The sequence below is a fragment of the Accipiter gentilis genome, chromosome 14 (assembly GCF_929443795.1).
Source record: "Accipiter gentilis chromosome 14, bAccGen1.1, whole genome shotgun sequence".
Taxonomy (NCBI): Eukaryota; Metazoa; Chordata; class Aves; order Accipitriformes; family Accipitridae; genus Astur; species Astur gentilis.
In genome coordinates this window covers 558,007-688,047 of record NC_064893.1, presented here as the reverse complement: position 1 = coordinate 688,047, position 130,041 = coordinate 558,007, and the positions used below count along the sequence as shown (strand labels likewise).

Genomic DNA, 130,041 nt, shown 5'->3' with positions numbered 1-130,041 from the left:
CCTGTATTTTCAGTGGAGTTGAAGCCCCCTTGCACTCTTCTTTTGTCAGTGTGGCTATAAATTGAACTGTGCGTTTTAGTGATACTGTTTCCAACCATTTGGTTATTTCTCAAAATGTAGCTTGAAGGTTTTTTGATAACACAATCAGATCAATATTTTCTCAAGGAGATCCTTTAGCTAAGCGGTTTGAAAGGATTTTACTTATATTCCTTTTGTTTTGTTACCTGTCAAGAGATGTTTTTAGAAATTCCTTTTCATGACAAAGTCAAGCTTCAGCTGCATGTCTACATCTGCACCTATAACACTGTACAGTGGCTTTGAAGATTTTTGTGGTCTGTACTATGCTGTGGTTTAAAGGTCTGTGGATCATGGGTGGGAGACAAAGGAATGGGGAGTATCTGAGCATTTCCTGGATTCTCAAGAAGTTAAATGAGAGAAGCTTATTATCCAAAAATGCAAATTATGCACGCTGGAAAAAAAATCAGGGTCCACAAACAGAAATGTAGGCACACATAGCTGTAAAGCATGCCAGACGGGGCCTCTTGCAATTCCAGTCCTCTCCAGGTACCCCAGTGACACTTGCTTTGACCAGCCTGCCTATCCTGATCACTCATTCAGTTTGTTTCTTATGACCTATTATCTCTTGGCTAAATATTAGAACAGGACTGGGAAAATAAAACAGTCTTGGCCGTTTTGAAGTTGGCAAGTCCTGAGGTGAGAGTCAGGGCTTCACAAGGAGGTGACAGCATAAGCACATTCTTCTGTAGCATGACTCATGGGCCAGTTGAGGACAGCAAATATCCAGTCAGGTATCTGTTGCGAGATGTGCTGCATGAAAGCATGTACTATTCTGCAGTGCTAATTTTGGGGTGTACTTCAGAACTCTTTTTAGTCTTCACTTGGACTTACTGAAAGCATGCTATTGTAAGAAAAAAAGCATAACAAATTTTTTATTACCGTATGTCCTACCCTTGCTCAGAGAATGGTGGAATGTTGCTCAAAATAATGCAACTCTGCCTGCACTACAGCCCTCCTTTTAACTACTTCCTTTGCACCAGCTGTCACTTTTCCAAAAATATCAGTGCAGATATGATTCTGAAATCCCTGTTCATGTTGAGCTTAGGTAAAGCAGGAACAGCTACTTAATTGTTCTGTGGTCTCTGCACACCACTAACCAAAGATGTGGAGCTGCTACCCTGGTGTGAGCAATTAGGCATCCTCAGAAAGGAGGACAGACTCTAACCACTTCTATTTTTATTGTTAACACAACACCCATTTTCACTCTTCTATGCCTGTCTGCTCTGTTTCAAAGGCTGCAGATCAGTGGTTATTGATACTTACATTGTTAAAGCCCTGCTTCCCATCCCTGTCCTTCAAATCAAAACTAAACTTCCCCTACCAGTGCAGATCATAGCAACAAGAGCTTTGGCTAAAGCTCTGCCAGCTCGTTTCTCAAAACAGCTGGGACAAAGTGGCTATGGACGTCTGTCTGAGGGGGGTACAATACAGCTTCAGAAACAACCATCTCGTTAACGTAAGCCTGTCTGTTTTCTGTCTCATAGTCCTCTTGCTCAGAAAGGCTTGTTTTATGAATGAACAAATGTTGTCCTTGACTTGATACAGTTTTTTAATTGTAAATTCTTGTTTCTGGCAATTGTGCCTCTCATTTGAGGGTAACAAGGGCATAACTATTCAGCTCTCGTGCATCACAAACTGCTGAGCATGAGGTATTAATGGAGTGCTTTGCTGCTACCACAGCTTAATAGCTACAGCTGCAGCATTGTGCTCTTGTTTGGCAGGGGTTCATGAAAAAGGGGGATGCAGATCATTAGGTTTTATGTCAAGAGTGATTTACAGATGTAGAAATAACAGTAAACTGTGCTAGATGGACAAAGCACTTCTGATTTAAAAGGAGTTATTATACCAGCAGAGCTCTGATTTGTACTCGTGGTGGTATGAAGCCACCAGTGCTGGTTCACCTCATACAATCCCCAATAATCTCAATAAAAGAAAGTTGTGTTAGCGTAATTGTGTGTGCTGGTAGGGCTGTACTGTGGGAGGAGGGGGGGAATTATGCCCTACCATCACAGCTGGCTAGCAGATGTAATACAAGGAAGCTGCAAATGGATGCTTTTGGCTAGCTATAGACTTTGAGGTGGTATACAACTCCTAGCCAGGTCTCTACCCATCCACCCAGCTATCGCATTAGCTCTGTTACATGCCGAGATGCAAGTGCTGGAATTAAGAGAAGGGTTTGTCCCAACTCCACATGGGGAAGTAAAAGGGCTATCTCCTCAGTCCTACCCTGAGATGTTTCAGCTGGGAGGCCAAGCTGACCCCCCACCCCCTCCTACCCCCAGTAGCTGATGCAGGAAGAGGCACGTCTAGAGGGTGAATGGGGGGTGGTGGTGGTGTAAGTCCTGCACTCTGAGTCACTGCTGCTATGACTTTTGCTCTTCTCTTTCTTCATTGAATAAGCAAGGGAGAATGGCTGGGTATTGAGGCTAGTCCCATGCAAACAGGCTCCAAAACACACTGTGCTTTTCCCTTGGAGAATAGTATTTACTCTGTTTGGGCTGTAAAATTAGGTGCAGGATGAGTGCTGTCTCTAATTTCCTAGTCTGTCCTTGTTTGCCAAAGGGTTAGGTGGCTCTAAGTCTACACCTGTGAGGTTTTTTTTCCCCAAAGGTTTCTAGAGTCTTGCTACAATTCCTCCTATGCCGAGGGCTGCTTGTCTGCTGTTGCTCTTCCTGCACAAGTGCAAACATGTAAGAGAAGAACAAGTGGTTCAGACATACTTAATTTAGCAATGACTCTACCGTTGTGGCTTGGGGATATTCACCCCTGTGGGGAGAATTGCCCCACTGCTCTGCTTGACCTATCGCATCATCCATACACACCCCAGCTCCACTTCAAAAGCTGCCGTATTCTTGTCTTTCTGGTAGCCCCTTCATCAGCCACAGAAACATGCAGGTGTTTCCTTCACCACCACACATTACTTTTTTCTACAGGTACCCACACATGCGAAGCACAAAGCACTCGGTCTCTTCCTTTTCTTCTCTGCTATTCCCTCTTTCCCCCAGGTGCTTGGTTTGCTGCACAGCTGCCTGTCTACCTTTGCACGACCGTGCAGGCACAGCTCTCTGGGGGTCACAGGTGAGAGGGGCTCTGAAGATGATGTACATGGCAGTGCCTCTGCCCACTAGGCAGGGCTGAACTCATTTTAGGGCCAGAGTAACCCAGGGGTTTGTAGCACTGAGCGTTGGCACTGGGACGCCTGTGCCTTCCTGTGTTACTTCACACTGCTGGCTGAATTTCCTGTCACAGAGAGGAGGGTAGGACTGCTGCTCTTTCGCTAAAGCTTTAGGGGTTGTTTATTCCTTTCAAATGGTTGCTTTGTGCATTGCTGTTATTCTAGGTCTGTAAACATCTAAAGAGCAATGTATGAAATCTACAACATCTTGGGCATTTTGAATTTAACTCGGTTCAAGCCAGGATCCACAAAAAAGCATTTTAATTGAAGTCATTTTATCTATGTCCTAAGCCTTTCTCCTGCTTCAAAAGCTCTGGCCTTCATGGCTGGCTGGTGCTCTGAAGGACATGCTCTTCTCAAACACAAGTCTCACCCGAAAACCAGTTAGCACTTACCCAGTCACAAAACTGCTTTTGAAAATATTTATCTTATGGCGCCTTTCTGTAAAGCTGTAGTTCAGCAAGATGCAAAAACCAGGTGCTGCTGGAGGTCATATCGTGTTCAGGAAGCGATGTGAAAACATTAACCCAAGGAACAGCACTGTTCTGAGCTCCTCGCTCAGGAAATGTCACATAGCACTGCTACTCTGCAGTGGCCCTTTGATTTTAGCTTCTTCAGCTGCACTTTCTTTTCCAGCTCCGCCCTCCTTATTTCCCCCCACAAACCAAAAGGCAAAGTGCCTCTCAGCCTCCTTGTTATCAGCCCTATCATACTACTGCCCCCCACACCTCCCCCCCAGCACATAACAAGCAGCCACAGTATCATGCCTTTGGCTAGTCAACACTGGCATCTTAAAGCCAAGCTTTTGCAGCACTAAGCCAGAACAATGCCAAAGATTTTGGTATCTAAATTCTGCCTCCATGTAAAAGCGAAAGCTTGTCTTAGCAGCCACCTCGGTCTTGAGGCAGGAAACTCCTGTGATGCTGCAACTCTTCCCCCCCCCCCCCCCTCCCCTTTTTTCTTCCCTTTTTTTTTTTCTAACTTTCAAGCTTCCTAACTGCGTGAAGTGCACTTCTGGGCATGGCCAGACAGCTTCAATTTCAGTGTCAGTGCAGCTCAGACAGACATTTGGCAGAGGGAAAAAGCAGACAGATTTTTTTTTTTTTTGCCAACTAACCCTGAGGGAGAGGGGCTGGTCCAGGCAGGTGATGAGAGCTTGTCTGATACTTAATAAATGGGCAAGTCATTAACCCAGTAAACCAGTGCAGATATGAAGCTACTTCATCAGTTGTTTATAAATATGGGCTTTTTTTTTGGGGGGGGGGGGGGGATGCAAGCTCCTCCGTGGTGGGAACCCACTGTATACTGGTCAGTCCCTAGTAATCAACAACAGTGCATACTTACTATACTGGCCATGAGAAACCAGCGCTGACCGAGGGACTAGCTGAGTCTGACAGACTCTGGACTCAGGGACAGGTAGAATAGAAACAAACTCTGGAGTAGCCAGCTGTGGGTACCTGTGACATTCACCTCCTGAATGTCAGCCCAGTGTCGGGCTCATCAGCAGGGCACAGTAAAACGTAACTCAGCTTTCCTTGGCTTTCAGGTGACACTCAGTCTAAAAGCAGGTCTGTACTTTTGCCTCTAGCCAGAGGGATGGCCAAGGCCACTGGCCAGCACACAGCCTCTCATGCTCAGCAGCAGCATTTTGCTCCGTGCTGTCTCTAAGAACAGTGGAGCCCTGAGCAATTATAAGTTAAAATAGGGCAGAACAAGGGGCAATTTGATGCCATGTTCTGCAGCCTCTGGGTCAGGTTTAATGCATCGTCCCGCAGCTTTAGCAGAACATGAAAATCCCAGACACAGGGTATGAAGTGTACATAGCAGGCAAGCAGAAAAGAGACTTTTCCATCACTCCAGGCAGGTCTGCCCTTTAAGTACTGACACAGCCAGAAACTGTTCATATCTGCCAGCATTTCTATTAGTGCATAATGTGCCCACATTAGTTCCTCCTCTCGTAAGCTTTCTACTAATTTTTGTACTTGCTCTTCCTTGCGTCCTGCTCCTTTTTTGCCCTAATAAGCTCCTAGTCCTCTTCCCTGGAGCATCACTCAACACCGCTGCCCCCTCACCCCCTTCATTAAAAGTTATCATTATCCTAGTGTCCTGCTATCCCCCACAGTGATTTGTTCCCAAAGTTTTTTAGCAGCAAAGAACCCATTCCTTCATAGTTCACACAATGCAAAGCACAGCCATTTCAGAGCAACAGAAAAAGTGTGCAAGCTGTCACATAACTTGCAGTGTCTTCATCCAGTACTGTAGTCCTCAAGCTTTTCAAAACCACCCTTCCTCTTTTTTTTAAAAAGTTTCATTTCCCCTTCTCATCTTCCCAGTTTCTACCTGACAAAAGCACTATTCACTCTCTAACTTATCTCAAGCCCCCCAGAGCTCAAACGTCAGGGTTTAGATTTTTGGTAGCATGTAACAGTTTATACTACATATTTTCTCCTCCCAATGTTTACATTTTAACTTTCAGTAAAACTGAACCCCAAACTCTACCTGTTTTGGCTCAAGGGATATACTACACTATTCCTGAAGCTGAAGAGGATGGACAACTTTTGGGTGGGATAGTCAGAGACCAGCGCATCTGAACACAATGGCAGGGGAATATTTTTTTCTGTGGCTCCTACCTCTTGGCCTCCAGTTACAGGATGTATTCTGACACTCCCCAGAGAGAAAGTCACTGCTCTAGTAGAGGAAGGAAAAAATGAGCAAGACAACAATCTGATTCTCAAAGCCTTTACATTATCCAAATAGCAAACATAGTTTATTTCTAAAACAGCTGGAATCCCATATTTGACAAAGTTGCAGACAGATGGAGCTTTCAGAACCAGGTTGACACCAAAGGAAACTTATAATACTTTTGCTGGCACGGCTACAGTAGTGAGGTGCCAAAGTCCCTGCCAGACGGAGCTGTCATTCAAAGACCCCTGGTAGAGCTGGTGATACCAGCAAAACCTGTGCTTTTCTTGGTAGACATGTTTCACAAGGAGGATTTGGGGGAAGTGAGGAAGCTTTGGCAGCAGAGATGTCAGTTTTCCAGCCTGAAAGCATCCTGCAGTAAGAGTATCTATCTGGTGGGTCTATGGACCCAGCACTGTCATAACAGCAAAAGCTGCAGGCATACCTTAGACCTGTCGATAGGAACAAAACCCAAAAGGGAACTTGTAATTTACTTTTCTTGATCCAATATAAACAAGTGCACTTGCAGCAAAGCATATTCTTTGGATGATCACAGAGCATAGTTCAGAAATTCTTTGGCTGTCAGACTGCATGAAATTCCCCCTATTTATTTCCCCCCCCCCCCACACGCTGACAAGTGAGAGAGTGATGTGGGAGGCTGAAAAAAAGATGCTAGTGTAGTGCCAGGAGAGGGGACACCATTCCAGCAGAGAGTGGAAACAGCCTTTCCTTCAGAGCAAGCTCAGGGTCCAGCCCCAATCCTTAGCAGGTGCTTCACCCCACAGCCACCACAGCCCTGAGGTCTCAGCTGCATTTATGCTGTGTGCAGCAGAACATTGGTTTCCCACAGGATTGCCAAGAGGGGTTAGAGCTTGTAGGAAGGTGCCTACTATCAGTCATCTGAGGTGATATCTTGGGAGGTGAAGGAGAAATAGAGCACTTCTCTTTCCTCTGAGGGAACAGAAGAGGTTGTATCCTTAAATACCTAACATGTCACTCCAAATTAAAGTCAGAGTGCTGGCTTCCGAAAACTGTAGTCAAGTCAGTCTTGGCAGGAGAACTGGTCATCAAGCACCCCTCTTGCAAAAAAATACATATGTGTGTGTACACATGTGTGTCTGTGTACCTTCTGCAGGTATTTTCACTCAAAGTGCCCAGAATTAAGTCCCTTGTCATGTATGTCCTTTGCACCAGTACTGTGCTGGCAGGGCAAGGAACCCCGAACCATCACTGACTCTGCTGACAGTGGATTTCTAGCTGAGAAGGATGTCTGTTGTCTTAAGCCAGAGAGCCTTTGAGGCACAGTCAACACAGGTTGTTAAAAAGAAAAAAGTGACCCATTTCTGACCAAACACAAAATATGTCATCTGAAGGTATGGAGCAGAAAAGCAGGCCAAAGTTGGACATTGTAAAGAAATAAAAAATTGTCAATATGAAATTAATAATGTTATAACTCCCTATTACATAGTTTTATTTGAATAATCCTCTATATTAATGTCAAAGCAGTTTATCTTGGAGTGAATATGTGTGCCTCCATCCATAAACAGCAGACTTTAGTGCTTTCAAATTGTTTCCCGCTCTATGTTGCTGTAAATAGGGCACTTGTGAAAAGCAACAGCAAGCAGAATCATAGAAACTGTGCACCATGAAGAGGGGGATTGCTGCCTTTCCAGGTTATCTATTCATTTATTTTCAAGTACTTACTCAAAATTTTTGACACTTTAGCAGTTGGCCAATTTCTCTTGTCAAAAAAAAAAAAAAATCAAAGTAAAGATACACATATTAGAATGAGAGAAAAATATCAGGAGTCAACAAATGGCAATGTATGATGATGTGCTATGAGGCACAAAAGGAATTTTCTGAGAGGACCATTAAATTACTTAGCAGTATTGACACAGAATTTCAGACTGTGCTGGTTTTGGCTGGGATACAGTTAACTTTCTTCGCAGTAGCGAGTATGGGGCTGAGTTTTGGATTTGTGCTGAAAAGTGTTGATAACACAGGGATGTTTTCGTTACTGCTGAGCAGGGTTCACACACAGCCAAGGCTTTTTCTGCTCCTCACCCCACCCCACCAGTGAGCAGGCTGGGGGGGGGCACAAGAAGTTGGGAGGGGACACAGCTGGGACAGCTGACCCCAACTGACCACAGGGGTATGCCAGACCATATGATGTCATGCTCAGCATATAAATCTTGGGGGAAGAAGAAGGAAGGGGGGACATTTAGAGTGATGGCCTTTGTCTTCCCAAGTCACCGTTAGGTGTGATGGAGCCCTGATTTTCTGGAGATGGCTGAACACCTGCCTGCCAATGGGAAGTCGTGAATGGATTCCTTGTTTTACTTTGCTTGCACACTCAGCATTTACTTTACCTATTAAACTGTCTTTACTTCAACCCACGAGTTTTCTCATTTTTACCCTTCTGATTCTCTCCCCCAACCAAACCGGGGGCAGTGAGCAAGTAGCTGCATGGTGCTTAGTTGCTGGCTGGGATTAAACCACAACACAGACAAATAGAAAAATGTGTAGCAGGCCAGAAAATGCTTTTTTCCTCCAGACTGAACCTGGTAAACTGTATAAATCCTACTTGTTGCAGAAACCTGCTGCACCATCATGCATTTGTCCTGACAGAAGAGACCAACTTATGAGTTCTACTTCACAGCTAGACACAAAAGGGGAAGCACCAAGGACAAGGGGCCTGTGCTTCCCTTTTTCCTGCAAAGAATTTCCAGCTTACCAGAGATGGGGTGCAAAAGGAGAGAAAGACAAAGGTGCCAAGAATGCACTGTCTCAGCCTCGAAGCTACATCGAACTTCATGACAATACGAGCTTGGACAAAACTGAATTGTTCCGCCTGTCTAGGCTCTGGGCAGAGTCTCTAAAAGCATGGATCCCAGCAGAGGCAGAGGAAGGGACAAACCGCAGGTAAGAGCGAAAGAATTCACAATGGCCTTTCCATAAACACTGTTAGACTCCAAAAAGAATGATTTATAGGAAATGCATAGAAATTTTCTACAGAACAGGTCTTACAAATACCCATTTTACAAATGAATATTTGTGAAAAGGCAAAAAAAATCCGACAAAATATTAAACACATATTATTGGAGATGTATTTTCTTGTATTTGGCAGAGGGAAGTTTTTAAGAATAATCTTGGATTGTTAATAACCTGTAAAAATTCATGGAGAAAAAAAACCTGATTTCATCATGTACTGTTGGGCCTAGTAGGGAGTGTTTGCAATGATGTATTCAAGTTGCAGTTCATAGTTTTTGGTGCTGGCTGAGCTGATGTTAGAAAAAGTCCACAGTTGTGATAGAAAGAGGTAACAAAGACTTGGGTCAGCTTATCCAGGCACAAATCAGTTTGTAACAGTTCCTTCGTTAAACAAATCACCTTTGGAAGTTAAGAATCAGGTAGGAATTTTCAGGATTTCCCTTCTGTAAACAGATGGAGGAAATCAGAAGGAATTTTTCCATCCCTCTGAAAGGAGAACCAAATGACTCTCGAAATGAGTTTTAAATGCACTTATTGCAAATAGCTGGAAATGACCACAGCCCAGCTTGTGAGACAGAAGTTGTCTTTCTCTGTAAAGCTCATAAAAAGCAGGTTCTCCATTTGTCCTGGGTGAACCCAGGACACCATTATAAACTTCTTGGGGGCGGGGGGGAGGGGAGTGGGGAGAGCAAAAAAACTTTGGTTCACAACATTGTTTTGCATAGGCATTCAAGTAGATCTTCAAACACTACCAGCTGTCCAGGCTAGTAACAAAATACCCATGCTCTCTCCTCAGTAGTGGATGCTCCTCTTTGGTATCCTATTTTGTAAGGCAGACATCTTGCAGAGATGAAGGAGTCACACAGATGCATCTTTGAAAAGGAAGACAGTGTCACTTGCGTTGCCACAAACGAATTCATCTATTTGATTACAGAATACACAGGAAGCCTTCTTTTGGTAGAGAGTGGAGGAGGGAGAAGAGAAAGCACTCATACATTCACTACTTGCTAGAAGCAAGTTACTTTGCTCTTGTAGTTAGTTGTTAACAGCTGTCAGTAGCTGTGATAATGTCTGTGTTGACAGAAAATATGGAATTATTGCTTTACGAGTAATTTTGAGCAACAAGGAACAGGACGTTAATAAATCCTTCCAGGTAGACACAGCCCTGTGGCAGAAACTATAAATATTCATTTTGGGAAGCATTCTGGCAGTTACTAAGCATGATACTTACTTGTTGACTGCGTGATGCACGAAACCTTGTAAGATGACCATATGCTTAAAACACAAAGGATCGTAGCTAGGAACCCGAAAGTCTGGATGAGAAAACAAGACAAACCACAAATACTTACAGATCATTAGATGACACATATTCCATGAATGTATGGACACTCTTGTATATCCAGCTACATATTTTATGACATTAACAGACCCCCCAAAGTGATTTTTTACTGCATTCTACCAATATACTAAAAAAATAAAAGTTTCCGTAGTACAATAGCAGCTTATGTCTTGTAAAAACAGTGACTGCAAGATAGACTGAGAGTCATACACAAGGAGGGAGAAAAAGCTGGACAGCAGCACAGTCTCACCTTCTAGACTTCTCACTAGGATTCTGCAACAAAGAAAAGACTTTTTCTAATTCCTCTGATTACTGCTCTTTTACTGCCCCATTCAAACAAGTCTTTCCCTGCCATCTACCAAATAAAAAGAGTCAGATAAATCTTCTAGTCTGTTTGCATCATCAGGACTAAGTTTCTGAAAGTAATTCTTTATTCTGGAAAAGTTGTGTTTCAGGTCCTGCTGCTGTGAAAATACTGTTGCCCACACTCAGAAGTCATGCCTTTCTCTGTAAAGCCCTCCAGCCAACAGAGGCAGGGAGTATTTTGCAGTAAGTCAGCCCAGGACCCCAGTGAGTTTTAGCTCAGGAGAAATTATCTTGAACAGGGGTCTGTTCAGGAGCAGGAGGCATCAAAAGCTGAAGGCTGGGATGAAACCCTTTAGGTAACTTCTAGCTGCTACAACAATGACTTGTCAAAACTCAACTGTCTTAATTTTTCCCCTATACACATTAGTTCCTATGAGTTAAAGCAGGAGCCTTTGGTTTCAACTCTCTGACAGGACAAATACCTACTTTAGTGGTGAGACCAGAGTCTCACAACAAAATATTTTTCTTGGCATTGTGTTACAGAACATTCACTGAAATGAGCTAGAAGGTAAGACTGAGCAAGGCAAGTCTGTAAGAAAATAAAATTACAAGTAATAGATTTCCAATGCCCTACTTAATATATATTGCAATTAAAAATGTGTCAAGACTAATAAACACAGTCTTACCGCTCCAGCCACAAGTCCAGTCAAATTGTAACTCTTGGATGCTGCTACAATCGATGCAATGAGAAGCAGAATTGTACCGATTAAATAATGAAGAAACTCCTGTAAAGACAAGCACAGCCTGCATCAGAAGGGAAACTTATCAGGAAAGCATTTCAGTATGCCTCAGAATGAAAACAAGTTGGCAAAGGTTACTCAAACCCAGAGGACAAAACACCAGTCAAAGAAAAAAGAGGAAAAAAAACAGAAGGGGAAAAAAAAAAAAGAGAAAAAACCACTTTGTGAGAGGATTTTGTACCATACCTGACTTTCTGTTCAAAAAAGGAAAGAGAGCCAATCTTCAGGTCTACTAATGTCACTGGATCTACTTACTGGGTATGGATGCAATCCTTTCAATTCAACATGGTACACTACTGAGGGTGAAAACATGTACCTTTATTGCATGGAGTATGCACCTTACTTAAAGAGGCAGTTCTGGAAGAAGGGAAAAGGGCATATTTCTCTAGCCTATAAGAAATGGCAACAAATGGGAGCAAATGGCATAAGTGGAAAACCGAATGCTCCTACTTCAGATAATCTTAGAGAGCAAGTAGTGGATCTACTGCTGGAGTTACTAACAATTTACATCAACCAAGACTGGAAACAGGTGGGAAGCCATAAAAAGCACAACTACACAGACACTTATAACCAACACCCAGGCTCCTAAGTCTGTAAGGGTGGCTCCAGCTGTCCTGCAGTAAAACATGGTGCCACGGGTTTTTCTGAGAGAGCACTGAGGCACCACATCTAAGCTTTTCTCTAATGTTGATGAGTATCAGTCCAGGAGTCAATTTTACCTTGTTATAAGCAGAGGTTATCTGTGGATTTAGATTTTGAATCCTCACAAAGTTTATGGCAACCTATGGGTGTTTGCAAACTGAACACAGGTTGTTTCTTTTGCATGGTGGGGTGGGCAGGAGGGTATCTGCTTATGTTATCTGCATTGCACTACCAGCATGAACCAAGCAAATACAATGCATAAGGGAGAGAAGAGATTCCATCTCAAACAAAAGGAGAAAGAATATAGTCTCAAAAGGAAATTGTTCAAGGAAATCCCAGAAGAGAAATAGTCTATCATACCATACCACAGCTTCCCTCTGTTCAGGTGTTTATAAACAGCTGAGGAGGATCTTTGCCATAAAGCAGGCTCTGAGACTGCAACTTACTTTCCCCATTTGTAACCTTGTTTCAGGTAATCAAGATGTCAACCCTTGCTTTTGCTAGAATAAATTATTTCCATAAGGAGGCTTCTCTGGCTAGTCCAGGACGCAGCAGGCAAATTAGGCACGTCACTGCCTCCTTAGAGACATGAAATAAACCAGTGTACACAGCCCACTACTTCAGAGGAAATCCAAGGGATAGGCAAAGGTGCAAAAGAATCATCAAAGGCTAAATTAGGTGGAGAACCAACCCCTGGCAGGGCTGAGAGAGTGCCTCTCTGGAGAAATACTTCCCAGCTTTAAAAGACATCAGTGCTAAACAACTTCTTGAACCACCGCAACTTTACCGACTGCAAATCACACCCCTGATTGCAATGTAGAGATCCTGCCAGGAAACTCAGCCAAACCCAGCTGTAGTTTCCCAAAGTCTCTTACAGGTCTTCCTATTCTGTGCTAAAGATACTTCAATATGTGACTGAAAAGGAAGTTGGTTGTAACAGAGCAGTGATGTTCAAACATCACATCCCATAAAGCTATCTGAAGCTGACCAGCCACACACAGCAGTGCCTTAAACTCACTAGTGACTCTGGAACATTTAGGAATGATTAAACACACCATAAAAACCAAAAGCAGCCTATGCAGAGGTCAAAATGGCATAGTCCTGTTACAGCAATGCACACATTAAATGCTGCCATTTATTAGCTTATTTCAATCCCTTATTTCAATTCCTGCATCTGTATTACCTCCAGTATTTTCTAGAGACAGATGGTGGTACACATTTGAAAAAATAAAAAGGGGTACAAGTTTAACTGTATTCCTCAGCTAAAAAGAAAATTAAATTTTTCTCTCTGGTTAGAAGTGGATGGATGGACAAACTGTTATCTTAGATCCGTAAACTACTTGCATAGCTTCCATTAAATGCCATCCAACCACTTCTTGGATCTCAAAATCCTTCTACATCTCTCCAGTTAGCTTTCCCCATCCCTTTGGTCCTTCCTCTGTGGAACTAACATGTCCCTATGTGTGAGGGAGACATGTTCCAAGAGGTTATTAAAATCCATCATCCCACACTAGGACACAGGACTCTTCTGTTAGCTGACCTTATTCAAAGCTACTGAGGAAGTTCGGGTCTCACATTTTCTGTGCTGCTTGTTAGTTCTCTGCTAGGATATGAGAGATGGATCTGCAGGGGAAATGTGGGAATGAGGCAGGAACATCCTGCAGGATATCCCAGGAATGGCCAGCCTATGGCAATCAGGCTGAGGCTCCTACTTCTTGCTATTGTTTAAGTTACCTAAAACGATACCAAAAAGAGACATATTTAACTTAAATAGCACTTGTAGACTTTATTTTGGGACAGGAAGTAGTATATTATTTCTAATGCTATGATTTGGTACTCTAGCAATCCCTTAGCTGCTATAAATGACCTGAGCTAGGACCCATCTGCTGAAGGCTTGATCATCAGTAGCTTCTTTCCAATTGTCTCAGAATAACACTATTGCCTTCCCTGGAATAAATCTGGATTTATACCTGTATAAAGGAGGGCAGATCCAAATCAGCTAAAAAACTTAGAATTACAGCATCTGCTGAAACGAATACTAACAACAAAAGCAACAAAAGGATTTGTATGCAAGGCAAAAAAGAATTACGTGAAAGACAGCCTATCACTGTGTGATAGCACAAGAAAATGGACTAAGTTAATTGAGACATCAACTCACAAGAGAGGCAAGGAACCTAGACCATCTAACAGGCTTACCGCAAGTGGCCAGCTAACGCAAGTAAGCTTCCTGTAGATTCTGAAAATGTGGATAATGTAGAAGAACAAAATCATAACCAAGTCACACATGGTAACAATCTGAAAGTAGCTGTATGCACTGTAATCCGTCCATGGAGAATTATTTACACTGATGAATCCAACCAGCAGTGAGATCTGAAAGACAAAAGGCACATTAAAGATTTTTACAATGGTGCTCAGAGGGCTGTAGAGATGATTTAAAATACAACAAAATGGCACTTAGAAGACAAATATCTAATGTAAATTGGATGGTCCCAACAAAACAGAGGACAAAGTAACGAGCATGGTAATAACGTTTTAAAATTTGCTGTTAAATGAGCTAAAACAACCATTAAGAGTGGGGGAAGAGCCAACTGCTAGAAGGAAAGCAGCAGCTTCAGCCTGAAGAATCCAACCTGAAGAAGTCTCTATGTACAATACAAGAGGTCTCAAATAGAGAAGAGGCATTGAATGCCTGGAGTTGCACCAGTGACTGAAGCATGTAAACCTCACGGACTTTCAGAAGGAAATCACCGAAAGCTGTAGAAATGAAGGTGCCTATGAACACATGCACCTTTACGTCCATTTAGTGAGATTTCTCACATGCAAAATGGGAGGATCTGGCTCCAACTGAGCTAACAGTTTTACCATTCCTTTTCTAACACCTACAGAGCAGGATTATTAGCAGACTATAAGGTAGTATCATAGCAAATAATATAAACATTTGGAGGAATTGATCAATTCACCCCACCCCCAATACAATAGTTATAAAGCTTTAGTATATTAACATTGTCACATAAAACTATAAAGCACTATTATATAACTTCTTTCAGTTGTAGGCTTGCAAAGGACAAAAGCTATTTTATTTTTTTAATCTAAAGCTACTTGTTTATTTCACTAATCTTGCTGCTTCTACCAGCCTGGCTAGCCTGGGTGATAAAAATAAATCTACCAAGGATATACCCAAATATTTTCTTATTACAGAGTTTGTCAATGCTTGCTCTCAGCCACTGTAATTTCTAGTTCATCCAAAGTCAGCCAGGAGCAATAATGATTCACATTTTAAGTATTTCTCCAAGACATTAAAAAACTATCTGAGAAGGCCAGCACTTGGCTGGATGGAGCACCATCCTTTTCTGTACACTCATCTGCCAAACTCCTAACCAACTGCATCCATTATCAGAATAATTTCCTTAAGATTAAAAGGGGGAAAAACCCCAACACCCAAACAACATAGCTTAGATTCTCCCTGTTGTAATTTTAACTGAGTTTCACCTGCTTGATTTTAAGTGGACAGGCTAAACGTACGCATCTTCAAGGGCAACCAAAAGCTCTATACACACATAAGAACTTCACAAGAAGTTCAGGAGAACTTGTCACCTTGGCCAAACTTCATCCAAACAGCCACATCAATGTCACGACTGTGAACCACCTCAAAAAGGTGGCTCCAAAGAGAAAAGTCAATGCTCTGGGATCCTTTCCCACACAAGTGGCTAAACTATTGTTAGATCTGGTCCAGCTCCACTATTTTTACTGTGGTAGTCCAAGGGGTTAATATTAGCATTGTAAGTGATGCTCAGTCTAAGCCAGTGACAGGCTTCTGCACTAGAGTAAGCCTACATCTCCTCTTAGCTTTGAAATAGGTATAGGGTAGGAAAGACAGGACTTTGAGGTGCAGGGCTAGATCATCCTCAATACTTCTCAAGAATGGAGGTTACATGTGCCTTTGAAAATGCATGGTACTGCTCAGTCCCTGTCTCCCCAAATTATGTTCCTGCCCTCTGGTTTGGGAGTATAACATCATAGCAGCATCCTGCATGTTTAGTGCTTCTGCCTGTACCATGCCTGTTCTCTGGGTCTCACAGCCCAGCCACTGGGGAATGCTAAATGCACAAAGTCCTGCATCTTGTGCATGGCAGAGCTTTCTGAGATGCTACATTTCTTAGAAGATGACAAAGCAATGCTATCCACAATTCAGCATTTAAAGACTTCTGGCCCAGTTCTTCAATTCTGAGATAATTTTAATGAAATTTTGCCCAATCTATGTCTACATACACCAGGTCTACATTAAGCTGTGGTTGCAGGAGCCATGGCCTTTGTCATCTTCTCCTTCCCACCCTGATTTCACTCCCTGTCGTGTACTGGCTCCTCCACTCATCTGTGCTGAGCCACCTCAGCGTACTAAGCCAGCAGAAAAGTGAATTACTAAAAAACCCAAATAGCTTTACTCTGACTCTGCCATCACACAAGGCAGGGTCAGGTGAGCAAGGAAGTGTGAGGAAAAAGCTAGGACTCCAGTGGAAAGGACAGGGAGCACTGAGCAGGCAGGATGGCAGCAGCCAGTAACCACGCTGGCTCAGGCTGCCACAGACCATCCATCTCAGTTCCTCGAATCTTAATGTCAGTTAAGCAAAGAGTCATCTGACTTTTAGCTGTTGAATAACTTGAACAATCAGAAGGAGATCAGCAGGTCTTTTACCCTATAATCTAGGAGAACACTTGAAGTGATGCTAGACACACAGCTATTATTTTAATAAGAAAATGAAAACTAAGTTCAATGAAATTTCATTCTATAGGAAGATTCAACAAGAAGTCACAGCAAGCGCTGAATCTTGCTCTTGGATAAAGGTGGGATAAGGACAACACTTCTCTAACCACAAAGGGCTAAAAGGGATCTCCCTTATTCAGATGTCTTCACAATAATCAGTTCTCAATTTCAGTTACACTGTACAAATCAAGAAGGAAGTGCTAATTGACAGAAATATTACATCTGCCTGTAGGCTCGTTTAATGCTTGAACCATTCTTTAGCAACTTTTTTACTGTGTACAAAGGATAAGAAGGAATGGATCCTTGAAATACAATCACTATCCAAATAAGAAGCAGCGCTGGTAAAAAAAACTTAGCTTAAACTAGACCTGGTTCCTTCAAATTCATGGAAGCATGAAAGTTGGGGTTTTTTCAGTTAAAAGGTATTTAAAATTTGAGAAGAAGCATAAGGAAGAATGTAAGCCATCCAAGACAAGGTCAGAAAATTCATCTGAAGTGTTATATTCCTCAGAAATAAGAAGATACAAGGTACCAACCAGTCAGTTTAGAATCTGCTCAGATCCTAAGAACAGGGTAGAAATGTGGATTTGAACAAACATGCTTTCCATTTCAAGTTTACTTCACAATTAAAACAATTCCAAAAACAATTAGTAAAGATTCTCCCTTCTTTGGTTTTAGATGTGCCTCAGCACAGAGGTAGGAAGAAATTCCTGCATGGCAACAGGTATTTCTTTCAAAGATTTCCTTTCTCAGCATAAATTTCACAACATGAGATTTACATGCAATTTCTGAAGAGGGTTCTCTGATTGGAGGTACATAATGCTATTTCACAGGACAAGTGCAAAGGGACCATATCAACAACTTTATATAAAGCTATACCATGTTCACCACACTATATTGCCTGCATGGCTAGCAGGTACAGTCAGCATTTAAAACTCACCTGTTGAAAAAGAATGCTAACATGTAGAAAATAGGGCCACATAATACTATTTGTCCTTTAAAAGTGACAAATACGAAAGTTCCTTCACCAGATATTGGTATATCATGATATACTGGGTGATGACTATATTTTTTTCCCCCTGGAATTCCTGTTTCCAGAGAACTTGAAATTGAGCGCTAAAATGATTAATATGTACTTGTCTGAGATACAGTTCAACATATATCTAGAAGTCAGTTTGTGGCACAGAGAGAGAGAAAGAAATGAATGGCAAAGCATTAAAATGATCAAATGTTATGAGTGTTCTTTATGCATCTGTGCTCAGGGGAGCAGGTTAATACATCTTGAAAATAAAACCCAGAGGCACGAAAAAATTAGGGCACTGCCATTTCCATTTGAATACAGTATTTCACAGATTGTGAGAGCAGCACACATGCAACCCATAGCCAGCAAGCCAGTCAGACCAGAAGTACAGATCCAGTGATGGTCAGTCTCATTAGAAGATTTCAATGTGCTCCACAAAATATATCCAGGCTTTAGACCTGCATTACAAAAGGGGTGAGGGACATATTGCAGGATGCTACTGTTTAAGTGCTTTCTGGTTTCTGGAAAGCAGAACAAAGAACATATGCATCAATCAACTCCAAGGAGAGATTTTTGGATTTAAATAAAGTTCCATATTTACTCTGTTTCACAGAAGTTGATCGGCTTAAACTAATCCACTTCTTGACTTTCCATTGGACCAGATATTTGAAGTGAGTCATCAAGTGTGTTTAGGAACACTGGTATATATCAGGAACTATCTCACAGTGAAGCCAACATGAACTAAAGGCAGTCAGCAATTGCCAGGAGGCACTCAACACCTTACCAGACAGAACAGACACCATAAAAGAAAGATGGTAAGAGTCTGCATTCTCTTCTCTATTTTGAGCTGGAGACAAGGCAACAACATCCTCTGCAATGTGGCCGTGGAAAATGTTGGCTCTTGAATAGCACTGACATAAGCTCCCAAGCCTTAACTCCATTCTGATTTGAAGTGAACACAGCTCTGCCAAAAATGAAACATAATTTGCTTTTTCCTGATATGGTCTTCCTTCAAAAGCCAACCCGTGGTCCCTAAAAAAGGGTGAACAAGCACAGATCTTTCAAGGATGTTAATGGGAGATGGGACATGGGCTGGGAGATATAATCTTCACAGCAAAGAAGGGCCAGGTGTTATGCTGCTGCTGCCTTTAAGTGATGTGGGAAATGCCCAAGACCCTTTTTCCCCTGTGCTATGACACCACTTGCTCAACGTGCCAGGCATGGGCCAGGCAGGCTGACCAGCCACACCAGGGCTGGAGGCGAGAGAGGGGCTGCAGCAGCACAACATGTGTCCCAACCATGCAGGAACTGTAAGGTGTGATCCAGTTATGTGTGTCATGCTCACAGCAAGGATCACGGAATCAGAGAATGGTTGAGGTTGGAAGACACCTCTGGAGGTCAACTTGCCCAACCCCTCTACTCAAGTAGGGACACCTAGAGCCGGTTACCCAGGATGGTGTCCAGCTAGGTTTTGAATATCTCCAAGGATAGAGACTCCATAACCTCTCTAGGCAACCTGTACCAGCGTTAGACCACCTTCACAGTGAAAAAAGCGTTTTCTGATGTTCAGATTGACTTTCATATGCCCTTTGCCTCTTGTCCTGCCACTGGGCTCTATTGAAAAGACTCTGACTCCCTGTTCTCCACTCCCTCCCATCAGGTATTTATGCATGTTGGTGGGCTCCCCTGAAACTTCTCCAGGCTGAACAGCCCCAGCTCTCAGCCTCTCCTCATGTGGAGGATGCTCCAGAACCTTCATCAACTTTGTGGACCTGTGCCAGACTCACTCCAGTAAGTCCATGTCTCTCGTGCACTGGGGAGCCCAGAACTGCACACAGCACCGCAGATGTTGTCTTGCCTGTGCCAAGTAGAAGGGAAGGATCACCTCCCTCCACCCACCAGCAACACTCTTCCTAATGCGGCCCAGGGTGCTGTTGTTGGCCGCCTTTGCCACAAGAATGCATCGCTAGCTCATGGTCAGGTTGCTGTCCACCAAGATCCCAAGGTCTTCTCTGCGGAACTGCTTTCCCGCCAGTTGGCCTCCGGCCTGTACAGGTGCAGATACCGTCAGATATCCCCAGATGCAGGACTTTGCATTTCCCTGTGTTGCACTTGATGAGATTCCTCTCTGTCCAGCCTGTCGAGGTCCCTCTCCACAGCAGCACAACCCTCTGGCTCATCAGCCACTCCTTCCAGTTTTTTATCATCTACAAACTTGCCGAGGGTGCACTCTGCCCCATCATCCAGGTCATTAATGAAGATGTTGAACCGCACTGGCCCCAGTACTGACCCCTGGGATATGCCACTAGTGACTGGCCTCCAACTGGACCTTGTACCACTGATCACAACCCTCTGGGCCTGGCCATTCAGACAGTTTTTAATCCACCTCTCAGCTCACTTATCTAATCCATACCCTGTCAGCTTGTCTATGAGGATGTTACGGGAGACCACAACCTTACTAAGATCAAGGTAAACAACATCCACCGCTCTCCGCTTGTCCACCAAGCTAGTCACCTCATTACAAAAGGCAGTAAGGCTGGTCGAGGATGGTTTCCCCTTTGTAAATCCATGCTGACTACTTGTGACCACCTTGTCCTTCATGTGTTTGGAAATGCTTTCGAGGAGGATTTTCTTCATCACCTTCTGAGGGACTGAGGTGAGGCTGACAAACCTGTAGTTCCCTGGATCTTCCTTCCTGCCCATAGAGATGACATAATCTGTTCAGAATAGCACACTTTCCTTCTGTACCTCTCAGGATACAGAGGATAGGGAAGGACTGGAAGAGAGTGATAAATTCGCTTTCCCTGTGCTACAAAATGCTACTTGCCCTGGAAATGTTGTTCCTTTTTAAAAATCAGGTATTTTCCTCCCTGTTTCTTCTTGTCCCTGTCAAAGAATGAGTATCTAAAGTCCATTGGTCATTGATTACACTCAGTAAAAGACAAGGAAAATGTGTATCAAGACTTCAAGGAAGTCAATCTTCCACTGCAGGAAAATTCAACACCTTCTTAAGGAAAGGAGAGGAATCATGCCTTTGTACTAGGAAAAGATTATATACAGGAGGAAGATCCAACTTCCAATTACTCCTAAGGCAAACGCACACTGGAGAAAAGGCCCATGGCATTAGGCCCAGACACTGTTGTACTCCTGATTTCAGATGGTTTGAATTCCACCTAACTCCCTGCACTTACTCTTGGCTGGCTGTAGCCCTGCAGATGCAATTAGGTTACAGAGAAAGCCTGGCTCCAAACACCCTAGCTTCACAGGAGTGGACTGGGCATGATGCTGGGACCACGAGCAAGCCAGCAACACAGTCCTCAGCTTCTCTGGTGGCTAGATCCTCCTGCGGCTTCCAGTCCTGTCATCAGTCACGTGGGCCACCGTGAAACTGCCGAAGAGCTGCCTGCCTCTCAGGACTAACAGGCTGAGCTCCCCTTCACTAACACAATCGTGCCAGCGTGTACCAGTAAAGATGGAAGAACCTGGATCAAGCCAGCAAGTTCAAAGCAGCTTAATAGAGAATCACCTACTTCCAAAGAAGGGGCAGGCAGAAGTGCATGCCTACCAGTCAAGAGATTACAGGTACAGTTTTCCTCACTAGTGTCCTGAGCGTAATGAAGGAACCATAACATAAGAAAAGACTTGTTTTGCTCTCCAGGTACCCACAGGCCAGCTGGCACCACTAAGCATTTTCTGATCATGTGGTAGAAGACTGTAGTTTATCTGACCGCAGAACAATTTTATAACCCAGGAATCAATCCATGTAAGTGCTTTGTATGATCTTTTTCTACTGTCCTGCTTTAATGGATGTAATAAATAAAGCTCTGGCTTTATTACCAATACTTAATTGTTTTGTAACATTTGGAGAGAACTAAATTTTCCTTAGACACAGCTACCTGCACAAACATAAATACAGCATGATCTCCAGTATTGACAAGAGCCTACTCTAAAGGAAAGCCTAATGTCCTGAGCATTACACATTTCCACAAACACTGACAAAACAAGGGAGGAATTGAATGTCACTGGCTCTTGAATTCTGACCCCAGTTTTATAACCACCTGTACTGGTTTTGGTAGAAGGGGAGGGGCCGCAGGGGTGTCTCCTGTGAGAAGCTGCTAGAAGGTTCCCTGGCTCCAAGTCAGACCCACCTCTGCCCAAGGCCGAGCCCATCTGCAACACTGGCAGCACCTCTGGGAGAACAGATTTAAGAAGGGGGAACCTACACTGAGTAGTGGGACTGGGATGTGAGAGAAACCCCTCTGCGGATACCGAGGTCAGTGAAGAAGGAGGGGAGGAGGAGCAGGGGAGGAGGGGATGCCCCTGCAGCCCGTGGTGAGACATCAGGCTGTCCCCCCCCAGCCCGTGGAAGGGAGTGGGGGAGCAGATGCCCACCTGCAGCCTGGGGAGGACCCCATGCCGGAGCAGGGGGATGTCCCTTAAGATGGCCATGACTCCATGGGAAAGCCCGTGATGGAGCAGTCTGTGCCTGAAGAACTGCAGCCTGCAGGAGGGCCCCACATTGGAGCAGGTCATGAAGAACTGCAGTCCATGGGAAGGACTCACATTGGAGAAGTTCATGGAGGACTGTCTCCCATGGTAGGGACCCCACGCTGGAGCAGGGGAAGAGTGAGGAAGAATAAGAAGCAGCAGAGACAACGTGTGATGAACTGACCCCAACCCCCATTCCCCGTCCCCCCACGCCGCTGGGGGGGAGGAGGTGGAGAAAATTGGGAGTGGAGTTGAGCAGGGAAGGCGGTGGGGAGGAAGGTGTTTTAAGATTTGGTTTTACTTCTCATTATCCTGTTTTGATTTGATAGGTAACAAATTAAATTGATTTTTTGGTTTTTTCCTCAAGTCGAGTCTGGTTTTTGCCCATGACCATAACTGGTGAGTGATCCTCCCTGTCTTTGTCTTGACCCACCAGCTTTTCATCACATTTTCTCCTCCCCATCCCACTGTAGGGAGGAGTGAGCAAGCGGCTTCGTGGTGCTTTGTTGCTGGCTGGGCTTAAACCACGATACCATCTTACTGTCTGAACTTCAGTAAATCAAGTATTTTGCTGCTTCAGCTCCCCCATTTGCCAAATGAGGCCTAATAAAGCCTTAATATGCATCGTACTAAAGTTTTTCACCTTCAAAACACTTTAGAATGTAAAATAAGGCAAAAATATTGAGCACTGCTAATAAACCTCTAGGTCAGGGTGACTGTTTTCCTTTATAGTCTGAATGAGAATAGATGCCCACTAAAAAAAAACAACCAAAACCAAACCCATAACCCCCACCCCCAAAAGCCCAAATCAACAATCAACAGGTCACAGATGTAACAGACAAGCACGGGTGAAAATATGTGTGGTAATGACCCTAAAACATCCAAGGGGGAAGACACAGAACAAGTAAAACAGTAGAAAAAAGCTGGTCTTTTGTGGGTTGCTTTTTGGTTGATTTGTTGCCATTATACCACAGACGATAAAAATGAGAGTCTTAGCTCGCTACTTACAACAGACTTTGTTATCATGTGTTGCAAAAAACCCACCATGCACAAGACATTACGAATAAACTGTTTCATAACTGGAAGCATAATCTTTAATGCTAAGGCTACTTTACTATTCATCCTCTTGACGATTCCCGACTGTTCTGTACCGCACATTATCACTTGCCTGTATCCAGCTGTTCTTTCTCAATTCTATTAATGACTGCAAAGGAAGGGTTACCCTTTCCCACTGTGCCTGCACAACACCCCATACAGTGGTGATGTACTGGGTGTGCTGGCTGGGATAGACTTAACTTCACAGCAGCCTGTATGGCGCTGTGCTTTGCCTTTGTGGTTAAAACAGTGTTGATAACACATCACTCTTTTGGCTGCTGCTGAACAGTGCCTGCACAGCAGGAAAGCTTTCTTTCCTCTCCCTCCCCTCACCCCAAAGCAAGTAGGCTTGCAAGTGGGCAAGATGCTGGGAAGGGCCACAGCCAGGACAGCTGGCTCCAGCTGACCAAAGGGACATTTCCACACCGTATGATGTTGTGTTCAGCAATAAAAGCTCAAGAAAAGGAGGTATAAGGGGAAACGTTTGAGGCTGTGGCATCTGTCTTCCCAAGCAACCATTACACATGCTGAGGTCCTGCTTTCCAGGAAGTGGCTAAACACCGGCCTGCCAATGGCAAGTAGTGAAGGAATTCCTCTTTTTGCGTTGCTTGCATGCACAGCTTTTGCTTTCCTTATAAAACTGCCATTATCTTGATCCATGGGTCTTTTTGTCTTCCTTCTATTTTCTACCTATCCTGCAGAAGAGCAGAGTGAGTGTTTGGCTGCTGACTGGGTTTAACCCACTGCAGGTGGCCTACTCCTTGCCTGGGACTTCCAGCTGCTGCAGTAGTACAAAGAAGGATATTAAAAATCATTGCAGAAAGGAACTGAACGTGGTTTTTGCAAATCCCAAGATCATATACTGAACTGACAGGCTGAAACTGCTGTCTTACTCTGTAACTTTTAACTATGGATAATAATTTTCTTTTTTCTGTATAGAAATAAGATGTGAAATGCCAGCTAAACTGCAGGGAGGAAAGATAATGTCAGTAAGAAGCAAAATTGCCTGAAGGTGCCCAGTTCTAGAGAAACACTGTAAGTCTTATCTCAAAGATTTACCATAATACTGTGACACACACATTGCCATGTATAATCCACCCAGCACTGCATTATCTTTTCAATGAATTATTTTGCCATGCAATGTACAACCACATTTTTGCTTTTCTCAGAATTTTTTCTTTCCTGACTGTACTCCCCTCTGCTATACTCTCCCGCAAGAAGTTGTACTATGACTTTTTGTCTCCAGTGTTCCCTTTATTTCTGCTCTTTACTCCCCTTTCCTCTTCTTTCCCTACATTACACTCCATATTTCTTCTCCTTTATATCTCTCATTCTCTCCCATCCAAATTTCCCTCTATACATGCAAACGCACCATAATTACCTCTTCTAATATTTCCTAGCTGTCTTCCCCACTCCCCTGCATCAGGACATGCATGGCAATTAGCTAACTAAAAATTGGCACCATTCAGGGGAAAAAGGTCATGGGACAGGATTCAGCATAATACTACACCTGTACAAAGACTGTAGGCAGCAGCTGTCGTTTACCAGTCTCCAGCTGATAGTTGGCAATAACTGAAAGTGCTTTTCCTTTCCATCCTTCTCTGACAATTTAACCCCCTAGAAGACAGAAACAGCTTCCCCTCCCCGCCCCGCCCCCAATGCTGTAAAACAGCATCAAGAGGAGAGCTTCTCCACTGCACTTACTGGAGCACTGATGAACCTTTGTACTGCGTTAATGTCCCTCCTCCTGAATCTGAAAAGAGAAGGACCCTGAGAACTATCCATGAAATTGATAAAAACTGATTGATTTCCACTCTCTTAAAACTTACCCAAGTTCTAGTGCAAGCAACTGTACAGAAACTGTCCGTCTACATATTTGGAGCATGGGACAGCACTGACTCATACTCAGTTTTATCACAGCCTTTTAAAAAACCCAATATAATAAGAGCTAAATGCTTTTTGTATTTGAATGAAAGAAGTCAAAGTTTCCAGCTTGTGACACCAGCCAAGATAGTAAGTGGAATTTTCTATCCCTAAGCGAGCCAATCAGGATAACCATGCCCTGGAGAAATGTCACTGACTGCGGCTGTGCATTTCCAAATGTTACACCTCAACACAGTGAAGCAACACCAATATAGTATTAAGTACATATTTCTGGACAAAATAAAACAATTTCTTTGAACAGCTTCCCAAAACAGAAAGATGAGGAAAGCACAGGCCAAGGTTACAATTGTAGTTCATGGAAGACTAGTTCAGCTAATTTAAGCAACAACATCGACTGCTGCTGTAATCGAGATTTTCTTCTTCCAGGGCGGTGTTGGAAATGTGAGCTTTGACAGCCAAACCCCTACTAGAAAAGGAAGATAAAAAAATAGTCCATTTAAATCTTCACTAATGACAGATGAAATCAGCTGCCTTCAAGTGCATGGTTCTGTGAGGCAGTCAGTCTTTGGTTGCACAATAATCTCTCTGCCCCTGTGTCTGGGCAGATTTCCTTCTTGTCTGGCTGCTTTGCTAAAATAAGGAGGCTGTCTGACCTCTGGTAAGTGACTTCTCTTGTGCACCACCATCCACAGGCTACTTATTGAAGAAAAAAACGGTTGGAGGGTGAGAAAAGGCGAAATAATCTTTTTCAGACCCCTTATGACTCAGATAAGAGGACAATCCTAAATACAAGCAAGTGGTATTCTTTATCTATTAATAAGAAGTTATCTATCTGCTCAGGCACAGGCCTCAGTGGTAGAAAAGGATGTGGGGTAATCACAGAACCAGCATATGAATGACATTAATAAAGAGCCCTTGTTACAGGGTGTTATCCATGATCATTAAAAAGGCAATTCTTTGTAATGAGTAGCTACAATTAAGTCCTGCCTACCACTGATCACAGGGTATGCAATACTTCAGTCCCACCACTGCCAGCTTAACTAGCTCCCTGCCTCAATCCCCACAGCTGCCTGCACCACACTGAAAAACATCATAAAATGCTGCACGCTATTAACTGAAAGCTGAGGACTTTGCAGTTATATGGCAAAGAATGTACTATATTCTGATTAGGCAATGAATTCATTAAAAAAAACCCACCACAATACAAGTTTGTTACCAACAACAACCTCATAATTTTATTTCTTTTCTCTCCAATCCAATATTAACAGATTTGTTTTAAAAATCAACTTAAATTTAAAACATTTCAACTGTAAAAGCATTATCAGTAAGTTTTTCCAATCTACATAAAAGATGCACACACAACACTCAAAATACTGCAGCAATGTAATTGATAATTGAGTAACATTACACAAGTGCCATATTCAAGTCAAAAACAATTCCCAAAACACGTAAAACTCATTGCAAAACAGTATTAATGGCACAGCTGACTGTTAGCATGTCTGCAAAGTGTAGGAACAGAATTTTAAACACAGCAAATGCCCTGTCAGGGTTTTAACCCTGGGAAACACAGATGCCTTCCCTCTAACTCTCAAAGAGGTGCCTACGTCTTTCTAGACACCTGCAATGACTGAAGGTATTTACTACTCTGGACAAGGCCAGGAGACCCCTATATTTTGCGAGCATGTAGCTTGTCCACCTATTAATAACGAATTACTCCTCTGTGCAGGCAACAGCCCCCATGTAACAGCTAGCCTGCCACCCACTCCAGTGGCCCCTCCCGTCTCAAATCAAGTCATAGTCCCCAAATCATAGATGAACCTGCTGTTTCAGGTAAGAGCAGGGACACATCCTCTATAACTGGTTTTATCTGCAAATGCGCAGATACAATCACTGGCTCAACCTGTGCTCTCTACCCTCCTCCTAGGTAAGGTACTGGTTGTGCTGCTCATTGGGAACCTGTGTCCCACACCACCAAGCCAACTGCCCATTTAGAAAAATACTACCTGATTGCTGCAAAAAGCATGCAAGCAGTTCCTGCTGTATTTCACTCCACTGTAGAAGACCATCTATCTTGCATGGTAGGGAGAATCCCTATATCACAATTCAGAAGATTATAGGAAGTAAAAAACATTGTAAGAGACTTGAATCTCCAGAGTCCTCTAGTAAAAAGTGGAGGATGTGGTGACAGCAACCAAAAATGTAGGGATTAATATAACCAGATCTCTGCAGATTCATAAATTGCATAGCATGCTGTGATTGTTACTTCTCTCCTCTGCAAGGCAAGCACTTCAACATCTAGATCCTCCTGGAGAGCCATGTTAACTGTTCTCTCAGTCTGGTAAATCTGAGAGTCTGACAGAATGACAGGGGAAGACAGTCTATAGTGTGGATAGGTTTGTGTAAACGGAGAAAGACTGCCCCAAGCATGCAAGGTGCTTCTGAGGCAAGAAAAGCAAAAGGACTGGGAGGAGAACTGTAAGCCAGCCAAAGCTGGTTTGGGAGAACTTAAAAATTAAGAGGTTTCAGCTGTGTTAAGGAACAGGAGAAAAGTGGCTCTCAATGGCAGAAAGGAATCCAACAGTGACGTACAGGAACATACATGCTCATGGAAGTACACAGACACCTAAGGTATGTAAACATTGCTGGAGAACTTTGTCCTTTGAGGCGGCTGCTGCAAAAGCAGCAACAGAGTTCACCAACCCTGGGTCTGGAGAGGGAGCCCTCCTTGGGCGCAGGAGATTGCCCACCTCACCTGCCATACTTCCTTTTGGTCGGCTGGGAAGAAGAGCTCCTTGTAGGAGTAAGGCACTTCTGACATGACTGCTCTGAATCGTTGTCAGATATATTGTTTGGGTTGTTTGTATTGGTTGCCCTTTAAATAGTCAATAAAGTACCATAATGTCAGTAATATACAATATAGAAAGAGCCTAATCCTTACTTGTGAGCTATAAAGCTCTTGTAGACAAAGTTCATGGCTGTCTAAAAATGGATTTACCAACCATGCATGGCAATACCACCTACAGAGAAGGAGCCCACATTGGCTGACCAGCCAAGCCTGCCTCAGACTGGCTGGCTGCTTGAAGCCCAGGGTACACAGCGTTTATTATTAACAAACACCCACAAACTCTGCACAGCAAGCTGCAAAGTTTCCCCCTTGACCTGGATATCCAGTACATATCTAAAAGCATAGAGCTACTTCTCAAATAGGAACATATAACACAAAACCAGTACCTCACAGCAATTATCATTCTAGTAACCTATCAAACTAGATGCACAAAAAATAAAAAGCATATGCAATCTCATCTTCCTGAAAGTTGTTACTGAGATAAGGAATACCTTCCGAACTGCTCAGTGAAGTCTCAGTGCCTATGCCTGCTAATCCTCCGCAAGCAATCTGTTCATCACTCGCCCTTACAGATGCTGCTCACAACACAACCCATTCTCATTGTCTGAGGCATTTATTGCTTGACTGATTCAAATCTTCAGTTAACACCTGCCATATCTCTCCCTGCCCCAGAGAACACCACACTGACAGCTGGCAGTCGCACAGACAGCAGTTAAAAAGTTCTTATCTGTCATCTCCAGCAAAGGCGTTGTTAGTCATGGCAACAGAGCCTTGAGCAATGTCTCCTCGAATAAGAGGAGGACTTGTTTACATCACCGATGTCCATGTTGTTAGCTGTGCTGGCACATCATTATTTTTATCAGGAAAAAACAGGTGAGAGTTTCCGAAAATGACATTTTCCAGACCAACCGGCATCATCACAACCTAGCCGCTGGATCAGACTGGGCCATAGCATGCAAAAGAATGACCTTTCCTAAGTGCGAACACCTGATGCTTGGCAAGGTGCCAGAGAAGTGTAGGGCAATGAATGAGGGGGAAAAATGAGAATAGATGAGATTCCCCAGTGTCCCTGCCACAGCTGACAGCTTTCAGTGACTGCCTGGAGACTGGCAGGCCTTTCAAACGTGCTGGGACAGCACTCCTGTGTCTACTAGGAAGCTTCACTCAAGCAATCTACAAAAGGCTCAATTAGCCAGCAGGTGACAAGCAGGAACTGGGGACGGTGTTCTTCTCAAACAGGTAAAAGAGCTCTCAAAGTGGCCTTCCCAGAGTGTGATTAGAGACTTGCAGGAAAGTATGCCAAGTCATTCTGTAGTTCTGCAGCTGCTGCTGGTCATCTCAGGTTAACAGCATACTTCTCTCCCAGCAGTCAGTACTTGTTTCTTGAACTCACTAATGGTATTTTTTTAAAAAAACCAACCATTAACTACCAAAAACATTCTAAGAAAATTCCCCCTGGAAGCAGCTTCTCAATCTTGTCATCATTGCACTTCCATTTTCCTTAAGGGAAGCTGTGAGCAGGAGAGGAAGCCATGAACGTTGCAGCTGCTGCTGTTGTTGCAAGAACAGCAGCCAAATTTGCTTTGGCTTTGAAAGCTGCAGTCACCAGACACATCTGTACTCACCATTACGTTCATCAAATCACCAGCACCACAGTGCAGGGAGTTGTTTCATCCATGATGATCCCTTAAGAATCTGAGTTAAGCAAAAAAGAGGAAGCTCACAGGTGGGTGAAGGGAAATCACAGCAATTTTAGACTTTGAGCTCTGTGTACAGAAAGTAGCAATTTCTGGCTGCTGCATACTTTACATCTCACCACAAAATAAGAGGACAAGGCCACAGCGCACATGATGTGACAACAGCGCAAAGGAGACAACTCAGCCGCAGTACTGAGTGAATACCTCACAAGGACTCCCCAGGGAGGGGAGTGGAGGAAACACTTACTCATAGTAAGCAGTGTCTGGCTTTGGGGGACAATACTCCATCAGACCGGTAATGCGGAGCAGGTACCTAACAGCCTCATGGTCAGGTATACTGCCCTCACTGAGGTATGGCCACAGCTTTACTGGATCACAATGAGACATAACAGATTGTTCCAGCCTCTACAGCCCTTGAACCTAGTGAAGGATGCTTGGCAAGATGCTCTTTATCATTTATGGGCTCCAAGCAGATGGAGACCACACTTGAAAAGAACAGATCCCCTGGTTTCTGTTTGTCTGTGGCAGGAGGGGAGGATGTTCAAAGGGATACCATCTCCAAAGAGAGTGAAGAGAAGGGATACACCACACTTGCATGTCTTAAAAGGAAAGTCACAGAGCAGTAAGAACCCATGCTTTTCACCACATCTTATTATCCACGGACTCCATGTACACCTGATGAAGATTTTTAAATGGCATTTGCAAATCTAACTTCCTGTAAAACAAATGTGCCAGGAAACCACTGCCAATACTTCACTCTGCTCTTTCAAGCATACTAAACACATCTCAGGTGATGTGGTAAATTTCTAGGCTTCATTTCCTTTTTTTTTTTTTTTGTTTCAGAAAATGTATTTGCTAAACCTTGTTCAATCACCTCTATACAAAGAGCACTACATGCACTTAAGCTGCTAATGAATGTATTGCAACAAATCCTAATGGATGGGCCAAATGAGCAATGAAAGGTAGCTCCAGCTTTGTGCTTTTAGGAAGCCTCTTTTAGGATACAAATACAACATCACTGACCCATTCAGAACAGAGATTCCCTAGTGTTTAACAATGACTATAACTGTCTTTTTACAAAATGTACTGGAGTTGATTTTTTAGCCTTCTAGAGCAGTTTCGACATCAGAAAAATTACTAGTTTCTTTTTTGCTGAAAGAGATAGAAATTAAAACAGATGGTACAAAACCTTCCCCTGCCCAAGAGAAAAAGGAAGAGGACTACATTCTCAGCTTGTGGTCTGAAACACATGGAACCACTTCAGGCTTATGTAGTTCCTGCCCTTATATGCCAGACACTTGCTCTTGCTGACAGTAGTCTCTATGGCTGCAGTGTTGTCTAAAAACGCTTACGCAAAACCAAAGGAGAGCTGAAGTAAAGCTACATCAGTTCCCTGGTTTGGTTTACTGTGTGATCTTGTGAACAGCTGCATCACTGCAGCTGAGAACAGCTGCATGGAGGTGAGACAGAAAGGGAAAATTCCTTAAACTGGTGTTGCTTGTGAAGTTTTGTCTCATCAAATAAAACTGTGTCAGCCTACCACCAAGCACTCCTTGGTTAACACACAGAGAACACATTGTGCTCCCAGCTCTTACGCAAATACCTGGGCAGAAATTGCAAAGTGGCCACCCAGAGCAGAGGCATGGAAAAAATACAACTGGTCAAGCCAGCCTGTTTCAGTGATCTCAGTGTGGAAATAACAGGACTTCCCAGACCTATTGGTTTTAATTACTAGGCTTGGACATTCCTCACTCAACTGCTCCTGCTTACTTTGGAGCCATTGAAGAATTAGATAAATTTTTTCTCTCTTTGCTTAGCATGCTAAGCAAGGTTCTTTTACTGCAGCTTCTAGCAGAACAACAAAAATAATTAGCAGCTACAACACATAGCTCTGACCTTGGCCTGAAAATAACTTTGCTGCTAAAAAACATGTTCCATTTCTTATTGCTTAGCCAGTAGTTTATCACATAGTTGCAGACTGGAGACACCTGCACATTCTTGGGGTAGTTTTCCTCAATTATTATTTTCTTTGCAAACATAAAATGCCTCCTGCATGCCTCAAAATAACTTTTTGTATAATATGTCATGACATCACTGATAGCTATTACAGCATTATTTTTCATGTTTCCTGTTATCAGCCAGATGAAAGTCAAGAAGAACACAGAACTGTTTGAGTCTAAGGTTTGTAGGTTAGCATCTGGCAGCTTTCACCAAGCTTGTTACCTCTGGCCATTATTTTCCTTTGAAGAACGATAGACAGAGTGATAGCAGGGCAAGTTGAAAGTGCAGTCTACACAGGACCCAGAGACAGGCTTACAGTTTCAACATCTCTGCATATCACCAGAATCCCTCTCTTCTGACTGAGCAGCATTATATACCACACAGGCAAGATCATACATCACTGACGCACTGCTGCAAAGAATTAGATGTTTTACTTGAATCACCTCCATGGACAGAAAGATGTTTCAGGCTCAAGATCAAGTTAGAAGATTGAGTAGGTCTCAAATCTTGTCAAGCATCATTTGCTTTTGTGAATTTCCCTTTGCCGAATCAATGGTTTTGATTAGGAATTGTCTTCTTCCACAAACAGATTTTGCTCTCTTTTCACATTTTAACTTCTTCTGAATTTAGCTCACCAGTAAATTTTTCCAACACGTTCAGAAATTGATCTTGGCTCCAGCAGCCTAACTACCAGCACCTTCTAGCTTCCAGTGTTAGATGTATTAATATTCTCTTGAATACTATTATTCAACTGTATGTTAGTATACGAATAACCCAGAGGGGTTTCAGCACACTTCAAAGTTACTCAGAATTACAGACTGTCTTGTTGGCTATTCACTTGTCAAGTATGTAATTGCTTTTGGTAAGACATACTTTGGAAATTAAATAGATACTCAGCAGAAAAGCTTTAACTATTGCCTTAGCATTTTTAACAAGTTAAAATGATGTTGTCAACTTTTATTGAGTTTATCCTTTTTTACCTTGCAATTGGTTGTAATTTTTTTCTTCAGCCTTGAGAAGATAACTTTGATTTTCTTCTTTTCTGTCTGGTGAAACTCCTCTTTCATATTGAGCTGAAAGAATCAGCACTGGTTTTAGCTTAAAAGACCCTGTACTCTGAGGCCCTGCTTACCCTGCCAGAACTACTGTCTGCTCAGTAACAGTGTTATTGTGGGAACAATCGCCTTCAGTCTGAACTGTGGTCAAAGTTAGCTTGGCCCAACCTGAAGGAGGTGAAAGAGAGGCAAAAAAGGCCATGGGCCACCTCTGCACCTCTCAGAGTCTAGAAATGAGGAACAGCCCAAGAACAATTTGAGAAGCCTGTGACACCTACACAAGCATGTGTTGTGCTGTGATGGCTCTCCTTCTACATGTGAGCTCTCAACAGTCTGTATTGGTCACTCTCTTGCAAATCTCTGCATCAGACACTTTGGACAGGTGATACCATCACAGCCATTCCTACCAGCCAACTGCCTAACATGGTGGGATACCTATAGAGGCTCCACTGTCAAACATTGGCTGTACTGAAAGCAGGACCCAGTCCAATACAGCATCTGTGGCATCCTCCAGAATTCAGTTGTAAAAATACAAAAGGCACATAAGGGCTCCACAAGAAATTCAGCTGAATCAGACTTGTTTCAATCTATGAACACTGCCACTTGAGCCACCCTGGTGACAATACGGATGTAAATTCATACTGCGCTCTCTAATGGCACAGGATGCTTCAAAAGGCTTCCAAGAACCCATCTACTGAGAACTCGCCAAGCTAAGTAACATAGGTTCCTAGAAAGTCTTACAATAAAACAAGCCAGTAGTAGCATGGACACAGAGCAAATGTGCTTGAAACAAACCAGCACAGTTAGCGTGGCATACTGAAGATTGCCACGTGTATCGATTTGCCAAGCTGGCTAAAATTCAAGTTATTTAGCTTCTCTGGCATAAGTGTATTGTGCACACTGATACACACCCACTCATGCACTTAGTACACTGCTGCTATAGAACCAAAGTGGCCACAATAGGATCCTGCATGTATCCCTGTGAATATAAGAGATCTTGGCAAAACTGCAAATACAAAAAAAAAAAAAAAAAAAGAAAGAAAAGAAAAGAAAAAAGCTATATTAATCACCGTCAGGTTAAACCAGTTGAAGTGGGTTAGATGTTGAAGATACTTCATAACTTCCTGCTAAAATAGCAGCATCAATTCAGACTGGATTTTGAAAATGAAGCCCCTACTAACATCAATAATAATCACGCATGAAAACCAGCTTTCAAACTGTCTTACTGCCATGCAAAATACACAAGTCACAGAACTATGTTTTCTTCTCCATTTTATTTTCAAAGTATTTACAGACCATTCCCTAAGCATTAGAGAGCCAGGAGCTCCATGCATAAAAAGCATTATCTTTTCAAAGCTATAATCATTCTGCAAGGTTAAAGAAATTCTCGAGCAAAAAAGAAAAGGAATTTGTGTGGACTTGCAGGCAAGAAACACTTTTTTTGCTTCCTAATTTCATTCTGTGCTAGACACCACAGCATCCAGAATGTGGAGAGAAAGCTCTGGTAACATGTAGACAGTAGCAACAATTCAGTAATCATCAGATTGCTGCACAATCTCTTCATCTTGTCCAAGATTGCTAAATTTTAGTCCTTGTGTTACCATCTTTCTTACAGAAGAACAGCTGTAACATTATCTTCTATTTCCTTTGTACAATTTCCATAGCTTATTGATGTCACCTATTAGAATTATTTCATGCACATATACATTCAAATTTTTTTTTAGCTTGTAAGCACTGCAAACAGCCCTTAACATTACAGTAACTGATGAAATGTTTCTTTCTTGTTCTCTCTCGTTATCATTTACTTCTTGGTAAATGGGATTGAAGAAGAAAGAGAAAACAGTAACGTTCCCTCTTCATAACCACAACCATTCAGAGGCCCAGTATGCAATTTAGTGTCATATATGTCTAACCTAAAAGACCTTACCTTTGTCTTCTGCCAGCATAATGGTTTTCCTTCTTGGTAAGACCACAGTCCCACCAGCCACATTAACATTAATGTGGGAATGTTTATAGATTTAGCGTAAGGAATTCTTTTCAAAGAAAGATACTGCAAACACTTTTTATTAGAAGAACTGAATGTGAATACAAATGGATCCATGGATATAGTGGAAATTACTGTCTGAGAAGAGATAAAGGAGAGGTGCAAAAATATTTAGCTCTCCGTATTTCACTGGCTGCAGGAGTTAAATCTAGAACCAACCTATCCTGGTTATTTCTACACACTGCAGCACAAATGTTTAGTTTTCTTAGGGAATTATTTGAGAAAACAACACTACTGTGACACCTTATTAAAAGAAGTTAATTTGTCCAAAGCTCCTTGGATACCTGAGGTAACTTCCACTGATGTTATTTGCAGGCAAGCTGGAAAGCAGAAAAATGTAAGAAGGTGAAGCTGAAAGAGTGCTAAGGGAAACTAATTTACATTATTTTAACTTCTGTTAAAGTCACCGCAGAAAGCCACTAGCTTAAATTCTGATGAATTTGATATTGAACATCATGGATAAAATATTATTTTATGAAAAGGGTGCAAAGTATTCCATAAAATTACGCAGATTTACAGAAAAATATGTAAACTTTACATGTGCACCAAAACCTGAAATTTCAGCACAAATAAGCACGCTTATGCTAGCTGTAAGAGTCACACGTCATAGCTGTAGTGACACCACAGCAGGATGGAGAGCAGAGAGGACTAGGTACCTCTAGTCCATAAAAGGAACTGTTTTTCCCACAGTGGTGGAAGCAAAAGGATAGACTTTTAGCTAATCAGCAAAACATGAGTCTACCATTTTAGGACTACAGGTTCATTTGCAATGTAGACACACGCTCAAAAGAATGTCATTTGTCTCCTGAAAAGATACTCCAGATCCACAGGATGGTCTGGGAACCACTCAAGCCAAGAGAAGGCAGCAGAGAACGGTTTGAGTTCCTGCTGAACTGAATTCATAGTGAGGGACAACTCTGCGGTCCCACAGCACAGTACGAGAGCTCAGCAGGTGTAGGTAGCCATGCTCAGTCACATTCAATTACGTCTCTTGCTACCGAGGTTCATTTCTAAAGGCAGCTGATGGCCATTAATGAACTGGAAGAAATTCGGTGTTTTTTTAAACAGAAACTTTAGGATCTGATATTGCTCCACTGTAACCTAGAACAAAATGATTCCTAATTTTTACTGTCAATTTAGGACTCTGTGGATGCTAATAACTTACACAGGTTAAAAAAAATGACTAGACAAGTAAATGGGGGGGGAGGCATTGGGGGCTATCAAAAATGAAGGCAACAACTCCACCATAAAATGTTGTCAACGTACGAGTTTTTGCAGGATGAAACTGTATGTGAGGAGGTATTGCTACATGCCATCTTCCATGCTCTTTCCTAGCCATCCGTCATTATTCACTGCTGTTACTGGAATTAAGCTGACAAATGGCTCCATGGACTAAGAATAATTATGTGCCACAGAAATGAGAAATAGCTTATCCATCTGTTAATCCTCTCCGTATCTGGATGGAGCAATGTTTCCTGCGCTGAGCCAAATGAAGGCACCAGCTCTGACCCTGGCAGCTCTCTGCTGTCGATTTCTTTCGAACTTATGCTTTTGAGCCATACGTCTCCCAGATCCCTCCCTGGGTCGCTGGGGCAATGCCTGGAGGTCTCTGACAGAGAGGGCGCAGGGCCAGCCAGACTACCAGTCTCAGCCGCGGTGCCCACCCTGACCGGCCCGCTGTTGGCACTGGCACTAGGCCCTGCTTTCTCCCCAAAACTTACAGAGCCTAAAGAACTAGGTACTCCACTAGGGGCCTGATGTGCCCTTCAATCACGACGTTACCATGGTTTTTAATGGCAAGAAGTTGTTAATACTAGCAATTACCATTAGCTACCACTCTCAAAACACCACCATGCAGCACCGCGAGCGAGCGAGCAGCGTTACCGCGGGCTCGCGTAGGTCCGTCTGACTGGAAGCGCGCAAAGCGCCAAACCGCAGCGGCCGGGACGGCAAGGGGCTGCGACCCCGGCACCCCCGACGACGCTCTCGGGACCCGCTGCCGAGAGAAACAACCAGCAGGGGCGAGGGCGCCGCCCCCGCGGGCCGACGGTCCCAACGGCCCCAACAGCGGCCGCCCCCCGCCCCGCTCGCCCCTTACCATCTGGGCCACCTTCAGCATGCCGGCGCAGGAGCGGAAATAGGCGCCGTCCATGAGCTCCGCGTCCGCGCCTGCTGAGGAGGAGGAGGAGGAGGCGGCGGCCGGTGGGGCCGCGGGCCCCCCGCTGCTCACCCCGGTGCGGATCACTCGCGCCCCGTGAGACATGGCTCCCTCCCGCGCTCTCCTCGCCGCCGCCCTGCCCGGGACAGGGGAACGGGACGGGATGGGACGGGGCGGGACGGCGAGGGGCGGGCGACGGCGCCCCGGGGCCGCCAGGGGCCGGGCGGAGCGCGGCGCCTCCCCGCCCGCCCTCGCTCCCCGGCCGGCGCGGCCGCGGGGCGGTGGCCACGGAGGGGGCGGGAGAGGAGAAGCCGCGGGGGGTTTCCCGCGGTGGGGGGGGGAGAGGCCCCTGCAGCCGGCCAGCGCAGGGCGGGCCCGGGACGCAGGAGCCCCTGGTCGGGCAGGCGAAGAAGGTTGGCCGTGCCGCGGCTCCGAGCCGGCACCCCGCGCAGCACCGTTCCGGAGCAGCGGCCACAGCGGGACGCCCGGCCCTTCTTCCCCTCTTGCAGCTGGGTTACGTGAAAATAGAGGCCGAAGCGAACGCTTCCAAGCAGGGAGAGGGACGCCTGGCTGTACGCCGCGGGGTCCCGGGAGGGGAGCTTCGCACGGAACCGGCCACCCCAGCGGCTGGCGGCTTTACTCGAGCGGCGATAAACGGCCCCTCGGCCTGTCACAGGTCGGCCGGCGACGGCCCTGGCGGGGAGCTGCTCCGGTGCTTCGCTGTTGGAGGTACAGCTGCTACCAGCATCTTCCCACGCAACGTGCATTCTCGCCAAAAAAACCCCAACCTTCTGATTCATGGTCTCGTAAACGAAATAACATTTGCATCGAATGGGCAGCGACAGGCAGCACTGCAATGACTGTCCAAACGTCTCAGCCCCATTGTTTGAATTAAATCGTGCAGAGATACTAACACTACTCAGCAAAGGAAGCTGTGTGTTTCCTCAAGTTATTTTTAAACTTGTCAGAAAGCAAGACAAGTGAGGTAATAGCAGGCCTCCGAGCTGGGCATATGCTGCTTTTGCACTCATCACAGTAGTAACCCCAGCTTCTGCTGCTCTGTTCTGCAGTTAGGATGCACGTTCTGTTCATATTTAGTTTTTAATAAAACTAAAATTGCCTTAGGAGGGAAGACGGGCAAGTTCAGATGATCTCCAACACAAATAAGGGGCTAGTGCAAGCAATTTACACGAGCAAGACAGGGTTTGCCAGTGTGGACAATGGTCTGTAATAGATTAAAGCACTACATAGTTTTGGGCTTCTATTAAGCCAGCTAGTAGTTGCAATAAAAGATATTACCTGTCCCATCCAATTTTATCTCATGTTATTAGATATGATAGCTACAACAAAGCTACAACATTGCCAGTCTCTGCAAGAGTGAAATGCTAGCTGCTGAGAATGAGTTTTTGTTTGGGGTTTTTTTTGGTTTTTTGGGGTTTTTTTTGTTGTTTGTTTTTGGGTTTTTTTTTAAACGGCTGCTTCTCTTTTTTCCTCTTCTCCTTACACTTCAAGTTCAGACACATGCACATTTATAGGTTTCTTGCAAGCCCTGTGGAGGAAGGTTCTAGCAACTTCCATACTTCCTATTAAGAAATATATTTTTCTTACCTGCTCATTCAGGTTCTTTAGTTCTTAACTTCTTTTGAAAGTGTGTATATGACTGGGGCCCTGCTGATCTGAGTTCAACCCAGTGAAATAGACATACCTTTAAATTACTACAAGTAGAATAACAGTCATACTTTCTACTCAGAAATACAGGCATCTTCTGTAAACTACTGGCACAAAGTCAGTCTACAACACTGCTGAATTTGCAGTTTTTATTACAGTTCTCATGCTATTTACTTCATCTTGTTAAGTGCATCATGTATGATGATGGTAAGAGGTACTGACAACTCCTTTAAAAATGAAATTTGATGGCCATAAGTTGACATCAAGTATCCTTATGTATGTGGGTGACTTAGATTTTTCAGAGACTGTTTCTTTGACACAAGTTACTTATAATGTCAAATACCTTCATTTTCCAAGTTGATTAGCATTTTGTTTATTCTTCTAAATATCTGTATTAAGAATTTCACTAATGATTTCGTCACTTACCAGTTGTTCCTTTAAGTAAGGTTGTTTCAGTCTTATGAACACTAAGCAATGCCTGCAGCCATGAAATCTTGTTTTAATTGTTATATGATAAACCACTGCTAGCTTATCTTCTTTATCAATATTAGAATATACAAAGGCAAAAGTCATAGTTTGCAAATCAGTATTTAAGACTAATAAAGGACTGATAACCTTTTGGGTGCTTATGCCTTTCTTCAGGCCTGAAAGAGGAGGAGCAAACTTCAGAAGTCATTCTCAGCTTGTACCGATTCCTCCAATTTTAACTAGGTATTCAGAACACTTGAAAAACAGACAGTTGGTACCTGGGGAACAGCTGAGAAATGAGACAGATGAGAAAGAGCATGGGAAGCAAGATAATTATCTTTCTAAAAGGAAAGAGTAAGGCAGGTATGTTATGGTTTGTGAAAATAAGCAGGGCCAAGCATAAAGCAAATTTCTGCCTAGGGTGTATTTTTTAAAAATCAGAATTAAGGATTCAACTCACAGATTTGCCTTTGGAAGACATGCCACACATCTTCCCTTGAGGATCAGCGCTGAGGACTTGGAGAGGTGGTAGATATTTTGCCAGAATCATTCCTTACCTGGTAATAGTGTGGTTTTGTCCTTCGTTAAATGTGTTTATTCTGACATGTAACACAGTTTCCATGACAGTTTTTGGTAAACTGGATGAAACACATTACTCCCTCTTAGCTCTACTCCCTCCTATTACCTCTATCCACAAATGTCATCTGGGTTATGACTTTAGACCAGACCATCACAGTTACCACAAATTCATGAAACATTTGTGCAAAGTCACATTCTTTTGACTTAAGATAGGTACCTCAAATATCATTTAAGAAACTATTACTATGAAAGCATTTTTACTGATGAGATTTTAATTCTGGCTATATTTCTAGTTGCATTTTATCAGTTGACATTTGGATCATTTTTATGCCTTTGATTTTTTTTTCCAGCAATGGAAAAGAGCATATGAGTTTTTAATGACACATTTTATCTGTGTAGATAAAATGCATAGTTTGTAGCCCTTCTTCCTTCTCACAACTGGGTAATTTTAGCAAGCAGCAGACAGTCTGACCTTTGTTGTACAGGCCAGATGCAATCTGCAGACAAATATAGGTTTTAAAATAATATCTTGGCTTCCCTTACACTGAAATCCTGTGACTCCAACAGATAATCAAGAACAAAACAATGTGACTGAAAACAGAATTAGCTGGCCACTGATAAATCTTCTTTGCTGCAGGGCATGCATGTAAGTAAACACACACCATTTAGTTACAGGGAGAAATAAAGAAGTTTTTTTAAGTAGTAAGATTTTTCTACTACCATATAGAATTGTCCAGCTAAGTTTTTGAAGAGTAGAAGAGAGTCCAAATCTTCTTAATCCAGGAAGAAAAGATTTCTCAGCAGTTACTTAAATGAGAAAAACTTTAAATAATATCATAAAACAATCACAACTCTCCATATAATTCCTAGGAAAAAAAAAATTCCTTAGGTAATTTGTATCTGAAAGTAATTTTCAAAGCTGTTTTGACAGTCATAATCTTGTCATACTTCTGCTTGACTCAAAGATTTTTAAATATGAGTGTCAAATTAAAAACTTCATTTGTTAAACTAACAACTCAGATGATGCCAGTAGACAGGAAAGGAGGGAATAATTCTTTGTTTCTAGCACTGGTGTCTTGACAATTCTATGGATTTAATCTTTATATCATTTAATAGAATTTAGAAGCCCAGATTTTAATTAGGACAGATTAATGGCCTAATCTGAGGAGAAAAGAGAAAAACACAGTCCCCTGAGAAACAAAATTTATTACCTTTAGCAGGTGTTTTGCGATATTCTCGGTAGGTTAAACACTGAGTACTAAGGGAGTGTTGTCTAGACTTAACGCCCCAGAGCCTGCTGGATTTGAGAAACCTGTTAAAATAATGTGTTTCAGGCACAACATTCCTTCAACCAGCTTCAGCGCTACAGTAACGAGTTCCAAAAGCAATCTCTTGATTGTGAGAAGCTGTTAGAATATGCAAACTGACAGGATCATCAGAATTCTTAGTAGTATATCTTTTACTCTGAAAAATAAATTTTAAAAGCAACCTTTTACTCTCAGTTTACAAAACATGCACAGCTGGGTCATTTATTTACTTTTAATGTTTTGGGTAGTTTTTTTCTGCACAATGTCACTTTTTATACATAATAATGACACAGCATCAATCTTAGTTTTGATTTGTAGCATTCGGTATCAAAAGTATACCTGTAACATTTAAAAAGTTACATTTACAAAATTGGCACATTGTCTGAGTAAGATTTATTAAAAGTTTAGTAATAACATCTATACAATGTCTAAAAAAAATATGATGTTAATTTTAAAAGAAGCAGTATGAAATTTTATTGTACAGTACAAAGTCGGTGTTAGATGTCTCTAAAGATGGAATAGTATTATAAATAATCATATAATCTCAGCTTAAAATATATTGTGTCAATTCTAACAGAAATGTTCAAAAAGACCTCATCTCTCTTCCAAGCTTTTGTCAAAAGAGTATAGTCCTCAAAATATTTTATACTACAGAATTCATTTTAACAAAATATTCACTGCAAAATTCGTGATCGCCAAGATATAAAGCTAAAATACGTATTTCCAGCATAGCAGGAGGTAACCACGAAGGCGAAGAACTGTAGAGAGAAGGGGGAAAAAAAAATATATTAGGAAAAAAAAAAATATTTGAGAGGACTGTCATTTCTATGAAAAAAATAGTTATGGGATTTGGAAAAAGGAGAAATAGCAGGCTGACTAAAATGGCACTCTTTCACCTCCTTGTACTTGTGTGCCCATCACAGTCAACACTGTGTAAGTTTATATTCTGCTTAGAAATATGGGTCTAGAAGCAGACAAAACATGGCACATTTCAACTCATATCTCCACATTATACTGCCTCAGTGTAGATCTTATAGATTGGACTCCCACCAATCCTATACTTGCTGCTTTTAACATCAATTGCTGGTAAAGACTGAGGGGTAGTCCGTGGGACAGTGCGAGCTCAAGCTAACACTCCTGCACTGCTGCTATGTTCCAGAAATTGCCTACAGCCCACCTGTACCTCGGTATGGCACGCTGCAACCCAACAGGTTTGTTTACAGAGAAAACCTGGATTTAAAATGCAGGCCCAGACATGTTCTCAAACAGCAGTACCGATTAGGTTACCAGCTCCAGAGGTCCTCAAGCTGCAAGTAACGGCAACAGCAACCACGTTGAGATAGTATTTTGTCAGAAATTGATTACAGAATAAGCCTACTGTAGCAAGCCAGATTTATTTTATGTTTAAAGATTAAAACTACACAGTATCAGTGGTGTTGCTTCTACAGTCCTTGCAGCATACGCACACAGAAACCAAAGAACAGCTGTGAACTATTTCAGTTGTACTGATAAAGTCCAATTCAGTGCCAGTGGTTAAGTTCCTGTTAATCACTGCATTTTGAACATAGACAATGTTCAAAATGGTCTTACGATAAGACCAGAATGTTTTGTGCTGGTAACTGAACCAAATAAAGCTGACACTGCAAATAGGATTAACACTACTTTTCTTAGAGGTGAGCAATGATAGGACAAGAGGGAACAAATGCAAGTTACAAGAAGGGAAATTTCAATTAGGTATTGGGGGGGGGGGGGGGGGGGCGGGATCACAGGGAGAGTAATCAAACATGGCAACAGGGGCCCAGAGGCGTTGTGGAATAGCTATCCTTGGAAATACTCAAAACTCAAGCGGACAAGGCTCTGGTAGCCTGATAAGAGTTAGCCCTGCTTTAAGGGGGGAAAGAGCTGGACCAGATGACCTCCAGAGGTCCCTTCCAGCCTAAAAATATTTTATGATTCTACCAGTGTTTCTTGCTTATATACCATCATTGGCCTGGGTAGGCACTTCAGCTCTGAGAGCATGGCACTACTAAGCATGCCTAGAGGCAGTAAAACTAAGCCTTCCAACAGAGGGCTCTTGGTGAGTCTTGTCTAATGTAAATTTAATCTGTGGCACTAAAAACTGTAGATGATGGTGTAAAATATTATTACAATAGAAAATTGTAGCATTCTTCTTTTCCAATATTTTTTGTTTCTTATGAAATAAAAGCTCCATCTAAAAGCTTTCTAACATAAAAAGACTGTTGGGGATAGATGATTTGCTAAATTCTCACAAACGTCTATCCATGAAACTCTTAATGAGTTCAGAAAGCAGGAATCTACATTTAATAGTTTATTTAGACAGTGCATTAGATAAACACTATTAGGAGGTATTAGAAGAGATTCCAAACATCTCATGAGACCCTGAGCATTCATGCATTTTGCATGAAACCTGAATCAGCGTGGAAGCTTATCTAGCAGCAAGCAAGATCCTGTCAACAGCAGTGTCTGAGTAACAGATCAATAGTTACAAACTGCCAAGGGGAGAAGCCCCTGAACACCACTGAAATGACAGGGACGTAGTTATCCAATTCCCAAGACAAAAACAGAGCGGGTGTTCAAGTCTCTGCATTCATGGTTGTATACAATAAACTTCAGAGAGAAGACAGGATCTGTGAATAGTCCAGAGAGGACAACTGCAGAAGCACAAACAGTCAGCAAAGTAGCTGTAATTTGGAATTACTGTATATAATTGTATTTGACTACTATTGCCACAACATGCAAAAAGTTCTTTTACAACTCCCTTAACTTAGCTAGACAATGCATTCACCTACTCAGAAAGTGACATGGCTCTTTAAGAAAAAAAAGTTGGTTTTCACCCACTTTGCCTGACTGCTTTGGATTTCCAAATCTAAGTAGTAAGACAGTAAATGATTTGCATCCACTTTAAAACACTGGGAAGTTACATGATTTTTCAGGCATTGCCCACCCAACTCAGAAGAAAGACTATCAAAAGCTGAGGCTGTAACAGGAAGATCACTGTAGAAACAGCAATACCGCTTCAGGACCCTCCCAAATGTGCTATGTATATGGCTCAGCCCACAAAAAGCTGAATGCATCTTATCCACATATGTGCAAAGTTAGCCGAGTTAGTTTAAACTGCTTTTGAAGTTGTCCAAATGCATTGAGGTGACTTGGTGCTCACACAACCTGTTTTGTGTACTCTGATGTGCAGGCTATACCCTCTGCCAGAGAGTCAGTAATAAATGGGGGCAGGTGAGGGGAAAAGCAGTATGATCTTAAAAACACTACAGCCTTTTCTGGTGTGACTGTCATCTCCTGCTGGAATTTCTAGTCACCTCCAAAAACTATGAACTAAATTACAGCTACGTATAGGTTTTGTGTATAAGCTTCTACATCAGTCTGCAGCTTTTCAAAATCCAGAGTGTGTGCATTTCAACCTGCACTCCCAGCAAGCCTTCTTTTGATATAACTTTATGGGACGTAGAACTTATTTAACAAAAAATAAACTCACTGAAGAAGCTGCCCAGCTGTTGTAATTGTGACTGTCCAGTTCTTTGGTAACTGAAGATGCATCTACAATGGCAGCAATGAGGTACAAAACAAAGGCACTTCCATTAAAACACAGACCCTATTGAAAAAACAAACAACATAATTAATATGCACATGCATTTCTTACCATTTTCTATTCCAACATTACAAAACTCTTCTCTGAAATATAACGTACACATGCTATGTACACAAGAAATGTGATTCTTAACTATTTTTACCTTCTTCCAAATTTCTATGTGCAAGATTAAAATTTAACTTTAATTTATTCTGAAGATCCATAAACATTAAAGCACATTTTGGAGAAACTGTTCTCTCCATCACACTAAATCCAGAAAAGTCTTAAAACTTGCGTGCTGTGATTTTCCAAACATGAAAATAAGGACATGGTTTGGTTATCACAATCTAAGTGTTAAGCAGCAAGAATATGACACTATATGAAAAAACAAAACAAAACAACATTGCAATTTGATTACATTTCTAATCTACACAAAGATACACTGTAAGAATCAATAACTCATGGCATATGAAGAATATAAAGCTTCCCAAACTTTGTTTTCTCCACTTCTGAAGGAGATAAAGAGGGTGTAATTTCTTCAGTTGTATTCTTCCACCTTTCCCTTTTGCTTGTTTTTGAGAGGAGAAAGAAACAGATAAAGCCAAGGAGGAGAACAGTCTGAATGGACTACATGGGTCATCAAGACCCATCCATGGTAGATGCTGCATTTTTTCTTCCAAGAGGCATAGTTAATGTCTCAGGGTACCTATGTTCATTGCTAAAAAAGAAGCAAAGCAGGCAATATTGATGTCACACAACACTACAGATAACAAACAAAACCTGTTTGTTCGGGTTTTGCATGTGAGAGAGAACAGGAAATGAAGGGAGAATGGAAGTCTAAGAAGATAAGAAGATAAAAAGGTATGAGGGTTTTTTTTAAAGTAAGTTCAATACTTTGTCCTTTACTTACTGCTTGGTCATGGCTATACGAAGTTCATTCTTATTTAAAAAGAAAATGCCCCCAAACTCTACCCTGCTACTTGTCTAAGGCATATGAATTTGGCCATAAAATATACTTTTAGTTCACTGGTGCCATGTTTAAGTGGAATACCCATGACATGCTTTACACCTAGTTACAATTGCAGGAATTGGTAACTCAGTTTAGAACAGGTCCTGATGTTGTACATGATCTGCTCCCTTCAGCTTCTGGCCCCATGTCTGCACTCCAGAGTGTCACACAAATATCATAGCCCTTAACTCTGTTGCCCCAGTTGTCTCTATATGTTGCCATACTGGTGCAGCTACAACTTACTAATTGCCATGGTGTGACCCAGTGGATGCTAGGAATATATGCCAATTATTCTCTATTGAATTCACTAGTCACTAACTCTGGCAGAATCTTAAAAAAAAAGAGCTGCAGCCCAAGAAGTTCGGAAAGCAGCAGCAACAGCTGTATCCACATCAGCAATTCCCTCAGTGCACCAAAGCGTGGATCCATGGCTTGAAGTGGTTGGTATGGAAGCTGGTCACATCCATTGCCAGGACATTTGGTTCTGGCAGAATTTACTTCAGACTTGATGGACTCTGGCCCACTGTCACAGGCTCCCGTGCCACACAGGGTTCAAAACTTTCTGAAGGGAAGCCATTCCCCAAACAAGCTTTCTCAACTGCAGGCCCTTCCAGAGCACAGCATGCTGTGCTGTCATTTGTCAACATGTCAGTCTTCAGGTCACCCCTTCCCATGCAACAAACCTTACAGTTTTCAGAGCAGGCTGAAGGGCATGCACGTCCATCCTCCTGTGGTTCCTAAGTCCTTGCAACTTGAGGGCATTTGGAAAAGAGCCACTTACCCACCTTTCCACAGGGAACCATGGGCAGTGCCTCAGCACTCAGCTGGAGTCCAAGGCTTGGCACTTGATGTTTGATTCATATGTTTATTTATAAGTGGGGTTTATCTCACCTATATCAGTTGATCTAATAAGAGGTATTATGTCTATCCACAGATCTCACCTCTCTTGTTTTATCTGGGCATTACAATAATAAAATATCAAACTGTCAGTTTTAGGATAAGATGCCAACAACTGGCAGGTTCAGGTGAACTTCTGTAAAGCACTGATTTTCAAACTCCAAATTTGATTTGTCTAGAGTATTTGTTGTTGTTATTTTTAGATTTCCTGTTTCAAAAAGACTCAATTACCATGGAAAGCTACAAATCCCTGCAATATCTTGTCATGTAGAAAAGAAAAAAGCACACAATTTTTTGAGAAGTGCTGCTCTGGGAAATAACACTGTTGGGGAAGATGGAATGCAATGCAAGCTGATTGGGCCTTTACTGCCAATATATTACTCAAACCAAATGGTTCATGCTAAATTACCATCTGCGTCTTAAATTCAAATTTACCAGATTTTAAAAGCTTCCATTGATTGTTTTAGTAAAGAACTTGCACTATTAAGGAGAGTCAGTTTTGAAGCACGTCCTTTGGGTTAATTTGCAGTAAAAGTAACTGCGTCTTAAGCAATTTGGTAATGTGCTTGACCTGCAAAAAGTGAATTTATGACAGAGAAGTCCAGATGTAATTTTGGATCCTGCATACAATAGGCACAGTTTGATCTAACTGTTGCCTAAGGAGGCAGAGCAGTAACTAGCAGAGACTGAAATTCAGGGTACTTCAGAGAATAGAAGGAAGTGGGGTATAAACTCACTCACTCAAAAAGGTGTGTATCACTCAAAAAGGTGCACGTCATGCTCTCTTGAAGACATTAACAACATCTATGTAAAAAGAGATCCAACATTCCTCTTGGCCAGCCAAGAGTGGCAGAGATCCAATTCAAAGGCTGTTCCCAACAGCATTTTTCATAGCTTAGGGCAAAATAAGGTGGAATGCAAGCATCTTTTATTTATTTTGCATTTATTTTCTCTTCATATTATCTTTTACTGTAATAGGAGACTACCTTTTGGACCTACATTTATGTAATCATATCTACAATATGTTTGGAACTCGGAGCAAGAAATACACTCAATATGACGTAGAAACAAATCAAATACTCCAGCTTGTGTACCGCTATCAGGGGCAATTCATTTATGTGCAGCTGTTGTCTGATAATAGTTTTGAACTGATGAAAGAGAGCTAATGACTAAAGCTGTATCCAAATGGATACAAAGATGCTTTCCCTTTAAATGTACTTAACTTACATCTAACGCAATGGGAAAAAAACCACCACACCTTTAAATGTACCCAGATACATTACTGCTGTAATTGAAACAATCCAACATTTCTATAGCAGTGTTACAGCCTTAATGGTAATTGCTGGTCATGAAACTTGAAAACAGAGAAGCTATCTGAACATAATCCTGGTTGTTCTTATTAATAATTGCTATAGCTGGGTATTTATTATAGCACCAAATGGGAAGATCAAAAGAAGAGTATTCAATTTTAGTCACATACACAACATAGCTGATAACAAGCTGTTTGCAAGACAGAAGTCAAATATATCATAAAAATAAGAGAATTCTAGTCAATAATATTTATTTAGCTAGTAAAAAAAAGAACAGAACAGTATCTCACTGTATCAGACAAATGCAAAGGTAAAATTCATAATAATTCTTGGATGGTCACAAATAGCCAGTTGGCTGAGATGACAATGACTTTTAGGATCTATTACCCTGAACATCAGCCTGTTATGAAAATCATGTAAAAATATACTGTTGAGAGGTACAGCTAGCCAGGTTTGTTCAAACCACAAAAACTGGATCTGAATTTTAAGTGCCTGTGAAATTTTTCTGTAATTACATTAGCTGTTTATCTGATTTGCATTAAGTCTTGAGCTAAAAGCAAAGGATTACATGGCACATATTTTACATATATACAACGCTAATTTTCAGCACCATTTTCACAGTAGGGCATATATGGATTGTCAGACTGTTGCTACCTCTGAACCACCTTTGCTTTTTCTTTAGTGGAGGAAGACTCATGTTTTAAGAGCCAGGGCCCCACTTCCAATTCATGGTGTTGATTCAAGTAGGGATTTCTGCTGCTTAAGCCATATGGCCATGTCTGTTAGCTCAGAGGCAGCAACAGACTCATTCTTCATGGGATGTAATCACTACAGGGAGAAAAAGAGGCCACTGTGCATAAGTATCAGTCACATGCACTTTATTAAAAATCAAGTCACTACATCAACCGCTGAACAAAACAGTGAAACATCATAGGAATTCTTTGAAAAGTATCTGGGTAGTATGAAGGTTAAACACTGCAGGTATGCAGCCACACACTAATTAGGGAAAAATCTGCAAAAAGCACAAGTACAGTTGGTTAACTACAACCACAGAATGCATCAATATTTTATTTGCTTCATAACTTGGCAAACCTGAAACAACAAAGAATGGGTGTATTTACCACTGTGGTCCATGGCACCTGGGGGATCCTGGTGTAGGTCATTGTCATGTAGATGATCAGAAAGAAGACGGTGAGAACCCAGTAAAACACAGCCACAAACATCACCCAGCCAAAGGCTGGGTATAGAAAGTATTCTGTTCCAGCAACCAGGGTCCACACCAGCAGCCCCAGTACCTGCAAAAGTTATGGAGAAGAAAGAAAATGTTACAGTCTTAGACCTCATACATTTGTTCTAGGTCAAGGAATGACACCACTGCCATTCACATAACCATTTGATGAGCTGAGTTGGGATGCTACACTGACAGAATACTAATCTAACAAAAAAAGAAATATAAAACAGGTTTTGCTGTGGCAGGGTGTCACAAAGGGAAAAGCAAAATGAGGCATCTCGTGTCGATTTAGCTCACCTTTAACTATTATGGAGCCATACTTGCAGTGGTTTTACAGCTAGCTCTCAAAAGGATTGCTTATTATAGCCTACTAGCTTACGTGCATGAAGGTATATACACCTATTCTGCAGTCAGCGAAGTCACTTTAGAAACAGAAGCCTATGAAGGACCACTGGGATCTTCAGCTCCCATCTGCCACAGTCACAGGTAACTGAGTAGTTGGGGGTCTAGTTCAAAATCGTCCATACCTGCTCTGTGCGCAGGCAGGCACCATAGACACAAAACAACTCCTAGGACCTTAGTATAAAAGGTAGTAGTAAAATACCAACAGCCACCACCACTGTAACATGCTGCTGGACCAGAGCAGATCAGGTTGGGGATGTCATTTTATTATATTCTGCAGTTCTTAAAACATCCCCCATGTGACCTGACCCTAAGTAGTAGGCAAGAACTCACACTCAAGCAAAGTCCTCAGGCAAACTAGTCTGGGGAAAACAACTCCCTCCTGATCCTGAATCTGGCAATCTGTTCACATATAAGACATGAAGAAACGCACGAACCAGAGACTTTAACATATTCTCTCCAGTTTTCTCTAGTGTTAGGTGATTTCCAATGCATTAAGAGGTATGAGGAGCAAACAAAACAGAAGTCAAGTCATATGCCATAGGAAGAAAAGTTGTGTGCTTTGCAAGTTGTCCAGCAATTAGAAAAATCTTAACTATAAAAAGAAAGGGATATTTTATACCTTAAAAACAAACAAAAAAACCCAGGATACACACACACTTTATTGGAGTCAGATGTGGGAACTAATATTCTTGTATTTGAAAAAAGTCTCATCTCTTTCTGCTATCTGGAGTATGGTGAAACTGCCTAATAGTTTTCTATTTTTTTCTATTTTTCTAGAGAAATAGAGGGAAGACAAAATTAAAGCAAATAGCAACACGTTTATTTAACAGACAACAGCCATAGCTGGACAATCTAAAGAACCTTCTACCCCAATATTCTGTTTCCAGCAGTGGTTAATAACAGATGTCTGAAAAAATATATTAAGAATAGACCATGCAATTGTAATATTTCCTTGGATTACCTTCTTTAGCCCTCAGGACTGTGCAGTGGAGGGACTTCCTGAGCCTATGGTGATATCTTTGTAATCAATAGACCCTACAGAAGGTGGCAATTTTGCTATTGCTTCATTTGCACAAGAGCTAAGGCTATTCCCATGCAAGTTGTTGGCCATGGTCCCATTTACTTTTCTGTTGCAGAACTGAACACGTAAACATTACTGATAAATCTCTAAACATTATATACAAGACAAAACTATACTGTTAAACAAAAGTTTATTGTAATCACTTCTGCTAACTTTCAGCAGCTACCTACTATCTGTTTATTTTGTCTTCAATTCATGCTCCAAATTGCCACCCAAACTCAATGCAGCCCTCAATAATTTGTCTTGTGTGATCACAGTATATTCCTGTATATTATTTGTACATTCATCTACATCTGCACCATGCATACAGAGAAGCACTGCACAAAAGCCTGTTCCACTACTTTTTTTGTGTGTCTTGTAATAGAGAAGGCACATAGTGGTCTTTTTAAGAGCATTTTTTCCACCGTTTTAAACAATTCAGTAATTTCTCTTTAATAGGAGGCCCTAGAACTCGCTTGGACTGGGATAAAAATTCCTACTTTCTGCAGCATACCAGGGGAGGGCAGCATTGCCTCACAAGAACAGTTCAAATAGCATTAACTGGGTAGGTTTAAAATATACACTATTCCTTAATGCAAAGTTATCGGTTCAGCAATGCTTCCCATAGTTCATTTTAATTCTAGTTCCAACAACAATTTACTAATAGGAGCAATTCAATTAATAATGCTTCAAATTGCACAAACTACCCATGATTAGATTAAAAACCAACTCCATTTTAGTGTTAACAACTGCTTTAAGATTAAACAATCTTGATAGACTGTTTAGCTAACAAAATACCATTTTCCTAGGATACAAAGTTGCTTTTCATTGTGCCCATCCACTTTAACCCAAATTTAAATTCATCATGCAGATATTATACCAATGAATAATTGGTCTCATGCTTGATAAATAATTACTGAACACAGATTTATCCTAGATCTGAATATCCAGTAAAATACTAAGAACAGAAACTTCAAAGATGAGACAAAGAAAACAAAGAAATTAAACATCATTAAACACCATAACCTACTGATAACAGTGTTGCTTTTTAGAAAGCTTTTAAAAATAGAAGTAGACTTTTTCCATAAGAAGCATGAGACTATGAAAAATGCTTAATATTAAATTCAACACAAATAAGATTGATAAGAACACCTCAGCTTATATAATGGATTATTTCTGGAAAGAGTAAAAACTTCACAAGCAGCAAATTCTTAAAATTAAAAAGGAAAATTTTGAGCTTACATGAGATCACTAATCTTATATTACCACACAACAAAGCTAGCAAGATTTTAACTAGAGCACTGGTATTCTAAATGGTCACTGTTTTTTTCCAGTAATATTCTAACCTGGTGTTATCACCTCTCTTTCAAGATCATTTTAATATTTAAGTGGCTGTACATCTCATGTATACCAAAGAATTGCTTTTAGTGCATGTTTTTAGCTAGCCCATACCAATGGCAGAACAATTTATCTAAGTAATTGAGATGCACCATGGATGTTACAGATTTATATTCTTAACCAGTTCTTCATTCATATGCATCGTAACTTTGATGGGTTGCATATTAGAGCGCATCTGACATTTTCAGTTAGATCCAGATACTCTTACTGCGTACTACTGGAGCTGACAGGCTGAAATAGTATTTCAGATTTCTTGATTAGACCTGAAAAGGTCAGATCAGCTCATGGTCAACAATTCACTCTGTGTAGTTAAATGATATGGCAAAGGGTTTTATTGCATATGTAAACATGCACAATAAATTGTTTTAAAGTTCACACTGGCCATCAGCATCTACAAAATACCTAAGGAGTCAAAGGAACATAGACATCTAGACAAGTCTTCTGTGATTAGCTTGTCTTCTCAGCATATTAAATACTGAGATAGTTTCCGTCGTGTTAAAAGCCTGTCTCGTAATATTCTGGCTGTCCTTTGTATTACACATTTGCTGTTCAACAGATCAGTACAAACTGGATGACATTTGTGCATCTGCTGGAGCCGAGAATGCCGCTTTTCCTGCTGATTTGATAACAAACCTCCCCACTGGGAATAACTGGACTATATGCAAATGACATCTCAATAAGCATCTAGTGTACAGAATCTGGCAAGTGAGTGAGCGGTATGCAACACCGTAAAGCAAAGACAAGCAACTGCAGTACCTGGGGAGTGCCCACAGTAATACAGTGTGCACAGAGTACACAGCTACTTTCACTGCTTCGGATCAGCTCAAAGACAAGGGAGAAAGCTCAAAGACAAGGGAGAAAGCTCCACTCAGTAACTGGGAAAGACCTGTATCTTGTTATAACCAAGTATGCTAGGGTGTATTGGTAATAGCTATATATTTTATTTTAATTTATGAGCAAGTCAGAATATGCTTATTTACAATTACAGGAACATACTACAATCATGTAAAAAATGACTCTGAGAAAGGGAGGAAAAAGCATCAAGAAGACTGAAGAAAAGAATGCATGTGGTAGTTGATGAGAGGGGATGCTGGGTGCTAAGACTATAAGGGCTCCACCAACTGGGTCCAGTTTTTCAAGTCAGATGGGAGATAGGGATTTCACTCAGTACATGATAAATGCAAGCTGTTTTCCCTTGTTTATTGCAGTCTCTGACTTCACATTGGACATCTATTTTGTGACCATTTGGCTGCTGCTTGATCAGGTACCTCTATTACTAGAATGCATTAATACGTCAAACGTACTAATGGATACTTCAGCAGCTGGCAGATACTATGAAAAGGAAATAACTTTGTAGCAAAGTCCAATATTATTGAGTGTGCAGGTTTAAAATTAGATGCTTAATTGCATATTCAAACCCTTAAATAAGTGCCATAATTTTTCCGCAGTGCCGAGAACTTCAAAAGTATTGGACTATTTAGTCACTTAAAAAAAAAAATACAGCTTTGTTCCCTAGTAGATGAGACACATCTTGTTTCAGGCTGCTGGTACAAGTCAGCAGGTATGAAAGCAGGTGTGAGCTTGAATTGGTGTATCCAGTTTTGCTTTTTGAAGCAGCTTAAAACCTGCAGAACTGAATTCGTACTTGCAAACTATATTAAAAAAGCCTATGATGCAGTGACTCCTCTCCAGTGACGCTAGTGTTACAAATTCTGCAGCATTCATCTTGATTGGTTAACTCAGCAACACAGTTAAAAATGTTTATGCAGCCCTTTCAAAAGAAAAAGAAGTATCATTGTGGCAAAACTGATAGGGAGAAAAAAACCGAAGGCTCATCTAGTTTCATGAAATAAAATAAATAAATAAAAAAAAAAAACAAAAACTCTATCTGGCATGTTTGCCTGAAGCTTTTCCTATTCTTTATCCTAGAAATGGCTCCTAGGACCATTTCAGTTCTCGGTATGCATAAGTATTGTAGGATTTATACAGAGTTGCTTCTGGCACAGCCGGAAATGATGGTAGGAGACTAGAAGAGTTGTGCATTTGCAGCAACAGTTGTCTCCTGTATTCAAGCCACCCAAACATGGACAGAATCCAGCAAGTAGAAAACAAGACATCTTGCCTCTCCTTCCCAAGAAGGGAGGTTTACAACTAGAAGAAAGAGAGACCATTCTAAATTATTGCACATCATTATTTCACTACTAAATCACAAGTTAGGAGCTACCTCAGCAGCAGCACAAGCAGCCTATGAATGTCTCAACCTCCATCCTTTTCTTCCCTTGGCTACTCTGCAGGCAAAAAAAAAAACCCAGGGAATCTCCTGTGGGCAGGAAGACCATGAACATTTCTCATGCCTGCTCCCTAGTTTCTTATCTCACCTTTCATGACCCTTGGGAAGACAAGGTTGGAGATGCTTTTCATCAGGAACATCAGGGTAAGCAAGGATCCCTAAGGGCAGCCATGACCAGCAGTTCAGCACTGTAGGGGCTCCTCTTATTTGACGTTGATTAGTCAACCATCCCCTTGGGTGTTTGTAAGCATTTGGTAAGATTAACAAATATCTTCCAAACCTGTTGTGACATGGATCACACACCAAAACACAGGGCCTTATACTGTGAATCAAAGTGTCCGGGAGGAAGGGAGAAGTTATTTAAAGAGGGGAAAAAAAGGCCATTCTTCCTCTGTTGTTCCTGTAAGACATGCCCAGGACAGACAGTCGTAAGAAGAAGCAGATTTAATTGTCTTATATTTGACAGATACAGAACGATATTTTTTTTCTTCCAGCTATGGCTAAATGGAGTAAATGTTTGCACTACGCTTAAATAATGTCTTTAAATCTGAGGTTTGGTGCTCTCGGACACGATCGATGAAGTAACATCAACAATTCCGCCTTCTGCCATTAGAGGGAGCACAATCACAGCTTTTCTTAGGAAAACGCTTTAGAAGGGGGGCACTTGGCACAGGCTTCAGATGCCCAGCAGAAACATCAAAGGGGCAATTTGCATACACTGCCAAACCCCTGCAGATTGAAAGGGAAGGCTCGAAATAAGCGATATATATACAGAAATCTTTCACAAGGGTTATGCTAAGTTAGAGTGTCTGCACAAAGCAACTTTGATAGGTTCACTTCCATACTGGGTACAACAGCAACATCAAACGTAGGTTTATCCACAAACCACGCAAAATAAGGATCATTTATTTGTTCTACCTAAAAACCAAACCAAAACAAAAAACCCAAACAAAAAAAAACCATGAAAATCAAACAAAACCAAAATAAAACCCCCAAACCCACAAAACTCTTCCCCACTATTTAGAAAATTGTATTTTAATGTCCATGGAGGAAAAACGCTTAAGAAAAAATAAGGTGAAAGCCTGTAAGTACTGGATAAATCAATCAAATATCAATCCAGACTAAAATACAAAATACAAAATCTTGTCTGCGCTGCAGTCAGGGAAAAGGTGATAAACATGTTTTAAAACTTAGCTTTTAAAACTGGAAGGATTCAAACTTAAATAAAATTTGTTAACACTGAGTAAAGACGCAAAGATGAGAAAATTCAAAAACATCTTTCAGCTACATTTTTAGAGATACAAGATCCTTGCTTAAGTGTCTCTGAAATTTCAAGGACCATGTTAATGTACTCTGTAATAATCTAATCAATACATTGCCTTGGCCTACTGCTTCTCTTTCCCAAACATTTTTTTAACACAAAACATTACAATGAGTTGACATCAGCCAGTCACTACCATCCCCCTCCTTACTGACAATACTGTATACCACTTTTCCTCCATAAGCATTTGGTGTCACCAGCAGTTGGAACGAATTTATTTTGCTAAGAACTCCTCGGTGAAGGAAAGCTTTGTGATTCACCCAGACTGTCTTCCAGTGAGACAGTCCCAGAGAAGATAACTTGGGCTCTATATACACACAGGAAAAAATTTGCTTTGAATTCTACATGTTTTTGCAGGTTTTACACCAAATAGAAGGCTAGTGTTTTTGCTGAGACTTTTCAGGGCTTTGCCTTCCTAGCAAAATTTAAAAATCCACAGTGCTTGCAGAAACATGCCAGTGGTCATAATGGACATACCAATGAAGTATTTTATCATTTATACAGCACAACTCTTAGTGTCAAACTGAGTAGCAGCTACAGATCTCAAGTCTCCTCTACCTTTGAAAACATTTCTATTTGTATAAAACTGTGCAAAATTCAGTCTCTTCTACTTTCACAGAATTTCTAAAGATTGTCTGAATACCTTTTAAATTATTTTCAAGTAACTAGTTTCAGCATTGAAACTTCTCACAAGTCTTCAAACTTTCTATCATGCTCTTGGCTCCATGGCAGCACCAGCAACCACCCCTCGCTACAGATTAAATACGAGGGCTCGAGATACTGGCAATACTAGCCATCACTTGAGAGAACACACACACACCCCCACACCCACACACCCCCAAGTTGTTTTTTAGGGCAGATTTCCTAAGAGAGAAAACTACTGGAAGCATGTGCCAAAATATGCTCCAGAAGTACATCTTCACTAAAGACTGGACTCTCTTACTCAAGAGCTTAGTCCAAATCCTATTACAAGCCACAGGCCTGACCCAGGCCTGAAATGGGTCAAGGCCCGCTAGCAGACATTTCATTCAATAGGGAGCACATCTATTCCAGAGTGAGAATTCAAACCAAGCCCTTCAACACCTGATGGACCTCCAGTGCCTTTCCCACAGCTCCATGGGGCAGGGAAGTCCTCTCACACCTACCACAATTCCCTAGGAAAGAATCCAAGAGCGCCTTTGCCTAAAAAACGGGGCACCAGACCTCCCCATACCTGAGCCAGTAAAGAAGAGCTAGTCCTGATGATCAGACCATGACACTCATCATCCAGATCAGACAGACAGAGAGGATGTACTGAATCAGCTGCAGCATGCATAAATAAGGGTATTGGCTTGCACTTACAAAAGGATTCACACTGAGAGGCAAAGCCAGCTTGCAGGAGTGCCCAAGAAACTATAAAGTCTCATTGGGAAGAGCAGAGAGAGGCAGGCAGGCAGGCAGTGGCTGGCATGCAAGCAGGAAGCTTATTTTTCTAATCAGAATGGGTATTGCAGTACCAATTGCTGCCTAGGCATAAAGACAATAGTACCTGAGCAAAATGCAGTAGCACACCCCCATTTCATGTTACCTTAATGAGTCTACCGCCTAGTAAAATGAATAAATCACAAAGGTACTCCTTCTCTAGCCTCCACTGTTGACTCCACTGATCACACTCATGCGTGAGGAGTTTTCTGTGACACAATGCTCCGGCTCACTGCAACTGACAGCTGAGAAAAATAACTCTGGGGTGGGAGAGAGTAAGGAAACCATACTGTCCATCCCAGCAGCATATTACAATGCTCGAATGTTGCTTCACCTAAGAAATATGTGTGGAATGTGTGAGACCAGAGCTAATACCAGTAACACAGATCAAAAAGAGGTAGCTTAAATTATAAAAGCAAGATATGTTTTCTGGACTGTCCCATCTCTCATCAAAATTGTGAAATCACTACAAAGGAGTTTATTTCTTACTGTTTCTCAGGAATTTTTGTCTGAAAAAATAACTAGAGGTAGGGTAGTGGATATTCAGAAGGTAAACAAGAAATGAGACAGTGCTTGGGTTGTAAATTTTGTTCCATTTGATTAAAAACATCACAATGGAAGATTAGAAACTGTTAGGAAAGGAATAAGATAAAAAACTCCACCAAACATAACATATCACAGTGCTTTATAAATCGATGGCATACCCATGCATTGAGTATGTTCTGTTCATTCCTCTCCCATTTCTAAAATGATTCAGTGGGATCATGCAAGGCACAGAGAATGGCTCCTGCAAAAAAAGAAAGTTAAGTTTGGAAAAAAGATGCATCCAATTTTCTATTGAAGACTGAAGAAATTTATGACAGAAATCCGCAGAACGCTGGCTGGCATAAAGAAAGGAACAAGGACTGGATTAGGACTTGAAACACAAGAAGCATCCAGCTAAATTATCAGGCAGAAAGTTGAAAAACAGAAGAAAGTGGTATTAAAAAAAAAAAAAATCCAGAAGAGGAAAAAAACCCAATACATAACCAAATTACAGAATTCATTGCCACAGGAAACATCATACACACTCCTGGAAGACTGGTCAGCCCTGTCTGTATATAATACCTATATACACAATAGTCAAGATGCAACCTTCAGCTCTAGAAATTCCTAAATGTGCAGTTTGCTAGAAGCTAGAAAACTATAGCAGAGAAGGATCTTGTTGTATGTGCTCCTTCTTACACTCCTCTGTAAGTTTTCAGTATCAGTCATTATCAGAGACTGAATAGTGGACTAAACAGACCACTGACCAGATCCATTACAACCACCATTACTAACTTCTGGTTTTAATTTGCCTTGCTTTCCTGCAAGAGACCCTGGCAACTGAGTACTGGAAGCTGCAAAAGTGTTAATAGAATAGGATGGGATGACTACATGCCACATCAATATACCATTTGTTTCTAGAGTAGAATTAGGAGGAATTACCTCAATCAATGGTGAAGAAACTGGCTTGAATTATATCATCATAAAATCTATCTTCTCAGCAGAGCAGTGGTTGATCATTAACAGGTCATTAAAATGTGTACAAAGCATAAAGATTGGTCCTTGTCCCAGGGCACTTTCCACATCAAATGCTTTAAGGTTTTTGAGGGCTGCATTCAGGAGCATGCTACTGTTTACTGGTGCCTGTAAATTCTGACTTAACACTTGTGTTTTGCCTGAGGATCTACACACACAGAGACAGGTTACTGTGCACTACACATATATTAACTTATATACCCTTGCTAACACAGTGCTAGCCATCATTTTATCTACATAGCCACAGCAGAAGACACAGCCTCATCTTTGCCCATGATGTTCTGTTATCTGACAAAAGTACCTTTATGCAGAATACAGCGCGCTGGGTCCGTCCCAGGTCAGTGAGGAGAAAGACCTGCAACCAGCCTCAGAGCTGCTGCAGCTGACTGGGAACACAACCGGTTACTGCTATCAGCGTCTCCATCAGGGCCACAGTTTAATGTAAAAATAAAGAGGGGTGGTGCAAAACACCACCAAAGACAAACATCTCTCCTAAAAAGCACTTACCTCCCCAGAAGGGCACCTGGTGAAACAGTTGGAAGGCAATGACCTCCACAGTGCTTAACCTCTAAACGTGACCCCAACGCAAGGAGACCGCCTGGCCTCTTATCTGGCAATCATGAGAGATGTGAATAAAAGGAACACTGCTGCTCCCTTTTCCTTCCACTTGAGCAAGGCCCAGCTGAGTCAGGGATCACTCCCACCACCTAGCATTTCCTAAAAAGAAACACCTTGCTTTGTGTAGTAATGCTGTTGATTTCAAATTCACTATCTCCACAGCTTCCAGACAGAGTTGGGAGAAGTGATACTGTAACAGCAAACACTGTGGTATCATGGAGCTGGGAATTACTCAGTGGAATTCCTGCCATGCTTTGCTCCTCAGCAGCAGAGAAAGGAAAATGTAAAGTAATAGTATATTAGATCCAAACACAAAATAATCTGCCTTTTCAGTTACTTTCTGAGGAAGTTTTCACTTAATACTGCTTTCAAGCATGAATTTTAAAGCAGACAATTAAAAAGCAAAATAGCCACTCAGAGACACACATAGCACGGCATACATATTTCTTTGTTTCCTAGTGGTTGCTTTTGTGCAGCCTCTAGAGGTGGTTTTTTTGAGGGGAAAAACTTGAAGATTCAGTACAAACACCTTCAAACTAGCAAATAAATTCCATACTGTGATCATTTTTTCTTTTCAAAAGCCTGGTTATAAATCATAAAGATAAGTGAAACTACAAGGTTAAATGGTTTGGATTTAACATTCAAATATTAATGCATTTTGGAGGTCTGAGTAAAAGTTGTAGCTGATTTCATCAAGAAGTAACATTCACAAGTTTGTCCTCTAAACAGCCCTGTCCCCGTCCAGGTAATAGCAAAGAAAAATACATCCTATATGACCCACGTGAGATGCAGTTTGATTTGTGATGAGTCCTAGCATCAAATTCATACAATGCCATATGATTTCATTGATTTCAATTTTAAAAGATCTTCATACTACAAAATTATGTGCAGATTTGAGAGCTCATATTAGTAGGGAATATCAATTAGTTGGTGGAAGGACTTAAAAGGGCTTGTAGTGCTTCTTTGTGGCAATTTAACTAAAAAAGGAAAATCATACTGGCAGGCTTTTTGAATTCTTATTTTGACACTTGAAGCCAAGATTTGGACAAAGGAAGCAATCTCCTCACATTTAATGAGACTTTCAATTGATGATGTATTTTGTATCTCTTCTCAAGACAAGAGTTTCAGGTGTGCAGCTGCAGCCTAACTATGGGATTGGGTCTGCCCCCTCCCAGTTTAGGGTTTTGGGGGGCACTTCTTGGGTGGGGCAGATGACAAGCTTAACATACTATTACCTTTTCTTTGCACAAATGTAGCGATTGGTTCACTCGCATATGAGAGTTTTTCTGAGAAGAGCTGCAGGCTTTCAAGTCAAGTAGCAGAGATGTGTTTGTGGAGGTAAAGACCATGGTATAGTCCTTGTGCTCTGAATATGAGTTCTCCTTTATAAAGCACACATACAAACTGTGAGTTTGCAAGTTTAACCTGCTGCGTACACTGAATACATGTTTGTTTTGGTACTTTTGGGAAGTGCACTGTGAGAAAATTATTTCCCTTGCACAGAAAAATTAGGAAAAAAGACTATCAGCTTCAGTAATCTCTAATTGTCAGTAATCCCTTTTTACTTTTTCTTTTATTATTTAAACTGGAAAAGCTCAGAAGTAGATTCTGAGTTCAAAAGATACAGGGTCATATGTGTCTGTCTGTATGTGTGTTTCCCAATGTGGCTATTTATTATTATTTTCATTCCTACAACTACCATTGTTTCTTAATGGAACATCATGGTAGGAAATTTCTCTTTTGTTCTAATTAACTTACATAAGTGAAAAGTGTTCTTCTACCTTAATCTTGCCTCTTCCATTTACATACAAACTTTTCCTTTGGAAGAAGTTTTATAGCACTCTATCTTCCTTTCTCACATCTTCCCTGAAGTAATACAGTTCCTGATGTTAGAAAAATACCAGCTTCTCAATAAATGGCAATGATTTGTGTAAGTTACTTTTAACATTTGGTGCATGCGTCCATGTAAAATACACATACCCACAAAGAAAGTAATTCTGCCATCGTTTGTACGTTAATAAGGTGAACTATTTTTAAAAGATAATTCCTAACAATGGTTACTTATGAATTATGACTGATTATTTATGTAGTCCACTTTGTTTAAATGGTGTGTATATTCTTCAAGAGAACAATGCTGTATACAGCTGCTTTATTAATAATGTCACTGACTCTGTTGCTATTTTTACATCTCCATCTTCCTGTTAGGCCATGTAAATAGAGATGCCTATAATTAGCAGACGCACAGCATTGTTTCACAAATCTTAGCTGTTACATTAAAATAGAAAGTTTATTACTTCTTTGGGAATAACTTTTATTTTGCCCTATAGTTAAGATACACAGACATAAAGCCAGATATGATGCAATGGAAAAATCAAAGAGAGTATCTGCTAAGAAAAGCCTACTGCTGCATTCTACATCCATTTAAACAGGAGGAGGATGTTAACTGCTCATTCAAAAAGATTTTATTTTTATTTTTATTTTAGAATGAAAGTATCTTTTAATTTCCAGCTGAACACCACAGAAATTGGTGTCGTACAATACAGATTTTTTTCTCACTGTAAGGCAAAGTCCTCTAGCCACCAAAAGTTGAAACAGTTTCCCTTGCCTGACAAACAGGAGACATGAGAAAATAAGCCTGCATCCAGATCTGTTGTTGTCTGACTACTTAGAAGCTTATTGTACCTCTTGACTATTTCTATACTGAATCCCAAATATAAAAGTCCGACCCCAGGAACCATTACCCATGTTTTTAGGTAGAGTTTAAGGATTTTACAAAGATTGATCCACATGTTGTAGAAATACCTCATTGAAAAATCTTTTTCATTCTCTGGCAAAATTGCTTTCCTTCCTGAATACATTTTGCATTAACAACATAGAAAAACAGTATGCTTATAAATATTTAAGATTTGCATACGCTTTGCTGGAGGCATTTGTGTTCACAGACTTCACAGTCAAAAAGGACCATTTTGGCCACGTGGGCAATGGTATAAGGATTTCAAATTACAATATGCTTTTTGGAAAGAGATGACGTCTTGGCATAGACACTGCAATGATAAGATTCATCTTGCCTCTAAATAAGCTGCCATATGCCTACTACTCTCATTGTTGAAAAACCTCAGCCCCCTTTCTCATCTGAATTTGTCTGAAGTCAGTTTCCAGGCATGTCCGTTTTTGAAATATCCATCTGTCACTGATATATCAAAGATAACTTTGCACTAAGAGTCATATTTAAAATTGTTGACAAGACACAGCTGAACGAGAAGTAATCACAAATACTAGCATTGCTTCTGACGACAAGCTATGCTTTTTTTTCCCTTCTTGTTTTCATTCTCTTTTTTCTTTTCATGGTAGTAGTTGAAAGAGTTTACTTTGATAGAATCAAGAACAGGCCAAAGCCAGAATTAAGTTTTCAACAGAGATCTATTTATGAGTTTTTACCACTGTTCCACAATTAATGTTTGCAGAGAAGTTTAGGTTACAAAAGCAACTTTAAGATGAAGAATTACATGCAAGTGAAAATACTAATGCCAAAGGAAAAAAACTAATTGGACAAACATGTAAAAAGACACTGCAGATCAGTCATGCTTTTAGAGAAGTCCTTGTTACCATGCTCCACAACTTTATTTCTAAGGTTCTGAAGACAAAAAAGTCCACAAGCCTGAAGGACTTCTCACAGCCGGTCTGCTGTCCATAACAGATAATCGAGTGGTACAAGCAGCATAAAATAACAAAGGAAAAAGCTCCGTGGGATACCTGACACTTGAAATTCAAACTACCAAAGTCATAAATTAATTATATATGCCTGTGTGTGAGGCAGGGTATAATGTTCTCCAACTGCTACAATGGGCCTCGTGTAAACAAAGAACAGAACAACTGGCTACAAATGACAGCTTTCTAGTGCAAGGAAAAACAAGCCTCCAATCAAGGAGAGAAAAACAAACACATTCAGGGCCTGAAGACATTGGCTTATTCAGATTTAAATAAGTGAGTGGAAATTATTTAATGTCCCTCAGATGGCTGCTCTGCTTTTCTGCCAGAGGTTGCTGTCCTGCAAGGGTGACTGCATACAAAGCTGCTTCTGAATTACTGCACTCCACTGCCCAGTGTATCCGAGGTAGACAAATCACTGGTTTGGTGTATCACCGTATGCTAAACTGTGAACTGCAATGAACAGCAAGGCATGGAGACCTTTCCAGCTGTCTGCATTTAAGAGCTACCAGCCTGAAACCAGAACTTCTGTATTTACCTCCTATAACACATAAACACAGAAAAGTCAAGAAACAAGCAGGAACAAGTCCTTCTTAGCTGCTGCCCTCACTGCATGCACTTATGCTTCACTGTCCCCACAATACAGCTAATAGATTTGGGGTTTTCAAGCATACTCAACTCCATTTCTCTCTCTAAACCTGATTTTCCAATACAGTTCACAGATGTCAGAACTGTTGCAAACTACAGGGATTACTATGGATTAGTGGATCTTCCATGCCTGAAAGATAAATGTTTAGAGCGGTTATACCTCATAACAGAAACGTACTCCCCATACATTCTCCTTCTAGCTCCTCTGCAGGCATAGTACTTTCCTCTGGCAGACGAGCATATTGTTGGACTGAAAACTGGTACAATCAAACATATCTAGCAAAATGTACCCACAATCCTAGCACAGGCTAGAATTTTGTCCTAAAATTCAGGGAAATCTCCTCTGCATGAGATCAAAATATTGGTCTAAAACGTAAGCACTGATTGCTCTCCATTCCATTCAACCTCCCCCCATCTCCTGCATCACAGAAGCTGAGTCAGCACATCAGGACACTGGCTCTGTCTCAGGGCACAGTCCGGCGCATGGGTATAGACTAAATAGTGAGAAGAGAGGACAAGGCTACTACACCATCAACCATTAGCAGATGAGTGAGGAGGTAACTAGAGGGCAAGTCACCTTGTCAGCCTTCAGCACAAATTTGCAACAGCCTACCAATCAACCACCTCTGCAGTGCTCAGGTCACAGTTCACCGTGGTTTAAGGCAATAGGAACTGACTTGGGTCAGCTGCTGGTTCAGCGGAGGCAGCCATGACCTGACCTGGCAGGCAGCTAGCAGTACCAATATCCAAAAATGCAGCAACCAACTTTGTCAAAAGCTACCTGCATCTGACCTGCAATTTATTAGCAGCAAGTGATGCAGCACACATGCCAAAGTTGTAAGGAGGAGAGCTCTAGGTAAGGTAACATAAGCCAAGGAGCTGAGGGGTTACAGGCTGAGGGTATGCTCTGTGCTGGCAGCAGGCTTCCTTCCCACCCAAGTGGTTCTTCTGAAAAACCTCAGCCTTTCCCTGTAGTTGTGTTTATATTATACCATCTCCAATATACACAACCAACTAAATTATATTTACTTAACTAACCTCCACACCTTTTCCCCTTTCTCTTTCCTCAGATTTGGATCACAGCTTTCTTCTGCCCAACATTTTCTTCCCTAGAATGACAATAGTGTCGATACAATAAAGAGGTGTTACCAGTCTTTGTTCAAATACTCTTTGTTGAGTATTTCAGCTATTTACCTCCCGCTCAGAAGTTCCTGTTTTCCCACTGAGGGGGGAAGGGAAAACCATAATAAGCCTGTATAGCGATACGGTGGATTTTTGTTTAAAAAAAGTCTGTTTGCAGAGATGTTTAGTACATTTGCCCCCCCAAAGCATGATATTACTAGTTTCAAATCAGAGGGAAAATTCAAATCAAAGAGGGAAAATTTTTTAGAGAACTAAAAAAAAAAACAACCCCTGACTACAAAAGTAGTATTTTACAGGTACCCCTTTCTTCTAGCTACCAACAATTGCTATACCAAAATTCTCAAATCCACACACATTGAAAACTTGGCCCATTATCATGAACTGTGCACAGACACAGAGGCATGTAATGTCACCTCTTACTGCCAACAATATTACACGTCTTAGCAAATAAAACCAAGAAAACAGAAAGGAATTAGGGCACTGAAAGACATCACTAGCTGCAAGCTTTGCTAGTTCACACAAAGGGAAAAGTAAGAACACAGCATGCATAGCTATTTGCCTTTGATACAGAAGGCATATGTTGTTTGATAATCCAGTGATAAGGCAGGAAAACTATGGGACACACTCAATTGTTGGACTGAAGAAACATGTTTAGATTGACATTTGTGTTGTTGAGCTGCTTTGACACCTAGGATTTAATAGTACCATGAGGTTACAGAGATGTGGATGTAAGAAAATGACCAATGCTTCATCACAAAATAAGGCATCTCCTTGTACTGTGGGATACATTACTATAGGGAGCTTTAAAGAAATATGTAAATTAGACATTTGGGTTATAAAAGGGCATGTCCAAGGAATGGATCTGCACAGCTTCCCCTTTTACCATCTATCAGCTACTCTTCAAGCTAAAGAAACTGCGCATATGAAACAAGGTAAAAAAACTGGTACCATAATACTGCTTTGTAGGAATTTTGGGGGGGAATCTGAGTGACAAGTGGGTTAACTGTGCCTTTCATTTTTACAAAGTCAATTTTAGCACAGTAGGTCAACACAAAAAAGGTTAAAAGTGTTAATTAGGTTCCTCCTAATCTCCACCTAATTTGACAGCAAGTATTCCGCACAGAGGTATTGGACAGGAAAGGTCTGAAGGGAGGTGATCTCTTTTGTTAGACTAATCCATGGAGCTGGCAAAAGAAACAAGTGGGGAAAGTTTCTGGGCATACACTTCTCTCTGGCGCTGAACGGAAGGAACAACAGAGCCACCCCTTCACCAAATGCTAACAAGTGGATAGGAAATTACTATCGGAAAGGAGCTGCTGATCTTTAAGAGCCCGACAAACAATATAAGCGCCAATTAGTGTGTACAGCCTTTGCAGCAGGTAGGCTTTCATGTTCTTTTCATCTCACGTGCGGATATGTTGGGATGACTGAAGTCAATGGGAAATTTGCAACAGGTTTTAATAGCATCGAGAACTGATTCATTATAACCTTCTCTTCATAACAATATTGTTTGTGTATATTAGATCTTAGTCTGATTTTGTTCCCATCAACTCATCTGGACTTTATTTGCACCTCTTCTCAGGGTCATCTTGTTTGTGTACATTGTTTATGTAATCTTACAGAAACAGCAACCAACACAAGTCAAAACTAAGTGTTCTTTTAAAATGTACTTCACCTTCTTTTTTAAACCGAGAGGCATAAATTGAAGAGGCATTTTGAAATAAAGCTCAGTTTTTAATGTGAAAATTATTTCAGACATAGTTTGGTCTGGGTTGGTTTGGTTGGGGTTTTTTTTTGGGGGGGGGGGGGGGGGGGGAGGGGTCTGAGGCTAGCATTCCACTGTTCAGCTTAATAAGAAAGTGAAAATTAGATGTAACTAAGCTCAGAGAATTCCACTCATTTATTACTGTGTACTCGGTTTAATTTTAACTTGACCTGGTAAAATACTTTCTAAGAGACCCCATCTCACCTTTAGCACATTATCTTGACTTGCTTACTTCAGGCAAACATTGGCTAGATAGTTCTCTGTTACTGCATAAAGAGAATGTCAAGTTCTTTGTACAAGTGTCTGGTCACATTTCATGATTGCCAAAGTCTAGAAAGAAATCCCAAGTTTGAACAAAATGTTTGGAAACCTTAATCTCCTAGCTAAGATTCCTACCCTTTTTGCTGAGAAGATAAACAGGGAAAATTCTTTAAATATACCAAATGGAACAATGAGGATGCAAATAGTAACATAAAAAGTTGTTTATCATTATTCCACTCTTGGTAAGTCTCACCATTCAATTATAGTTCTATAGGCCTGTGTCATATGTTCAAAACTGGTTTTATACATCTTCACATGGAGGTCATAATTCAAACAGAAAACAAACCACAAGAGAAGCCATCTCTAAGTAGGTCATTATTTTCCTCTTGCACACTGCCTTTTAAAGTTAAGTCCCATTAATGCAAGGATCTACTCAAAAGAGTAAAATAAGGATTGTGATTTTCCAAAGCTAAATACAGTAGTTTCCCAATGGCAACTGTCTTTCCATCCATTATGAATTTCATTTGGCATCCAGACTCTGTCATTAGCCAAATTCCTGTGCATTAGAAGAATAAAAAAGAACACTAATAATGTATTCATTTGTACTGTGCTATATCTTAGTAACACCACAGGGAAGGAGAAATATTTTCATCTTGGAGGTCAAATGGCAATCCACAATAGTAAATAACTGTTGTAACTGTATTGCACAGTCCAATGAACATGGCTTATGCACACAGCAAGGCTTCAAAATATCAGAGATCCCAACAGAGATCCTGCTTTTCCATGCATCCCAAATTTCTTATATTGAAGAACTTTTCAGCCTTTTTCTAAAAATCTTTCATTGAGGTCCTCACAAGACTGTGGCACGTCTGACAAAACCCGTCTGTCCAACCTGCTCTATGCCTATGGCTCAGCCAAAAGCATTTGTTTATTTAAAAGAAAGAAACTTCCACAATGCAAGAACCAAATATGTCACAATATTCACCAATAACCTCCTAAATGACTGTATCACTATCAGTGCTTCTAATACTGTTCTAAAATACAGTGGTTTTCATAGTTTTGTCCACCTACAGCTTTATGAAAACGTTAAAGATGGATGTCTTGTATTGAGCAGAGCCTATTCTTTCAGTTGCCTCACACCTCCTCTCGTAACACCCCATTTTGCCAAATTCTTACAGTAGGAGCTGCATCTTCTATGTTACTTGCCTGTGTCAAGTCTGAAGAAGAGCAGACTGGTTGAAGATCATGCAAAGCAGGCCTTCAGCAAGTTGCCCTTAGCTGCTGGGCAAGAAGGCTTGAAGGAATGAAGGGACAAAAAAACCCAAACAAACAAAAACCCCAAAAAACCCACAACTGAAAGATTTGGAGAATTAGGACTTGGGACAAAGAGGCAGAAGAGTGGACAAGAGAGACAGGCACAAACATATGCTGAAATACTTTCAATTAAGTATGCAACAGTGCTGGAAAGAAGTTCTTCACACATCTTAATTCTGTCATTAGTTAAGTATACATTATGGTATAGTCTGTAATTACATGACCACATACTTTCCCCTTCTCTACAACACTACCTGCACGCAGCAACAGAAGGGAGAGCCTTATTCAGAACTAATGCCTTCCACTGTTTTGCCTTCTCCTTGTTTACTTGTGTGGCCTGCAGACTTGCTCCCTGCATGCAAATCAGAGCTTTGTATCTGCTTGGGCTCTTTAAAAGTACTTTGTTATCTGAATTATCTCACAGGTCATTAGTAAACTATTAAACACATCTCTGAGATAAAGAAGTATGGTATCCCAATTTTACAGTCAGTGCACTGAAATGAAGGTCAAAAGTACTTCTTGCCAAATTTCACTGGAAAACTCTTTTTTTCCCCACAACACTTAATACGGCACTGCATTTTGCCTTTTCAGAACATAGCTCCTATTGACTTCAGCTACAAGTGCGAATAATCATTTATTTTGCATCTCAGACCCAAAGCTGGGGATTCAGAAACCAAGGAGAAAAGAGAGCACACTGAAACGTAAGGCTTACTTGCCTTATCTAGCATCCCACAGGAACACTGTGGTGCAAGCAGAAGACAAAAATCAAATTTTCCAAGGAAGCAATTAGCCAGGAGACCATCCTTTCTCTTTGAATAATACCCTTCCTTACTCAGGACATGCCTTCCTCCAATGCTGTATGCACAATATCCCAGTCACTCCCAGAAAAACTCTCCTGTGCAATGACCGTGACAGAAGTTTCTTGATAAAAGTAACATGATCACGCAGGTTTTGACTGGATACCATGGTCTGCACACAATCCAATACCAAACCAACACTACCAGGGTAAACATCAATTCTGGCTCTTCTTAATTTCCAAGGCCTTCAGCTATAATATTTTTTTAATTGTTTTTTATATGCCTATACACACGCTAGCTCTTTGAAACAGCATGTGATGTTACTGGTAGCAAGGTAGATCATGGTTTCGAAGTTAAACTAAAACCAAATCAATGCAGATGCTGTCATTTTTCCATGTTTTTTTTCCCCTCTAAGGACTGAATAAAAGCACCACCCTCCCTAGCATGTATCACAGTTGTGCTCCGAGCCTGCAGAGGACGATTGTGCATTTGTTTATGCTTTCAAATCTACAGCAGTAGTAACAGGCATCCAGCCACGGATTCACCCTCCCAGCACAGAGTCTGACCTACAGTGGCTTGCCAGAATCTGACCTACAGTGGCTATCTCCAGTAGGAGACAACCAAGGCTGATTTTATCAGTTGAAGTGTCCTTTTAAAGGCACATTGCAGAAGTTTCCCTTTTGTTGGAGGGGTTTTTCACCTGTTCCCCTGCCCCCAAATGCTTAAATTCCTGCCTGCAACACTCTCCATGTCTTCTTTTAAGTTTTTCCTATGGTTCCTCATAGTTCTCTCAAAAGTGCACTGCCACATTCAGCTATTACCAGCTGCAGGAGCCACAGCCTTGGAAATAGCACTACTGTTGAATGAAGGGAGCAAATGCTGCTAAAATACGTATTAAAGGGACACTTTTATGTAATCACTATGCACACATACAAAGGAGAAAAAAAAAGGGGGGGACCCTCTTAGTGGCTGTACAGCTTTCAAGCTACATAAATGGATTCTGTGTGAAACAAGTGTCACCTTTAATATTTTAAATCCAGGCCTGGACACAGCAGTCACATTTGAAGCTGATGACACAAACCAGTATGGTTTTCAGGTATGAAGCAGAGGTTCTTGACAGGTTTCCTTTCAAGTTGTGCACATCAGACCATCAGCTAAACACAAACAGCAATTACTAGAGTATGATCAGAGAGGCTGCTTTCCCCACATGGCCTCTTTCCAGTTCTACCTAGGATTTTTTAATATATTTGTTCTTTGTAACTAGATTATGATATATCCAAAGACTGACATCATCTTGCTGATTATTACCATGCTTGCTTAGGTTGCCCCAGTTCCAAATCTGATTTTAGTGCATCTCTCGTTGCACCAGAAACATTGTGGCTGCCTAGAACAAAATGCTAGGACAGGATCCCTCTAATGATACCAATTTGTTGAAACTGGTTTTGTTTTACTTTCAAGATTTTTGTCTCCGCAAACTTGTGGTTGCATCAGCGTCATCTGTACATCCATACCTTGCAAAAACAAACAGGATAAGCACTCGGTACTGTGCTCAAACTTGGCAAAAATGCAGTCACATCCAGGACTGACCCAAGTCTGTGTAGCGAAGTCATCTGGTAAAGCCTGAATCCAGTATTAATTAATGTGGAACCAAGACCCCAGCCTCTTTCAGTGCACTAACTTAAGCTTAACACCAAGCCTTCCTTGGACCAGATCCAGCTCCCACTGAAAGCAGTGACTTGATTCTTTCCTTACTCAGTCCCTCCTTCACTGGAGTTCTACCAGTCTTATACCTGAACTGCTCCTTTCAGAGACAGGTGAATTGGTGCCAGCAGCTTCCACAGGAACTGGCACAGGCCACATGAACAGAAATACCTTGCCAAAGGTCTGATGGATGCTAAAATCTATTTGTGATTTGACCCCAGAAAAGAGGGCTTGGTCCTCTCTGCAAGGACTCATTTTCTACTGCTTTTGTGGAATTGGAACAGGGGCAAGTGCAGAAATATCACGCTGTTCCAATATGCACTTTATTCAAAAGAAAAACCAAGTTAAAAAATAAATACATACTCACATTTTTTTATATATATATAATTTACATATATATATATATATAAAAGAACAAAGCTGGTATTTATGTATGTCTTTAAAGCATTCTTCTCTTGAAGGGATAATGACATTTCATACATATTCCACCTTAACCTTGAGGTATTGAGAATATTTTGCATTTTTGACCTTTTGTAAAATATCTGCATTCTATCTGAGAGGCATTTTCACCTTCTTAGCATGTCAGTCCTAGTGCTGTTTCTATCTGCACTTGGAGCATGTTCCAGACAACACTTCCCAAAGCTTCTGTTTTCTTGTGTGTCCCCCAAACAGTTCTCTCTTCCCAAGGATACACCATGTCCTGGTTTTGGCTGGGATAGAGTTAATTTTCTTTCTAGTAGCTGGTGTAGTGTTATGTTTTGGATTTAGTATGAGAATAATGTTGATAACACACTGATGTTTTCAGTTGTTGCTAAGTAGTGTTTATACTAAGCCAAGGATTTTTCAGCTTCTTGTGCCCAGCCAGCAAGAAGTTGGGAGGGGACACAGCCAGGGCAGCTGACCCAAACTGGCCAAAGGGATATTCCATACCATGTGACATCATGCCCAGTATATAAACTGGGGAGAGTTGGCCTGGGGGGGATCGCTGCTCAGAAACTAACTGGGTGTTTTTTGGTGCGTGGTGAGCAATGCATTGTGTATCACTTGTTTTGTATATTCCAATTCTTTTTTTATTATTATTGTCATTTTATTATTGTTATTATTATTCTCTTCCTTTCTGTCCTATTAAACTGTTCTTATCTCAACCCATGAGTTTTACTTTTTTTTTTTCTTTCCCAATTCTCTCCCCTATCCCACTGGGTGGAGGGGGAAGTGAGCAAGTGACTGCGTGGTGCTTAGCTGCTGGCTGGCATTAAACCACGACACACCCTGATCTTGTCCAGGAAACCAATGACTTTTAAGGAAACATAACTTTAAACATTTATATGATCATGGAGGAAGATGGAAATCGTATAGATGTGTGTATTCACTACACTAAGGACAGTTACACTAAAGGTCTAAAGGTTAGCAGTGGAACAACAGCACCTAAAAAGGGAGAACTGAAACCTGACTTCAGTGAGAGTTTTGTCTGCTCTAGAGCAAAGGAGAGAGCTTAGGCTTTATATGTGTGCTTTCTTATTCATGCACAGGAAGGTGAAGCTACTGGATGAAGTAACTGACTAGTACAGGATACTTTTTTTTTTTCACTCAGTAATTCAAAATGAATCATTTTAAGACCACACTTACGTACGTCTCCTCTAGGCAAATCACTTGTTCAACACATCAGAAGGTGCCTCAGTGTTGTCAACTACATGCAAGCAGACGCACTGTGACTCGAGTAAATATTGCATTACCAGAAGAAAACAAAAAGAAAAAATCTCTACCGTTCCTGATAGAAGAGAAACTCTTGATGCTACTCAGGTAAGGAAAGGGGCTTTATGAAATTCCCTCTGTGTTTCTGAGGGCTATTCCAAGAATTCGGGGTGCAGGAGGAGCATGGGATCTATACACAAAACTCTGAACTGAAGTCAGAGAGGGCATAAGACTAAAAGAAAAAGCTAAATGCAAGAAGAGCTTTAAAAATATTAAGTACAATTTTTGTCTTTTAGCTTTTTCACAGTACATGGTCTCACTGTATTAATTCTGTTTTTCTTCCCATTTATATGATTTTATTGCTAACTTAATTCAAAACCTGAATATCTGTAGTAGATTTTGATGCAAGTCTTAGGAAAAAAAGGAGGGAAAAGCCTATTGAACAAACATTTGGAGATGTTCAGTTGTTCTGGTTTTGGTAACCTCAATATCTTAATTCTGACATAACTTTCAATATCTATTTAATATTCTGAGGCTCACCACTCTACTAGAATAAACAAATTCAACAAGATTTCTTCTCTGAATTACCCTTTGAAGGTCTTACATTTGAAGAATAATGAAACAGTGATCAAAACGATTTTTATTGTCCAGAAATGTAAATTCAAACCATAATTTTATGTGGTGCCAATAATGTAAGTAACCTCCTATCAGGCTTCTATTTCAAGTCCTTATCTTATTCTGGGCATTTCACACAAAGTATAATCTGCATAGAATAGCATGAAGAAATGCAGCTGTAATTACAATTTACTAAAATTTACACTATCACAAGATCTCTCTTGCAGCACCAGCGTAACAACCTTCCAAGCTATGTAGTACTTGTTTTTGTTAAGGACAAATAGCCATTGCAAGCCTTAAAATCAGTAGGACAAGTTTAACGAGAGACTGTATCTAGGAACACACTGGTGTGAAGCAACAATCTGAAGGAATCAATGTCATCGTGCTAGAAAGTAAATATTTTTATAACTACATCCATAGCAACCACAAAACTCTCCACTTCACCAAAGTGATCCATAATGCTTGACTTGAGAAGCTGATTTAAAGCGCTGAGAAGGTATCACTAGCCATCATTTATCCTGGCCATCAAATTCCCAGGAAGACAAATATATAGTCTTTCTGGGCCATCACTGTACAGAAAACAAACACTCAAGAGACATCTGTGGAAATCACTATACTTGCTTCTTTCAAAACTATAAGTCCTTCTTTCGAAACTATAAGTCCTCTGGGGTCAGGGGCATGTGTTCCATTATAGGAATAAGTATAAATCATCTTCTGTAGGATGTATTTTTACTGCAGTGTCAACTCAGGTGAACTACATCTGAATTAAAGATTTTATGTAACACCACTTATGTCTTACATACTACTTTTCACCAACAGATCTCAGTGTGCCTTACAAAGATTTGTATCCATATTCCATGAACAGAGAAGTCATTCAGAGAAGTTAAGGAGATGCAGATAAATTCATTGTCAGTAGTCACTGGCCAACTAAGGCCAGTGAATCTGTTTCCTGAGTCAGAAGACCCTGTCCTGTTCAGCAAGCATCATTACTTCTGTATATACGTAATTTGGATGAGCTTCCACCACCAAACCTGTCTTCTATGCCAGTTCCCAAAGGGGCCTCTCAGAAATCCAGTGGCATTTTCTATTTTATTCTTTGCACTGAAATAAACGGACCCCAGTTCTTTCCCAGTAAGTGGCAGGAAACCTTGCATGCTCTCTGGTCATGGAGGCAGATGTAGAAGGCAAAGGAAATCTGCCAGCACCAGGTAATTTAGCCTACATTTCAGGCTGCAGTTCTGTGTTCATTCATACTAGATGTGTGCAGTGCTAGGCCAAACAGCATTAAAAAATTAATCTGAACCACGTTTGGGTACATGATTCCATTACTGCTGGATATGCACAGTCAACTTCATCCCAGATTTATGCTGGCTTTAAAGCAGTTACGTAAAAGACAGATAATACCTGATCCATCATAAAACCTGTCTTTATAAAGCTAACTAATTTTGAACAAATTGGCAACAGCAGACTGAGTTAATAGCAGACCAGTGTTTTGCAGCACTGCAAAGAATCTCTTAGTAGGAGCCGTTAAACTGAATTTACTGTGCCATTAAACCACAGCCTCAGTGCAGAAGTAGGCTGGTCACCAGTGCACATGGAAGTCCATGCAGCAGTTAATTCATCTTCACAGCACCCAAATTAGGGAGGTAAGAGCAAAACCTGATCAAGATTCTTCATTTAAGGGACTGAAAGATTTCATTTATGTGGTAACTTTTTGCTTTTCCATTCTCTTTCGTTGAAGAATAACACAGATTTGCCCTTTGCCTATATGGAGAAGAAAGCTCCAGTTTCAGAGGCAGGAGTCACAGACTGCACTCCTCTTGCTGCACACATATCGCTGACTGACAGCGGCAATAATCAAATATTTATGCAGCCCCACAGTGCAAATTCTCAGAACATTTAGCACTGTTGTTTAACACCGGTAGCTTAGCTTTAACATTGTATCCTAATAAACACTGTGTCTGGCAGATGAGTAGCTGCAGTGGTAACAGGTATTACTAAAAACAGTCCTCTTCCCTGTCCGTCTGGCAGGTGTCTCCAGAGCAAGAGCAGCAGATGCAAAGGTATGCTCTTACCACAGCTGCTGCACTTCAGAGCTTGGTGCTTAGACTGAAAATAATCAGGCTACAAACTCCTAAGACTGAAATACAGACACACATATGAGTTTGTCCCATTTACAGGTTTGCAAATCCTTAGCAGATGGATCATGCTGTGCGCTGGGGGTCAGTACTAAGGGTCAGAAATATCCTGAAGAGCTAATCTGTGCAGGCAAGCCACAACTTTTATGTATATAAGATGATCAAAACAGGCAGGAACTGACTGATTTAGGGTACACAACTCCATTACTGCTGAATATGCACAGCCAGTTTTGAAATAGAGATCTTGTGTAAAGCAAGTCATGCTCTCTTAAAGCATATTTTCTCAGAAAAAAAAGAACATACAGAACTGGTGGAAAAGGTTTCATCAAAACCCAATGACAAACATATATATATACACACACATACATATAAACTCACCTATTTGATTTTAATAACTGGTTTTATTTCAGTTAATTCCACATCAAGGTATTCGTTAATGTTTTTCTTCTTGAATTTCACAGAAGCACTGTTACTCTACTCACTTTAAAATACGTGGGGTTAAGAACCAGAAGTATTTCCTCAAAGGCACTTTGTAGCAATACTCTACTTCTGTAGGACCTGCCTTATTGCTTTCAACTTCATAGTAAAACTGCCCTCCATTCTCTCAAATACCTCATCACATACTAGTATAAGTTCATCTACATTAGAGACTTCTGTTGGCACCTTTGAGTTGGCCAGGAACTGTACCTCTTCACGCTGTTGATCAATAAAAACACGTAAGTGGAAGCCTGTTTCACAGATACAACTCTACACTAGCCTACAAAGTCATGTAGCATTGAGGTTCTTTCTGAAGCTGGTAAACGTGTTCTCAAGTACTTATGAAACTTAAACCAAAGCTGGCTCTAAATGTCAATATTAGCAGACTCAAGCATCTCAAAATGGTAGCTGAAGATTTTATAATTATTCCAGGAGTCAAGAATGGCCAACAAGAAACAAAGTCCCCCTAAAAACTACCGTCACTCTGTTTAGAAAGGTAAGCTACACAAATATCATCACCTGTCAACACAAACTAGAAAGCACAATTCCAACAAAAAGTAAGCAGGAGCCTGTCCATGCCCTGTGGCCATGTAACTTCCAGCAGGGCTTGGCAAAAGCCTTGGGCACCTCTCTAACAATCTACAGTGGGATCACTCTTCAGATAAAGTACAGGAAAGGTTCACAGTTCTGTTGTAATTAGTAACTGAAAAAGAATGGAAAAGAAAGCAGCTTTTCTTTCAAAAACTGAGTCTTCTTTATTCACAGATCTACCACAACTCTGACAGTGAAGCATCCCCTGTATTTAACAACTGAAACAAGCCTACAATCACCTACCTACTGAAGATGGCCAGAATTCCCAACCATGCCAGCACACAAGGTACCAGCTGGTAGCAGGCTTTTCACACACTCACCGCTACTTGCCCGCACAGCAGCTCCCATCTCAATCCACGTCCTCTCTCTGACCGCACAGTTCCTGCCAGGGGTCCTACACCGCATTTCAGCCTGAAGCTTTGCTTGGTTATTTTAACTTTTAAGTCAGCAAAAACAACAGTCATTCCACTGCTCTGGTGAAGCACAATGTTTTCAAGCCTTGCAAATGAATCTGGTCAGATAAGTTAATCCTTCCAGCATCACCAAAGCAAAATCATCACACAGGAAACTCAAAAAATTTGTTGGGGCAACCAGCTCTTTAAGTACCTTAACTATTAATAGCATAGATGAGCAGACTTTAAAAGAAATGCATTATTTTAAGCAGAGATGCTGAGTCTTTATTGCTTAAGACACCGACAGCAGGCAGGCCTGCAGAGGTATCCCAGTGTTGCGTTGTTCACTGCCTACCACTAAGACAAATGACTAAACCCCAAACGGCCTGGCCATCTGTATGTTCGTTTACAGCTTATAAAGTACCTGCAAAAAATAAAATCACTACCAAAACCAAAAGGTGTTAGTTCCTATCCTGCTCTGCCCAGGTGTATCTAACCACTAAGAGCCTAAGGAAACGTTTTTCATTGACCAACAAAATGAAGCTAAGTTGCCTAATTAACTCTCACATCACATTTATCTGTGCACTATAAAGTACAAAGCGTGTACAACCAGCATAGTTAAAGAAAAGCCTCCAAAAATCAGTTCCTGATCTACCAAAAGTCATTTTTCCGCTACAGGAGGTGATGATACCGCAAGCGCTGCGGGAGGCTAAAGAGACCGCACGTGCCCTGTATTACTTTTGCAGCTGTCGACAGTTTCGAGGCGGGAGTGCTGTGCCCCCCCCCCGGCCCTGGTCTTTGTTTCCAAGCCTTTTCCCTCCGCTTCACCTGCCGGTACGGACCCCTCGAAGCCGCATCAGGCGACGATGACCCGAGGGGAAACAGCCCGACCTCCAAACAGCAGCGGGAACCCTCCTCGGCAGCGACCCGAAAACCTGAGCTGAGCGCCCTGGGCCGGGCCGCCGCTCCCCCGCCCCTCCGCGCACCCCCCCGGCCCGCTCCTCCATGGCCGCCGCCTCCCTGGGGACACTCACGATCTCGGTCACCATGAGGAGTCCAGGCAGGGTCCGCAGGAACTCCCTGTCGTAGGCGAGAGTGCTGGAGCTGGCCGACAGGTTGGCGGTGAAGGAGCTGCTGGTGGTGGTGACCGTGTGGGAGCGAGGGCGCGGCGGAGGCTCCTGAGGCGGCGGCACCGGCGGCTCCATCCTCGGCGCCGCGGAGCTGCCCCGCGCCGGCCGCCCGCCCGCCCGGCCAGCCTCGAGCCCAGCGGAGGAGGGGGCGGCTGCCGCCTGACAGGCGGCGGGAAAGGCGCCGCCGCGCGCCGCTTTGTGTAGCCCCCGCACCGCGGGCAGCCCCTCGCCTCAGCGCAGAGGGGCGGCGGAAAGGTGCTCGGTGCTCGGCCCCGGGCGGGGAGGCGGGTCCGGTGGGGGGCCGCCCGCCCAGGGGACCGCCCAGCCGTCCCGTAGCTGCCCCCCCGCCCCGGGGCAGCCGCCTTACGGGGCGGGTGCTGGGGACCGGCCGCCCAAGGCCGGCATGGGGGACGCCGACCCGGGGCTGGTGTTGCGGGGGTTCCTCGGCGCTAGGGAAGGGCCCTCTGAGGGGGCGAGGCGGGGCCCCTCTGAAACCATCGCCTGACCTCCCGGACTTTCATACACCGTCGGGACCACGTCCGCTTCCAGTGCGGGCGAGGAGCCAAGCTGAGCCGGCCATCCTCTGGAAGAACACCCTGCGGGAAACCATGCTGTAGCCTCATGGGTGAGCGCGGTTTGGGGGGTCCAACCCCAGCCCCCTGCCATTGTCGCCCATCTAGACTGTTGCCCCTGGCTCCACGGGCAGCAAACGTTGACGGGTGACGTGCTGGCGCTGTGGGCTGTCATCCCCGCTGGCTGCCATCGCTCATTGGTGGCACACTGTTGGGAGAGAAGTGCCCACGAAGTGCCACGGGCGGGGAACGAGAGATTAGGAAGTACCGCAGCCCTCTCAGAGCTGGAAATGGGGATTTAGCTGGGATCTGCCAAACAACCAAGAGTCTCCATGATGCAAAAGACTTTTAAAAAGCCATGAAGGTCACTAGAAGTGGAAAGAATGAGGTTATTATTGGCCTACTACCTGACAGTGTCAAGCTGTTCCCTAACCTATATTTTTTAGTACTTTTCCAGTCTAAACTGTCACCTTTAAAGAAAAAAAATCGTTTCTGGGTCATTTAAGAGCTTCTAAAGTGATCTTCCATTCCACAAAAAGTATGGTGTTTCAACAACAAGAAAGCAGGTTATAGGTTGTTTTTTTCAACGTTCAGGAATTCTCGTTAGCAAAGCATTTGCATGTGGCAGCTCAGTAAAAATGAAGTGTTTTCCATATGTCTGGTGGCTATTGTCCTCAAGTTGTTTACTGCTGCTCTCCCACTGGCTAACAAAGGATGGATTTTGCAGTATTACCTTTCCACAAGGGATTGAATCAGCTGGGGAGGGAGGAGGAGGAGAAGGACAGACTTTCTCCCAGAAATACGGGAAACGTGAATTACCCAAAGGAACTGGTTCTTGTGCATGATTGTGCCTCCACTCACAGTGTAAGTGTGTCACAGCACAGGCTCCATGGGCTTCTTGGAATGTGTGTCTTGGCTCGGGCTCTGTGGAGCCTCTGTGGTACTCATAGGCACTGGTGACTTTTTTATTTAAGATGGCAGAAGAAATCCAGCAGAGTTTTGTAAACATCAGGTGCAGGTCATCAGAGTGAGATGCCAGCCACTCAGCATATGACATGACAGAGAGGTCATATGATTTCTTTGTGAGGAAAAAAAAAAAAAAAAAAAGACCATTAGCAAACCACGAACTCAAAGCATTTAACACAACATCTCAGTCATGAATGAGGAATTTTACACTTTTTGGCAAAACCATCATTTTTTATGGAGTTACCAGCATTTCTGTATTGGTTGCATTCCTATTTGATCCCTTTCTCTTAAGTAAGAGCTGAGATTTTAAAGGAACAGAACACATCTGTGCACTGGTCTGTTTAGAGACCTGTTTCAACTGGCTTGCAAATAAAAAGTGCTTTATCTGATTGTTCAGTGCTGCCAAGCTTCCTTCCAATGCCAGAGCCACTTTGAGGTGCTGTTTGTGAGGATCCATTGTAACAGCATGGATTTTCTCTGAAAGACTCTTGTCTTTTCAGTTTCCCACCTATAAGATCAGTACGTAAAAAGTGAGTAAATGTCGGACTAAAATTCACGCCAATAGCAAAATTAATACAAATTTCAGAATGGTCTGAGTCATTCACATCACTCCCCCTTTGAGACCTGATTTATTTTACACTGGATGTCTATTCTCACCATGTTTCCAAGATGTTATTCAGTGGTCTCAGTTTTGATGCATAATGCTAAAACTCTGTATTTATTTTGCTCCCTAAACTTCTGGAGGTCAGTGTTGTTTCTCTTTCAACCATCACAATCAGAGCAATTAAGTTTCATTGCTTTTGGTCTGCAAATCTATCATCTGAGCATCCCAGGTCCTGTGGAAAAAGAAGTAAAACAGATAGGGAACCATTTGTTTTCTGTTTCAACTATATTACATCTATTAATATAGCATAAATTTTCAATGTCTGTTGTAGAGGTCTAGTATAATGACTAATTCCACAAGAATGGGACAGCTACATCTCTGAACAACTTCCCTGAACCCTGGCTGCCACTCTGAACTCCTTAGTTAGCACATTTTTCTCTGGCAAACATATTCGAAGAATAAATTTTACTTAAAAAAGGGCAAACACTCCAGAAGCTTTTCTATATCACTGATATTCCAGGAAGCAAATTTCATTCTTTAACTTGACAACATAACACTTCACATTTTGAATGTTAACTGCAAGGATCTAATTTTTTGTTTTGCATCCTTGCACTGAAGGCTAGAACTGGAAAGCGTGCAGGGACCACCTGAGCTTAGCTAGATTTTTTTACATGTAGATAGCATCAGAAGCAAAATAATTGAATGCTGCTGCTTGAACAATCAACCTTTTATTACAGAACTACCAAGAGAGAAGAAGGTGGCCCATTTTCTGTGTTTTAAATTAACCTTTCAAGGGAAGGATTGGTGAAGCTTTTAAACACCGGTCAAGATTGTAACCTCTGTTCGTCAACTATTATAATAAAGTAAACTGTGAGTAGGAAAAAATATGTAATTCAGTGAAGCCTTTCAATGTAAATGTTTTAGTAAAAGCAAAATAGCTGACAGAAGTGTTATCAGGTTTCTAAGTAAATGGCTTATTCCTGAACATCTCAACATCTAATTAACAGATTCTTCCATTTAAGCTGGTTTGGTTCTGGCAAACTGGAAGTGCTAATTAAAGTAGACTCACAGGCCCAAGGAGCAGAGCTGACTGGAATTTCCTGAACTGGTTTTCTGTTTTTGAAATACAGCTTCCCTTCCCCCCTCCCAAATCCTAGAATTTTCAAATGCCAAAGTTATTCAGACTTTTTTTTAGGCAAGAAAAACAAGTAAACATAAAAAAGGAAAGGTGATTGAGATTTTTCACTGGTCATCAGCAGATTTCAGTCAACAATAAAAAGTTATCGTTTTTAAACGACCTAGGAGTGATCTAAGAAAGCCAAGGGAACTTACCCTGAAGAGGGCAAGAAAGGAATTGTACTTTCCGTGGAACCCAGGTCTTATGTAAGGAATATGGATTCATGTTGGATGTCCAGGACAAATATTCTCACCCTTGACATCCCACTGTGCTAATCTGAGGATGAGATATTTTTAGTTAACATTAAATCAAGAAACATTTGGAATATTTCCTAATGGCTTTTCGGAATCAGCAAAGTGTAGGCTTTGAGCTACAAACACATTTAAGTAAACAATTAATAACATACATTACTCTTTTGCAGCTTATGACCGTATGGAAAAACTGATTTATACTAACCCAAACCAGAAATACTTGATTTGTACTTTGGTAGTGACGTGCTATAGGCATGCCTAATGATCAATCAAGGCAAATGACTCTGTGTATGAACCAGTATTTTGCAAAGTAATGATGGTTTTCATGATTGAGATACTTGGATCTTCTAATGTTGCTGCAACAGAGACAGAATAGATGAGATGCCCATATTTTCAAAATGGCTATTATTCTGCAAATCTGTAGAGGATCTGTGTGTGTACATGGTGTTACTGAACACAAGGCTTGTTTGGTTTTGCAGCTTGGGCACCTCAAAATTAACAAACATAAAACCAATACCAATTGAAGCTATGGTCTGAGTAATGACTGCATGGCATTTGATCATCACATACATGTTACTACCCTAATGCTGGAAAATGCAAATTTTAGCTGCTTATATTCTATACTCCTTTTCTTGCAAATATTTCTTTCTTTACATGATGCTTACTTGAATTATAAGGACAAAGGCCTGACTGTAGACACACAGACATTTTACCTGCCAAAAAGCTGTCTTAGAACATATGCACTGCCATACAGAGAATTAACTCCATGCTGTCAACAGTAATATGCTGACTTTAAGAATTTTTCTTTTTTTTCAGTTTTGAAACCCATTATCATGACACTAAGTAAACTGTTTGGTGATACAGACTGTGCTAAGAAAAGAAATCATGAAGTACATAAGCCATGTATTTTCTGTGCATTAGCCTTTCACCAGTTGTTTATCTGCTCTGGGAATCTAAAAATCCCTCCCAGCCCTGAAACACAACTGTGTCTTAGATACTGTGCTGAGGAAAAATTGCTTACTTCCTCTAGAGCCAATTTGTACTTAGAACACTGTCCCTGCACGCTGTACATGTATGCTTAACTTCAGGGCAGAGAGCACATCTACTCAAATTAAGAGAAGAGTTTGTAGTGAGAAGTACAAATCTTCTCATAATTGGAGTTGTGGTTTTCAAACTTTGGGGTCGGGGACCTCAAATCTGTAATGCACCTGCAAGAATATGCCCATATTTTATTTCACAGGCTGCTCCTCAGCTGCCTTTCTCTACAGTAAGCCTGCAAGCACAGCTCAAAGTGCAGCTCATGGCCATGCCTTCTCACACCTGCAAATCACAAGTCACCTGAATATTCAGGAGTGTTCGGTGTCATGCTGTGTGAGGAAGGAGCTTATTCAGCCCCCAAGTGTGTCCAGACAGGCTGTCCCTGAGGCACACTCATAAATACTTTCATTGGGGTCACTGGTCCTCCATAGGCCTTTAAATATTACTATGGCACAAACACATACTAGTGATTATAGTACTTGACAATATAAACGTTTCCACTGAAGACATGTATGCTTTCTACTCCTTGAGGATGGTATTTGTCTAAGTGTTTATGTAAATCACAGCAGGTAATGTTTATACAGTGGAAAACAGCTGGAGGAAAAGATCACATTTAACAATCGTCAGTTATACTTGGGTTTAGATAATTAATGAAAGACTGAACAACTCCACCACGGTTTCATCACAACATCATCCATGTTTAGGGAGAGAGTTTACAGCCACCTCATAACTTCTGGCATCAACTTGCTTGCAGCTTAGCCCTGAAACAAAACAAAACCAAAGAAACGAATCTCCCTAGCACAAAACACAGTCAAATTTAACTCAAAGCAGGACACAGAGGCACAGGCACCAGTGTTTTAGAATATACAGAGCACTGCTCATGACTATAAATAATTATTGGATGCTTTCATAGCATTAGTGTTAACAGATATGCACAAAACCAGCATGCAAAGCTGCTGATACCTGGTCAAGTTTTGTGGCAGTACATGAAAAAATAGCTGCAGAGATGCAGGACACTTAGTACATTCTTCTGTTCTAGGATCCTGAAAATAGCTATTGCAAGAGAAATGGGAGCTTGGAGAAACAGGAGATAAATAGAAGAGAGAATGATTTCTTCATTATGGCTGCATGTATTTATGGGGAACAGTGTTTTCTGTTGCCTGTCTAGCAAAAGCTGCTGGAATTTTTAAATTAATCAGAAAGCCAAATTTTATTAAATTTCTCTATTCACTTAGTCTGCTTTGAAAACTGCAGGCTTTGGGCTGTGTGAGAACGGTGCATGCTATCAGACTACAGAGCAGTCAGAGGATGGATGATGGGCTGAATTCTGAAGGGACTGGAATTTCCTCAGAACAAAGGTTTATCCCATTTATGACATGTCTTGAGAAAGCTTATCCTGTCAAGTCATTTATCACCCTCCTAACTAGCTACTGAGTGCGTATAATGGTTCTTTGCTAGATCAGTGAGGGAAAAAAGAATTTCAGAAGAAAGGAAGGTTTTCATTTAGGGATTTTAGGAGATTTAAAGAGCTGATAGGAGTTAGGCTATCTAAGCTCTTTGAACCATGAGAAAAAACATATCAAGAAGGATTTTAGTAACTGCTCATAGTGCAGCTAAAATACAGCCTTTCTACTGAGGGCATCCTCATTACCTAGATATTTAAATTATGTGAATTGGCACAGCCCTGTGGTTTGCAGTATTAGATTTGGAGTAAGTAGAGGATGCTCTGATGTGGCTCTAATTACTAATATCAAGGTGAATTAAGTCCATCATATATTTATGAATGTCTAGCTTAATGCTAACTATGAGACAATTCTGACATGACATTTGTTATAACACAGGTGTCCCTATAAGCCCCACAATTAAAAAGCTGCGTTTCCTATGAAATTTGAGGTTGGCTCACCTTAATGTTCAAGGACGTTCAGACTCCATTGAAAGTACTTGCTGAAGTGGGGGTATTTGTAAGATCAATCTACTCCATGTAGCTTTTTTCTACTAAGAGGGTATCCCCAGTTAGCACATTTTCTTGGCATTTACAAGAATTTGACATCTTTTAGTACTCTTCCACTCTGTCATGTTCAGGTGGAATTGACCAATAGTTTAAAAGACTATGAAGGAGGATGAGGACAGGTAGTGCAATAGCTTAACCTTCATCTCAGCACATCAGAAAACTGTTTATATATATATATACACACACACATACACACACACACAGAGACATACCTATATAATTGAAAGAATGTCTCCTAGACCCAGACAATTATTTAAAAAAAAAAAAAAAGTAGTCACTAAATATATAAAATATATGATCTTACAAAAGCAGTATGGTTCTCCAAGTATGCCAATCAAATAATTTCTTACTTGTGTTCCTCGCAAGGATTCAATCAGGAAACAAGCTGTATCAGTGTGTGCAAATGAAGGTCATGCATCAAACTGCTGTGTTTTCTTTTTAAGTGGTATTATGATTACTATTTCAGTGAAGTACTAATACGGGACATCATATTTTCATGATTCATTGTTCAAGCAGGCAGTAAAAGGAAAAACATCAAAGTTAGCAAGGATATATTCAAACCAGGTGTTACTTTGATGAAATCTGAGATTATTTCTTGCATACAAGCATCCCTCTTGTGCTGGAAGCTGACTTTTATAGGCTGTCTGAATTCACTAGTGAAGGATTTCTTGGTGTAATTCACAAGTAAGAGAAATATGAGTAAGGGGATTACTTAAGTTCATCAGTGCTGAAGTGCAGGATTTAATAAATTATCTTAATAAATAGCAATGAATGACATGGATATTTTAAGGGATATTTCAAGGTATCTATCTAACTGGAAGATGAGTTATAGGTGACATCCTGCAACCCGCAAAAGTACTCCCACATGTAAGGCAACCAACAAGAAGAAAAAAACACACACAGAGAAAAGGGGGAAAAAAAAAGATGCTGGTGAAAGCATCTCTACTACAAAGACAAGTATTCAGTTGTGTCTTCTTACAAGAGCACAGAAAGTGAGCCATGAAGATGCATGACAATTGCCTCTCTAGGAGAGGGGAATGGAGGAGTTGCAGATCCACAGTCTACCTCATCTGAGTGCGAGAGATACAGTTCAAGTTCACCTCCAAATTTGGGAAAGTGAAGAAGTGGCAGGTCTAGAAGGACTACATCCCCCACACGCTTGCTCTATACATATCCTTGCCTTGGAAAAGAAACCATTATTTCACAGTATTCCATTAACGTGATTGAAAATAACTTTTAGCAAGCATCAGCTGTAAGATGAGGGACAGAGAGAGGCATAGTCTCTCCATTCGCACTACATAGAGAAGCTGTGTGTGTGTGGTAGTGAATTCCCTGACATAAGTTATGCCAAAAAAAGCCACCAATGCAATATAATCAGTCAGCAATACTGGACTAAAGCAGATGCAGTAAGCTGTGTTTGCTCAAAGGCAGTATAGAAAATAAAAAAATTTGCCAACCCAAATCACCACCAACCCCAAATACTCCAAATCCATATCAAAATGCATATGAAGGTCAGCTCTTTCTTGAGATCTGCCTACTGGATTTCAATATATTTTACTAATCATCTCAAGCCAGATAATGCTTTTGAAAGCAAAATAATCTTTCCAAAACTCTATCTAGCTACACAAAGACTTGTGACTAGGTAAGCCCAAGAAAACTGCATTGAACAGAGAGAAATTGTATGTTAACACTAATACTTCGCAACTGAAAGCAGACTTGGAAATTAAGCATTTTCCCTGTTCAAGTGTTGTTTGTGTGCATGCATACATTTCCTTTTTTAAAACTTGAATTTAACACACAGAAACAGGTAGGCAGCAAGCAGTCCTGCGGAATGAAGTCACTGATTCCTTAGGACATGTTCAGCACAATCAGCGATCCCAGAAACTACCTTGTAACAGCCCAGCTGAAATGCTTTCATCCTGACTCAAGCAGGCTGCCTCAAATAGTTTAGGTTCCCTGCTTATTTACCCTATAACTTCTGTGACAATAAACCGCATTGTCATTTCTAGTGATGCATTCAAGAGGGAGTCATCTGAGGCTTGATTACCTGGTGCAGAGTTCCCAGTCATTGTAACATAATGAGTTTTAAATTAGTCTAGTCCAACTCAGTAATTAAAACAAAGTACCTGGAGCTGTGCTTCTTACATTTTCCCATACCAAGCCTTTCCACTCACTCTGCTTCCTAACATCCAGTCTGGGCCTAATTACTGTCCCAACATTAGAGGAACAGAGATGTTCAAACCTCCCAGTACCTGCTTACCACTCCTTGGATGATCCCCTGCCTCAGCCCGCATGCTGACATGACAGGTTCTATCTAAATGCGATCAGTTCACAGAAGTGCTTCTTGTGCCCCCATCACCATAATATGGGATAATTCACAAATCATATAACCAAGTCCCCTACTCTTCACTTTAGAATTGATTACAGTAGCAATGAGAAAACCAGTGATGCTGGCTTTGTGCTGGGGAGAGCTTGTATACAACACAAAAGTTCTCAGGTGGAAGGAACCAGCAAGAATTCCAGCTCACTTGTGGATCAGGACCTATTTTAGATGGACAAAAATGCACCAGGAGTCAGGAGTGTCCCTGGAGTGTTCTTGCTCAATTTCTATCATTTAACCTCAACCTCTGGTAACGCTAGGCCACAGCTGCTGGTAGCATTATAATATTTGGTTGTTAAGATCACACAAAAACCTTAATAGCCAAGGTTATGGGTACCTTGCTGTTACTAGGGCTCCCACTTCTAGCTCTGAATCTGCATTCACAAGAAAGAAGGAAGAAAATTCCCCCAAAATTTCAGAAAGAACATTTTGAGGAGCTTTGCTTTGAAGGCTTATCTCCGAGTACTTAGTCAGACCTAATCCTGCTTAGTTTAGCTCTGAGAAAAATCACGAACTCATGAAGAGGTAGCCAACGCTTCTCATTATTCCTCACTTGTTAAATGCAGCATGTGCAAGAAAGAATGGGGGTCTTTACCCCAAGGACGTTACAGTTATTTCCCTTGCCAGCCTTTCTCATGACTATCTGCATTTTTCTGAACTCTTATAATCCTACTGCAAAGTGAGTAAACTGCATATTTCCTCTGTATAAGCTGTCTAGAGTGCATGAACAACATATTTTTCTCATCTGAAGAGTTTTCCATCTCTTGCTTGGAGAGTGATACATGGAAGGGAGGGGGAACTTCAACAGCAATTGATATATCTCAGTGCAATTTGATAATACCAAGTGTGCTTGTGAAATCTCTCTTCCACTTAAGCAACTGCTTAGCTCTCCGAGGAGACATTTCCCAGGTTTTCGTTTTGAAAAGAACATTGCTGCACTAAGCTGTTACCGTGAAGCTGCGCCTGGTACAAAATGACAGGCCAAAAGGGGCTTGAATCACTCCTCCACTCCTCCTGCATTTTAGTGCATGTTCTTGCATTACCAGCTCTCACACTGGTTAAAACTGACTTGTCTCACTCCCTATTTTCCAACAACTGCAATATTTTGAATTCTGTTCCCTCTCTTCTCCACACATAGTACATACAAGTCACACTTAAAACAACTTACCTGTAGGGTAGGCAGTCCAACCCCATTCCACTCTCTTCTCTCATTTCTAATCTGATTGCTTTCAGAAAGCTAATTGTGCCTGCTAGGAAACACCTCTGCTGCTTGAGAATGCCCAGCACTGTCAAGAAAACCACATTGTATTTTGCAAGAAAAGCTACACCTAGAAATTGTCATAGTGGGTAACTGCACGTTCCTCTGCCAAATGGCTACAAGCACCCAAATTACAAGTTTCAGAATATATCTGTGAATAATGTATAGTCATGGATAAGTTGGAGACAAAATTTCTGAGGAAAAAAAAAAATTATTTAAATGAGTATTGTAACTAGGTACACTAAAGGTTAAGTGTAGGATACTATGGCTTTAGAGTAGGAATACATTAGAATCTACTTAAGCAGCTTTTGTTATAAAGTTTAAGCACTCTGGCTGGGTGAAGAAGATCATTGCTAGGTACCAAGATTTTGGTGTGATCACATATTCTAGAGACTTAGAGTGGCCTGAGCAACTGCACCAGGCAATAAATACCACTAAGAAAAAACTTGAGCTTCTGCTGTTTTAAAACAGTGAATAGATGAATAAAGATGTAAATGGCAGAATGATTAAACCCAACAGCATGAAAGTTTGGAAGCCCTTATTCCACCCTTAACCTCTCTAATGGGCAACAAACATAAGACAAGGCTAAACGCAGATGGCAATATGCTGATCTTTTTTTGCCATGCTGGCTAAAATTCTGGAAATAACAAAAGGTATTCCTTCTCTGTAGTAGCCTACAACCTGAAGAAAAGTGCAGATGAAGAAAACTGGAGGATAAGACTAAACACAGACAAGGGTAGACTGTCGTGACTAAGTGCTACTGCAATTACGACCTAACTTAAAGCTTGGAGAAAATCATGCTGATGAAGGCTACATTAAAAAAACAAAACAAAACAAAAACAACAAAAAAACCACCACCACCACCCCAAATGAAGCATCTTTGTCACATTCAAATGCAACTCTGCACAGCAAGTTAAAATTAGAAAAATCCCCAAACTGGGTTTAAATACACCACTAAAAACACTTGTACAAAACCTGGGCTTTAATCCAAAGCCCAGGCACAGCTGAGGCTGTCTCTGCTCAGCTATCACGATACAGAGCAGCTTGTTTTGAGCTCACTTTGCTAAAATGCTTTCAAGTCAGTATTTTGAGCCATCAAAATCATGTATCACAATACATTTTGGTTTATCCTTGATGCAACAATAAAGAGTAGGTACCACAAAAAAGAATAGCATGTTTAAAAAATTTCTTACAGAAACTGGGATGTGATGCAAGTATTTTGTGTTTGAAGTTTGCATTTTAAATACTAACTAATCCTTCATAAATATCTCTATGTTACTATTTACATAGATCAGGAACCCAGCCAGTGCTTGCTAGCAGATTTGGCTCACTTTCCAGTTCTATCCAGCCTTCAAAAAGCAAAAAAGCAAACTAAAAATCCCCAAGGTTGTACCTCCTGAGCCCACCACATGCCTGTGCTCAGTAATCATCAAACTGAAAGATATTCACTAAGTCCTCAAAAGAAACTATTCAGAAAGAATCTATCACACTGAGAGCTGAAGCATGTTTCAGTGACAAGAATGTGATGCAGTAGTTTGCAATTTTTAAAATGGGGTTTATAATGAACCTGGATTTGGAGAAAGAAAGAGCAAACTAGTTCAATTAATGTCATTATTATTTTTACATAAACATGGAATATACACTGTTTTTTACAAAAGCGGCATTTCAGAGCTTCAATGGCCAGTGGCATAGATGTGATAATATTCCCCTAAAATAGTAGCAATGTTTTCAATTAATCCAAGCTGACTTACTGCCATTCCAGAGATTGTAGGATGGTCTGGAAGAGATCTATGACCTAGCTTCATAGCAAAACAGCTTTAAATGAAGGGATGGACTCAGCTGGTGCAAAGGCACCTGAACATCAGTCCTCCTGTCATCCTTGCTAAAAGCCTGTGCCAAATTCCCAGCCCCTTACAAGGCTTACTTGTGCACACAAACATTCAATAGAAGGTAGGTAAGGGTTTACCTGTATAGATGAGCATATGCATGTGCATACACACAGCCCCCTTTTGATATGAAGAATGCTTCTTAAGGTTCGCTACAAAATAGCACATACAGGTGCAGCTCCATAAAGAGGAGAGGGAAGCTGGAATAGATACAAAGAAAAGCTGTAAGGTGAAAGACACTTAAATGACTCCCATCCAGGTAAGAAAATGAAACATGCAGTGTAGTGACAACAAGCAGCACTAACATCACAGAGTGCAATATGGATTATACTGACCAGACTTTGGCAGTCGCCCCTACCTAAACAATTAAGACTGCTCACAGGTCAGAGCTGTGCTTTATTTATTACCCACTAATTTCTTCAGCATGAGTTACAAGAAGGACATGCATTTAAAAGCAGTAATTCATGCTGTTTCTAGTAACTTACTGAAATAATCAACATATGGTTCCCAGTGCTCCCTACAATTACCCTTCACAACATCTCTCTAAAACAGATACTGTAGGTAATAGGTAAATATAACAAATAGGTAAATTCAATTTATGCATGGGGAACTCTGACAGAAATACCATTCTGCTGGGCATCACCCTACTGTTCTCCTCCTAAAACCCAGTTCTGCAATTGCTTTCAATAAGAGCAGGACTAGGCTGATAGACTGAGAGTATCTGAAAGTCCCTACCCAAAGCATATGGCAGGAATCGGAAAAAAAGTCAGAATAGACTGATTAAGAGAACTAGGTTTCATTTAATCTGAATGCCAAACACCTCTCCTTTGCACATGCTGGGACTGAAGGCAGATGCTCTTCTCATCCATTATTCAAAATAGAAGTGTTACCTTTTAGTGCTCAGATTTCTATCAGCTCATGGCAAATCACAGGAGAAAACTCCATGCAGCCAGGAGGCAGGCAGAAGAGAAATAGTTTTACACTTTCTAATAATATGAAGTGCTACGTGTTCTGGGACAACATTTTATTTCAGCATTAACCAGCCCCTGTGATATCTATACACTTCATTCATACGACTCCAGCCTTACAATGAAGTCCCAGGTGGGAGCATTATGAAGCAGCATCAGCACAGACCGTTGGAAACTGCGTTCTTGTCTGCCGTGTTTCCTGTACCTCAGGGCCAGCCTGGGTGATATTTACAGTCAGACTATCAAAGACACCCAGCCTGTAAGCACTGATTTAGTGAGAAAGCACCACCCCTTCAGAAGATAATGCCCATATGAAAGAAATGTATCCATCCTAATTCTCTTGTGATGTTTTTTACTTCTCTGTTGACTCAGACTTACTAGAATTAAAGGCCCTTTGGATGCTATGTTTTACATACCTACATATTTATTCTACTAGTCGATTTCATGCATTCTTAAAATAAATACAATTTTGAGCTAAAAGTACAATGAGAAATGACCTAATGGCTGAAACTCTGGCTTAAAATTAGGAATAAAATGCACCCAGTCACAGGTTGGCTAGGCAATGACCTTTACCTGTCTCAGTATCCCTGTCCGTAAATGAGAAATTAGGACATTGCTCTCATCTTGTGAAAGGCTTTGAGACTTTCAGACAGACAGCGCGTTATTCTGTTCATCAAAACCCCCATACTTCTTTTACAGTATGGTGCCCCACAACTAAATAGTAGACCTTCCTTTCCCTGGTTAAACACTTGTGACACCTCCCACCCCTTTAGCTGACGTAAAAACTGACAAAACTGAACACAATGTGCTCTCATCATTTTCCAGGCTCTTGCAACTTCAAGACGCAACAGAAACGAGCATTGCTGGACACACATTGCAGGAACCCAAGTGGTGCTGAAAAATCTCTCAGACCATATCATCCAAGAGCTGAGGTGGTGGCTGTTGCCCTGTACTGGGAGGGTGTTAGATGACAGGCAAGACATGGCCTTGGGCAGAGGTAGTAAGATGCTGGGTGTTTTATAGCAAGCTCCTTCTCTCACTTCCAGTGGATCTACAACACATGCATCTGGTGCTGAACTATAACCATCTCCAAATACAAGGAACACAGTGTAAGACAGCTGCAGTCATACAGGAACCTAAGGAAATTCAGAAATAAATGGGAAGAAAAGTAACTGCGGGCAGGGGGAACTGGTCACTTACCCACCAGTGCCCTCCAGTGGCTCACACAGCAACTCAAGGAACTGAAGATGAGAACCCTTTTTCAGAGGTCAGCCACCATGATTGTTTCACTAATGGACAGAAGTGAAAACGCTAACATCTGGATGCCAGATAGCTCTTTTTAAAATTTAAGGTCTTGCATGGCAATCTCATATCTGCTATCATTACATACGATACCCATATAAACCTGCATTCCATCAAGTGGGTAAAATACTAATAACAAGCCATGTAAAATGAGACAACAGAAACCAAAGTGATTCCGAAGACAAAAATGTTTATTTGTACTAACTCTTCAAATGGGTATACATTCACAATCTTTAAAGAAAATCAGTACACGTCTAGGGCAAGTTGAGTATGTATCATTAGAAGATAATGCCTTCCTTAGTAATTAATGTTCATAAATCAAGAACTAGTTACACATTTATGACCCCTTACACAGGGGCTAATGTTTTCAGTAAGACTATCCCAGTACTAGGCAAAACAGAGTGTTTGTAGAACAGGATTCTAATCATTCAGTTCCAGTATCATATCACAGTCTTTTAATGAGCAGCAAATACTAGTGGGGGAAAAATATCTAGTGCCAAGCTGAATGTTCTCAAGCACTGAAAAGCAAATACAAATGGTGAAGTATCTATAGAAATTTAAATAATTTATTTTAGTTACTGAAACTTCACTTTTTGTCTGAAAAGAACAAGAATATCATTACAGAGCAGAGGAAAGAATTCCATAAAAACCTTTTTTCTAGATTTGCCTTAGAATAGGCTTCCGTACAAAACAAGAACAATTAAGAACTTGGGGTTTCAGTGGTAGAAGTAGTATTGGAATAATAATCATCTTAAAATATATATTAATTTACCACATTTAGCTCATATAGCCCTTTATGTATCTTACAAAATGCTACTGTTCTACATACTGCATGTAAAAAAAAGTTTATTTTTATATATATATATCTGTATATATACACATATAAAGGCAAAGCCAATCAGCTTGGTATTAAAAAAAAACAACACAAAGCATAAGCAGACACACTGAAAGTTATGCAGTAATGAGTGTATGCTCCACATGTGCGTTAGTGAAACAGTGCTTCCAATCTTAACACATCCTTTTGTCTAAGCAGAGTGCTTACTCCAAGTCACCTCTACCAGTGATTTCCTCAATTGACACAAACACCTGATGTCACTTAACTTCTAGCCATCTGTTATATTTAGCACTAAATCAGAAATAAGGCAAAATAACTTTTCTCATTGATGAATGTCTGATGACATTCACAAGATCTTCCAAAAATTAATACAAAGCATTATAGGAGCACAAGAAATGGTACTTCTGAACTGAAGTGTCTTCCTGTCTATACAAAGCTGGCCCAATGCTTGCCTATTTCAGAGTAATCCAGGCTACTTAACTAAATACGACAATTATTCCCAGGCATCCCCTTTGTTTCAGCAAGTTTTGAATGACAAATCTTCAGGATGGGTTTGTGCTCACTATTTCTGGTCTAAAAACATCACTGAGAACAGTGAACAACAGTTCTGATACTGCTCGGGGGTTTGGAGTGGATATTCAGAGCAGATGGGCATTCTTGTTGAGCTCTGTAAATCTCAGTACTAACCCTTGTCTCCCAGCTGCAAGAATGAGTCCACTCTTTATGTACCCAGCATATATTTTACCAAAAAAATTACAGTTTAGTATACAAGAAAAGCAAGACAGATTTGATTTATCTATCTTCTCTTGCATCAACCTTCTTAAAAGAAGTCCCAAAGAACCCAACCAAGCCAACCCCACCCCAAACTCCATAAAATCATAAATTTTCCAATAATAAATAAAATTAACCTCCTTGATAAAGGAAAGGTGCCTGAAAAAAACAAGTTCAGATACCTGGGGAATAGAAGAGACAGATGCCTTTGAGAAGCTTTCTGGGCGCTTGGTCATAAAGGACTTGCTCCAGCACCCATTAAAGTTTTGTCCAGTGAAAAGAATAACTTCAGAATTCATCATTTCTCTGGAGAGGCTGGTTCAGGACTACAGTCCAGTTGACATGTCAGTCACTGGCAGACACTGAAATGAATGTGGTCAGTGTACTGGCACATAACACTTTTGAGAACACAAGCGTGATCTACCAGGGAATTTCCCAAACATTCCTTGAAGTCTTGCATGGAGTGCAACACTTTGTAGCTGATGGTTAAGCTAGAAACACAGGATGACAATTTTGAGCAGTGGATACCCAAGAATATCCTTCCCCATCCACCAAACAATACCAGTGAAGAATGACCACAGGTACAACACTAAAATGAACCCTAGGCTCCAGGGTTCAGAATCCCCAGGTCAACATCTCCCACTTGTTTTGGGGAATGGGATTTTAGAAGAGCCTAGCACCTGGGAACAGCAAGGGAGAAACAGAGAAATACAAAAATGCAAGGATTAAAAAACAGAAGGGGAGGTAATGATCCCCCTCTAGCATATTCCCTTTAAAACAGTGTAACTAAAAACTTTAAATTCACTTAGAAATTGGTTTCAAAATAGTCTGACAGTTTTAAAGACTTTCAAAAATCAAAATATTTTTCACCAGAGTTCATTAAAATATACCTGTAGCCCCCTGAATAACTGCTACCACTCATTTTGCATTAATGTTGCTTAAATTAATATAATGTTAAGCATGCAAAATGTTAACATTTCTTTGTGTATACAGAATAAAACCAAGTTCTAATAGAAAGACTCCTAATATTTCAAGGTTACAGGCTTGATTCAGTGTCCATCAAAACCAGTGGGATTCTTCCCACAGTGTCTGGTGGATTTTGGACTAGGCCTTAATCAAAGACAACACATTGTGTTTAATGGTGTAGGAACACACACAAAGTACACTTGTGTATATACACTAGGTATGTAGGACAACTTTGCATTGCGTGTCTTAAACCAGCTGTATTTTAGCCAGTAAAACAAAAATCACCAAGACAACACTACATGCTATGTCAAACTAGGCTGTATAACAAAAAACAATACCCATTCAGAGACATTCATCTTGTTACTGTTGCCTAGTGAGCAGCTTTGAATGAAGCTTAATGATACATCCACTTGAACTCAGATATAAATTTGAAAGGCAGAAAGCTGCATTAGTACGATGGCCTGATTGATTTTATATGTGCTCTGGATGACTTTGAAGGCAGGATATCATCTCTCTGACAGGCTTCCCTTCATAGCAGATTTGATACACAGCAGTGAATAGTGGAAACCTGAGGAAACAAGGTGGGGAAAGCAAATGCAGCATAAGTTTATTCTGTAACATTTTCTTAAATGAAAAAAATAAAGTGGGGTGAGGAGAGGGAGGGAAAAGAGAGAGACTGAAAAATCAATTTCTTTTAGTATTTGTCAAGTGCAAAAACTGGGTTGAAAAGCACTGGATAAGTACTGGAACCTACACACATCTCTAAAATGAGTCACTCTCAGAAGCCTAGCTAGCTATAATGGAGCCTGCAACATTCATTATGTATAGCACAACCATTAAGTTATCTAAAAAATTAAAAATACTTGCATCTTTCCTTGACATTCTTATAGCAGTACTCATCTATGATTAAAAGGGATGACTGGCACATCAGTTATACATTATCTCTGAGCAATAATTTGATAATACAATTGCAGAACATGACACAAAGAGACTCAAGAAGAAATTGAAGGTCAAGTTTTTAATAAGAGACCAAAATCAAATGTGGATTTTGAAACACTAAATTCTATCTCTTCTTTTTTTCTTTTTTAAATTGGTCACGTTTCCAACAACCCCCAAATTATTCAGGCTTCCCTGATAATCTGCAGACTTGTTACAGCCAAGACACTTCACGCAAATTCATATTTGCTTTCTGTCTATCCTGGACAGCGACAGCCAGACATGTCCCATTTTCATACAGAGCCTGGTGAATTTTAGGGATTAATTGTCTGTTCACTAAAATAAATATGCCATTTCAGTGTGGCCTTTTATATTGATAAATTTTGACCAAACACACTACGTTATTTTGACTGAAATAAAAAATAAGGAGCATTGGAGATGGTGAAATAGTTAATTTCTGAGTGATTCAGAATACATCTGGACTAGGACTTTCTGCTCAGGAAAGTGGTCCCATCAGTCACTCTAAAGCTGTATCTGTAATGCACAAATGCAGCATTGAGCAGAACCCCCAACCAGTGCTGAGCACCGTATGTGCTTGCCCATACACTCTGCTATAATGCGTTATACTGAAGTTATTCTGGTGTCGCCACGTAGCTTTGAATTAGACTCCTCAAAGTGAACCGGAGGTCACAAGAAAAGCCATGAACCATTCAGGAGTACCATTACAGCATGCTGACTACTGCATTCTCAGGGGCAGATACAGGATTCGTACCTGGCTGAATGGAATACTTTGTGTTACTGGGGGAAAAAAGTGGGGGAACGGACATGCTTGTGAATTCAGACCATTGTTTCTATGGCTTTCATTATAAGTGCTCAAATGTAGAATTTCATTTTTATCATCTGAAGCATTTTAATGTCTTGCTATGTAACGCATGCCCATTTCTTTTGATTTGTTTCTGTGGACAACAAGAAAAAAATAGCAATAGCAAAATAGCTGCTCTTTCAAATCCAGTAGTACACTGTTTAGGTTGCAAAATTCCTTACTAGGAAACATGCAGAAAAAAAATTTACACAAATACTTCTGCATCTATTAACAAGCCTCAATTATCACTCACTTTGTAGAATATAATGGGCTGGGTGGGCTGAATTTGCTTTTACCATAAAAATTTAAATGTACGCACTAAAATAAAATTTGTTATGCCTATGTGAGATTTTACCAGAGGCGGCCACAAAACATGTGAACCTTCTGAAGCAAAAGCAAGTTTCACACAGCTTTAGATACAGTACTGGCAGTTACTTCTCAGTGAAGAAGTACCACTACTACAAACCACATCTTGATACATAACTCTTGCTGTTTATCACAGAGAACATTACTCTGCTGTGCACAGGTCTGCCATGCTTCACATGGGGAAAGCAGAATCAAGACTGACTGCAGGCTCAGGGCCAGCAAACTGCAAATGCATCTTATGTCTGGGCACATTAATAGGGCTAGTTCTACAACTGTTGAAATGAAAAAACGAATTGCACTGTAAATATCAATAGGCATCAACCCTGCCACCAAGGCCTTTCTACTGAACTTTGACTTTTGCATATTTCTGTGTAGCCTTGGGACTCTTTTTGTAGGATAAGAGTATGAAATTTTACTCTTGGTGGCATCAACCCTGCCACCAAGGCCTTTCTACTGAACTTTGACTTTTGCATATTTCTGTGTAGCCTTGGGACTCTTTTTGTAGGATAAGAGTATGAAATTTTACTCTTACTAGAGTCTTACCTCTTCACTTTGAAACCATGGCTGTTTTACTGTGTTTTGTGTTTTAAAGCAGTAGCAGGAGAGTTTTTGAAAAACACTTTGAAAGCTGCTTTCAAAAGTCTTGTTGAATGAGACCTTTTATGAAGAACTGACACATGTATGTTGGTATACCAAACAAATTAGCAACTCTCTGTTTTCATATTTTTCATTAAAAATACAACCAAAAGTCTTCTATAATATGCTCTATTTGTTGTAACATAGAACAGGGAAAACAACCAACCAACAAAAAACCCCAAACACAGCATCCTGTCTCATTTAGGGAATCATAAACAGCAAAGACTGAAGCCAACATTTTAATTAATTTTTTTTCTGCAGTTAGCTGAATTACTGCACACTGCAGAGATAGACTTAGGTGCCTTACATCCAAAGATAATGTTAAAAAATAAGTAATTTAATGCAGCTGATCCATTAAAATTAGACTTTTAAAACTGCTTTGGAAAAAAAAGTAACAATGCTCGGTCTTCTGACTGGAAGTCATTTATTTATGATTTTGCCCCCTCTACAAACAGGAACAGATAGATGCAATATCCTTAATCTCATAAGGAGACAATTGTGTGTGTGGCTTTAGGAATCTTACATGTTCTGACTTGAATACAAATGAACAAGCCAGGACAACCTGCTTAATTTCATACCACAAAAAAACCCTGACCTACACAAACAAATGGCAGGTTTTATCCTTGACCAAACTGGAATTCACATTAGGAAACCAAGCTGCGGTATCTAAGCTAGAATCCATGTGGATAGAAGCAGCGACTCTATTCAGATGATCACCTATACAGATCCTTAATAACAAAGCTCCTCTCCTTGAAGATAAGTAATGAAGTTACTACCATGAAATGAGCTGTAGAACCTCTTCACAAGTCTCTATAGGAAGCTCAGCTTCTATTTTCACATATTTTATTCTTTTCACATGCTTTTCTGTGATAGCAGAAGGCAATAATATATTCTGCAAACAGAAGCACATTAACAAATTTAATGTTACACTATTAGCTCTATCTACAGCAGTAGCATTTTGAGGTTCTATTCACTTCTCTCTGTGATTTTAACTAGGGATTAAGCTACTCTCATTACAGTGATTTTCTTTTTGTCTATTACCTTCATGAAGATATCAAGACCAAATATGCAGAAAGAATTATGGAGATAAAAAAAGGGGTATGCGGAACGTGCTTCATCTGTTCTTACTTTTCCAGCATTCCTTTCTGCTTGAGGATGCGATACACTTCTGCAGAAGTCTGTGGCCCTTGCAGTTTCTGGCCATTCAACATCTCTTCCTCCAATTCTTCAATAGACTAAACAACAGAGGGGAAAAAAAATAAAGGAAGAAAAGCAGAGCTATGATAAAGTTTTCATAAGCCTGACAACACCATCTGGATGGGAAAAAAAAAAAAAGATGTTACCGAGGGGTTTTCCTTTCTCAAAAGCAACCTTGAGTGAGCATATATAATATTCTCCTATATTCTTGTTTGTAAATATTCTCTTTTAAATCTGCATCTCCCAACATCTTATCTCTCCAGTTTGTTTTTTTAAATCAGCCTTCCTTCTTAACACCTTTGCACTCATTGTAGCCTCTCAAAAATGAGAGGAAAGAGAAGGGTACTCACTCAGTACAGCTAGCATGTTTCAGATAACTGTACTATTACTCCAACAAACCAGGAGTACTAGTACTTGCAACAATGGATTTCACCCAGGGAATGAGGTACCTTTCCAGTTTTAACGAACGCTTCTGCTACACGTCGATTCCGGCCACCGTAACATGTTGTGATGAGATCAGCAACTCCACAGCTCTCCAGGAAAGTGGCAGTAGACACCTGTCCTTTGCAAAAAATTCTGGCAAATGCAATCATCTCCATTAGGCCAAGGCGAATAACAGCAGCTTTGGTATTGTCACCACAGCAAAGGCCATCACAGAACCCAGCTCCTACTGCTACTATATTCTAATGAGAAAAGAAAAAACAAATGGGAAATGAGTCAATTATTGCTTACAGAATCCTAGGAGACACCAAAAGACAGAGTGCAGATGCCCTTAAGAACTGCAAACACTTTACTAGTTTAAGACTAGGTTGTTGGTTTGGGGTTTTTGGGGTTTTTTTTGGTTTTGGGATTTTGAGGTCTATGGGATAACCTTTAAAAAAAAAAAAAAAAGATGACAAGCCTGACATTACTAAGTATTTCCAATGATAAAAACACAGTTAAAGCTCTGGAACAAGTTTCCCCAGAGGCTGTGAGGCTATTATTATTGACTATCTTTAAGAACAAATGGGTTACACTACACCCAAACAAGGTTTTATCCAGATTGAGCTGTTCCTGCCCTGAGGTAGGGGTAAAGTAAGACTGACATCCCACAGCCCCTTTATCCATTTATTTTCTTTGTGATTAAATACTGAATGTAAGAAACATTTATTGACTTCAATGCTGATATGCTAAGGGACCAAATTCAGCCAAGCTAGTAGTATTCAGCCCTTTCAAGTATGCAGAGTTTCTATAACAGTAATAGTTAATCAAGGATTCCCAGAAGGTTCATTACACCGGAAGACCTTTCCTAAGCAAAAAATGTTGCGGGGTTTTTTTTTTTTCCTTAGACCTGGTGAGAGCCTTCTACAAAGAGTGTGCTGTTTCTTCATGAACAATCAGCCATACACTCCCTTCTCTGGTTTACAAACATAGAGATTAGTTGAGAGACGTTTGAGTGATGTGAGTATAAAAGCTATTTTCTGGCCTGGGACTCAGCGACTAGCCATGGTTAGTTTACCCCTACCAAAAAAACCCCAATCCCTATCAAAACCCAAAACACTCCAAAAAAGTTAGCATTCTGATGTACTGATAAAGCAAACAAGGAAGCAGTAGATGTAGTAATACTTTTCTGCATGCAACAATAGTGACAACAATAGTGACCGCAACAGAAACCACAGGAGAACCAACATTATGGCACCTAATGTAGCACCTGATGCAGGGGAAAAAAACAAACAAACCAACCAACTTTAACTGTTGGTTAAGAAACAGCAACAGTCAGAAGCTGCTAATTAAAGCAATAAGCTGATTAACTGCCAGTTTTGTTTTGCTTTTTGGACTGTAAGAACCAAAAACTGCAGGCAACTCCAGTGCTATGTGGCCAGTCATGGCTACATGACTCTGAATCAAATGAGGTCAAATGATGACTCATTGCTTTTTGAGCAGCTAGCTGAGGTCTAAAGGTAACCTTAAAAATTGCAGACAGATATCTCAACATCAGACCTGAAGCAGCAAAAGATGATCAGACTTTTAAAGCTGGTACTTTAGATCACTTTAGCTTAAATCTCGTCTGTGGTGATTCAGTCAAGGTATGTTTTTATCAGATCCCTCTCCCAGAGCAACCTCCAATATTTATTCATTTGGTGGCAAAACAAGAGGAAGTCAAACAGGTGTTTAAGAAATTTTCAGATGGGATAATCCATTTAAATGGAATTTACACATACATTAAGTCTGCAAGTGTTTAGCACTCAGCTGAAAACTAAAACGTTTTTGAACAACCTCCAGGCTTTTTCAATATACCTCTTGAACACTCCAATACTAAAGCTTCCCCTTCCCTCCAACTTTACCTGCTTTGACTTCCCACTTTGAAGCAGCTTACCTGATCATAATTTACAGTACAATTTGGCCTATGGTATTCTGTTGTCTACTTCTACCTTTTGCAATGTTTCTCTTTGGAGCAACAGAAATAAAGTTTTAAGCAAGTCATACCAAGACTAGTTACTTCTGAGGAAATGTGGTAGGGAAGAAGGGAAGTTGTGAGTCTAACTCTGAAACAGTAAGCTCCTCGTTTGTGCAATGTCCCCATTGTATGTTCCTACACATAGTTTGCAAATAATGAGGAAACAAGACAACTGATTATGCTCTAGAACACACAGCCACGCCTAGGAGACTGTTATATCCTGGTCTGCATAACCCTCAGGCCACAACTATGAATTTACAGGGTCTACCATCTGGTTTCATTTAAGTCCGTGAAGAATCTATGACAACTCTCTCATGTCTAATCCACTGCAGAGAACTGAATTATACCACACTGAAAGTTACACCTTACTGCAAGACGAGCCACTCCTTTTTAAAACAAAACAACAAAAAAATCTCGCAAAACTAGAGACTGAGTCATCTTTCAGTCCAAAACAAGACCAAAACAGGCAGCTTTGTACTTGAAATCTCTGGGTGCAGGCACTAAGCTGAGTTTGTTTCAGGAAGATGCATAAGCAAAACACTAATTAGCACACAAGAGCCTAACAGCACTAGCAGTATAGCAATCCTCTGAGAAGCAGGCTGGGGGGCAAGAATCACATATCTATCTGGCAAAAACATCTTTCTGTATCTGATATGGTTGATCCTGAACACTGCCACTGCCAAAGCCTACATCTGAAGTTACATGAGTTCCTGCCAATGCAATGGGCATACATTTGTGCAACAGGAGAGAGCCCATGTTTCCATGAGCTCAAAGACTGACTGTATTTTACATGACATGGAGGTCTGAGAGCCCAATAAGCAAGGACAACTTTAGCCTACAGACAAACCTGTTGTTCCAAATGTTCAAAAATACTGTCACAACAACCCCAAAATGACTGCAACACAATGGTCCCCTTGGCCTGAGGGATTCAGAGCTCTCAAAACCCCTTCACACTTGAGCAAACACATTTCCCCCATCTTGGCATTAACAGCTTTTTACATTAAAGCACACATCCTGTAAGCAAGATGCACAAGGCATTTTTTATATTACATACAGTTTTAAGCTACTAAAATACTTTGCACTAACAGGTGAGTCTAGCTGGTCTGGTATCCAGAAGCTGGCGTTACTCCTAGTCCCAGTTATTCTAGAACATGAAAAAGGACTGGATTCAGTTATTTTATCACTGGGATAGTGAAGCTATGCTCCAGAAAAGAAATGTTGATGCCAGGCAGTGCTCACAGTATGTGTCAGAACAAATGAGAAAAAGTGTCTTTTACTTGCACATGACCTGCTGCAAATATGGCAGAGGTCACAAATGCAAGGTCAATAGATGACCAAGAAACCAAGGCTAACAAGTCTGCAGACTTTGCTGACAGACTGTTGTCTTACACAGTCAGTGCTCAGAAATATCCAATTTACAGTCCTACTCTGTTTACAGTAAGTTTGTGGAATGCTCATAAAGACAGCTTCAGAGGCCATTTCTGAGGCAACCATTACCTCTCCATAATTAAATGGATCATTAGAGAACTAAGCAGAAATGTTAATTTACCTAGGATGTCCAGACTTCCTTGAGGTACTGTCACAGCTCAGCACAGCCTGCTTTCCCTCCTGCTTACACATGAACTTGGAGAAGCTCCTTGCTTCACATCATGGCTGAGAGAGGTCAAATGAAGACTCAACAAATCAAAGACAGTATCAGCAGGACTGTCAGAGAGGTTAAGCATAAACTGCTTGCTTGCTCCTGGCAAACTTGAGCGTAAATAATGGATTTCATTTCCACTTAATCTCAGGAAAGAGTAATTACCACAATCAACTTCTACAATACCCAGACTATCCAACAGTGACTGCCATAAAAACACTTTGCAAGACCACCTTTGTAAGTAATAATGCTGGGTTACATAACCTGGTAAACAATAAATCATCATTATACTTCTTCTTTGCTTAAGGCTAAGCTGGAGCCATAAGATTTAGAGATGGGCCTGAAGCAACCTGAAAGGCAACCACAGCTGCTGCTCCTTCTCCTTCCTACAGTAACTGCACATCTGTCTTAATCCTTGGCTGCTGCCACTTGAAGGTTTTTAACTCTCCAGATCCCTGAACATATACATCAGACAGCTGGAGCATGGCCATTTTGCCATATCCAGAGATTAGATTCTCACTTCTTCCCTCACACTCACCCCCCTCCCCGCTGCACTGGGTAAGTCATTCCAGTACAGTTTACACGGCAGAATGCAGCTACCAATGTCTATCTATATTGCCTCTCAAGTGTGCTGCTAGGTTCATACACCAGCTCAGCCCTGCCTCACATCTGTGCTGCTTGATTGTAAGACCACACACTGGCACAGGCAATAAGGACTCTAAGGACACCTCAGAGGTGATAACCTTGGGTCTGTGCTACTCTGCAGTATCACATCCATCAGCAACTAGGAGCACATCCATATGTATGCATCACTGCACGTACTAGTCTGACCGTGGTGTCATAACCTTTAAGCGCTTCCTAGGAAGGCCCCTTCATCGTCTGGCAAATGGCAGCTGGAACTTGTAGGTGGCCTTGGGTCAGGCTGCCTGTAAAGCCAACTGGACACCTTGAAACTGAACTATCTAAGTTTGAAGTTTGTTTATTTCTGACCTCTATCCTTAGAAAAGGTCAACAAATAAATGTGAAATGTGCTTCAGTCCTCAGAAGAAAAAAATCCTGATTGAGAAGAACAAGCCAAGCACTTTTTGTTCCTACAGCCAACAAGTTACTGTAGACAGCTGTTCCTCCTCAGTATCATCAGATTTTGTAAACTGATTGCCATTGCCTATTCAGCCAGTCTTCAAGCTGACACAAGACTGCAGTTTCACTGTGCTGATTTCTATACTTCAGTACATCTCCATCAGCCCATTGTCACAAAAAATAAATAGAGTAAATGAAGTGGATATTCAATATATATATGCATATATATGTATACGTACATAAATAGCAATCAAGCACATGTTCTTTCATGATCACCCAGCTGCAATACCTATTATTACAGTCTGAATGCAAATATGTATCAAAAAACAGATTTCAAACCTAAAATTATCATTATTGTAAGTGAAAGCTGTGCTCAGAGCACTCTCTGTTACCCTTCTGTGTTTTTTCCCAACCTTTAGGCAAGCATCCACATTGAAAATCCTCCCTCCTTACAAAGGCTTGCAGAAATAAAGTGCAAGGTTAAGTATAGACTTTTAACAAGATCTAGTCTATTATGCCAGAAATACCAGAAAAGTCTCCTTTTCTCAAGCTGGTATTTATAGAAAAATGCAGAAACTGGGAGAATATACTACTTCTCATAGTGTACTATTTCTCATCCTTTAAATGCCAATACAGGAGTTGCTTTTACTATTTCCACATCCAAAAAGACAGTCTGGACTAGCATGTGTGCCTGCTTACTTCTGTCCTCTAAACCATACTTTGCAGCGACGCTGCTGACATTTTGAATTGGCACTGCTATAGAAAGACAGTAGAACCTCTCTTTTTATACCTGTCTCTCCACACAACACGACACTGTCATCTTCTGAAATAGGAATTTCCTCCTTCCAGGAGGTTAAATAATGCTAATTTTTACTATTCTTCCATGAAGTAACTTTCCAAGTTTAATAAAGTAACTGTCAGCTGACAGAAGCTACACTTTAGGTCTTTCTCTAAAAACAATCACATGAAAAGATGCTTATTTTTCATACTTTTATTACAAAGATTATTAGATTAATCATAAAAAAGGAAAGTGCTTGTTGTTACCCTCAGCAAACAATTCTCCTAATAATAAGAATGTACAACTGCTAAGAAAAAAAGGTCAGGTTTACATTTCACTATTCACATCTGAGCTTTGCATTTTGGTTTGCACAGGCAATAAAAACATACCCATCTGTTTAATTTTAGCTTCTTCATTTTCTTTCAGAGGCATACATGTTCCCAATGCATTAATAAAATTTTGCAATTTTTGAGTTAAAAACAGCTCAGGAAATTATATACATGCTGTCAGTACAAATTTAGGATTAAACTAGAAAGGGTTTTAAATTAAAAATTACTTCTAAAAATATTATTTTAATTAAATTTGCATTGAGATTAAGGAAGAGCTATATGTTTAAAAACCATCATCTATATTAGTATGACTGATCTATGCCACCTTACACCAGTTCATGCCTTTTAATCAGGCAAGAAATCCATAGTATTTTTAAACAAGTTAATTCTATCCTTAATTTGCTTTTTGTTTAGAGCTCATACCATGCATTTCTTTGGAAGTCTCACCTCAGTTAACAAAATATACTGCAATCAAAACGAAATGACCAGAGCACACAGAATATATACAGCTTGTTAGAAATGCAACTATAGAGTTCAGCCTGCAGGATATATGATGAATAATGAAGCAGGAGGGAAGAACAAAACAGAACTACAAAGAAAATAAGGAAGTTTCACCTCAGCATCTTTCCAGGTCAAGAACAACAATTTATTTAAATTCTTCTGCACTTCCAAAGAGATACTGGTATCTTGCCTGATTTGGACCTTTAAAGTGGAATTTGAGTGTGTGCTGACTAGCTGCTCAGTTTAATGGGTACACTCATCTCTAGCGCCCTTTCATGAGATTTATCTGGAATAGAAATTACCTGGGACAGAACTCCTCTATCAAGGAAGAATTTAAGCTAGCTAGAAAACTTCAGGCTGAGCAGAGTTCAAAGAAAAATAAATCTGTAAAACTTTTTGACTAATTTCATGGGTCTATACACAGGGATTTTTCTCCTGCTAACTTCCCACACCACCACAGCATTTTAAAGCAATGGTTGTGGAGCAAAATTATGAGCTCCACAATCTTGAGAAACTGCTATAAATACAGTAACTCCAAAGCATGTTACACCAAAGCATATCCCATTAGCCCAATGCACAGACCATGGCCTCCACCTTCTCAGGACTTCCAGTATGACAGCTCTCAAGACAAAATTATCAAGAAAACCAGTGTGCCAAAAATTATGTTATTATAGCTATCAATCTACTTCCCGCTGAGCAGGAATCAGAACTTCTTAGCTTAAAGGCATCATTCATTGGCGTGGTAGCTTTGAAAGTGAATGGTGTAGTTTACAAATAATTTCAACAGAGAAAACAAAGCAATACAAAATAATTATCCAAAACATAAAAAAAAGCAAGCCAAATTACCTACTAAACCACTACACCCATCAGATCACCTATCTTCCATGATAGACATCAGATAACTACAGTACTATTGGCCAAGGTGCCAAGTGACTAATGCCTTCCTTTCACAAATGGCCTGTAAATTAACCTGAAGAAATAGCATTAAGAGTATGTTTAAGCTAGCCTTTGCTTCCTGTCAACATCGATTTTGTTACCAAAAAAAATTTCAGATGAGTAACTGTCCAAAAGAACTTTTTTCCTATTGAGGTCATTTCTGTATGTGGTTATCCACATGAATCTTATGCAGCATATGTCCACAAAATACAAAACATAAGAATGCTCACATTGTATAAGTCAATGAAGAAGGGAATAGTTTTGCCAACCGACACAAAGGATTAATGGCAACTTCTTTCTCCCTTTCTTTTTGTGAACACACTGTTGCAAAAAGAAAAAGGGATCTAAGATGGATTTAGAAATATGCTGACCAGTTAGATGAAATCAACACTTGTTTCATGACTGTGTGTAAGCTACATGAAAGGTGTAGAAAGAGAACTTGGGAGATGGTGAGACAAGAGTCTAAAAGCCAACTCTCAGAACATGCTGCTCTCTAAGTTCCCATCTGGTTCTTCCAGAAATGTTATGTAGCAGTTTTATATACTACATGAAGCACAATAAACTTAATTCTTTAAATGAAAATACCCTCTTTCTTCTACAAGGATCACTGTTCCATCTGTGTACCAACCGCAGCCTGTTAATCGTACCTTCAGAGCACCACAAAGCTCAACCGTATCTGCATCGTCTACTACAGTTATTCGGAAGTTTGGAGTCTGCAGGAGTTCTTTGAAAAGAAGGCCATTTTCCAAGATTTTGCTGCCTGTTGAGAGACAGAAAGGAAGGCTAAAGAATTAATAAATTATTTGGGTGTTATTTAGCCTTTTCTGTGCAAGCCAAAATACTTAAAAGCAGAGATATGGTTGTTCTACATTCATCCTAAACAGACTCCTGTTTTAAGTGACTATGGACATGTCTTCATTGCACTTAAAAAGCTCTGCACTGAGTTACTCTGGACTTCTTCATAATTCATTGTCTGCTCAGCCACAGATTCTAAATAAAGATTCCATTAATTCTCTACGCTCTTTTTTTGATTATTCTCTTTAAAAAGAACAGTTTATAATAAAACAAAGGTGAATTAAAAATATAGCAGGTGCAATTCTACCTATTATTTTAAGGCCTGCATTCCAGAAGAATACCCACTGATAAATGCATGTCAAGGAAGTTTTATTAATTGAGCATGCTGCCACTGATGTTTCTAAGCACTAAGAGACAATTCCGCCATTCAAAAATAAGTTCAATGCAAAAGCTGTTAATGAGAGTTTACAAAGCTAAAAATGCACAAAACTGTAAAAATTAACACTGAAAAAATAACATGAACTCTGTGCTATTACATATGACTACCTGTATGTGTTTATACACACACATGCCTATCTAGACACTGTGAAATCCAAGACTAGGCACATTTTTGTGCTGCAAAGGTGTGCAGACATCAACACAGAACTAAAACCATGTCTGGCTTTTGGGGGAACTAATTATTTTGAGAAATTAAAATAGGATATTGATACCTTAAAAAAACCCACAACCCAAACATGCATAAAGGTACTGTCTGTGACCATAACACCTGAGCTGGAGTACAGAATATATAATCATTTATCCATATAAAGTCATGCAGACCCAAGAGAAATCTTAAGCACAGTAATAAAATGAAGCAGTTTGTTATGTGGAGGGTGACAGAAAGCATCCTTAGTATTTTACCTGCTGAGGTCACAACCCTAGTGAGACTAGGTAAAATCGCACTCCTCCCTCTCCCCCTATTCCTGGTATTGTCCTAGTACTTTTGGAAGTATAAACATTCTAGGAAATTGAACATTAGAATAAAAAGAACCCAACATTTTCTGATAAAAAATGATAAAATTTGAGCTATTTGGGATGCAACTGTGAGGACAGGAGCATGTTTTAAACATTCTTATTACTTGGAACAGTACCTATTGTGGTTTCACAGAATTTCTCTGCTGCCACCTCATTGGCAATGTTAGCTCCCATCAGCACACTGATGTCTATTCCCATCTTCTCTCGAATAATGTCAGAGATCAGTTTGAGTCCCTCCGGGCCTTCATCTATTCCCTGCAGCCAACATTAAACGGAATTACTAAAAAGTCATTCATTAGATACAGTAGAGAAGCACATCACAATTAGTCTTGTTCACGGGTGAGAAGTGCAAGAAGGCCTATTCAGATAGAGACTAGAGATGACAGACTTGCTACTGGTGAAACTTCTGCTGTTGTTGTGACCTCTCCAAGCACTCGTCTTTTCATAGAAGGTAGCACCTAAAGAATTAGGACTAAACTCTAGGTGATGGTAACAGTTTTCATTCCATGCTCAAAGACCTGATTCTAAGAAGTGCTGAATATTCAGCTTTGTTAGTTCAGAATCTCAACTGCTTATTATCGGTGTATCCTTACTAAAACCAGTGAAGCATCACCAATCCATCAGTTGTGAATCAGGCCTGCACTTGGATTTGAAATTGCACCAAAACTCACAAAATGGTATCCCAATAACTTGTTTTATGAAGAGGTATCTGAACTGAAATACCAGAGACAGATCCCCTCGTATATAATACCAACAACAGTTAACTAGTAGAAACCCAGTTTAATCATTTTGAATACTGCTACAAATGGAACAGCTGTTCACAGATATGTAGAAAGATGAACAACTGAGAATAATTTAACTTCTAAGGACATTTTTAATCTGTATTTATAATGCTCTCTTTACAAAGCGTGAAAGTAGGGGCAGAAATAGGACTTTAGAAAAGATCACCCCAGAGATTAATGCTGCAATGGAGAAGAGAGTCTGGTACCTGGAAGTGCCTGAACCAAGAACTCCAAATGAGAGCACTTTCTTCTCACAAAACCCTTTTCTTCTAGCCTGCTAAATGCACGCTCCTTTTGAGTTTTTTGAACAGGGACATGGCAGACAAGCTACTGAAATGGTCTTTCTTTCCCACAGTATACCACCTTTTATACAATACTATTTTTTAATGTTGGGGATTTGGTACTTTTGGGGATTGGTAATTTTGAATTATGACTTAAAGGCAAAAGAGCAGTGTGATCCTCTACTACTTCCAGATACACATATACACACACACTTGTACATTGCCAGTAGTGACATTTCAGGCAGGCAGTAATTTGCATTTCCACACATCAGAGGTGCTATTCCTTAAATAACATGGTGCAATCAAGAGACATGCAGAAATGCCTGTATAAAACCAGCCAATTAAACTAGTGCTTGCATTTCTGCATTATTTTTTCAATCTGTATCACTTAATGCACAGCTCTGCTTTCTCATCTTTAATGAGCCATACAGAAAGAATCTGAAAGCAAGCACACAGGTACATGTTGTATTTTTCACTCACAGTGTTAATAATGTCCCCACAAAATGACTGTAAGGCCCCTCCTCCTAAGTAGGCAATTAATAAACAGAAAAGCATGCACAGATTGTGAACAACTCCAAAAATGTGAACACAACAATTATTCATCCCAGTGAAAGGCGATCAGAGAGGTGTAGGTGCAGAATTCAGCTCCGCTATGAAACAGATGCAACTTCTGACAAAGTCAAGGAGAACTGCACCTGTTTCTTGTAGAGTTAAATCCAATACTGAATGATAGATGACAGGAGAAAAAACAAACACACCTCCCTCCCTCCAAAACCAAGGCTCCAACATATGGGAATTTCCACTGGGTAGCAATGATCCCCAGGCAATGCAAGTCCAATTTGGTGGTCTTACTGCTTACATCCTAACATGCCTGCCAGAGCAGTCTCTAGGGTCCATATACAGGTAGATGAAAATGAGATTGATGTTGAGGCTGCCTGAAGACTATTTTGAATGACCTCCACCTACTCTGCTTCCTGTGCTTGCTGCTGTACCACATCGTAAGTTGTATACAGTTCCTCCCCTACACCTACACAATGATTTGTTAGGTTTTCATAGACACCAGTGATCAGAACTTAGGTAAAGCAACACAGCTGCAAATGTTTCAATGGGAATGCAGATTAATCAGCAGAAAAATGTCTTCATTTCCCAAAGACTCAGTTTTATTATCAGACATAGGCTCTGCTTGAAGATTAGACTGGTGAAAAAAAAAAGAAGAAAAAAAAAGACTAAAAGATGACACACTGCTAACTTGCCAAGCAATTTAGAAAGAACGGAAACAAGACGTCCCACTAATGATACTCTGCAGAACAGAACTGCACTTTTAACTGCCAAAGTTAACACAAGCCACTTTAATAGCATTAGTGTTGAGCATAATGAGACCACTAAAAATATGACTTTGATGAAAACAGCATGCATAAGGAAGCTGCAGAAGTAGAGGAAAGAATGCATTCCTGCCTCTACTACTTAGTTTCATTGTGGTGTTAAATCTCTGCCCTTTCTTCTTGAATGATAATTTTAATGATGCACAGTTACACCTTTTCATAAAAGCTAACATACACTTTGCATTCTCCTGCAAAAAAATTAAGAGGCCTCACACTATTTCTTTCGAAAGACCGCTTACTGAAGCAGTGTCACAATGTGACAGTGGGAAGCTGCCTAGTAATCAACTCTGCTTTGCATGGCAAGTGTCACTATTTTACTCACACTACACTAAGTATGGGCTTTTTGCTTTCTTGGGTTTTTTTTGTTTGTTCAGGGTTTGGATTTTTTTTTAAAAAAAGCTAAGTATTCCCCGCCCCCCCTTTTTTTTTTTAAACATAGCCATTAACCAACACTCCATTAAAGCACTGGTAACCAATACCCAGAGCAGTAATCCCACAGCAATGTAGGCCCAGACTCTGACTTCAGATACGCTGACATAAATCCTCATTTACTGCACCGATTTCATTGGAGTTATCACTAAGGACATCAGAACATAAATCACATTTAGCAAATTAAAGGAGAATAAAGTTTATCTTGAGCTTACAGAAGAAAGAAGCATAAATGGACAACTTCAAAGCAATAAACTTACCGGCATCTAGGACAGTTGTGTGGTTTTGATGCTATGCATTCAGCTCTTTTAACACTGCCTTATTTTATCCTTCTACAATATGAAAAGCTTTTCTACAAAATGCAGCAAGTACACTTGGAAGCATTACTTTTTCATACATCTCAGCAATACATCAGGTCAGCACTGACAAAACAATACAGATTTGATGCACTTAGCTAGCCAAACTAAAGAGACAAGCTCGCAGTAAGTAGCGATAGGGGAGGTTTTGTTCTTTTTGAGCACAGATCCATAAATGTATCATTTTCTAGAAATGACAGTGAACAAGGGAATGTGTGCTGAGAAAATGGCCTGCTTTCAACTAAGTACAAAGCAACAACAAACCAGAATCTTCCAAACCTTGTAGCAATAGCTTATTCTTTGCAGCTAAACACATGGCGGGGGGGGGGGGGGGGGGGGGGGCAGGAAGAAGCTCATTCACATTTAAAAATTCTCCTGCCACCAAAACTACAAACACACTAGTGAAACACTTCCTGCACCTCTGGCCTCTCCTATTTCCTACGCTCAAACTGTCTTTTTGGGCCATGCTGAACAGACTCTCTTCTTGCAATGTAATACTTGACATGAACAAGAGCACTATCCTCTCAGTCACATGAAATTCTCTCAGCAGTTCTTAAAATGATCAACTTGCTGTGTGGGATGTGTGTTAACAATCAAAGCATTATGCTTGTGATCTGTTCTTCATCTAATGATGCATTTGGAAACAACAAATAAAAGATTGGAAAGCTCAGTGGTGCAAAACATATTCTCTCCCTCTTTCTTTTTAAAAGTCTTATGAAAAGCCTCATTTTGCTCTTCCTGCAAGCGCTAGCCTAAAATAAAACACTTCATAACAATCCACTAATGACCAAGACAAATTCCAGTCTTACATCTAGAAAGGCTTAATGGAACAATCAAGTGAATAATGCAAAGACTTCTCATATCAAAATATCAAGCCATCTTGTTTTAGAAGATTCCATGGCACATTCCTGGTTATTATTAATGCATAGTATTTATTATACCTTTATGAGAGTTATACCAAGCGCTTTCTTGGGTACTCGTCCTGTGATTTCATCGCAGACTTTATGAATGAACTGATGAGGAATGACAAAAACCAGCAAGTCTGCATCCTGTACAGCTTCATTAAGGTTTGGGACAGCAACCTGTGTAGTTATGGGAGAGAAGAGCCACATAACTTCTTAAAATTAACACTACACACAAGTGTTATCTGATAAGTAAAAGCACATTTTGGTCTTATACTGAATGCTACAGACTACTGTGCTTCATCATGGTAAATAAGCAGTAACAAACTTCCCAGAAAAGCAGAAGAATTTAAGCTTTGAAACAAGTTGGTTCATGTCTTGAAAGGGGCATCTTCACAGCCACCAGCATGGTTAGTGCCACAAAAATTCAAAATGTTCCATAACATTCAAACAAGTACTTTGAGTAAGAAAACATAAAATAAGAAGCTGCCTTCTCTTTGACAAAATAATATCATTTTTATAAATTATTATAATTTAATAATATTATTTTATGTAATATGTAATATGATAATAATATTATCATATTATTATCAAGGAGCGGATCCTCCTGGAGACTATGCAAAGGCACATGGAAAATAACAAGGTGACTGGTGACAGCCAACATGGCTTCCCTAAGGACAAATCGTGCCTGACAAATATGGTGGCCTACAACAGGATTACAGCATTGGTGGATAAAGGAAGAGCAACAGACGCCATCTACCTGGACTTGTACAAAGCATTTGACTTGAATGAGCAGGTAGCGGACAGCAGAAACGCCACACTTGCTGAAGGCTAGGGAAATGGGATTTCAGTGTCATTGTTAAAGAGAAAACTGCAATGCATGGCGATTCATGTTTTTCATGGCCAAAAACTCGACTGAACTGTCAGCTTCTGCAGCCTCTTCCTATAATGCTTTTGGGGCCAGAGTCACTACCTGCCCACCCACCATCATGTTACACCAACACAGAATAGATGTGGAGTCTCACTGATTTGCCCTGGCAATGCAACATCTAATATGCTGATCTCACTGCACATAGTTGAAACACAACTGAGAACCAGATAAACTGCCAACGGCTTGCAGTTTGCTTGAGAAATACTCTAGTTCTCATCCTGTAATACTTTCTAAGAGTTTCAGAGTACTTGAAATCCCTTCAATTCTCACTGACCAGCCAGCTCCCTTCCAAAGTTGAGGCCAAATTCTTTTTTTAATGGGTATGGTCAGAGCTGTTAATCTAGCCCTCATTTTCACATTTGCTTCCTTATATGGAAGCTGAAGTAACATACAGACAATAATGAGACTGGGGAAAAAAAAAAAGGGTACGGTGCATTAGATTTACCTACCTGCATAACTGCATAATTTTACTTGTTCAAATCTCTGATCTCTCATCAGTAAAATAGCATGCAGTCTGAAATATTATAAACCCTAAAGGTGTTAACAAAACAAATTTCTACCTCAATTCACAGCATGAGCAATATTCCCTCTGCTCCATAACTAGAATTTAGCTTCTGAGCCTTACCACATTATCTGGCAGCTTGTATCCGGGGAGATATTTTACATTTTCATGTTCATTATTTATTATATCTGTCAGTTTTCTTCCATTAATATTCTCCTCGAAGACCCACATCTTCACCGTGGAAGCAAACTTCTCCAATTTTTTTACATTATTGCCTATTATTTTGGCAACCGCAGAACCCCTGCGGGAAAGAAAACAAATATTCTAAAAAAATTATGATTTTGCTCTAAAAGAAAGAGATTGTCTTTAAAATAAACAGTAATTCACAGGTTATTGGACCAGTTACTAAGTAGCATTTTTGATCTACTAAAACAAGTGGAAAAATACACCAGCCATTCACACCTGCTGCTTTCTCTCAAATACATCTAGAGTAGGTTGGACTGAAGCATTTACTGAAAACATGACTGCTTATTGCCTATCCAGTGAGAGTTTAGGTTACCGTATTTCCACAAATCAAATAGATTATATCTTCAAAGCAGTGGTAAAAGTGACATACTCAATTTTAAAAAATGGATCATTTTCACCTTTAAGAAACAGGAGGTTTCTTAAGATGACTGACCCATCAATTACTGTACAATACGGATATGCATTTAAAGCCAAGAAGCATTTATATCTTGCTTAAGTTATAAGCTTTATGGTTATGCTGCCAACCTCACAGAATTTAACTGTTGCAACGGCATCCTCTGAATTTGCAGGCAGACAATTCCATTAGTTAGCCTCATTTTCTCCCCAGGAACAGCACACAGTGAAACCTGTAAGATGGTGATGAATTTTACTACTCAAATCTCTAAGCAACAATGAAATTAATCAGAATTACTGAAGCTACATACAAGAAGAGGAACAAATGTAACTTTCCCTTCCATTCCTAGCCTGAATGCTATATGGAAGAAAAAGATGCAATTTTATAAAAGCTGTTAACCTAACTTCCTTTCCTGGGACAAGAAGGCAGCTTCATAATTACTGATAACTTAGAAAACAGACAAAAAAGAAATTTAGAAAGATGTGATAAAAATACAGAGTCACCGCTCTGAGGCTTACATGTGTGCATGTGTGGAAACTGCACACTTTATTAGCAGGTAAGAACACTTGAACTTTTCAAATCTAGTTATACTCACATACTCCCCTAAATTTATTATGGACATTGCTTGTAATAAACTCACAGCTGGCAACTAAATCAGGTAGATTCGTTCTGCTTCAAGAGCTTTTAATATGGCACAAGTCATTGTGCTATATTAAAGATGTGTGCTATCACAGGCCTAAAGTCACTTTCTACGTAGTAGCAGAAAAAAAATATAGTATCCTAAGTAAACCTTCTTCAGTTAAACCATAAAACTGTATGTCTTAAAAGACTGGAATTTGTTTCTCTAACAGCACTTCACACACTACAAATTCCCCTGGGTTCAGGAGGTGATACAGAAGCCACAGTTGTCAGGCATCTCTTATAAAGTTCATATTCTAGATCTGCATGCACACAGAGTGTTTTCTGCTGCAATGGTAGACAATTCACCACCTCAACCCCCAAATTTCAGATCCACAGAAACAGTATGAATCACATTCAACACAACACAGGTATGTATTCCTCAGAAAGTGCTTTGAGTTCCTTGAACAAAAGCACATTTACTACTGCAGATTTATATACAAAGTCTGGATCCTGGCAAATCACTGTCTTCAGTTTTGAACTTCACTACACATTCTGTGTGCTTAGGGTTGACAGAAAGACAGAAATAACTGATTCAGCAACTGACCGACTGGGATTTTCAAACAGTTTGCCAGCATAAAGTTTGGCAGCATGTACTACTTGAGTGAGACGTTAATTCCATTACTATTTAACACTTAAATGCCTTAACTGTATTTTTCTCAGCCTTTGAATGTTGTATGAAAAAAGTGAAGATTTGCTTAGTCTTAGTTCCTGAATTTAGGAAGATTCCCCTGACTGGCTTCTCTGGTTCCTCATTTCTGGTCATGTTGCAACAACTGTTGCAGGACTGAATTAAGCAAGGTCAAACAACTGACACCGAGTCTAGGACTGCTTTATGCAAGGGGAAATATCAGCTCCGCACACCTGTTAATCCAACAAGTAAGCCTATATTCTCTTCCATGCCCTAATACTCCTCAGTGTGTAGTCTGAAATAATTTACTGGAATGTCTGGCTTGTCTTGTATGCTCCTGACACATTGCAAGGCAAAGGAATGGGAATTCTTGCCAATTTATTCCTAGCCATAACAGTTCTAGTGTGAGGAAGGTTGCAAGACTTGGTGTCTGCAGCAGCTCAGTTACACAAGAAAAAACATAGTGAAAGATCCCCTCATAAACCTTAACCCTGACATGCGCTGAGGGATGGTTAATGCTATTCAAGTAATACAAAGTAGTTGCACACTAAACAGCAGTTCTCTTCCCTGCAAAGAATATCAAAGGCACACCCAAGTACAATCACATACACTTATTTAACACCTCTGAAAAACTGTATCTGATGCTCACTGAGCAAGACCACCCACTTTGTCTCCTGCCCTTTACTGTTACAGTGTATCACAGTTGGTCTGCTTTCCCCTCATCACTTTAAAAGTAAAGCACAAACCCCAGAAACTCCGATACCAGCATCCGTGGAGGTCACAACATGCAAGTGCAAACAATATCATTAACTCTAGCTCTACCACTTGTCCCTGTAAAATCACCTCAGTTAAGCCACAAGTTTTACCTCCCATTTTTCTAAAGCAAGTTCATAGCCATATGAACCCCTCCGTTCTGGTAACTTCCCATCTCTTACTGAACTCTACAGTTTCTGTTCAAGTTGGGCAATCAGATTAATTAACAACTGGTTCTAGCAAAACAGACAGGGATAAACTCTGGCCATGCACACCTTGTTCACCTGCCCTGCAAGTGTTATCAGAAGACCAGGCTATAGTACATGTCCAAGACAGCGTTTGCAGTGCTTTCACTGAATCTGGGCACTGTCCTTGAATCCTGAGGCTCCAAAGCATATTCCCAAGGTATACGCTCTTCACATTCAAGAAAGCTTATTTTATCCCCTATCTTAAAGATCCTGATACAATCACTTATCCAGCAGCTGAGCAACCCTAAATGGGCAAGGCCAGCAAAAAGCACAGCTCCTGCTCTTCAGTGCCTTGTTAGCCATCTGTCCTGTCCCATGATCTTCCACCAGGTGTTGAGTGACCACTGCCAAGTCAACTTCATTGTTAGGGTGACCTTCCCCCTAGCAAACCGACCAAACAAGTCTGACTGGAAGTAGTTTATCATCCAAGGTGATTGGCTCAACCCTTCTAAACAGTCACTGTTGTGCCAAGCTCCTTTAGTGGTTTTTTTTTTACCCCAGATATAGGTGAAAGGGCTGTGAGAAGGCAAAGATGTCCATACAGTTACCGGGCTCTTGTGGGACAGAATCATCTCGCACAGAACCCCAAAACTCCACAGTCTCCAAACTGCTAAAGATGCTAAACCCCACTCAGTTCAACTACTTACATGCTTACAATTCAGGCAACACCAGTCACACACTCCAGTAATCCAGGCTTCAAAAATATATAACCCCAAAATATCAATGACAAGATGTATATAAATGCTTCAATTTCTTTCTATTTACCTGCTTTTGAGCATTAAATGCTTCCATTTTAGGACCACAGGCTCCATTTCAAAAAGGCACTTAAATGTACATAGGTACACAATTCAAATTAAGTCCTATTTAGTTCAATGGTTGCATGTATTAGAACCACAGTGCTCTTTGTGGTCAGGATTTGGTGTTTGTCATCCCTTGGACTCTGAGGAAGAAATCATCTACCTCTTCAAGAATTATTGTTTTCAGAAACACTCGGGGTGGCGGGGGGGGGGGGGGTTGGGGATGGGAGAGCTGTTGCACATCAAATAATTTGCAATTTAATATTTTTTATTGCTTTGGTTTCTGCTTTCCTGCTACAAAAAAAATTGCCACATTGCTACTAAATATGAAACAAGCTACCAGTTATTTGAATACATTTATCCCCAAAAGAAAGAAAAAAGCTGATGTCCGATAATAGCATTATCTGTTTCTCTCAGCATCACAGATATGGACATTTTGCCACCCAAATATCCACCCTGTTAGGCAGGAGCTTTTCTTGTTATTAAACTGATCCAATGAGGTGAAAACAAAATATATATGCATGTGGTTATTACTAGTAGGTAATATCTATGTATCTTTTTGCTTCTGCAAGGGTGTTTCACAGTGAATCAAGTATAAATGCAGTCAAACTTCCTGCAAAACTTTTTGCTAGATTTCAAGCATGGAAGAATGGCAACAATACTCCTAAAAGATTGATATGTCTAACTACATCATTTCCGACATATTGCAAGGCACAGAATCTCCTGGTTCATCTTACAAGCTAGTGCAAGGAAAGCAAGAGATGCTGCACTGAAATGTCAGCCATTCCCTGAACAAGCCATCACAAAGAAAAACACAACTTGGCAGCTGCTGATATTTTTAACTATGCAAAACAGCACCAAAAGCTAATTGCACAGAGGGGGCAGGGCGTGAGCAACAAGTATCACCTTGACAAAAGGCTATTAAGTTTTGTTTAATAAACTGTGGTACCTTGCTCTACACCAAAGTCCTCTGAATTTAAATTTAGTCTTAAAAACCAAAATGTTATCAGAAATAATGTACGCTTAGCATTAGTAATTAAAGTGACAAACTGTGAAGATATTTATATAACACATTGTACTTAGCTTATTCATGGCAAATAGGGATCCAGGGTAAAAACAGTGATCAGGAATGGCAGAGAAATTGAACAAGCAAGCCAGAGGATTATTAACATGATGCTCCTCTTAGAGAAATTTTTAGTAAATCTATTGCTTTCAGTGGGCACAACAGTAAGTTTATTATTTAAGTCTAATTATAAGTTAGTGATAGATGCAGCAATAAAACCTTGTCTCAAGCCTTCAGTATGCCTCAGCATAATCAATTTGAAAAAGAGAAGGTATTTCAAATAACCTAGCGTCTTGCAACTCTTCTTTGAACTACCTTGGAAAACAGCTAACACAGGAAACCCCAAACAACAGTTTTGGAGAGAAGTGGACTTGTTACAGAAGCCCTACAGGCAGCGCTTAGTTATCAATGACCTGCTGAAAAAAAAAAGATAAAACGTTCAGTATCTTTAACGTCTATGCCACCTGACATGGGACACACCACACAACAAATAGCAGGTTAAAAAAAAATCCCAAAATAACTTATTCACAGAACAGATGGGTGCCTACAAGCACGCCAAAACAGGGTGCTCGACTCTGCCGCTTCTCCCTCCGTTTACTTCAGGGCAGTACAGACCGAGGGCTGGAGAAGCCCACCCGTACGGCACAAGCGCGCTCAAAAGTCCCCCACAGACCGAGCCCTGCTAGCAGCTGCCGGCGACACCGTGGCTCGCCACCGGCACCGGGGCCGTCGCCTCCGGGGCACGGCTGCCCTCACCGCCGCCACCCCGAGGGGAGCGCGGCCACAGCGCGAAACCCTCCGGCTGCGGGCCGGGGGAAGGACAGCGCTGCGCGGGAAGCGACAGCAAGGCCCGGGCAGGCACAGCCTCAGGGAAGGTCAGGCCGCGGCCGCCGCTGAGGTGTCAGCCCTCTCAGCGGCTGCCGCCCCACTCACCAGTTCCCCGAGCCCACGATGCAGACCCTGAGGGGCGCCGCGGAGAGCGCCATGGCAGCGCCACCCGCGCCCTGCCAATGGCCGCGGCAACGGGCTCCGTGGGGAGGCCGCCTCACTCTCTCCCGCCTCCACCGTCAGGGGATCGCTCTCACCTCCCTCCGCCCCTGCGGCTTGCCGGGAAGTGTAGTTCCGCGCCGCGTCGCTCGTTGCCTCACCCTTGCCGGCTCTGTGGAGGCGTCGAGGGCTCCCGCCATGGAGGGCGTCTGCTCGCCCTCCATGGCGGGAGCCCTCGACCAAAAGTGGCAGTGCTGCTGGCACTGTGCCATATCCTTACTGTCACTGTTTTCTGCTCGACTAATACCACACATTTCAGTCATATATGTCACAACAAAACTCTTTTGCTCTCTTCTAGGGCTGGAGCAGCGCTGAATACTCCTTTCCCCTCAGCCTTTAGCCAGTATCATGTTGTTCTCCTTCCCCCATGCTTCTCCAGGGGAAAACAAATGCAGATGAGCTGTTGGTTTGGTAAGATGGTTTTAAGTCATCTGTAATAAACTTTTTCATCAATGGTGTATTTCTACTGACACCTTTAAGCTATATTTAATAATAACCTGGAAGCACTCAAATACAATGCTCTTGCCTCTGCACAAAGATGGTTCCCCCCTCTCTTTATTATAAACCGTGTATCAAGACAATACCCTTTTGAGCTTTTCATTACAGGGAGCTGTGGCAGACTTCTTCTCTTGTACCTTTTCCAAGTGGCTTGCTAGGGACCTGATGGTGTTAGCTGTTCCTGAAATGCTCCTTCAATGAGAGGCTACATGAAAGGAAAAGTTGCACCAGCTCAGTTGCCTTTTGGGTCATTGGAGCTGAAGCAGTGTGAACTGCTACCTGTTTTTCTCCTTTCTGTTTAAAGAGGGGTTTTCATTTACCTCAGTGCTGGTTTGCTATCAAATTAAACTAAACCAGAGGGGGGGGGGGGGGGACGGGGATGACCAAACATGCCTAAATCCAATCTGCTTGCACTAGTATCTTCATTTCCACTGGTAGCATTTCCTAATGTGGAGAAAACCCTCATCTCATTATTATTTGAGTCCTGTGAGGGAGTGTTTTGCTTGCACTTGCCTTAAGCATCCAGAGATCAGAGTTGATAATGTTACCGAAATCTGGAATAAAACTCCTTAACAGCAATGAGAAGTTAAGAAGCAGGCACTTCTTTATTGCAGCGCTGGGCACACAGGGGATCACTCCACCTAGTGTGTGCACCTGTCTGGTTTAATCATGCAGGTTAAATACACCTGTTACACATATTCACTAAATTTCTGGAAATGTCATACATAATCATCAACTGTCCAATAAATCATTAGCATATGTAAATGTCCCTTTACGCAGGCATGGTGAAGTCTCTGGTGGTCTTCAGAAGCCCTCTGGTGGTCTTCCATAGTCTTCCTCACTTTGTCCGATAGTTGACCACTCTTATGTGATCCTGCGCAGTACGATTTTCACCATCATGTATTAAATTTACATAAAAGTACATTCAATGTTAATTCTTGAATTTAACATTTCTAGTGATTGGCCCTCAGTCACACCACCTTTTCAATATTCTTATACTAAAACATTCATTGGTTAATCTTACTTAATTCCACTAACTGGAATCTTGATCAAAGTGGGGTTTCTAAGCCACAGAACTAAGGTCCATAACGATCTCTCTTAGTTTCTTAGGACAAAACACTACAAACTAACAAATCAGTCGAAGTTTCTATGGTTAACTAATTTTAGACAATACTTATTTTCTTATGACTGTATACAGCACATTTTGTATGTTCCTAAGTTTTGATGACTACATTGCCAGCTGCAAACCCCTATATTCTACAATCTTTACCTTTTGATCAAACCCCGCTTATATAAAATTTTAACTTATCAGAATATTTGTAACATTAATATCCAGCCTAGCTTTTGAGGGATTGGGGAAGGGATAGTCCTATAAAATTGAACAACAAGCGACTGGAGTCTACATACTTAATGAAATAGGGGAATAAAAATGATGCAAAAAGTACATCCTTAATGTAAGCACTTCAGGATCATTTTGATGATCTGGACAAAAAAGATGAAAGTATTAAGCTAAATGGGAAATATAAAAAATACAGACAAATTATAACTTCTATAGATTTTCTCATAAAGCTGACAATTATTCAGCAGTCTAGAAGGCTATGGTCCATCAGTCCGCAGCATTTTATGAGGTCGTGTGTACTTCTGTGTTTTACACAGAATTGTCATTGTCTTACTGGCAGCCTGCAACCTGAACTTTAACATACATCTTCACCATGAACTAAACTGCAGTCTAGTTAAACAGTTCAAGTTTATGAAAACTCTATTAACAGCCAAAATATAGTGTAAACACAAATTCACCTTGAAGAATCCTCAGATGCATTGCAGAAGTACGTTGCAGAGACCTACCCATACCATTCCAAATAGACACTTTAGCCTATTAGAATAGGATAGAATAGACTGTTTCAGCTGGAAGGAGCCTACAGTGATCATCTAGTCCAACTGCCTGACCAATTCAGGGCTGACCAAATTAAAGCATGTTACATGTCCAAATGCTCTTAAACGCTGACAAGCATGGCCATCAACCACCTCTCTAGGAAGCCTGTTCCAGTGTTTGACCACCCTCTTAGGGAAATGCTTCCTAATGTCCAGTCTAAACCTCCCCTGGTGCAGCTTTGAGCCATTCCCATGCATCCTATCACTGGATACCAGGGAGAAGAGATCAGCACCTCCCTCTCCACTTCCCCTCCTCAGGAAGCTGTCGAGAGCAGTGACGTCGCCCCTCAGCCTCCTTCTCTCCAAACTAGACAAACCCAAAGTTCTGAGCTGCTCCTCAGAGGATATTCCTTCCAGCCCTTTCACCAGCTTTGTTGCCCTCCTCTGGATGCATTCAAGGACCTTCACATCCTTCTTAAACTGTGGTGCCCAGAACTGCACACAGTACTCCAGGTGAGGCCACACCAACGCTGAATAGAGTGGGATAATCACCTCTTTTGACTGGCTGGTTATACTGTGTTTAATGCACCCCAGGATGCGGTTTGCCCTCTTGGCTGCCAGGACAATTAATAGAGTATTGATTAATTTAAGCTGCATCTGAGGTAAGAAGTGGCCAATCCTTTAAATAAAAACATTGCAGACAATGGAGATGAAAGAGCAAGAAAGAACATTTCTACTGTTGAAACAAGTGCTACCAGATCATTAATGGTAGCAAGAACAGAAAGACACTCTTTTATGCCCTGTCTGCAGACTCAGACAGGTATGTTCAGGCAGTCTAACTGTACTGATTGAAAATACTGTCCTCCCATCCTAGTGGGCGATACCGACCTCAGCTGGAGATTTTAATCTTTTTCTCAAGGTTGGCAGAAAAAATGACTTTTTGCATGTTAGTGGCTTGAGTTCAGAGTCTGGCATCTTACCTTTAATTGCTAATGAGATGGGTTAAGAGCAAAGGCAATCTGAAAGGTAATCTCAGGGAAGTCAGAACAGCAGCCTCTTTCATAAAAGAGCACATTTTCATGGTGTAGCCATGAGAGTCCAGGTATAACCAATGAATTTAAGTCACAGATACTCAAGTGCATATTCCATTCTCCTGAACCTTATACAGCAAACAGCCAAAGGGAAGTGACAGGCAGCTATGGGTCATAATAGCTCAAGCTAAGCGACTGTTTGCCTGAATTATAGGTGTTAAGTCCTTCAGATTCTGGGGTTTGTATGGAAGCAGCTGAGGAAGGAGCACATGTTCCCTTATGCCAGCTTTGCTATGGCAGCAGTATGAGCTCCTCTGACAGGTGAAGCAGGCATCTGTGTTTATTAAACCACCACTAAGATTTGACAGATTTCCTCTCCAACACCCCAAAAGACTAAGTCAATATGAAATTTATCTAGTGCATGTCAGTAAGCAGATAGTTTGGTACCTATAGTTCCATTACAGAAAAAAAAAAAAAAAAAAAAAAGAGGAAATTGATAAAGAAAATAAAGATACAGTTTGGATGGGGGAGCAAGTAATACACAATGAGATCACTGTTCTTGTTTTCCAGTTTTTCTCTGTAGTTAAGTGCTTTGTTGATCCAATGTCAGTAGAGATAGATCCATATTTTTCTTCAGTGCTTCATTTGACTTTACATGTGCTGATAAAAAAGACAGCATGGATTAAGCATCCATTAAGAAGAACAAAACTAACTTATATAAGGGCAGTATAAAGCTCTGATATTCTCTATTTGCATGTTCTAGACTACTTATATGCAGTCACTGCACTTACAGCTTAATCTTGTGATCTATTTTAGTTATTCTAGATATTGCTAGGATGCCTGTTCCTCTTTTTCTAGGAAGTTCTCTATTTGTCTGACATCCAAGCATTTATCAAAACCTGACAAGCTCCTTTCAAAACTCAGTACCCAGAGATAATATGATATGTCAGTGCTAATCTACAACTGCAAAGAGTCCTCTACAAAGCAGAAACATCTGGCAACTAGAAAATACAGGCAAGCTACAATAGTATAAATATTTATCTTTAATTGCAAATTTCTGAAAACAGTCCTGATTACCTGCTTGGAAAATTTCCAGTTAATATGCTGATTTTCTCATTGAATGGATTATTATAAAAAATAGTTTTCTTAGGATATGTTTAAAAGCATTATATTGCAGTTTTCTTTCATTTTATTCTTAGTGTTCTGTACAAAAGATAGGAATCTGATTTATATATAATTAGGTAATTATTGCACTGGAACATATTAAGGTCTTGAAACACATCTTGAGACATTCTAAATTCTGCTGATTTTGTAGGAATTTCTTTTACATACATTCTGTTGTGTGAGTGTGGGGCTGGCAAAACTGTGTGACTTCTTTAGTAGAGTAAACACTTTAGCCTAACTATGGGTAGGAATTAGGTAGCACAGCTCAGCCTCTCTGAGTAGATGATGTCAAAGGGAAGACTAAGATATAATAATTAATAGTTTCATAAGACACCTCTGTTTCTAAAGCATCATAAAGACATATGAAGATGACGTCCTCCCTAAATTAAACAAATGTAGATGTAACTGAATAATAGAATTAAGAAAGCGCTCTTTATGTCCCACAGTCTTTGACTTTTTTGAAGGTGTACAGAATGGGAAGGAGTTAGGTTTGGCTTTTAGTTTTTGGCTTTATTATTCCCAGTGACTGCTGGGTAGCTTTAAAGTCCCCAAAAAGCAAATGCACATGAAGGCCAGGAAATGCTAAAAGGCACAAACATTTCACCTTCCCTCTCCCTCAGACTTCCTCCCTTCAACTACACTCCCTATTCCTCCTCATCCTTTCTTCACTTAACCTGTTTCCCTACCACTTATCTGTGCTTATTTTGTCAGGTCTCCACACCTTTCTTGAAATGTTTCTTTTTTATGCCCATTCTCCCCTCAGACTTCCCAGTCCTGCTCTATTTTGGCTGACTATTCTGCATTTTTGAGGATAAAAAGTTAATGAGGAATGGAAGGTGTTTTGAGGGTTTGTGCTGATTTTGGCTGGGATAGACTTAATTTTCTTCACAGTAGTTAGTATGGGGCTATGTTTTGGATTTGTGCTGAAAACAGTGTTGATAACACAGCGATGTTTTTGTTACTGCTGAGCAGGGCTCACACAGTGCCAAGGCCTTTTCTGCTCCTCACCCCACCCCACCAGCAAGCAGGCTGGGGGGGGGGGCACAAGAAGTTGGGAGGGGACACAGCTGGGACAGCTGACCCCAACTGACCACAGGGATATTCCAGACCATATGACGTCGTGCTCACCAATAAAAAGCTGGGAGGAAGAAGAAGGAAGGGGGGGACATTTGGAGTGATGGTGTCTGTCTTCCCAAGTCGCTGTTAGGCATGGTGGAGCCCTGCTTTCCTGGAGGTGGCTGAACACCTGCCTGCTGATGGGCAATAGTGAGTGGATTCCTTGTTCTGCTTTGCTTGCACACTCAGCTTTTGCTTTGTCTATTAAACTGTCTTTACCTCAACCCACGAGTTTTCTCACTTTCACTCTTCTGATTCTCTCTCCCAAACAAACTGGGGGGTAAGTGAGCGAACAGCTGTGTGGTGCTTAGTTGCTGGCTGGGGCTAAACCATGACAGTCCCTTTTGGTGCCTAACATGGGGCTTGAAGGATTTGAGATAACCACAGGTTTGACTGGAATGTGCTAGATTGAATTTATAGCTGTTATTGCTGTTTAGCTATTAATGGGCAGGCTTCTGTGCTTGCCATGGGACTTGCTTGCCTTTCTGTATTTTAGAGTCTAGTGAAATGTCTCAACCCATGAGTTTTCTCACTTTTACTTTTTTGTTTCTCTTCCCAGGGGAGTAAGCAGGTGGCTGTGTGGGGCTTAGTTGCTCAATGGGGTTAAACCACAACAGGGTTAAAAGCCATTTTACTTTTTCTTACATTGAAGCAAATGTACGCGCTTTGTTTGTAGAGAACTTCCCACCTCATGCAAAGTTGACAGGCTCCTTCAGAATAAGTCAGTCTTCCAAATAGATCACTTCTCTGTTCTCAAAGAAGAAAGAATGTTTGCAGCTTTTCTTGGAGATCATATTTCATTTTGGCAGGCCTTACAAGATAAATACATTTTTTAATCTAGCTGGGAACCTAGGTCAAGCACAAATTATGAAGCTTAATAGATAAGGAGAAATCTGGAAAATAAATGTTTCATTTTAACTTCATAAAGACTTTCTCTCTGTATCTTACAGATTCTGCTGGTACTGCTTTTTCCTCTGCCTGCCCAACACGGTGCACTTCTTTCAGGTAACCTATTACTGATGGTAATTTGTTACAAATTATTCCTTTTAGCTTTTGTGCTGCATCATTATTATTTAAGGTCATAGCATGATAAATCTTTTGGGTCAGTAAAAAGGCCATCCTCTCCCAGTTTCTCATTCCCCTTTCTGCACTTTCTTCCCCCACCTAGTGTTGACACACAAATTTTTGTACGTGCAGTCCATGCAGACAATCAAATAGGAGAATTAGCTGTGTTTATCTGCTTTTTCTATTGTGAAGTGTTTGTTGAATGACTGTCTCAGTCCATAGCATATGAAGTAAAATATCTAAGCAATTTACTGCTATTAGATTTGTATTCTGGAATACAGAGTGTGAATATAAAACAGAGACAGAATTATGGGGGCTGAGGGCAATTCACAAAACTGATTTTGGGCAATACAGGTGTCTGCCAGGTAAGTGTTTCTTGCCTACAATCCGTCATGATTTAATCCCAGCTGGCAACTAAGCACCATGCAGCTGCTTGCTCACTCTTCTCCCATCCCAGTGGGATGGGGAGGAGAATTGCAAAAAAAAAGTAAAACTTGTGGGTTGAGATAAGAACGCTTAATAACTAAAGTAAAATAAAATATAATACTAACAATAATGATGATGATGATGATGATGATGATGAAAAGGAATATAACAAAAAAAAAACCCCAACAACCCCCAAACAAAGAAAAGACAAGTTATGCACAGTGCAATTGCTCACCATCCACTGACAGATGCCTAAGCAGCGATCTGCCCCTCCTGGCCAACTCCCCTGTTTATACACTGAGCACAATGTTCTATGGTATGGAATATCCCTTTGGCTAGTTCAGGTCAGCTGTCCTGACTGTGCTCCCTCCCAGCTTCTTGTGCATCTGCTTGCTGGCAGAGCATGGGAGACTGAAAAATCCTTGACTTAGGGTAAGCACTACTTAGCAACAACTGAAAACATCAGTGTGCTATCAGCATTATTCTCATACTAAATCCAAAACACACTGTACCAGATACTAAGAAGAAAATCAACTCTAACCCAGCCAAAACCAGGACAAATCTTTAGGCAGTGGAGAACTATTTTTAGAATTGCTTGTCATTGCTCTGTCCTATATATAAACAGTATCCCTTACAACAGAAAAAATAAAGGCAAGCTTTGCTCTACATATGTGGATTTTTTTCGGTTTTTTTTTGAAGTGCAGATGGCCTCAAATCATTCCTTTCTTTTCTATCTTCCATTCTTATCTTCTTGAAATTGAACTAGTCTTCATCTCACCTTACTCACTGAACCGTTTTGATGGCATGCAGGGAATGATTTCTTTCTAACCCTTCCTCCCAAGAGCAAACAATAACAAAGACCTTTGTCTTTGGAAGCTAGTATAATGGTGATGGTGTAAGAATGTAGGCCTAGTTCCCTGCTGTTTAACAGTCAGCTTTGATAAAGTGTTCAATTTGCAAAGCATAGATCAGTATCTCTGATGTGACCCTTAGAGCTGCTAGACACTAACTAGTGCCTCCACTTTGGTGCTTATTGCAGCTATGTCCTGCCCTCCTCACTGAATTCTGCTCTGTGGATTAACTCTTGCTTGCATGGTTGCTCTGCCTTCCAGACAGTGCAGTGACCGGACCTCTTACAAAACCCTAACGTGAGCCTCCCACTACTGTGCAGCCCCAATCCCTGGAACTGTGTTCCTATAGCTACACAGGGCTATTGCCAAGCACATACAGAGTATAACTGAGGTTTAGAAAGAGTGAATTTAAATTATTTACTGTTTATTCCTATTCCAGTGGAAAGCTACATGAAATTTTGGCAAAGTTATTAGTCAAAAAAGGTTTGGATCATGTATCAACTTTTTCCTGCAGTCTGTTGACTGTAAGGGCATTATGGGGGGGGGGGGGGGGAGGGGGGAAGTGCAATGAAATTAAAATCTGGATCTTTAGATAAACTGCACTGGCTAGTTTCCATGTGGCATAACTGTTCTCAGCTAGGAACAAAAAGAATACCAGGTCTCTCTCTGCATGTACCATTATCCCATGGAATGCTGCAATTAGGAAAACTCTGCTTTAACTGGAGTGGAATGGTTTGCGCCTCTTTGTTTATGACTGTGATGCCACAGATGACTGCAGATCTGCTGCACATTCATTGCCATAATTGCCTCCACATTTTAATGTAAGAGAGTTTTGAGTGGTCTTGCAAGCTCTTGGCAAGCAATAGTCAGGATTTTCTTAGTGTTGCTGTTTGCTACTACTGGTTTCTTGGATTGTTAGGTACAGTGCTGTGTGCTAGCATCATGCTGACACTGAGCAACTCTGAAGGGGTACTTGGCACTAATACAGCATTGTGGTGAAGGATCTGATAGTAAAGAAGTATCTGGACTTGAAGTGAAAATTATTTCTAGCTGGTCAAGATGTAAAATGACTGACTGATCAGCTGAATTCACATGATGAGAAGCTAAGTGACCACACAATTCTCTCATCCATAATGGAATCTGATGCACTGTCCAATGATCTGGAATCAAGATAGATCACTTACAGTCTCTCTCTGCTGCGCTCTGGTGACTTTTACTACATCTAGAATGAATTTTAACCGGCACACAGCTACACTTCCAGATGATTGAAAGTTTCTGGAAAGACAGTCCCGGTGCTTTCACAACAAGTTTTTAGTAACACAAGATGTGCAGTTTGGGATTTCCAGAATAAGGATTGAGACAGTGAAGGCAGTTCCATTAACACAGTGAATGTTGACCTAGATATGTATGTGTCTTCATTCCTCTTCATATATCAAGTGTTCAGTCTTATGCAGTTTGAAGAAAACATTCAGATAAAATTATTGTAGGAAAATGTATTGACTGATTTTTTTAGAAATAATTGTACCCAGCAATTCCTGCTAGATCAGTGATATGCTTAGCTGATGCTCTCAATAGTTGTGTTTGAAAGTCAGTTTGTTACTGTTTAATAGCTTTTATTGACATAGACTATGTGAAATTGTATGCAGTTCCATAATTGATTTTTTTGTTGCATTCAAATCTGATTATATGTCATTGTCATTTTTTTGGAACAAATTAGTGAACTGTCTTGTCTATCAAGAGAAACTGAACTGAGAACCATGGAACATGTTTTTCATAACGTCAACATTGTGAAACAATAAACAATATAAATTCACTGTGAAACAATCAATCAGAAAGTAACTGTTGGTTCATTTTAAGCAAAATGAGAGCCTTGGTGTGTATGGGCTTGTGAACATTTGGTGTACCAAGGAGGGTAAGAAAAATGAGAAGGCTACTCTGTTTTTAAATGGAAATGGATAGCTAAAAAGCTTTTAAAAAACATTTTAACTAAGCTGCTATCAGGGTTCTCAGTGAGCCCACAGGCTACAGTTGCCTTGACCAGCCTGTAACTATCTTTTTCTGTAAACCTCCTCTGGAACTCCTTCCCCATCTCCCAGGCTTTGGCTGCCTCTCTTCACAGGCAACTATGGTGTGGTGCAACTGTGTAAGGTTGGATCAGACTGCTCTAAGGACAGCTGGGTCATGAATAAGAGCTGTGAGAAGCATCAGATGGGACTAGGATGCACATTTCCTTCCATGCACACTCCACCCATTGGCTCAGGAGCTGCATTTCAGCTTAGGCATTGCTGTCCACTCCTGCCTGAACTATGTTGCATGTGTGCAATGCCTGGCCTTGTACCTTGCCAGCCCTGATCTTGCCATCCTGACTTGTCTCCCTGGGTTGACCTTGGACCTGCCAGGTGTCTGCAGAGCTGTCTGGCCATCAGTGGACTTTTGGGTCAACCTGGTTACTGTCACTGGACCTGCTTTGCTCTTCTTGCTCAG

The 130,041-nt window shown here is 40.8% G+C and overlaps 3 protein-coding genes across 5 annotated transcripts; all 3 read right to left on the bottom strand.

Annotated features, from left to right (window-relative positions):
- Positions 1–9,586: 9,586 nt before the first annotated feature.
- On the bottom strand, positions 9,587–37,289 carry CMTM7 (CKLF like MARVEL transmembrane domain containing 7). Its single transcript, XM_049816948.1, has 5 exons — positions 37,004–37,289; positions 14,210–14,383; positions 11,258–11,356; positions 10,158–10,239; positions 9,587–9,798 (listed from the first exon to the last, which is right to left on the bottom strand). Exons 1-5 carry the CDS (start codon positions 37,166–37,168, stop codon positions 9,785–9,787), a joined length of 534 nt encoding a protein of 177 aa, XP_049672905.1. The 5' UTR covers positions 37,169–37,289; the 3' UTR covers positions 9,587–9,784.
- A 4,022-nt stretch (positions 37,290–41,311) lies between these two features.
- CMTM8 (CKLF like MARVEL transmembrane domain containing 8) lies at positions 41,312–77,886 on the bottom strand. Its single transcript, XM_049816945.1, has 4 exons — positions 77,526–77,886; positions 49,027–49,200; positions 44,597–44,713; positions 41,312–41,843 (listed from the first exon to the last, which is right to left on the bottom strand). Exons 1-4 carry the CDS (start codon positions 77,694–77,696, stop codon positions 41,760–41,762), a joined length of 546 nt encoding a protein of 181 aa, XP_049672902.1. The 5' UTR covers positions 77,697–77,886; the 3' UTR covers positions 41,312–41,759.
- A 14,321-nt stretch (positions 77,887–92,207) lies between these two features.
- On the bottom strand, positions 92,208–119,576 carry GPD1L (glycerol-3-phosphate dehydrogenase 1 like). Of its 3 annotated transcripts, XM_049816944.1 has the most exons (9): positions 119,421–119,513; positions 118,803–118,903; positions 113,801–113,978; positions 112,284–112,424; positions 108,229–108,367; positions 106,951–107,063; positions 99,053–99,286; positions 98,535–98,641; positions 92,208–95,174 (listed from the first exon to the last, which is right to left on the bottom strand). In XM_049816944.1, exons 3-9 carry the CDS (start codon positions 113,906–113,908, stop codon positions 95,078–95,080), a joined length of 939 nt encoding a protein of 312 aa, XP_049672901.1. In that variant the 5' UTR covers positions 113,909–113,978; positions 118,803–118,903; positions 119,421–119,513; the 3' UTR covers positions 92,208–95,077. The 3 variants fall into 3 exon arrangements, with proteins under 3 accessions (XP_049672901.1, XP_049672899.1, XP_049672900.1); XM_049816942.1 differs by lacking the exon at positions 118,803–118,903 and having other exon boundaries at positions 119,421–119,576; XM_049816943.1 differs by lacking the exons at positions 118,803–118,903; positions 119,421–119,513 and adding an exon at positions 117,393–117,593.
- Between the last annotated feature and the right edge of the window lie 10,465 nt (positions 119,577–130,041).

What these genes read in the sequence shown, in the direction of transcription:
- CMTM7 (XM_049816948.1), bottom strand. Translation starts at nt 37,168, where the DNA reads ATGTCTCACGGGGCGCGAGTGATCCGCACCGGGGTGAGCAGCGGGGGG. An exon ending in TGCTGAAGGTGGCCCAGATG is followed by an intron (nt 14,384 to 37,003) that starts GTAAGGGGCGAG and finishes TTTGTCTTTCAG; the next exon opens with ATCTCACTGCTGGTTGGATT. An exon ending in GCGTTAGCTGGCCACTTGCG is followed by an intron (nt 11,357 to 14,209) that starts GTAAGCCTGTTA and finishes TTGTCTTTACAG; the next exon opens with GAGTTTCTTCATTATTTAAT.
- CMTM8 (XM_049816945.1), bottom strand. Translation starts at nt 77,696, where the DNA reads ATGGAGCCGCCGGTGCCGCCGCCTCAGGAGCCTCCGCCGCGCCCTCGC. An exon ending in TCCTCATGGTGACCGAGATC is followed by an intron (nt 49,201 to 77,525) that starts GTGAGTGTCCCC and finishes TAACTTTTGCAG; the next exon opens with GTACTGGGGCTGCTGGTGTG. An exon ending in ACAGCTGGGCAGCTTCTTCA is followed by an intron (nt 41,844 to 44,596) that starts GTGAGTTTATTT and finishes TTCTCTCTACAG; the next exon opens with TTCTTCGCCTTCGTGGTTAC.
- GPD1L (XM_049816942.1), bottom strand. Translation starts at nt 119,473, where the DNA reads ATGGCGCTCTCCGCGGCGCCCCTCAGGGTCTGCATCGTGGGCTCGGGG. An exon ending in AGCTTTGTGGTGCTCTGAAG is followed by an intron (nt 99,287 to 106,950) that starts GTACGATTAACA and finishes TTTTCTCATTAG; the next exon opens with AATATAGTAGCAGTAGGAGC. An exon ending in CGTTCGTTAAAACTGGAAAG is followed by an intron (nt 98,642 to 99,052) that starts GTACCTCATTCC and finishes TCTGTTGTTTAG; the next exon opens with TCTATTGAAGAATTGGAGGA.